The sequence below is a fragment of the Equus quagga genome, chromosome 2, assembly GCF_021613505.1.
Source record: "Equus quagga isolate Etosha38 chromosome 2, UCLA_HA_Equagga_1.0, whole genome shotgun sequence".
Lineage (NCBI taxonomy): Eukaryota > Metazoa > Chordata > Mammalia > Perissodactyla > Equidae > Equus > Equus quagga.
The window spans coordinates 46,784,644-46,919,058 of record NC_060268.1 but is presented as its reverse complement, the minus strand read 5'-3'; the positions used below and the strand labels follow the sequence as shown (position 1 = coordinate 46,919,058).

The 134,415-nt window shown below is 44.6% G+C and overlaps 1 protein-coding gene across 1 annotated transcript; it reads left to right on the top strand.

Annotated features, from left to right (window-relative positions):
- The first annotated feature begins 13,943 nt into the window (after window positions 1–13,943).
- On the top strand, window positions 13,944–125,519 carry LOC124236210 (aromatase). Its single transcript, XM_046655026.1, has 10 exons — window positions 13,944–14,006; window positions 93,125–93,307; window positions 98,321–98,471; window positions 109,894–110,048; window positions 114,784–114,960; window positions 115,425–115,539; window positions 119,514–119,628; window positions 120,071–120,233; window positions 122,976–123,217; window positions 124,450–125,519. Exons 2-10 carry the CDS (start codon window positions 93,163–93,165, stop codon window positions 124,696–124,698), a joined length of 1,512 nt encoding a protein of 503 aa, XP_046510982.1. The 5' UTR covers window positions 13,944–14,006; window positions 93,125–93,162; the 3' UTR covers window positions 124,699–125,519.
- Window positions 125,520–134,415: the final 8,896 nt, after the last annotated feature.

Here is a 134,415-nt window from a genome sequence, read left to right as displayed (position 1 = left end):
AACACTGGGCCGCCTGCAGCGGAGTGCGCGAACTTAACCACTCGGCCACGGGGCCAGCCCCTGTTACTCAACTTTTCTAAGGGGACTGTAATCATATCTATCTCTTAGGTTGTGAAGACGTAATGAGAAAATACGTGTAATGAACTTGGCATGTAGTAAATACTCAAGGGACGTTAGTGCTGTTGACTGTGGGCTGTGTGAACTTACTGATACCCATACTGAGCCTTGTGCTGTTGACCAACATCTTGCTTCTTCCAGATCTTAGTTCTTTAGTTGGGTTATAGTATGCTTAAGGAGGGGACCTCTCTTCACTGTGTCCTTCACAGCAGGAGCTCACGCCAAGTAGGAATATTTGATTAATTGATTGATTACCTAGTCACACTTTGTTGATGCTTTTTGAGGAACAGAACTTTTGAGCATGTGGTAAACTTGGTCTCTTGTCTGAATGCAGTGGCTTTGAGATTGCTTATGTGGGACCCTTCACTCTGTGGCTTCCTAAGCCTCCCAAGACTTCTTGAGGCACAGATGCATCTATGTAGACTGCCCTGCCTCGTAGTTCTCAGGATTGGCTGGTACTTTCTACTTATCATTATTTTTTTTAAAAGTTAGCTATTAATCTGGACTATTTTGTTGACATAGGGGGTTCAAGATAGAGTGAGAACACTGGGGATATCTGACTTTTCTTTTTTGGAGACCAAAGAAGCCAAGAACATAGTGTGCTACCTTTACAACAAGCAGTGGTTTTTCCATTAAAAGGCAGATGCTTCATTTCCGAAGGTTAAATAGAGTGGTCCTTAAAAAATGATTCCAGTTGGTTAACTTTAGGGCCCTGGAGAATAAAATCCAATTCAAGCATATACTTCAACTTTAATTCCACAGCATTTCCTCTTGATTATGAAGTGAAAATTCTCATTTGCTCTAGGGCCTGGCACTTGGGTATTTTGGTCCTCTGTGGGGAGGGTGGCGGCCATGCTGTGACTGCCGATGCTGCTTTGGGGCCTCCCCACCCCTGTCCTTCTCTTGCCCGTGGTTAGGGAGAAAGTCTCTCTAATAGTTGCCACCTTGTACAGTTTCCACCAAACCGTCTCTGGTTTTAATTCCCCGTTTCTACATTTTAACTCCAAGAAACTTCAAGCCACCCAACCAAAGTCAGCAATTCTCTCTTTTTCTTTGTTCATTCACTCATCCATCCATCCATCCATCCATTCATCTATCCATCTATTTAGCAAATTGGGTGCTTACTATCTGCCAGGAACTATACTAGGAGCTAGGAGAAGGGTGAGGAGCAAAACCAGACTTCATCTGTGCCTTCTTGAAGTCTGTGGTCTAAGTGGGGAGACAGATCAACCAAAGAATCACAGACATGAGGGTATAATTCTAAATGAGACGATGAGATAGATGCCCTGAGGAAAGGAGCTCATTCTGTGAGATCATATCAATGAGGAACCTGTCCTAGATGTGGGATGTGTGGTCAAGGAAGGCTTCCCTGAGGTACTGATGATGCTTAGGCTGGAATTTGAAGATGGGTAGTTGTTAACTGGGTGGAGATATGGCTAGGAGAGTTGCAGGTAGAGGAGACAGCGTGTGTGTGCAAGGTCCTATGGCAGGAGGGACCATGGCTTATTTAAGGAACCATAAGAAGGCTGCAGCATAGACAGCATTGGGAGCAGGAAGGAGAACGGAGCGAAATGAGGCTGGAGACCAAGTTAGGAGCCAGACTGTGGGTGGGATCTTGCAGAGTCTTTATTGTAAGAGCAATAAGAAGCCAGCGAGGAGTTCTCAGTGTGTGTTGCGGGGGGAGGGGAGTTGGGTGGGTGGATGACAGATTTTCATTTTCAAAGATTACCTTTTATTGCCAGGATTAGCAGTGGCTTCTGTCACTACTGAAACTATGTTTGATCTTTGACCTCCACCAGGCGAAATCTCAGCCCTTAAACCCAGCTTTCCAAATGAAATAAGAAAAGATCGAGTTCTAGAAAATGCCACTTTGTCTTCCCTAGCACATTTAAAGGTAGTTGAAAAATAGAACCATGACTAACATGTAGATGATTTGGCTAATCTTGATACTAGCTGGGGTTTGTGAATAATACCCAGCAGGTATTTGCATTTTCTGAGAAGTCAGCCTTTGCTGCTTCAAGGTGAGATCACCAACCCAGGTTATCTCTAGGGTTGGGAATGAGACTGGTTGATATTGCTTCCCTTATGAGATTTTGGTCCAAGTTAGCAGGTAACAGCAGATTTCCACCCATCATGCTTGTAGTATCTTAGACCTTCAGTCACCCAATCATTGTTGGACACGAGCTGTCCGAGGTTGTGCGGTTGTGCTGTTTCAAATCCCCTCTCTATCCTATCTGTGTTTTCTTTGCTACTTTGTTTCAATAAACACACCCCTCCCTAGCACACCTCATCCTGTCCTCCTAGCACATTGTAGCCAATTGTCACAGGTTGGGTTCTCTGGAACAGGTGCTGAGATGGAATTTGGGATGCAAGATGTTTATTAGGGATCAGCATCCGTGAAGGAAACAGAGAGGAAGCAGGATTGGGCAGAGGGAGAAGTCCAACTCAATGCAGTCCTACAAAGCCTTTGCCCACCCCCTGGGAGCTCTGGATGGAGTATTGCCCATCAGGGTGTCCCATGTCAGGCCAGAATGGCTGGGCTTTCACCCCAGGCTCACTTGGTAACAGGGCAGATGTGGGCTGTTCCAGGAAGGGTGTGACCTTGGGCCAGGTGGCTCTCAAAGCTGAAGCATCCCCTGACCTCACTCCCTGTAGCCGGTCAGCAAGTCCTTCCTTGAAGGGGAACGTGAGGCACCTGTCTATGTCTACCACATCAAACATCTGCTTAGTGTCAGAGACAGGCCCACAGATTCCAATATTAGTAGACTATAAGTGTAACCGTGTCAGACTGTGGAGAAAAGCCTTCTTTTTCACTTGGAGTTATGGCTTTTTAGTAAATAAAAAAGTGGTTTTTTTTGAGAAACTGAATGAAAATATGAAGAAAAGCTCTGTGAATGGCTTTGAAATGGTTAAATCCATGGAAGTAAGTTAATACTGCAAAGCCCTGCTTAAGAAACTTGAACCACTGTTTTTGAAAGGACAAAACAAAGCCTTCCATGTGTAGAGCACTTCAGTTTTCAAAGTACTTTCTCATGTCATTTGACCCCTATAATAAACCTGTGAAGTGAGCAGAGCAGGTCTTATAACCATTTCAAAGATGAGAAAGCAAGGCTTACGAACGTTTAGTGACTTGCCCAAGGTCGTACTTTTGAAATCTCGCCAGCATTCATCTATGCCTTTTTCTTTGAAAGTGGGAAACTTCTTGGCCCAATTCCTGGACCAGTCAGGAATGCTCAAGATGATGGACAGGAAGTGGAAAAACAGAGCAGGGAAGAGATCAAACTGATGAAACAGAAAATGACTTGGAGCGTCACTTGGACCAAAGGCTTAAAAACACAGGAGGGCGAGCACTGAACACTGAAGTGTAAACTACGCAAGAGAGAGGAAGTCTATCCCCAGTCTAGCATTTTTTGGAGGGCACAGAGAGCAATGATGTCAAAATACAATTTCCTGGAGACCAGGTAGGGGAAGTGTCATCTCAGAGATGAATATAGAACCTGAAAGACAGGTGATATTGGGGCCTGAGAGACCAAGACCTTTCCTTCCTCGGGTCAGAAGCCAGAGTGACAAGCAAGATGAGATATATCTCAACTCTCCAGAGGCTAAGTGGGAGGGACCAAAAAGGATAGTCTGGAGAGATGGCGCTCCGTCTGCAGAGCCAGGGGACTGGAGGACTGCCCTAGCCAAGGGGAGCGCAGGTCAGACTACAGAACATGAACTGACATGACCTCTTCCTCCTCCCTTTTTTTTTAAGATGTGCACAACTGTGATATTGGGCTGTATCTCTCCCACCCTTTTCTCTTTCTCTCTTTTCCTTCCTTCCTTTCTTCTTTGTCTTTCTTTTTTCTTTCATTTTACAATCTCACAAAACTATTAGGAATGAATTATGTTTGTGTCATTTTACCTTCTTTCTTTTTTTAAATTTTATTTTATTGTGATAAAAACACTTAACACGAGATCTACCCTTTTAATGACGTTTTAAGTATATGCTGTAGTGTTGTTGACTGTAGGTACAATATTGTACACAGATCTTCAGAACTTATTCATCTTGCTTAACCAAAACATTATGTCCTTTGATTAGTAACTCCCTATTTCTCCCTTACCCTTGTCCCTGGCAATCACTATTCCAGTTTTTGATTCTATGAATTTGACAATTTTAGATACCTCATATAAGTGAAATCATGCAGTATTTGTCTTTCTATGGCTGGCTTAAGCCACTTAGCATAATGTTCTCAAGGCTCATCCATGTTGTTTCATATTACAGCATTTCTTTTCTTTTTTAAGACTGGATAATATTCCATTGTATGTATATATCACATTTTCTTTTTCCATTCATCTGTCAACGGACATTTAGGTTATTTCCATATCTTGGCTATTGTGTGTAGTGCTGCAGTGAACACGGGAATGCAGATACCTCTTGGAGATCCTGATTTCAATTCTTTTGGATAAATACCCAGAAGTGGAATTGCTGGATCATATTGATACTTCTATTTTTAATTTTTTGAGGAACCTTCACGCTGTTTTCCATAGCAGCTGCACCATTTCACAGTCCCACCAATGGTGCACAAGGGTTCCAATTTCTCCACATACTCACCAATGCTTGTTGTCTCCTGGTTGTTTGATAATAGCCATTCTGATAGGTATGAGGTGATATCTCATTGTGGTTTTGATTTGCATTTCCAGATGATTAGTGATGTTGAGTATTTTTTCGTATACCTGTTGGCCATTTGCATTTATCCTTTAGAGAAATGTCTGTTCAAGTCCGTAGCCCATTTTTCAGTCAGCTTATTAGGGCTTTTTTTGCTGAGTTGTGGGAGTTCCTTATATATTATGGAGTTAACCCCTTATCAGATACAAGATTTGCCAATATTTTCTCCCACTCCATATGTTGCCTTTTCACTCTTGATTGTTTCCTGTGCTGTGCAGAAGCTTTTTAGTTTGATGTAGTCCCACTTGTCTAGTTTTGCTTTTGCTGCCCGTGCTTTTGGTGTCAGATCCATGAAATCATTCCCAAGACCAATGTCATGGAGCTTTTCCACTATGTTTTCTTCTAGAAGTTTTACAGTTTCAGGTGTTACATTTAAATCTTTAATCCATTTTGAATTGATTTCTTTGTATGGTGTAAGATAAGGGTCCAATTTTATTCCTCTACATGTTTATAGCCAGTTTTCTTAACACCGTTTGTTGAAGAGACTATCCTTTTCCCATTGTGTATTCATAATACCCTTGTCAAAGGATCAGTTGTTCATATATGCATGGATTTATTTCTGGGTTCTCTATTCTGTTCCGTTGGTCTGTGCATCTGTCTTTATGCTAGTACCATACTGTTTTGATTACTGTAGCTTTGTAATATGTGTTGAAATCAGGAAGGGTGATACCTCCAGCTTTGCTCTTTCTCTAGATTGATTTGGCCGTTCATGGTCTTTTGTTGTTCCATGTGAATTTCAGAATAGTCTTTTAAAGTTCTGTAAAAACTGCCACGGGGATTTTTATAGGGATCGCATTGACACTGTAGATAACTTTAGATAGTGTGGACATTTTAACAATATTAAGACTTCTAATTCATGAGCGCGAGATGTCTTTCCAATTGTTTATGTTTTCTTTTATTTCTTTCATCAATGTTTTGTAGTTTTCAGTATATGAATCTTTCACCTTGTTAGTTAAATTTATTTCTAAATATTTTATTCTTTTTGATGCTACTGTAAATGGGATTGTTTTCCTAATTTTTTTTTCAGGGAATTTGTTAGTGTATAGAAATGTAACTGACTTTTGCATATCTCGCAACTTTACTGAATTTGTTTATTAGTTCTCACAGTTTTTTATGGAGTCTTTAGTGTTTTCTATATATAAGAGGATGTTGTCTGCAAACAAGGACAATTTTACTTTTTCCTTTCTGATTTGGATGCCTTATATTTATTTTTCTTACCGATTTGCTCTAGGTAGGACTTCCAATACTATGTTGAATAAAAGTGGCAAAAGTGGGCATGCTTGCCATCTTCCTGATCATAGAGGAAAAGCTTTTAATTATTCACCTTGAGTGTGATATTAGCTGTGGTATTCTCATATATGGCTTTTACTATACTGAGATACTTCCCTTCTATTCCTAATTTGTTGAGAGTTTTACCATTAAAGAGTGTTGAATTTTGTCAAATGCTTTTGTGCATCCATTGAGGTAATCATGTGATTTTTATCCTTTATTCTGTTAATGTGATGTATCACATTAATTGATTTTCATATGTTGAATCATCCTTGTGTCCCATGGATACATTTCACTTGATCACGGTGTATGATCCTTTTAATATACTGTTGGATTCAATTTGATAGTATTTTGGTGAGGAGTTTTGCATCCATATTCATCAGGGATATTGGCCTGTAGTTTTCTTTCTTTCTTTTTTTTTTTTGATGTCTTTGTCTGCTTTTCATATCAGGGTAATGCTGGCCTCATAAAATGAGTGTGGGAGTGTTCCTTCCTTTTCAATCTTTTGGAAGAGTTTAAGATTGGCATTAATTCTTCTTTAAATTTTCGGTAGAATTCACCAGTGAAGCCATCTGATCCTAGGCTTTCCTTTGTTGGGAAGTTTTTGATTACTGATACAATCTGTATTCTAGTTATAGATCTGTTCAGATTTTCTATATCTTCACAATTCAGTTTTGCTAGATTATATGTTTCTAGGAATTTATCCATTTCTTCTAGGTTATCCAGTTTCTTAGTGTGATTGTCCTTGGCAGTCTGTTTTAATCCTTTTTATTTCTGTGGCACCAGTGGTAATATCTCCTCTTTCATTACCGATTTTATTTATTTGAATCTTAGCTCTCTTTTTCTTAGTCTAGCTAAGTATTTATCAATTTTATTTATCTTTTCAAGGAACCAACTCTTAGTTTCATTGATTTTTTCTATTAATTTCCTATTCTCTATTTCATTTATTTCTGCTCTAATCTTTATTTCCTTCCTTTTGCTAATTTTTAGATTAGCTTGTTCTTTTTATAGCTCCTTGAGGTATAAAGTTAGATTGTTTATTTGAGATCTTTCTTCTTTATTAGTTTAGGCGTTTATCTCAATAAATTTCCCTTTTAGTACTGTTTTTGCTACATTGTGTAAATTTTTGGTATGTTGTGTTTTTGTTTGTCTCACAGTATTTTCTAATTTCTTTTTTGATTTCTTCTTTGAACCAATTGTTGTTCAAGAGTGTGTTGTTTAATTTCCACATTTTCGTGAATTTTCAGTTTTCCCTCTGGCATTGATTTTTTTCTTTTCATTCTATTGTGGTCAGAAAAGATACTTGCTATGATTTCAATCCTCTTAAATTTGTTAAGACTTTTTTGTGACCTAATATGTGAAGTATACTGGAGAAATTTCCATGTGTACTTGAGAAGACTGTGTGTTCTTCAGCCATTAGGTAGAATGTTCTGTATATGTCTATTTGGTTCATTCGGTTTACAATGTTATTCACATTCTGTGTTTCCTTATTGGTCCTCTGTCTGGATGTTCTGTCCATTATTGAAAGTGAGATAGCGAAGTCTCCTACCGTTGTTGTATTGCTGTCTATTCTTCCCTTCAGTTCTGTCAGTATTTGCTTTATACATTGAGGTGCTCTGAAGTAGGGTGCATATATATTTATAATTGCTATACCTTCCTGTTATATTGACACTTTTATCCTTTTATAATGTCTTTTTTTGTCTGTTATGATAGTTTTTGACATAAAGTTTATTTTGTGTACTATAAGTATAGCCACTTCTGCTCTTTCTTGGTTGCCATTTGTATGGAATATCTTTTTCCATCTCTTCACTTTTAGACTCTGTGTGTCCTTAAATCTAAACTGAGTTTCATCATATAGTTGAGTCTTGTTTTCTGATCCATCCAGCCACTCTCTGTCTTTTGATTGGGGAGTTTAATCCGTTACATTTAAAGTAATCATTTATAGGGAAGGATTTACTATTACCATTTTATTAATCATTTTCTGCTAGTCTTGTTGTTCTTTTTCTCTCTTGCTGTCTTTCTTTGTGTTTTGTTGATTTTTTGGTATTGATATTCTTTGATTCATTTTCATCTTTATTTTTATTGAGGTAGCATTCGTTTATGACATTATATAAATTTCAGGTGTACATCATTATATCTCAGTTTCCATGTAGACTACATCACGTTCACCACCCAAGCTAACTACCACCCATCACTGTACACATGTGCCTTTTTACTCCTTTCACTCACCCGCTTTCCCCCTTCCCCTCTGGTAACCACTAATCTAATATCTATATCTGTGTTTTTGTTTGTTGTTGTTTTTTTATTTTCCACATATGAGTGAAACCATATGGTATTTGGCTTTTTCTGTCTGGCTTGTTTTGCTTAGCATAATACCCTCAAGATCCATCCATGTTGTCACAAATGGCAAGATTTCATCTTCTTTATAGCTGAGTAGTCTTCCACTGTGTATATATGACACATCTTCTTTATCCATTTATCTGTTGTTGAGCACTTAGATTGTTTCCAAGTCTTGGCTATTGTGAATAATAGTACAATGAACATAGGGGTGCAAATATGTTTTCAAATTAATGTTTTCATGTTCTTTGGATAAATATTCAGAAGTGGAATAGCTGCACCATATGGTAGTTCTGTTTTTAACTTTTTGAGGAATCTCCATTCTATTTTCCGTAGTGGCTGTAACCAGTTTATATTCCCACCAGCAGTGTATGAGAGTTGCCTTTGCTCCACATCTTCTCCAACACTTATTTCTTTTTGTTTTATTAATAGCCATTCTGATGGATGTGAGGTGATATCTCATTGTGGTTTTGGTTTGCATTTCCTTAATAATTAGTGATGTTGAACATCTTTTCATATACCTGTTAGCCATCTGTATATCTTCCTTGGAAAAGTATCTGTTCAGATCCTCTGCCCTTTTTGTAACTGGATGATTTGTTTTTTTCGTTGTTGATTTATATGAGTTCTTTATATATTTTGGATATTAATCCCTTATCAGATACACAATTTGCAAATATCTTCTCCCAATGTTAGGTTGTCTTTTCGTTTTGTTGATGGTTTCCTTTGCTGTGCAGAAGCTTCTTAGTTTGATGTAGTCCTGTTTGTTTGTTTTTTATTTTGTTTCCCTTGCCTAGGGAGACATGATATTCAAAAAGATACTTCCTATGTTTTCTTCTAGGAAAACAGGTCTTACGTTCAAGTGTTTAATCCATCTTGAGTTAATTTTTGTATATTGTGTAAGACAGTGATCTACTTTCAAAGATAAAAGACTGATCTTTTGCATGTGGCTGTCCAGTTTTCCTAACACCATTTATTGAAGAGAAGTTTCTTTCTCTATTGTATGTTCTCGGCTCATTTGTTGAAAATTAGCTGTCCGTACATTTGTGGGTTTATTTCTGGGCTCTTGATTCTGTTTCATTGATCAGTATGTCTGTTTTGTTGGTTTTTTTTTTTTTTTGCCAGTACCGTACTGTTTTGATTACTATAGCTTTGTAGTGTGTTTTGAAATCAGGGAGTGTGATACCTCTAGCTTTGTTCTTTTTTCTCAGGATTGCTTTAGCTATTCAAGATCTTTTGTTCTTCCATATAAATTTTAGGATTTTTTGTTCTGTGTCTGTGAAGAATATCCTTGGGAATTTGATAGAGATTGTGTTGAATCTGTAGATTGCTTTAGGAAGATGGACATTTTAACTACATTAAATCTTCTAATCCATGAGCACAGAATATCTTTCCATTTCTTTTTGTACTCTTCAACTTCTTTCAACAATATTTTATAGTTTTCAGTCTACAGGTCTTTCACCTCTTTGGTTAAATTTATTCCTAGGTATTTTTATTCTTTTCGTTGTGACTGTAAATGGGATTGTATTCTTGATTTCTCTTTCTGCTATTTTGTTATTAGTGCATAGAAATGCAACTGATTCTTGTATGTTGGTTTTGTACCCTAAAACTTTACTGTATTTGCTTATTATTTCTGATAGTTTTTTTGGTGGATTCTTTAGGGTTTTCTTCATATAAAATCATGTCATTTGAAAATAGCGAGTTTTCCTTCTTCCTTTCTAATTGGTATCCTTTTATTTCTTTTTCTAGCCTGGTTGCTCTGGCTAGGACTTCCAATACTATGTTAAATAAGAGTGGTGAAAGTGGGCATCCTTGTCTTGTTCCTGTTCTTAGGGGGATAGCTTTCAGGTTTTCACCATTGAATATAACGTTAGCTGTGAGTTTGTCATATATAGGCTTTATTATGATGAAATACTTTTCTTCTATACCCATTTTATTCAGTTTTTATCATAAATATCTGCTGTTATCTTGTTGAAAACTTTCTCTGCATCTATTGAAATGATCATCTGACTTTTATTCTTCATTTTGTTGATGTGGTGTATCACGCCAATTGATTTGAGGATGTTTAACCATCTGTCTGATCCTCTTAGTGTATTGTTTTATTTGATTTGCTAATATTTTGTTGAAGTTTTTGCATCTATGTTTATCAGTGATAGTGGCCTGTAATTTTCTTTTTTTGTGTTCTCTTTGTCTGGTTTTGGTATCAGGGTAATGTTGGACTCATACAATGAGTTAGGAAGTGTCCCCTCCTCTTCAATTTTTTGGAAGAGTTTGAGAAATATGGGCATTAAATCTTCTCTGAATATTTGGTAGAATTCACCAAGGAAGCCATCCTGGTTCTGGACTTCTGTTTTTTGAGGAGGGTTTTGATTACTGTTTTGATTTCCTTACTAGTAATTGGTCTATTCAGATTCTCTGTTTCTTCTTGTTTCAGTTTTAGAAGATTGTATGGTTCTACGAATTTATCCACTTCTAGATTATCCAATTTTTGGTGTATAGCTTTTCATAGTATTCTCATATCATCCTTTTTATTTCCATGGTGTCTGTTGTAATTTCTCCTCTTTCACTTCCGATTTCGTTTATTTGAGCCTTCTCTCCTTTTTTCTTGGTGAGTCTAACTAAAGGCTTGTCAATTTTGTTTATCTTTTCAAAGAATCAACTCTTCATTTCATTAATCTTATCTATTGTCTTTTTTGTCTCTATTTCATTTATTTCTTCTCTGATTTTTATTATTTCCTTTCTTCTACTGATTTTAGGCTTTGTTTGTTCTTTTTTTTCCAGTTGCTTCAGGTGTATTGTTAGATTGTTTGAGATTTTTCTTGTTTGTTGAGGTAGGCCTGTATTGCTATAAACTTCCCTCTTAGTACTGCATTTGCTGTGTCCTATAAATTTTGATATGTCGTATTTTCATTTGTCTCTAGGTATGTTTTTATTTCTCCTTTGATTTCTTCATTGACCCAGTGATTGTTAGGTAGCATTTTGTTTAATATCCACATATTTGTGACTTTTCTAGTTTTCTGCTTGTTGTTGATTTCTAGTTTCATACCATTGTGGTCAGAAAAATGCTTAGTAAGTATTTCAATCTTCTTAAATTTATTAGGACTTGTTTTGTGGCCTAATATGTGATCTATCCTGGAGAATGTTCCAAGTGCATTTGAAAAGAATGTATGTTCTGCAGTTTTGAATGGAATGTTCTGTATATATCTACTAAGTCCATCTGGTATAATGTGTCATTTAAGGTCAATGTTTCCTTATTGATCTTCTGTCTGGATGATCTATCCATTGATGTAAGTAGAGTGTTAAAGCCCCCTACTATTATTGTGTTATTGTAAATTTATCCTTTTATATCTGTTAATATTTGCTTTATGTATTTAGGTGCTCATATGTTGGGTGCACAGATATTTACAAATGTTATATTCTCTTGTTGGATTGTTCTCTTTACCATTACGTAATGCCCTTCTTTGTCTCTTGTTACAGTTTTTGTTTTAATGTCTATTTTGTCTGATATAAGTATTGCTACCCCAGCTTTCTTTTGTTTCCATGTGCATGGACTACCTCTTTCCATCACTTCACTTTCAGTTTATGAGTGTCTTTAGGTTTGAAGGGTGTCTCTTGTATATATATGGGTCTTGTTTTTTTTGTTTATCCATTCAGCCATCCTATGTCTTTTAATTGGAGCATGTAGTCCATTTACATTTAAAGTAACTGTTTATAAATATGTACTTATTGCCATTTTGTTATTTTTTTTCTGGATGTTTTTGTAGTTCTTCTCTTTTCCTTTCTTCTCTTGCTATCTTCCCTTGTGACTTATTGCCTCTCTTTAGGGTTATGTTTGGGTTCCACTCTCTTTATTTTTTCTATATTTATCATAGGTTTTTGGTTTGTGATTACTATGAGGTTCATGTATAATAATCTGTGTAAATAGCAATCTATATTAAATTGATGGTCTTTTAAGTCTGACCTCTTACTAAAAGCCCTACACTTTTACTCAGCCTCCCCAATATTTTATGTTTCTGATATCATATTTTACCTCTTTTATTTTTGTATATCCCTTAATCTGTTATCATATGTATAGGTAATTTTAGGTTCATCTTGTTTGGTACTCTCTGTTCTGTGCTTCGTTTACCTGGATGTCTGTTTCCTTCCCCAGGTTAGGGGAGTTTTTAGCTATTATTTATTCAAATAAGTTCTCTGCCCCTTTGTCTCCCTCTTCTCCTTCTGGGACACCTATAATGCAGATATTAGGACTCTTGATATTGTCCCAGAGGTCCCTTAGACTGTCCTTGTTCTTTTTAATTCTTTTCTCTGTTCAGCTTGGGAGATTTCCTTTACTCTTTCATCCAGATCACTGACCTGTTCTTCTGTGTCATTTACTCTGCTGTTGATTCCCTCTAGTGAATTTTTCATTTCCGTTATTGTATTTCCTCAGTTCTGATTGGTTGTTTTTTTATATTTTCCAATTCTTTCTTGAAGTTCTCACTCTGTTCATCTATTCTTCTTGCAAGATCAGTGAGCATACTTACGACTACTAGTTTATACTCCTTATCAGGTAGATGGTTTCTCTCTGTTTCGTTTAGTTCTTTTTCCGAGGATTTGTCCTGTTCCCTCATTTGGAATATATTCCTTTGTCTCCTCGTTTTGCCTACTTCTCTGTGCTTATATCTATGTATTAGGTATATTGGTTATGTCCCCTAATCTTGGAAATGTGGCCTGATGTAAGAGATGCCTTATGGGGCCCAGCAACATGCTCCCCTCTCATCAGTGCTGCCAAATACTCCAGCAGTGTCCCCTGTGTGGGCTGCATGTGCCCTTCTGTTGTGGTGGGATTGCTATTGCTGCGGGTGCATGGGTAGGCTAAGCTGGTCCCCAGGCTGGCTGGCTGTAAGGCTTGGCTGCATGCTGCTATTACAGTCATGTTATTGGGTCGGGCAAGCCCCCCTGCCCTGCATGGCTGGCTGCAAAGTCTAACAGCACAGAACTACTCCTGTTTTGCTGTAGAGAGTCAGGCCCCAGTGTGGCTGGTTGCTAGGCTCAGGGACTCACAATTGCTGTAGACCTCTGATGTGGCTCCCTGCAGGTGTGCACTCTCATCAGCTCTTTTTTGGATGGGGCAGGCCTCTGGCTAGATGTAGTTATGCTGCCCTGGGGCATACAACTGCATCAGGAGCTCAGATGCATGGAGCCAGCCCCAGGTACAGCTGTGCACAATCATTTCAGGCATTGGAAGGTGGGGCAGATGCCCTGTGTGGCTATGTGGGATGGGCAGTGGCACAAGTATGCTGTGGGCCCACATGCCCCACATGCCCCACAGCCCCGCCACTGTGGGCCCACAAGTTTGCTGTGGGCTTGCTGGTGGGTGGTGCTAGTCCCTTGAGAAGGCTGCCTGCTGCCTGGCTGTGCTCGATTGCCTCAGGTGCTATATTAGGTGGGGCAGAGCCCTGTCCTAACAGGCTAAAGGCAGAGGTACAAAAGCAACTATCAGCATTTGTGTCAGCACAACTGAACTGGTCACAGTAACAGCTGCCACCAGTGTCTCAGCTGTCTCCTGCCTCTCCAAGATAAGCTCCAAGCTTAATAAGTGAGTCTCTTTTACCAATGGATTTTTCTACCTGGTGTTTTTGGGCTGGTTTACTGGTCTGGTGAATCCGTATGTGGGCCCTGTAGGAGCAGGTTTTTCTTTCTCTGAAGTTCTGTAGTTTTCTTGGGTGTATTCCCTGTTGGTTTTCAAAGACAGCAAAACCAAGTTATTATGAGATCTCACCTCTGTTGTGCTGAATGTAAGGGCTGGGTTGCCTAATGTGGAGCTCAGATCCCCTGCTCCTCTCGGAAAAGCTCCATACATTTGAGATAGCTCCTGGCTATGAAGCACCATGGCTGGGGTGTAGTTTTTATTCCTTTGGCAGAGCTCTCTCTGTCTCTTTCAGCTCTGTCTGCGCTGTCCCTTGTGGAGGTTCTTTTTATCCAGTGTCCAGGTCTTTCTCAGAAGAAATTTTTCCACTGGTAGTTGTAGATTTGTTGTGTCCATGGGAGGAGGCAAGTTCAGGATCTTCCTACACTGCCATCTTCCAAACTCTAAATAAAATGTCAGTGTGGGGTTTTCGGAGGTTCATCTTATTTGGTATTTTTGGGGCTTCTTCGATTTGGATACCCATCTCTTTCCCCAGATTTTGGAAATATTTGGCCATTATTTCTTTGAATAAGCTTTCTGTTTCTCTCTCTCTTTTCTTCTTTTGGAATTTCCACAATGTGTATTGGTCTGCTTAATGATTTCCCGTAAGTCCCTTAAGCTTTCTCCACTGTTTTTCATTCTTTTTTCTTTTTGTTCCTCTGACTGAATTATTTCCAATGAATTGTCTTCAGGTTCACTGATCTTTCTTCTACTTGGTCTATACCCCTGTAGTGAATTTTTCAGTTCAGCTATTGTGTTCTTCAGCTCCATGATTTCTGTTTGGCCCTTTTTAATATTTTCTTTCTCTTTGTTGAGGTTATCATTTTGTTCATGCATTATTCTCTTTACCTCAGTAAGCATGTTTACAACAGTTATTTTGAATTTTCTGTCAGGTAGAGCATATAACTTTATTTCATTAGGGTCATTTTCTGAAGAGTTATCTTGTTGCTTTGTTTGTTACATCTTTGCCTGATTCTTCATTTTCCTTGACTCTGTATTGGTGTCTGTGTGTTAGACAAAGCAGCCACCCCTCCAGTCTTCACAGCTGGCCTTGTACAAAAGACCCCCACCAATCAGCCTGACCAGAGATTCTGGCAACCCCTCAATCTTTTGTGCTAATCCAACCCACTTTCTCTGTTTTTCACAGTCCCCAGGTGTCTAGGGTAGACCAGGTCCTGTCAGTGCATGAAGACAAGTGAGACTGAAGTCAGTTCCTTGGGCAGTCCCCAGAAAAGTTGGTTCATTGGACACTCTGTCCAACTCTCCTTCCTGAGGGAGTATCTGAAAACTGGTATTTTTTGTCTGCTTGCTCCATCCTGAACCAGAAAGAGGTACTATGAGGACTGCCAGCCAAAATTTCTGTCTCTGTTCTCATTAGCCCCAAGGTGGCTAGATTATGCCAAGTCACCTCAGCAGTCTAAGACAGGCAAGAGAGAAGCCAGTCCTTTGGGAAGCCCTCACAAAAGTTGCGGCTTTAGAAACCTAGACCAACTCTTTCCCTCACCAGGGACAAGCTAGCAGCTGTGGTTTTTGCCCGCTCACTCTGTGCTGAGCAGAGGGGAGGAGCATTTACCAGTCCAAGTCACTGTCTCTGTTCTCCCCTGGATGGCTAGACTGTTCTGGACCCATCTGAGCTCCAAGACTGGTGAGACAGAAGCCAGTTCTCTGGGGAGCCCCCTCAAAAAAGTTGGGCCATTGGATGTGTGAACCAACTCTTTCCCTACCCTGGGAGAATCTGGGAGCTGGGGATCTCTTCCTGACCATATGATGCTATGCCAGGGTAGGAATTCTGGCAAAAGGATGTTCTGAATTTCCCTAGTGGCTTTAGTGAGTCTGGCTTCATGTTTGCCTGGGGTGCACCAACCTTTCAGTTAGTTTCTGGATTTCTCACAAAGGGAATTTGCCCATGAATTGTAGTTGAATCAGTGTGTTTTTGAGGGGAAAGAAGGTCCAGGTCTTCCTAGTCTGCCATCTTGCTGATGTCACCCTGAGATGACTTCTTGAATGGGACCTGTGCTGCTTTCTTAAAGCTGTGCATGTAAGCACCTGGTCTCAAAAACTACCCTTTCTTCTGTGATCTTAAGAAGGCACCAGTATCTGGGCACCAGTAAGTATCCTGGCAAAGAGACCCAGCTGGATGAGAGGGAAGGGAGTGTCAGGTGCACTGAGTTCTATCTCTACTCCTGAGACTGGGAGATGTAAGAAAACTAGGGAATGAGAGTCTTCTCCTGGAGCCTTGATAGAGGGACTAATACCACTTGTGGGTCTGCCCCCTCTTAAGGTACCCCAGTGGCTGTCACTAAGCCCAGATAGCAGACAAAAAACCCACTACCATAATACCTAAGGGGCCCAGTGATACTTTTAGAAGAGGCTTCTATGAAACTAAACCACTAGAGAACAATGACAACTTTAAAACTAATATTAGGCTGTAAAGATTTCAGTAGAGCACAAAAAGATTTTCTGGAACCGAAAGACTAGATCTGCAGGCAAATTAAGTAGAGGGAAAAGAGAGGAGTAATACTTAAGTAATAAGGAGTAAATTTCCCAAGCTAAAGAAAAGGCCTGAGTCTGCTGATCAGAAGGTTTTGAGAAGTTCTGGACAAGACAAATGAGTCATAGCTTGGTAAGTTCCCGAGGTCTAAGGATAAAAAGAAAATCTTGCAATCTTCCAGAAGGAAACTACAAGTTACTTCCAGAGGAAGAAGGACCATGGGGCATCGAGTTTCTCTTCTATAACACTTGAGGCAGAGATGAGTGAGGTGAATCATGTGAAGGTTACTGAGAAAAAAAATACTGCATACCAAGAATCCTGTAGCAAGACCTTACTCCCCTGCCAGAGTGAAAGTAATGTACTTGAGAATATGCAAGGATTCAAAGGACATGTCACCCACGTCTTCTATCAGAGAAAAGGATGTTAAGAAAAGATCTAACCAAACAATAAATGAGTCAGCTTAAAGGCTTCAGGAGGGAGGGAAGATAAAAAGGAAAAAAAAAATAGCACTGAGCAAGGATCCTTACAATATATAATTAGTTACGTTGGGATGGATCATAATAGACTGTTTAGGAATGTGTAACAGACGTGTGCAAAATAGAAGAGACGTATATTTCAAGGGAAATGTTAATAATAGCCTGGAACTAAATGCATGAAAGGAGAAAGAGGGGAAGTAAAAGTCTTCCACAGGTCTCATGTTGGTGTGTGAGAACGGGAAGTGAAAGCATTCATTCTGAGGAGGCGGAAGAACAGCAGGAGAATAGAGAATTTGGGGGAGATAGTTGGAATCCTATCTTCATATAATGGAAAAAAGTATGGTTCTGACTATGAGGGACAAAACGGAGGAGGCAGCTGGTAGAGTGGAAAAGGAGAGTAGAGCTCCCCAGTTAACAAGGAAAATAGAATTGCATAGGAACTTGAGCTAACTAATTAATACAAAGGAAATGGAGGAGAGTGAACTAAGTGGTAAAAATTAAGTAAAATAGAAGAAACAAGGCACTGATGACTTGTTTGCTAGATACAATTCACACTCTTCAGTCTAAAGTTCAGTCCTATTTGATCTCTCTGCAACCTTTGGCGCTCTTCCTCACCCTCTCCTTCTTGACGCTCCTTCCTAGCTCGGCTTCCCTGACATTACTTCCAGTTTTCCTCCTAGTTTTCTGACCATTCCTTCTCAGTGTCCTTCAACTGTTCTTCACCTCAATTGCCGGTGTTCTCCAGGGTTTTGCCCCAAATCCTCTCTCTGTAGACTCTTCCTTGGTGATCTCATCTACTTTCAAAGCTTCTGACCACCAGCTACCATGGACCACTCCCGAGCTCTGTGTGCAGCCTAGGCCTTTCTTCTGAGCTCTGGACCCACAGGGCCAACTACCCATGGTGTGGCTCCACCTGGAGGCCCACAGGGACTCAAACTCAGCACGTCCAAACTTTCCCCAAATCTCCTGCTGCTGTATTCCCTAAAAGGAAAACAGAAGAAAAACCTTTATCAAGTCAGTGGAAGAAAGTGTCATAGCATTTTATATTTTATTGCTTTATTAGTGATAGCAAGATTTTTTTCATATTTTACTCATCAGTTATGTGTGTGTGTATGTATGTGTATATGCAAATCCTTTCCCTACTTGATTTTCCTTAAGCCCCTTTCTTCCTCCCTGACTGTGCCTTAATTTGGGTCCCTGTCATGCCTCAACCAGATTACGGCGACACTTTCCTGAGGGCTCCTCCTGCTCCCTGCTGAAGTGTTCCTCAAGTGCTTAAGTCCTCCTCCTAGCATAAGTCTGCTAGTTTATGCACCCAGACTCGATTCTTTAGTCTGAGGGATATGTTTATTATACAAATATGATTGTGTCAGTCCCTTGCTTAAAATATTTCAGGGGCTTCCCAGTGCCTTCAGAGTGAAAACCAAGCTCCCTGGCATGGCACACATGGGGCCCTCCATGATCCGACCCCTGCCCACTCTCTCTCGCCTATGTCTCACCATTCCACACTGTGTCCTAGATTCCTTCTTTCAGCTTCTGGGAGGTGCCTGCTCCTTCCTTGCTCCATGCCACTACAGCACTCACCTCTCTGCTTTTTCTGCCCTTTTTCCCTTCTCTATCTGGCTAACTTTAATTCATTCTTTGAAACCTACCTCTGGTGTTCTCTCTTAGAGCCTCCTCACCCCTGACCGCAGCTCTCTGGGAGGCGTAGCTGCCCCAGCTTCACGCTCCCACTGCAATCATGTTTACCCGTTCTAGAGTCCATCCATCATTTTACAATTGCCTTTCTATCTGTCTATCTCCCTGCCAGTCTGTGAGCTCCTTGAGGACAGCCCGACATCTTACTCATTATATTCCCAGAACTTTAATGCATGCCTGGCATATAGTACACGTTCCATACATTTTTGAATGACTGAATGAATATGTGAGAAAATGAAATACCCTGGCTATAGTTTCTGTCTGAGACTTCCTTTCCTGAATGTGAGATTCACTCACTGAAGAGGGAGTAATTGAAGTTTCATGCCACCATCCCCTCTGCCCAGTGAGAGAGGGTGCTCCCTTGAGAAACTTTTTCCATCCCAAGGGGTGTTTGAAGGGAGTTCTCTGTATCTGCTTACCTTGTAAAATTTCCCTCTCTTTGGTCCTGGCCTCGTTTACCTTCCTGTTACATTTCTTGGGGAGCACTACTAATACTCATGTCTTCCCCAAAAGGCCCTCCCTGTTTCACCAAAGGCCCCAAGCCTGAATGTCCAAGCAGACACTGAAAAGGGGCCAAAGTCTCAGGGCCAGTCAGCTCTAGAGGATGCCTTATTGGTGTCCCTTCCCCTTCCTGTTTGCCGTTGCCTGGTTCATGCTGTGTTTGGGGTAGGGTTCTGTGTGCTGAAGCTGGAGCCTCCTGATATAGTGCTTCAGGGGGCCTTAGGGAGGACTAAGGGCTGTGATGGCCCCAAGAACCCAGCACTTTGGAGTGTGGGACCAGAATGCGAGAGGCAGGCCAGGGCAAGGGCTTGGCTCAGACTGGCGTGGGAGTGTAGGAGTCAGGGCTCTTCAGAGAAACAGAACCAATAAGATGTATATGCAGATATGTATAGATAATATAGAGAGGTCATATATATATATGTATTTATTATAGGGAACTGACTCATATGATTGTGGAGGCTGACAAGATGTGCAGGGTGACTTGGCAAGCTGGAGAGCCAGGAGATTTGATGCTGTGGTTCCAGTCTGAATGCTGGCAGCCTTGAGACCCAGGAAGAGCCAATATTTCAGTTCAAGTCCTAAAGCAGGAAAATCCAGTGTGGCAGTCTAAGGCAGTCAGGCGGGAGGAATTCTCTCTTACTCCAGGGAGGGTCAGCCTTTTTGTTCTAGTCAGGCCTTCAACTGATTGCATGAGGCCTACCCACTTTAGGGAGGGAGAGCTGCTTTATTCAGTCCACCAATTTAAATGCTAATCTCATCCAAAAACACACAGAAACACCCAGAATAATGTTTGACCAGATATCTGGGCACCCTGTGGCCCAGTTAAGTTGATACATAAAATTAACCATCTCAGGAAGCAATAGAGTAAGCAGGTAACCCCCTAACTTCAGCTGTTGGAAGACATAACCTACACACACACACACACACACACACACACCCCCTGCCCTCTAACTAAGGCTTCCCAAAAAGGGCAGCTCCAACCCCTAAGAGGCATTTTTGGAAATGTATGGAGGCATTTGTCACAATCACAATTTGTCACAATGATGGGAGTGGGGGTGCCACTGGCATTTAGTGGACTAGGGCAGAGATGCACATGTTCTTCAGTGGTCAGGACAGTTTATATCACAAGGTACTGTCACACATGACTTTTAAACATCCCGCTGGATATTCATGCCCATGAAAACCCTGTTCATAATTATCTGAGTCTAGCATCCATTTTACATATAAACACAAAGGATTTTTGCAGTTCTAACATAAACTGAATTTTTCAGGAATGCAAAATTGATTGAAGGAGGTACATTCTGTGTAGGACTTTACAAGTTGTTCACCATTCTGGAAAATCAGATTATGAATGACAATGCCAATCACAGTATTTGAGCGGCCCTTAAAATACTTGTGAATCCGCGCGCATTTTTATCTGTTGCATTCATGGTGATTCCGCACGTAAGAGCAGACATCTAATGACTCAGGTCTTCCAGCGTGGTTGTGGACATGTTTTTTCGGGTATTGAAATACTTATTTTAGTATGAAATTACTTTTCTTTGTTCCTTGATTATAACTCAGGGAGTGCATTATTTTTATTGAAATTATGAATTTTAGAGGGGAAATTTTGTAGGTAGGCAGATTCTATGGTTTTCATTTGAGCATAGCAAAGGGAGAGTTACAAATTATTTGTTATAAAAGGGGCATTGGGTCTAGTGTGTGGCTGAGAGCCACTACTCTAAGTGAGCCAGTGCCTATGAGGAAATGCTCATCTGTCTGGTGGGCCCAAGCCTGGCCCCAAATGGCCTGTGTGCAGTAAGGAGACGGGTCCCTTAATAACCTTATCTTCCACTTTGGAGAAATTCAGAAATTAACAAGTCCCTAAGTGACTGGCTTATGTGTCCTACTCTCAGTGTCACTGAGATGTTTCTTTGTTCAAGCAAGGGATGGAAGAATCAAGAGCTTTCAAGCCTAGCTCCTCCCAGGAGTTTACAGGCTCTGCCTCCTCCATGAAGGCCACCTGGACCAGTTCCACCTCCAGGAAACTCTCTCTTTCCTACTCTGAGCTGCCTACACTTGCTCCGCCTTAACTTTTTCTTGCGAGTTCATTTCTTATCCTTTCAGATGGACTGTAAATTCCTTGAGGGGAGAGATTGATGTGTCCTATGTCCTAAGGCACTCATTAAGAATGTTGAATGAATGAGTAAGTGAACGAATGGATGAATGAATGAATGCATGATTTGGGGTTGGGGGAGGATAATAGATGGCTCTACTAATTTAATGCCAGTGTCTGGATATCCAATAGAGGGGACTGGTTGGTGCTTTCCACCCAGCCAGCTTGCTGGCTGAACGCCTCTAGGGGTGCCTTGGGCTTTAATCAGGAATTTAATTAGCCCTGGCACCTGATTCTGGAAGAAATGGAGAACAGCCGTGAGCACAAGCAGGAGAGATCTGAGCTATCACCAGTCTGACATATGGCGCCATGTAGCCCCCGCCAGCTTCCGTTTAGGGCTGGACTGAGTCCTAGGTTACTTTACTTCTAAATGTCAAAAGTGTTTATTCTTTTGAGATGCTAGGTGATTAAGACCTTTTATTGACTGCCTGAAACCAAAAATATAAACTACTTTTGGATGATTAGGGGTATTTGCAAAGTGGTTGAAGATGTAGTGGGTGTAGGGAGCACAGTTCTGGATTTGAATTCAAAAGACTGGGCTTGATCCCTGACTTTTCTACCAACTAATTGTGTCGCCATGGCGAAGTCAGTCCATATTTCCAGGGTGAAAAGTCTAGGAGTCAATGAAATGCAGTAACAACTATTTAAAGGAGTTACACAATGACGCATTGGCAGAGGTGGATACACCATGAAGCTCAAGATCGTGAAGCTTTAAGGCCCCTCAGTGCACTGGTCCCTTTCCAAGGCCCTGTGCCTTGGTTTGTCAGATGGTATTATTACCTTAAATCTGGGTCTTCTATTAAGAGCTCTTCTGGGTTCAAAATTCTATGTTTCTGGCCAATGAGCTCTAGGAAGGGCATTTTCTGTTACACAACTCTATCCAGTTTTATAACTCGCTATTTTTGAGTTTCAAGGACAACACTGTGTCATAGGTACATTGTTCCTTTCTTTAGGTACTTAGCACGATTTTGGACAATTCTGATAAAGAAAAAAACCTGAGTGAAAGTCTAGATCCGTGGGATTTACTGGTATAATATTTAAACTTGAGCCTCATTCTACATTTTATTGTAGTTGAGAATTCTACCAGCAAAAATTCTTTTACTGTCAGGTCCATGTCATGGTTCTATTAGTTTTGCTCATCTCATTTCTTGTCATTCGGGATTTCCAGACATTAGGTGTTAATATTGCCCATGCACTGCTTTTCCTTCATATTCCTAGAAGAGCTTTCCCTCTGGCCTCTTGGAAGCCATGGGTGGGAGGTGCTGGGTAAGGTATGCATCGAGCTGACAGTGTTCAGTAAAACAGGTCCTTATCCTGTAGCAGCCTGATTTGGACACTTACCCTAATCAAACTGGGAAAATCTGGGGGGCTCAGGAATTCTCTTAATTACTTGTTGGATAAGTATGAGGTGCAAGCCCCTGATTTAGTGTCATACTACGGGCCCAAGAAGACAAAGCAGAGAAAGCATGTGGTAAAGGAGGTGAATGTCTTTAGGCTGCAAGTCCTTGCATTAGATCCTTTCTTCCCAGCCTTCTCAGTCCTGATAACCTCTTCGCCCTGCCAGCAACAAGCACTCCAGGTCAGTGGGCAGCTTAAATGGACTTCCAGTTAATATTTACTCTCCCTGTTGAAATTTGCATTTTCCATATATACTTTTTCTCATTTAAATTTAATTTCTGTATTTTTTTTGTTGGCTTTAAATCAGTGTTTAGTTTTGAACCAGCTTTGAATTTGCCTTTTGTTCTTTTGGCTTACAATTATCTTTTAGTTTATCTTATTCTACTGCTGTTACGTTCTCAACCATCCGCGAGCTGGATTAGAAGAACTGGTGATCAGTGTGTGACCTTGTCACCCAGCATGCACTACTTCATCAGACTAGGGTTTAATAAATATGGTGGCTCCTCTCTTTACAATGTTCTGGTATCCTATAAATTGGTTTGTTTTATTTGCCTTTATTTCTATGTCGGCATTTTAAGAACAATTCCCAAATTTATTTGGTAACACATTGTTATCAAATGAGCCTAATGGTAACTAGGAATAGCTAGACTAATTCCCAACAAGTTACGACTTCATAAATACGAATCTTCGGAAATGATGAGGAATGTCTACATTTAAATAAGGAGAGTGTCCACTCTGTTGGGGGCTGGAGGGCTGTCCTCTGACCAAGGGGAACATGTGGGAATAGTCCCGTTCCACATGCTGCCTGATTTTAAGACCGCACCAAGCCTGTCATCGTGCTGCCCAGTCTTCAAGGGGGCTGAAAGACGCTGTGAATAGAATCAGAAGGGACACATTTTTGTGTAGGCTTAAAGAAAAAAGCAAGACACCCCCCCCCCCCCCCCCCCCGCCCGCCATGTCTCCTGGTTTTATTCGCGGCACAGAAACACAGACCCTCCTCCCCCCTGCCCTGCACGCCAGGCTCCTGTTGTCATGTTACAGACGGTGTCAGAAACGCTGCAGTGAAATTCAGCCTGTGGGGTTCAGAGATCTGGAGCGTTTTCTCGGGAGGAGGGATCCACACACAAAAACACCATTCGGAATCCCTGTGGTGACTGGGAGGTGAGGAGAGGATGAAGCCTAGGGAAGGTTGGAAGGGAAAATGCAGGCATCTTTCTCTCCCTCCCTCCTCTTCTCCACAGGGCTCCTGAGTGGTGGAGCTAAGATGGAGGTGACTTAGGGAGTGGGCTGGCTCCAGACACACACACCGCCTGGGGAGGTGATGGGGGCGTGGACACGGAGGTCTGTGCTGAACGTTACAGTGTGTGAGCGCTTTCACGTTATCTCATAGGGGTAGGTCAGTGGCTCCTGAGCCATGTTATAGTCCTAGAAATCAGATTTCAGAGTGGTTAAATAAATTTCCCAAGAGCTCACAGTTTGAGAAGAAGGGTTAGAGCCACATCCAAATCCGAAAATTTGGCGTTGGAAGGCCCCTGTGCCTAAAACATCTCCCTCTCTTGGTTCATCTTTGATGCCTCAAGGTCTACTCTTTAAAATTAATTTCTTTGGGAACTTATGGATTTTTTTCTCCCACAGGGCATCCGCATTTTCTTTCTTTAGGAAGCGTGATGCCCGAGCGCGAGTTAGTCAATTGGCTGCTTTCCATCTGAGAGCAGCTTCCTATAGTAGGAGCTGCTCAGTAGGCAGGGAAGGAGGGGGCTGGAGAAGACGAGGCATGGTGGGCAATTGTAGGCCACCCACAGGCCTGGGCTCTTGGGGAGGTGATGGCTCACCTGTAGGGGTGTGGGAGGCGGTCCAGAGAAGGCGACCCAGAAGGCCACTAGAAGAGAAAGCAGGAGGAAGGCACAAGGTCCATTTCCTTCCTTTTTACTGGGCCAGCGAAGGCCTGTCCAGGGCCCTTGTGGTTCCAGCTGGCATTTGGCACAGAAGAAAACACTGAATTCCTTGTAGCCATTATTGAGGCTTCAAGGTTTGGCACCTCTGTGTTAGCAGCAGTTTAGGAACAGTTGAGCCAGAAGTGGGATGCGTTCCCTGCAGACCTGTAATTCTAGGAACTGCATTGTTTCCTAATGGGATCACTGGTTATGGACTCGTGGAGCTGGAAGGGGTTCCACAGTGGGAGAGAAAGCTAGAGGTCCTGCAGTCAGCAACTGAGACCCAGAGGGATGGGGGCTTGCCCAAGACCACATGGCCAGTTAGCTTCCTCACAGCTGCTGCCATCAAAGGTAACTGCAAAACCCTAATGGGGCAGGCTGGGGAGGGAAGGTGGAAAACATTCTGTCAAGCTCTCCTCAGAAAGTTCTCTATCCTTCCAGAAATTAAAAAATGTGACGACTGAAGGGGGCCTGGGACGCATTTTTAAGTGATTTGGTGGTGTGACCGACATTTGAGTCCTTCCAGTTTGCTCTTCCTGTCTGAATGGCTAACAGCAGTAGCAGCAAGAAACTCTTACAGAAAACTTAGCTCTAAACGCCAAGGCCGTTCCTCTCTCTAAATATAGCATACAACAAGAGACAGGCATTTGCATGTAGTAGTTCTCTATTAATTTTCCCTTTGTGCTTCCAAATCAGCTAAGGGGCCGCACACTGTTCAGAGAAAGCCTCCACTTGTTCTCCGCTTGCCCGGCAGGAGATCAGGGGAAGAACACGGTGCCTCGCAATTAATTAGGGCCACCTTCCTCTGAAGAGGTCGGGCCCCCAGTGATGTGGAAGGTGCTCGCAATCTCCACTCGGCCTACGTCCAGGCCAGGAAGCAGCGCCTTTACTCCACAGCCCAGCCCTGCCAGTGGCAGGAGGGCTGCTCCAGCGAGAGACAGGGAGGCGAGAAGGGAGCTGCAGCTCCATCCTCCATCCTCCGTTCTCTCACACAAGCGGATGAGGATGCTCCCTGACTTGGCTGCTGCACTCAGGAATTTCATTTACCAGGTTTCTTTTCTGAAAGGCATTTCTCTCAATTTAGTTCACAGGTTGTTGGTGGGTTCCTCTTCCTTTCTTCCCAGGAGCTCCTCTGGGCTCCTCCCCTCTCTGTGAGGGCCTAGGTCCCCCCTTTCCCGGACAGGGTCCAGCCTGCCTGCGCACTCTCTCAAAGGCCTCTGGGGCCAGAGGATGAGTCCCTAGGTGCTGTCGGTCTGTTCCGTTCAGCAGATGTTCATTGAGGACCGACTCTGGGAAGGCTCGGGACCAGGCCTGAAGCACCCGGGGACGGAAACCTCTGCTACCTGACCTCATGGAGTCTATAGATCAGTGACAGAGCCGGTTTGGGGGATGGGAAGGGAAAGGGCTGAGAGGGACCTCAGGAGTGGGGTTATATAAAGAGGGGGGGATGATGCAGATTCTGTGTCTCTCCAAACTGAGATAGCTCTCAGGCTTGTTGGGGGGCATACAAAGCTTCAGGAATTGTCAGTGCCCTCCAATGGAGCATCTAGGAATGTTACTCTCACCTTCCCACTCACCCGCCACCTGACCGTGTGCTGTTTTGTGTTTGACTGTTGGTTACTTGCGTCTCTGAGTTCTTGTCTCAGCCGGAGGACAAGTCTCTTCAGGGCAGTGCCACCGCATCCCAGCTGTTTCCCCTGAGCTTACTCAGCCCAGGGCAGGGTGGAAGTAGGTGCTCCACAGGCACTTGGCAAACACACTCATCGGGGGAAGGCAGGCAGCTGGAGGCGGGGGTAGGGCTCATGGCCAGTGGAGGCCTCAGAGGCTTGCTGGCTCCCCTTGATCCCCCCTCCCCAGTCTGTGGCTCTTGACACCTGCTTTGCTCCCAGACTTAAGGCCAACGGCTCAATGATGTGCTGCTCGCAGTATGCAGATGACACGGCGGTGAGCAGGGACAGGGCTATGGACTATGCCCTCGCTCAGAGAGGAAAAAGAGATCTGGCTTTGGACCTCAGGCTCTCCAGTGCTTATCCACTTGAGTCTCCACACCGGTAATAGGGGAAGATGACATCTACTTCCTAGTGTTCTGAAGATTCAGTTAACGTGTGTGAAAAAAATGGTCAACATTGAGTGTTGCTTTGTGGCCTACAAAGGGATTTCCCATCCATGATCTTATTTGAACCTCACAGCAGGCAGGCATTCTTATCATTTCCACTTTACAGATGAAAAACTTGAGCTTCAGAGAGTGTAAATGACCTACTAGAGAGCACACAACTATTAGGAGGAGCCCAGCCTGACTTTGGCCGGTGATGCCTATCTTAAAAGGATAGCCGGAACGTGTCTGGGGTCTTAAAGTCCTTTCACGTCCAACTGCTTGTTCTTCCTAGGGGGAATGTATAAATGCGCAGTGTTGCTGTATATGAAACATTCAGGGCATGATTTTCATGAGATTGCCGCAGCCAATGAAACAGGGAGTCTTCGGTAATCACGTGGATCCAAGTGCTTCACTGGCCGTCTCTTACGGGTGACAATGATGGGTTACGAGGACTGTATAAGAACCGTTTATAACAATGTCTACCAGGTATAATGATAAGATCTGGTGAGATATTTTGATCGCACCACAATACACGAAAGAGTCTGTGAGAATTGTATGTGTTTCTTCATCTGACAGAACCTGCATTTATCTTCAGAAAACTTTGTCATGAACGAATTTAAATTATTCTTTCATGTCTGATTTCAGATGCTTTAAGTGGTACATCTGAGAATGAGATTGTTGATTACAGTGTTTACAAGGAAATGGGAGGAATATTCTATTAATAACTATTAAAATCTGCTAGACTTAGGTTAAGCCTAAAATATATCTAGTTTTAATAAAATAAGGTGAACACCTTCCGTTTTCAGCCTGATTAGGGGAGAGGGTATAGGGGCGAGAGTCTTAGGCTGAGGCTTGAAAGGAACAGCAACAGTTTGGCCAATGGGGACGGAGGTTGCACAAGACAGGAATGGGATGGACTGGTGACAACCCAGGGCAACGCCTGGAAAGTGCTTGGCCCCTCATAGTTGGGCAATGAATGCAGAGGGACCAGGGTCCATCCATTGCCTTCAACTTTGCAGACTACATCTCAGGGTGTTTCCTGTGAAAGTTCCAGAAGAAAACCACTGTGGTCAGCTTAGGGAATATGTGGTTCATGTTGGAACTCTGGAGATACCACATTACTGGAGAGGTGCACCCTGGATGACTGACAAGATTAAACTCAACTTTCCAGATGTTGGCAATGATAGGAGACTCAGTTCCAATGACCAGTTGTTTATTGAAAGAATGTTAGCTCAAGTCATAACAAATGCATTCTAACCCTGACAGCCACAGGAAGGGTACCAAGAATGAAGTGTCCCCGATCCCATGAAACAGCTCACTGGAATCTGTGAACTCTAGAACCTGGAATGGGAGGATTCTGACACCCTTGCCCCATGATCAGCCAAGACTGAGAATGCTGGGAGGCCTGAGGCTGCAGAGGTCTGGGCATCCGTGAGCCCACCCTCTCCCCAGGAGATCCCTCACTCATGAGGGGTCATGTGCAGGGCATGGGTGATGCAATTCCTAGATAGGACACTGGCTCCTGACTGTAAGTGGAATGTGCACAACTGGACTCTGGCAGGAGGTTTTGGTGCTGGTCAACCCATCAAACTAGGTAAGTCCTTAGAGCCTGAGGGGGAACAGGAGACTGCTCCATGCTTTGTCAGGGAATGGGAAGATGTCAGAATGTGGGGCTAAGAACAGGTCTTTGGTGTTGAACAAACATGGCTTTGTACCTCAACTTTGACATCAACTGAGTAATTTTGAGTAGGTGGCTTCATTTCTTTGAGCCTCAGTTTCTTCATCTTCATCTGTAAGAGAGGGGTGGTATTACAACTTTCTTGCTAGGCTATTGAGGGCAGTAAATTAGATAATGTTGTAGAGCACCCAGCACTGTGCCTGACATATGGGCACTTACTACATAGTGAAGTAGTACCCTGGCCACTGTAGTCTCATGGGATGTCTGAGCAGGGGGCCCAGGAAGGGTCCCCTGTCTTAAAGGTAGGTCTGGATCCTGGACTTCTGGCAACACTTGGAGCTTCCTGATGGAGGTTTGGGGGAACTAGGGGACCACAGTCCAGTTCCCTGGTGGTGTCAAAGTGTAAAATCTCCATTCCTACCCTTTTTGTCCCAGATTCTCTCAAAGGCAGAATAGGACTGCGGGATGGCACTGGGCCAAGTGTCAGGAGAACTGAGATTGGCTCTGCCGCTCCCTGGCTGGATGACCCTGGACACATCCTGTAACCTACTGAGCCCTGGGTTTCTTCATTTGCAAACTGAGGGCAAGGTTATCTGCTCTGTTTGTCACTGGATTACATTTAACCTCATTAGCCTGGCACTCAAGCTCCTTCCATCATATTCCCTGGTCTCATCTCCCGTAACTCCTCTTCAGGCCCATATGGTCCTGCCAATCCAAACTTTTCTTAGCATTCCCTTCATACCTAGACAGAACCTTCCTTCCCAGGTCTTTGTGAGTCTAAATCCTATGTACCTTTGCATCCCCTGCAGTATCTAGCACAGAGTCTTGTATAAAATAGATGATTACTTTATCAGTTAGGATTCGGCTTGGTTACATGTGACTGTAAAATGAAAATAATAGTAGTTCAAACAAGATAGAAATTATTTCTCTCTCATGGTAAAGAGGTCCAACAGAAGACAGCCCAGGGCTGGGATGGTGGCTGCAGGTATCAGGGACCCACACTCCTTCTGTCTTGCTGCTCTACTATTCTTAGCACATCACCTCATGGTCCACTACGGCTGCCAAATTTCAGGCATCTTATTTTCATCCAGCCAGCAGAAAAGAGAGGAGAAAGAGGGCAAAGAGTGTATTCTCTCCTGTTAAGGAGGGTTCCTGTGTGCTACACATGACACTTCTGCTCATATCTTATTGGCTAGAACTTAGTCACATGGTCATTTGAGCTGCAAGGGAAGCTGGGGAGTATAGTTGTTAACTGAGCATGCTGCCATTTCTAACAAAATTGATAGGGAAGAGGGGGAGAATGGACATTAGCATATCCACGTGTTTGCTTCTGGCACAGTTATTAAAAGAAAAAAAAAACATAAACACTCACTACCAAGTTTAAAACCCCAGATAATGGATGAGATTATGATTACAAAACACTTACCTTTGAAATGGTATGGATATGCCGATCTGTAGATTGGAAATAGCCCTATTCTTCCTCACCTGTGGTAGGAACATGCTGACACATTTTTTTCATAGAATGATAACTCAGAGCTGTAAGTGAAGATAAATTATCAGTCCTTCTCCTTACTGCATTTTACCAAAGAGGAAAGTGAACTCCAGAAAGACTAGGTGATTTGCCTGTGGTCACGTAGCTGATTTGTGAAGGAGTCGGGACTACAACTTGTGTGTCTGGACCCCATCGAATCTTTTTCCTGCTTCTCCTTGGTGAGTGGCCCATTCAGGTTCTGGAGGCCTTGAATTCTGTGGGCCTCCCAATCCTGGCTAGGGACCCTGCTTACCCAGCACCCCTGGAGGCAGATCTGAGTCACCATGTTGTCAGCTGCATTCCTGTCAGCATGCAGTTCAAAAAGCCTTCAGCATGGAGAGAGGGAAAGATCAAGAAGTAGACAAACATGTTATTTAAATAATAAGCCCTTTTTGCCAAAAGCAAATAATTACCTCCTTTCCTTTGCATGTAGAATACATAGGATCCTGACTTAGGCACTGAAGGGAGCTACCGGGAAGCATAAGAAACGGTGGTTGCCCTGGAGGATTTGGATGTATGGACTCATTCTTCTTTCCAGTCATTCATTCAAAAATTACTTCTTGAGCATCAACGAGAGGCAAACACTGGGCCCAGCACAGGAAATACAACAGTAAATTGGACAGATATGGTTCCTGCTCTGAAATTACTTATAGTCTAGTAGGGGACAGAGACCAGTAAACAGGCAAATATAAAGTGGAATTAAAAATGCAGTGATGAGGGGGCTGGCCCCGTGGCTGAGTGGTTAAGTTCGTGCGCTCCGCTGCAGGTGGTCCAGCGTTTCGTTGGTTCGAATCCTGGGCGCGGACATAGCACTGCTCATCAAACCACGCTGAGGCAGCGTCCCACATGCCACAACTAGAAGGACCCACAATGAACAATATACAACTATGTACCGGGGGGCTTTGGGGAGAAAAAGGAAAAAAATAAAATCTTTAAAAAAAAAAAATGCAGTGATGAGGAGGGGACAAGGTACTCTGCATATGTCACCTAGAATGGGATGTGGGGGGTTCAAGGCTTAGTGGGTGAGATAACATCGGAGACCTGAAGACTGAGTATGTGTAGGCCAAGCAGGCACTGTGTGAGGGGCACAGAGAGTGGGAAGGAAGAGTATTCCAGATAGAATGTACAAGGCAACGTGTGTGTAAGGAGCTGAGAAGGCTTATCATGACCAAGAGTGTGGCAGGCCTCAGTGCTGGTGATGGCAGGGGGGGTAGGGGAATGGAGAGAAACGTGACTAGAAAGGTAGGCAGGAATCAGTAAACGAAAGGCTTTGAAAGGCCTGTTGGAGAGTTTATATTTATCTTGAGGCCAGTGGGATAAAGGACTTGAAGCAGATTTGTGTTTTAGAAAGAGTTCTCTAGCCTCAGTGTGGAGAATGGACTGGAGGGGCAGGTCCAGAAACAGGAGATCACTTAGGAGGCTGTTGCAGTGATGGTGGCCCACACCAGAAAATGGCCCTGAAAGGTGGTTGATGGATTTGAGATATCTTTGAGAGGTACAACCAACAAGTTTTAGTGACTAGTTGGAAGCAAGAAATGGAAAAGATGGAGGAGACCAACATCCACAAGGGAAAAAATTAAAATAAAGACAGGTGTTAACAAAGAAAGTCATAGAATAAGAGCTATCCAGAAAGAAAATGGCAGCATAGCCATGTGTTTTAAGTAAGAGCTAATTGCTATGGGTTAGAAAGATTTTGGTGGGCTTCCTGGAAGATCTAGAATTAGAACTGGGCCTGATATATGGGTAGGATGGTGGTGAGTGGAGAATACATCCCAGGCTCAACAAAGATGCCTGTAAGAGTATTGAGGCAGAACAGTTGATTTGTTTAGCAGATGTTTTGGTGATGGTTTTCCTGGGAGAGCCCCAAAAAGCTGGTTCTCTGGGGGCACAACTAAGACTCATGCTGAAGGGAGGGGCTGGGGACATGAATCTCATCACTCTCCCAGAATGGTAAAGAGTTCTTCATGTCCCCAAAGCCACTTGTGTCGGAACCTCAAGGGCTCTGTGGACCACTAGACAGCCCATCACCAAAACCCCACAGATCCCAGCTTCTACCAGGAGAAACATGAAAGTCCTCTTTTCCCAAAAGAAATGCTTTTATGCTTGTGGGTCTTCTGCAGTGACCCAGGGCCCCATGTTGAGAGCTGCTGTCCCAGGGTGTTGCCTCACTATTTCTGGGCCCCCGCAGAGCCCTGCCTGGCAGCCTGCATTGGTGAGTGAGGCCTGTGAACCCATTAAGGAGCTGCTTGGACCCAAGGCTGTGGAAGACAGCTGCGTAACTGGCTATGGAGCAGCCCCTCTGGCTCAGGGGATGAGTCTTGCCAGGCACTGTGCCCTGCCTGAGCCCCCTGCCCCACACCTCTGGGTACTGGCCCTAGCCTGCATTTTTTTTTTTTTTTTTGTGGAAGATTAGCCCTGAGCTAACTACTGCCAATCCTCCTCTTTTTGCTGAGGAAGACTGGCCCTGAGCTAACATTCGTGCCTATCTTCCTCTGCTTTATATGTAGGACGGCTACCACAGCATGGCTTTTGCCAAGCAGCGTCACGTCCGCACCAGGGGTCCGAACCAGCGAACCCCAGGCTGCCGAGAACCGGAACGTGCGAACTTAAGCGCTGCGCCACTGGTCCGGCCCCTAGCCTGCATGTTAATGGCACCCTGGTCCTATGTGATCTAGCTCAAAACCCACTGCCATCTCCTGCTTTGGCCTAGCCTCCAGGCTCTGACATTGGCTCTGATCTCAGGACTGCCACAGTCTTCCCAGGGACCTCTTTCTGGGGCACTAGCCCCTGATGGTGACCTCTAAGGTAAATAATGATAACTTCTAATTGACCAGCAGCACCGCCTGAGGACCCACCATACCTCTGGGGCTGTGCTGGACCCTTTACTACATCCTCTCTAATGCTCACCACCCTCTTGCCAAGCACGTTATTCTCCCATTTTACCGAATTAGAAACTGAGGGAGAGTAAAGGGCTGCCCAGCCTCCCTGTCCACTGTCCTACACATCCTGTGTATGAGCCAGAGCAAGTCCAGGGGACAATCATGATTGGCAGGCGTTGTGCTGGGCACTTCACAGATGTTGCATTTTATCCTCACAAGGACCTTATCGGGGTGGGTACTACTATTCCCTTTTCACAAGTGAGAAAAAGACTCAGAGAGGTTAAGTACTTATCCCAAGGTCACCTAGCCAGGAAGTGACAGAGGCAGGATCCAAACCTAAGTCCGTCTGACACCAAGGCTTCCTCTCTCCACCTCTCCAGGTACCTAAGCCAGGTGAGAGTTGAACCTCCTTTCCCGATTCAAGTTTTCAATGCCAAGATGGGAAAGCACGTGATTCAGGGAAACAGTTACAGTGAGGTCGTGTGCCCCAATCCTTTCCCAACCCCTCTTGGGTGATCCTTGTGCGGTTTTTAGAGATGGGAAAACTGGGGTCCAGAGACGAGCGAGGGCTTCACAGGGCACCATGCCACCACTCTATTTTCTCATCCTTTTGGCCCACTCCATGCCACAGAGACATGGCTCCCGGGGTTCAGCCCATGACCCAAGCTTGGTGCCTACAGTCTGCTCCCCCCACCCCTAGCTTTCTGTTCCATGGCCAGGACTGCTCAGCTTTTGATTCAGTTTGAATGAGTCATTAAGTGTAAAACAAAGAAGAGAAGGCTTATTCCCTTGCTAGATGAAATGAACCCACCCACCTTTTGACTTCTTTTTGTTCTGAAATGATGACAGTATGAAATGACTCAGATTTGTCACACTCAAAGAGACTACTTTGTATTTTTCTTGAAAATGAAGAGACAATGTGTGAATAAATGAGCCGAAAATGGCTCCCCAAGGGAGGAAAGGATGACCTCCGGGCACGTCAATGCAGAGTGGAGGCTGAATGAATGTGCAAGAATGGGAGGCAACAGCAGCGATTCCTTGGCAGAGAGGAGAGCTGAGTGGAAGCAGATGTGGGGGCCAAGCAGCAAAGCCCTTCAAGGGCACTCACTAGCAAAACCTGAAGAAGCTACCACGGATCTCCAAGCCTACTTGACTTAAATCCAAGCACATTCACAGGCAGCTGGAGGGAGTGGAGGAAAGGTATTTTTAAAAGAGTCATCATATGCGGGGTGGGGGATGGAGAACTTTCGGTTTCTATTACCTCTCTGCTCCAAGCAGCCTGGCCAGGGAAAATGAGGGTCTGGGAGAGGCGCAGAAATGTCTTGGAGTCAACTCTCAACACTGTGCCCCTCTCGGGAGGAATGAGCTGAGAGGATATAGTCTGCCCTTCCAACGTGGGGTAACTGTCCCCTCGCTCAGTAGCCACAGCTCATCTTTGCTCTGGCATTGCCCAGGGACTCTTGTTCTTGGTGGTGGGAAAGACGACAGAATTGGAAGTCAGAAGAGTTGGCCCTTTCTCCAGCTTATCGCTGGATGGTCTGGGATAAAACTCTCAACTTCTCTCAGATTGTTTCCTCTGAGGACACAGGAGGTGATTGCTACCACCTACCTCAGAGGATGGTGGTTGGGAGGATGAAATGAGATGCTGCATGAAACGAGAACAGCTCTGTTAACTGTAAGATACTGTACACATGGTAGTTATTATTGTGTTTCCAGACATAGAATTAACATTCTGACAGACTTGACATCAAACTAGAAATCTGAGGCAATGGGGGCATTCCACTCAATTTCTTAGCCTCTGAAAAACATGATGAAATTGGAAATGCTTTTATTGAAAGTAAAAAGTTTTCTGCAGAGCTTCCTTTCCTTTGCAATCAATTCCAGGCTCCCCATAGTGCTCAAAGGGCTCTGTAGGAAGCTGCTGGGGAAAGCCAACCTCCATTCTGGTTACTACGAAACTCCATTTTTGGTTCTATGAGCATCTCCATTTCAGTTACTTGCACTATTACAAAGGGTGGAAAGACTTCTTGGCAGGAAAGTGGTTTCTTGTTTTGTAGCATTAGGTTTTGATAAATGTTATCACTTTTTTACAGAAAAAGTCCACGTAGGAGCTGATAATGGGTGTTATTTTAGAGCTGGGAAAGACTTAGAAGACCATCTAGTTCAATCCTGAGATTTGCCAGATGAGGAACTGAGGCCCAGGCAAGGGGGCTGATTTGCCCTGGGTCTCACACTTGAGTCAGTGAGCCAAGATTAATCCCCAGGTGTGTGTTCCTATTCATGTGCTCCTTCCCTTACCCCAGGGTCAAAAACTCAAATGTCTTCAGGATCCAAGCAGGTGAGGAGGACGGCTTTGGCGGGTAAGACAATAGGGAGTGGTGGGATGTTCAGTTCAGTTTTAAGTTTATCCTGTTTGGGTTTTTCCGAGCTAGTTGAATCTGCAAATTTATGTCTTTCACCAAATTTGGGAAATCTTCAGCCATTATTTTTTCAAAAATTTTTTTCTAGACCAATCTTTTTCTTCTCCCCTAAAAATTACAATGACATGAATGTTAGACCATTTGGATATTGTTCCACAGATCCCTGAGGTTCTATTCATTATTTTGCAAAAACTTTCTCATTCTTCGGATTGGGTAATTTCAATCAATCTATCTTCTAGTCTGCTGACTCTTCCCTCTGTCATTTGCATTCTGCTATTGAGCCCATCCAGTGAATTTTTTATTTCAGATATCACATTTCTCAGTTCTCCAATTTCCATTTGGCTTTTTTTGATAGTTTCTATTTCTCTACTGACAACTTCTATCTTTCCATTTATTTCAAGAATGTTTACCTTTACATTATGAACGATGGTTATAATAGCTGCTTTAAAATTTTTTTTTCTAGTAATTCCAACATTGTCTTGTCTTTTTTCCTTGAAGGTTGGTCAGAATTTCCTCGTTCTTATCACGTTGGGTAATTTTAGATTGTATCCTGGACATTTTGTATGGGATATTATAAGACTCTGGTCCTGTTAAAATCAGAGCATGTTGTTTGTTTTGTTTTGTTTTAGCAGGCAATCAAAACAGTTCAGTTCAAACTGCACGTTCTGTCTTGTCTTCTGTAGGTAGTTCAGGTTTCAAAGGCTTTGCTGTGCTGTTCGGCACATGCGTTCCTTGGAGGTAAGCCTAGTACTTATGTTGCTTCATACACAGAATCCCTTTACCCCACTTTTTCCTCTGCAGAATTTCCCTCACATTCTTCACCTCCTAGGATCCCCTTTCCCTGATCTTCTGGCTAGAAAGATAGGGATCTCTCTTAGAGTTATAGCCCCTGATGATATCACAAAGTTTCATGCCACTGGGCCTGCTCCAAGGGCAAAATGGCAAGAGAGAAGAAAAAGAAATGAGGACTCTCCTCATTCTCCCCACATCACAGGGGCCCCGTTTCTAGGTTCCTCCATCCAGAGGTACAGGTTTTCTCTCAGGGATTTCAGGTGTCCATGCTGCTGCCATGATGGTGGCAATGTAGTTTTGGAGCTGTATCTGGCCTTCAGGCTAGGCTGAGAGAGAAAAATAAAATGAGAAAAAAGAACAAGGATTTTCCCCACACTCTCTGGATTGAAGGGGCCCTTTGTCCAGGTCATCTGGACAGGAATAGGAGCTGTTCTTGGAGTTGTTGCTCTTCATGACTTCTGTGCAGTTTCATGATTCAGCTCACCTTTGGGCCAAAGCCGGGAGAAAAATTCCAGGAAACTCGCTGCCACCATACTGATAATCCATCAAGTTTTGATTTCTCTCCCCAATACACCTGCTTTTATTTACTTTTTCAGAGTCCTATTTAATTGCTTTGTCATATTTTTCCAGAGGATTTAGTGGGAAGGATAGAGTGCAGTGCACTTCTTCCATTTGGTTGGAGCTGGAAGTCTAGCAACACCCTTGGAATTTGGTTGGTGTCCCCCTAGGACTTACTGGTAGAGGCCCACTGATAGAACCTGTACTGGGGGATCCCATATCCCCAGGCCAGGTGGTGCCAGGACCCAGGGATCTATGACTCCAAGTTTTCTATATTACTTGGGTAGATACTTGATATAGATGTTCACTCAACAAAGATATATCGGTTGACCTTATGTGCTATATCCTGGGGATACAAAAAAGGCTAAAATATGATCTTTCCCCTCAAGGAGCTCATAGTCCAGTGGAATAACAGGAATTTGGGCTAAAAATTCAGGATCCAAGCTGGGAATCCTTCTCAAGGCCTCTCAGGGGCCCTAGAACCACAACACATTGTCTGAGAGCATTTCCCAGCCCAATTCTGGGGCTTGCCTTTCTAGAAACCATCTTTGATTGCCTCTCTCCTCTGAGAAGAACCAAGTGTAAAGCACTTCCAAAAAGCAGTGTATATAAAGCGCTGCTTTTAGTTTTGTGAAATCTACAAAATGCTGAGATTACTCTGGGTAATAGTCTTCTTGCCTACTAAACATAGTCTTAGAGAACACAGTCTGGTTCAGGGCTCCAGAACTCAAACGGGAAGAGTTTGGAAAGTGTCCAGAGTAGCACTTGAAGTGGAAAAAGGATAGAATCTGATATTTAAAAAAAAATGGGAGTAGGAGAAGCTAAGGCCATCTGCCAAGGAGATGCTCCTTCATAAGGAAGATTAACTGTCTCCCCCAGCCCACCTCTGCTGCCTTTTCTCTTTGAAGGCACTTATTTTCTCTTTCTACATCGACATAATACCTGAGCATTGAATCTGGGAAAGGAGATAAAAGGCAGGAAGAAGAATTGGGGTCAGCCATTTAGCTAGTGCAAGTAGCTGCCATGTGTTAGCAAGGGTGTATCTTACCATCCTCACAGTCCAGCAAGCCTTTGTGATAAGCTTTGTGATTCCTGTATGGTAGATGAGGAGACCAACACCCAAGGTTGACATGATTTTCTCAAGGTTTTAGCAAGCAAAACATAGACTAGTACTCAAGTCACCTGAGTATGGGTTCTATTTTCTCCACTGCACCAGCTTCCAAGACTTCGAGGTCTGAATATGTTTCCTTCTCACACCCCTTGAGCCACAGCCAACTTCTGTGCGACAAGTGGGTCATTTTGAGGAGGAGTTTGAGGAAAAGAGACCCTACCGTTGACAGTGGGATCTGGGGGCTCACAAGAGAGGAAGAAATCCAGTGGGAAGCCAGATCCCGGGCTCTCCAGACCTATATCTCCTCGGAGTATAATTCAAGCAAGTGCTTGCACCCTTCTCTAAAAAAACTGAAAAGTCAGAAACTGACCATGGGACAAAGGAAGAAAAGGTGAGGGAAGGGAAGGATCATTTACCAGGACATCTTTCTCTGGCCAGCAGGGTGAGCCGGAAATAGAGGACTGATCGCCTCTCTCCTCTGAGGGGAACAAGAGTAAAGCATTTCTACAACACAGTGTATAAAGTGCTACTTTTAGTTGTGTCAACTCTATAAACACCAAGATTGGAAGCAGCAGAGTCACAGGGCCAGCCCTCCTCGTTCCCACGGGGCCTCTGTGTTGGCCCTGACCCAGAGGAGAGTTAGGAAAGTTGAGGTGGAAAGTTTCTCTCCCTCCCAAGTGGTCAGGCAGAGAGCAGCTTCCCCTGTTCCTCCAGGAGGGCTGGGGGAACCTGCTTCTTCCATCCCAGAGCAGGTGGGGCTTCTCCTTCCAGTCTCCCTGATGGCTCCTGTTCTCTCACCATCTCATGCCCTCTTTCTAATTTAATGGCAGAGAGAAAAGGAATGAACACTGATGGAGCCCCAACTGTAGGAGGCACCATACTAAGCACTTTACATTCATTAGTTTCTAACAGAGGGCCTGGGACACTGCAGGCGCGCAGTAGATGTTAGCTTTTACCCTTAGTGTCTCCATCTCCTTCATTTCACTGGTCTCCAGATATGAGGCAGTGGCTGACCACTCAGTTTCACGACTCCTGAAGAGTAGAGGCAAGAAGAATGTCAAAATGGCAGGGGTGACCATGAGACTAGCACAAGGACAAACACACACATTTCGCGGGGTGCTCCGTTTCTAAGGCACCATTTCCATGAGGAGGAAACAGAGGCAACCCAGAAACTGACAGCTTAGCAGGAGACTAACTAAGAAGATGTGTGGCAGCTGATGGTAACTTAGGGCTCAAGCAGTGTCTCTTGGCATCATTTTGCACCCAAAGAGTGTTTGTAAAAGTTGGCTCATACCTGCCCCAGAGCAAGCAGCCTCTCACACCATTACAATTCTCTCTTCCAGATGTGACCAATTTTTAATCTCTGAAGTTCTGAATTTCTCATGAGCTAATTCTGTAACAGTGTTAGAGTAAGCCTACATACAATTATATTTCTCTGCAAAGAGAAAGGAAGGTTTCCTGAGACCACTTGTCCCCACCAAATAGCAGAGTCCCAGCCCAAACCTTTGAAGTCTTGTGATGGCAATAGACTCCCTAGAGAGGCGTCATGTCCTCCTGATTTTTGTTATTATATTTTGAATGCTGCCTTCCCCTCTTCTTTCCCCCTGCCACTTCCTTAGCTGGGTTCTTATCACTTTTGTCATAAACTCTCAAGAGGCTCCCTGCCACCAATCCAAACACCACCAACCATGGATCTTCATGGAACATTCGCTTCGTTGGATCCAAAAGACTGTAGTGGCTTTCCATTGCGTGTAGGAAAGGTCAAGACTCAGAAATCAAATTCTTTCACACCCGTTTGCTTTTTCCAAACGTTTCCTCTATTTCCTGCTGTGAATCCCACCTTCAACCCAACTGGTTGACTTATTGCTACACAAGGATGCCTGGACTCTCCCAATCTTCCCAACTTTTTCCTGCCCCATGCCAGCCCTCCCCTTCTCAGTCCTCGCCCCATGGGAGATCCCCCCACCTTCTAAGATGGGCTCAAGGCTGCTCACCTTGGCTCTAGGCAATTTCTCCCTCCTCTGCAATTACACTTTTGATAGTTTATAATCATCCTGTGTTGTTAGTTGTCTTTATATGTCTGAAATGCATGTATGTGACAGCAGCACTGTGCTCTACTTTTCTCATGGAATAGACACAACGTATGCTACTGTACAACCTAGTACAGCTTTTGAAATTTCATATAAAAACAACTTTGTCATTCAAAATGCCTTATTATTTCCAGTGAGATTGAGGGCCCTTGAGATGGTAGAAGAAAAGGAAATGGAGAGTTTTCTTTTTAAAGCCATTTGTCCTTCTTGTGCATATTATATAACCTCTAATTATGCCTGGTATCAATGAAATAGTCCCTCTGAACCCTTTAAAAGGATTCGCCAGTCCAAAGGAAACTGGTGTGGCCCTTCCAAAAAAATAAAAGGAAAAAAAGAATAAAGAAAACCCAAATATTGGCTCTTTTGAGGGAAAAAAATAAACTGGCTGTGCTTTTTTTTCAATACTCTGAAAGAATTGAAAATGCACCACAAAATGGGAGAGCTCGTTTTTCTGCCTTTTGGTAGCAAGTAACAGCACAAAGGAAAGAAAGTTCTGGAAGCAACTAAATTTCAGAGAAGAAACTTGTCAAGTTTCATAGGGAGAAAGTGAAGTATTTACCTTTGAATGAAACACATGGTTGATGCCTCCCCAGGGTGCGAATGTCATCCCTGTCTGAATTCTGTTCTCTCCACCAATCGCTTATTGGGCAGAAGTTAAGGAGCTGCAGCCTGTACAGCTCACCTGAGCATCCTCCTGAGAAGGAAGGACTTGGGAGCTTAATCACTACCACTGGCTTTGCCTGACTTTGTATTTCAGCACCTCTCACTGAATGGCTGTAGCTGACCAGAATGGTTTCTGGCTTCCCAGCTTCTCTTAGGGTTCCAGATCTCCCCTCCTCGTCTGTTCTCAATATCTACTCTCTTCTTTACCCACTGTATTAGTTTTTTATTGCTACGTAACATACTTACTGGCTTAAAACAACGTATATTTATATTCTCCTGTGGGTCTGGAGTCCAAGTACGGGTCACCTGGGTCCTCTGCTCAGGGTCTCACCAAACTAAACTCAAGGTTTTGGCCAGGGCTGCAATCTCATCTGAGGCTTGGGGTTCTCTTCCAAGCTCACTGCTTGTTGGCAGAATGCAGCTTGGCTGCCTAGAGGCCTCCTGCCATTCCCTGTCATGTGGCCCTCCCCACAACATGGCCAATTGCTTCTTCAAGACCAGCATCTCTGCTGCTTGCGATCACTCTGACTTCTGGGAAGGCTTAGACCCTTTTAAAAAGTTTGCCTGATTAGTTCAGGCCGACCCAGGGTAACCTCTCTTTTGTTAACTAAACCCAACGATTTGGGACCTTGCACGTCTACAAAATCCCTTTTGCCATATAAGGTAACAATCACAGGAGTGACATTACATTGTATTCACAGGTCCTCCTCACTCTCATGTTCTCGTTCAATGGGGCTCAGGCTTCCATTTAACCTTTTGGCAGAATAGGTCCAGATAACTCCCTTCATTGTCCTGAGCCCTTATCTCAATGTGGCTTTCTGGCTTTCCTCTCTGGCTCCCTCATCAGCCCCTCCCCAGTGTACCTGGTGAATGAATGTGAGTGTCCCTGCTTTGTGACCCTCCTCCCTTATTTCCTCCCCATCCCCTTGTCTCAAGCAGAATTAGGAACTCTCTGTGTTCCCTAATACCCCATATGGGCCTCTGTGCCAGTGCTCATCTGCTGGACCATGACCTTGGTGCAGCTGCCTCTCCTCTTGGTTCACCAGTCTCTTCAGGGTGGGATCTATCATGTCCATTGCTGTCATCTCAGAGCCAAAGCACAGTGAAAGTCACATCCTAGATGCTCAGGAAAGGTTGGATCAGCGAACGGAAGGCCCAACAGCAGGCCCCAGAGAGTATGTGGGGACATGGGGGAGTTTTCAGCTGGCCCAGAGCGTAGAGGTGTGAAGACAGCAGTGGAGGACAGTAAACAGCACTTTGTGCTTCATACGTCAAGTTCATGTTGTCTGAATTCGGTTTTGAGACAATCCTAACCATCTGACTATTTTCTCCATTCTTCCCTGCTGGCTAAGATTCTCCTAGTCATATGACATAGGCCATTCCCTTATCATTCTATTCTTGAGAATCGTCCAAAGTTACGTTTTCCTGTAATGCATTGAGTTGATACTCACAGGTGAGGTCCTACGTTGAAGAGAAGCAGCCACTTGGGGGGTAGTAAACTACCTATTTTGAAATTGAATCCTAAAGCTCGCTTTGTAGAATGACTGCTTCTGCATCTTTTTAAAAATAAATGTAAACAACTTGAATATTATGATGAGAGTTTTCTCTTGAAAAAGACACAGAGGCATTGCCATGTCACTGGGAATTTCATGGCTTACAGAGATTCTCTTAGAAGACTTTCTAAGAGTAATAACTCCAACTATCTCTAGTCTACTTTTCTTTCTTCAAAGCAAACAAAATTAACTATGGAAGTAGTATTTGGAAAATGCAGATAATGTGAAGAAAATAAACGTTCCCCATAATCTCACCACCCACTAAAAACCATTGTTAACACGACTTGTGTTGAAAACAATAGGGAGAGAGTCTTGTTCCTGGAAAGGACTGCTGTCTCCCTTCAAAACTTTGCAGCAAACTTTAGCTTAGTGATGCTGAGTGAGGAGGAGCACAAGTCATGTAAAGGTGATTTTATTTGGCAAGATTTACTTCTTGGCTGTCACCTAAAGGGAGATGACCAGGGAGAAAGCAATGGTTTCCACAACACCCCCAAGACAGGGGATGCACCTGTGCCAATCCAGCACCAGGGAGAGGGCCAGAGGGGAACTTCAACTCAATGTTTACGGAGCCCTCCATATACCTCCCAATGCAGAAAAACAATAAAAATGTTCATTTTTGAAATCATTAAGTAAATACAACATCAATATTTATCTTAAACAAAGTTGCCCTTAGAGCACACACAAGGTTTCTAATGACTTCTGCCTCCCCCCATCCTGTATTTTTCTCCCTGGCCTTATATTTTTCTGGATTTTTCTGCTGCAATTGGTGAGCTCGGAAGAGCTGAAAGCACCACTACTATCATCGCCCCTCCCCGCCTTTTTCATTTGAACACTCCCTGCATCCTGCACCCGACCCTTTCCTCCACACTTGCTGCTTTGCACCACCCTGTGATCTTAGGCCCCACCTCTCCACTCTCAGCCTGAGACCTTCCGGCTCCCAAGGAACGTTTCCTCTTACTGACCTACTAACACCTGCAATTGCAACTCAAAGCTGAATTCATCATGGTGTGTCCCTTCAACTCGGCCCCTCTCTTCCCTCCCACTGCCTCTTGCCATCTAACCAGCTCCACTTGTTGGTCTCTTAGAAAGAACCTCTCTTCAGTCATCGGCTATTCCTTGTGCACACACATCGTGATGGTTTTTGCCTCCTTGTCTTTGCTCCGAGTGTTTCCACCACCAGAGAGGCAGATGATTCAAAACCCGTGTTGACACTTCGTTCCAGAAACTCTAACAAACCCATCTACATCTCCTACTTGGCACTTCAAGCACTAGTGTGTTTAGGATGGGCTGTGTGTGTTTTCACATGTCTACGTTGTTTGTATTCTTAACTTATTAGTGATGACAATAATGAGAATGATTACTACTTATTTAAGGGCTACTATGTGCCAGGACATATATCTTTTTAAAAGGGCACAGGCAGAAAGAGAAGGAAAGTAGCTCAGAATACTAAGGGGCTGTGATTGGAGGGCTGCCAAGAAACAACCCTCCTTATCCCCCAAATTGCTCCCTTGCCCAGCCTGTCATGCCTAAATCCTCTAATAGGAGCACACGTCATTAGAGAGTGAAGGTTCTCAACCTCGCCTCCTTTATCTCTCCCCCCCAGCCCCCAACTCCACCCCCACAGTTCAGTGCAAAGACTTCTGGGAGCAGCAACATTCTAAGCTGTTAACAGCTGAGCCTTCCCAGAGAATTCTGTCCCACAGTGACAGTTGGCTGAAGAGAGTGAAAGAGAGAGGTCCTGTGGGAATGGGTTGGGAGTGAGAAGGGGAATGATCAGCCTTTGGAAGAGGTAGACTCTAAGCCTGGGCTCCTCCCAGCCTGCTTGGCAGAGCATGTTGTGCCATGTTTAGAGCCTCACTCCTTCCTCAGCCTTTCCTGCATGCCTCCAAGAAGGTCCACTGGGCTCAGCCCTGCAGGGGACCCTGAGATGAATCAGACATGGATCCTGCCCTCGAGGAGCTTACTGTCTAGTGGTAGAAAGTGCCAAGTACCATAGCAAAGGCAATTCCAAGGGCTGTGGAGCTTAGAAGAGAGAAAGATGCAGGCTGGACATCAGGAAGGCCTGCCAGAGGAGGTTGCATTTGAGCTGGTCTTCGGAAGATGACAGGGAACTTTCCACAGGCAGACATTGGAGGTGGTCCTAGTTATGGTGACGGACACTTTCAGTCCAAGACTACGGTCTGTAGAGGATGGGTAGCTGGAGAAAGCTGAGAAAGAGGCCAAGGAGACTCTGGGTGTGTTCTCTAGTATGAGGACACCAAGGATGATACTTTGCTTGTTTTAACATTTTGCCCAATGTTGCCCAGATGAAAATAGGCCATTGTATAGGGAGTAAATCCTACAGGTTGAGAACTCCCAGTTGGAATGAGAAGTGCTCACTGAAGGCAGTTAAGCTGACCCTCAGCCCCATTATTCTATGAGTCTGTGATTCAGAGGGGGAGCCGATGACATACTTCTGGGCCCAGGCAAGGTCTCAGTCAGTGAATGCCCTCAAGTGAGCAATGATGCTTCACAGCAGAATGGGAGATGGAGCCCCAAAGAGTGATATATGCTTAGGACTGTTCACTTGAATTTGTAAGAGTGTCAGGTTGATGTTTAGTTCATGTCTGCCAATGGAAACAGTATGGGCACATGTTTTGAAGAGTCTGTAGGCAGAAGTGAGAGAAGAGAAAGGGAGCTGACATTGGGTGGGGAGGAGATGGCAATGAGCTGTCTGAAGAGAATCAAAAGAATGGTCAAGAAGGGACAACTGAGTGATATAAAGATTAATGGGAAACTTATTGAAGAAGTCTCCACTTATATTGAATCCAGTTCTTTTTCCCTTTGTTGCTGTTTTAGAATTGTAGTTCTACTGTTTTGTGGAGCTTACAGAAGGGATCTTGGGAAAATTTTTCTTTGGCAGGGAAATCATTACCCAAATCTTACTCTTTTAAAAATGTTTGTACAACTTTCAAGAACAATTTTTGTTTCGTGTTTGGTGGCATCGCACCCTTTGGACTTTCGATTTTAGGCCCAAACATAACCAGTATTTCCACAGGATTTAAGTCATTCCCAATGGTCTGAATTCAGCCAGCAGTAACCTGAGCCTTGGAAACACAAAGCAACCCAATGATATTTTATGGAAAATAAGCTGGCAGAGAAATCAGATCTAGTCAATCAAAAAATGAAGAGTGGAAGTGTCAGGCCTGAGAGAGCTATTGTAGGTCTTGGACAGCCAGATAAGGAAGGAAGACAGGCATGTGGGTCAGCCAGAATAGGGCCAGCACACAGTCTGTGGCCTCTGATCCTAAGAATCCTCAAGAGTGGGAAGGGGACATTCATTCTTTGCTTGACCTTTTATAGACCTAGCTCAGCAGGAGGAGCCTTGACCCTAGAGGTGTAGCCCCTGAATCTAGAATGAGGTGAATCTTGCCTCTGGTCAACTCGGGACCTGAAAAGCTGAACTGCCCTAATTTGGAAAGGAAGCTTTGTACCCTCTCAGTTTTACACTCAGTGTCCGCCCTTGTGGGGTGAGAACTACCACAGAATAGTGCAAATCATCTCAGGGTGTCACAGCAGCGGAGGCAAACGGCAACAAGTCCAGTGTGAGAAATTTCATTTGGGGATTTTCCCACATCAGTATTCTTTCAGCCTCCAAACTCAGTCTTTACAGCCTGTCTGCCTCCTGTCCTTTGCCTCAGAAGTCCAGCTTTCCTGTGCCCCTTCCAAGCCCAAGCGAAACCTCTTTAACCCTTAATGTGGCAGGTCCTTTTGTGTCTGATTTCTCTTCTGACGGCTTCCGGCTCCCCTGGTCTGATGGCGTTCTGTTCCCTGAGGAGGGGGTTTCCTTTCTTCGCTTTCTGTTCACTTCTCTTCGCCTCTGTCTCCTTCCTGCTGTTTGTCCAATCACACTTTGCTGGCCTTCAATCATACTGTGTCCAAGTCAGTTTGTCCCCTACTATTGTTTTCTGTTTCTGGGGGTGATGATTTTCTTAAGGTTATATTTTTTAAACAAACATAGTTGCACTAACAGGGATCCTTGATCATTTGATGCACTGAAAAGGCCTAGAAGATGGAGATAAATATTTGAGGGAAAGGCTGTTCCTTGTGGGAGGGAAAAGCAGCAGGAGCTGGTTCCCAGTGTCGGGCTAGAGGAGGAGCCAGTGGAGGTACTGCCCAGCCTCTGCAGAGCTCTGGCACAGGAGTTCTAGCACTCCAGGCCTGGCAGGTATCCTGGAGCAGGTCCTTTAGCATCTTATTTCTGAAACTCTCTGCCCTACTTCCAGGAGAGCAAGGGGTCAGTTTCACCCAATGCTGTCATGAGTGACTCAAACCTCTTTCTATTGCACCCGACCATCTTGCCCGGAGATGATCTCCTATGAAAACACTTGAAAAGCACCGAAGTGATTTCTAGAGAGTCCTAGCTCTCAGTGACAAGCTAAGAGGCTGTTTGTAGCCCTTCTTGTTAGTTGTGGTTTGGGGTACAAGCATAGAGCCCTCAGCAACTTATGTAGAAAAATGTTGGAAGATTCCAAAGAAGCCTAGACAGGGAGTAAGTTGAGTTGAGATCCTGGAGTTGCCTTTTAAGAACTGCCTCGGGGGTCACTTCCCTCTCAAAATCCTCTTCACTCACAAACTGGAGGAGTATGTTTGTGGTTGTGTGGTCTGTCCTGCCTCACTGGCTGCTTCTCTACCCTCCCTGCTGCTCGGATGGGCTGTGCATTCTCCTGCCTTGACATAGAGGCAGCCCACGAGCAAAAGCCCTCCCCTTGCCTGTTCTGAGCAGGGAAATCCTACCTCTTCTCTGGCCCCACTCAAATGTCACCTCCTCCACGTCCTGTGGGAAGTCAACATTCCCTTCTGTGGGCCCAACGACCATTTGGTTGGTTGCTCCTCTAAACCCCAAAAGCTGGAGAGCATGTTAGCGAAGGTTTTGTCTTCCCTACTAGGCTGTAACATACAAGTGAAAGGAAGATTTCTGAGCCCCAAGTCTATGACAACCCAGAATGGTTTTTTCAGCCATTAAGTTCCTATAAAGGGGCTTCTCATTGTTCTCTCTCTCTGTGGGGAAGTGAGGCACTGTCAGGTCCCCAGATGTAGGATTTGAGCAGCTGTGCCAAAGCAGCCCTGACCACATGGCCCATCTTTTCCACTCTCCAACTGACCTGAACAAAGGCTACTTTGGGAACAGCTCTGTCCTAAGAGCCACTAAGAGCTGTGGAGGCAGGAGTTGGGGAGAAAAGACAAACGTCAAAATTCTTGGATGATCTTGGGTAGCAACTGGCCAACTAGGGGGTGAGAATGAGTGATAGAGCTTTTCACCTTTGGGGTCAGCAGCCTGCCTGGCTGCAGGGAAGGAGGCCAGAACATCTGTCAGCTGGGCAGCAGCTCCTGTGAAAGAATCATCTTTGTCTTGTTGGAGGCTGGGATGAGTATATGTTTATTTGCTCAACAGAAAGCCATGTAAACCAGGGATCAAAAGGAAACCTTGCTGATGGCAAGAAGCCCAGTCACTATCAGATTGAAGATGCCACCAACAATGGAAAGGAGTACCCGAGGGGCTCAGGAGGAAGGGTTCTCTGTTTTGGCAGAAGGCCCTTCTCCTCTCTATGGAGACTTCTGAGGCAGAGGATGGAGGGAGCCAGGAAAGGCCCCTTGCTGGCTCCAGGAAACCTACATGGAGCTGACAGAGGGGGCCTGGCCCCAGTCCCCTCCCTTCCCATCTTCCTGCTAGCCTGGGAGCAAGCTCACATTTGTAGTCGGCTCAGGCCTCGGTTTCTGATTTGAAGAAAAGCAGTGATGCATTATCCCAGGGGGGATTCTTTGCCCTGGACCCAGCTCCTTTTTCTTACTTCCCCCAGCCCTGCTGGCTCTCTCTCAGCGAGAGCTAAAGTGGGGCAATGATCATTAGCAGTTGAGCAGTTTGTGAATCAACACACTACTAATGCTGAGAGTCGCTGAGAAAGCAAGGATTCAGGGTTTCAGGAGTGGATCATACACAAGATTGATGGGTGTGGGAGGGAACGTTCTGCACCCCCGTTCAATAGAGGAATCCCTTGAATTTCGTCATAGAAATGGCAGAGCTGGAAGAGTCCTTAGAAACCATCTATTCCATTTTTCTCCTCCCTATATAGCTGCTTCCCTTCTACAGATGAGAATGTAAAGCTTATGGTAATTAGGGAGGATCCACTTACTTAGTGCCAGGAGCTAAAGTGCCAGGGAGAGAAGGTGGGTCTTCCTGATTCCCACGTGAATGCTCTTTCCACAAAGACAAAGTGTTTCTGGATTCCTTTATGTTAATTTCAGTGATAAACATGAACTCTTAAAACACAGGCTCATGACATACCTCCAACTGAACACCTTATCACCACATGCACCATGAGGTGGTTATATGACTACTTTTCATCATCACTCAAGGGCATAAATGGTAGTAAAATGTCAATACAACAGCTAAAACACTGGTTTATTACACTTTATTTTTATGGCACGGGCTCCATAGAACTTTAAATTATTCTACAAACTCTAAGAAAAGGTAAACAAGCCAAAAACATAGAGTGACTTAAATGGCACTTGGGCATTAGATCTCAGTCAACAGTCAGTGGACAGAAAAGCTTGTACTATCAGCTGGGACATAGCCCAAATCAGTAGGGAAGGGCCATTTGGTTCTACGCTACCGCAAACAGTAGCTACATCCCAGCTGGTGGGTCCTCCCTGGCTCTTAATGCGATTCTCCTCTCCAGCTCCTGCTTTGCTCTCTGGGGTTGGTTCTGTGAGGAGGGGCTGGAAGGTCCTCTTTCTGCCTCTAACTCATTCTTCAAGGCACAGCTCAAATGTCTTCTCTGTGGAGCTTTCCTGGGTCCTCCCCCCATTTCTCAGAGTGGTCCAAACCTTCCCCTATTCTAACGCCCTCATGGTGCCCTGCCCACAATGTCCCTTAGAGCCACAGGGGAAGGCGACCGTGCTGGCAGTGTTCTTGTTTGTAGTTCCCGACCTTTCAGCCTCAAAGACTCCTGTGAGAATTTTAGTGCCAACCTGGGTAGAATTGGGACTCCCACGAGGTCTGGTTCATGAGAGACAAGATGCTACTCCTGGGTATGGACTTTGAACATGCAGGTGAGGGACCTTGCAGAGCAGTGAAGTTATTGCAAGCCTTGTTGAAATCTTGGAGGCTGAGGTGGAGCGCCTGGGCCTTGGAACTAGCGCCTGGGCCTTGGGACTAACCCCTGGGTCATTGGAAGAGAAGCTCCTCTTGGAGCGGACGGAGAGGCTGCAGCAGCAGCTGAGTCATACAATCAGAAAGATGTTAAACATTTGAGGCAAACAGCCATTATTACAAAGGAGAAGATGCACATACTCCCAGGAGACCTAGCACGCTGGGTCGACGCCACCCTTGTTTGTTGTTTGGCTTGAGGCTTGCCTGTTGGGAAAGAGGGATTTGCCATAATCCTGAGTTCGGGGCAAGTAAGGATGGGAGAGGGTTTGTTGGAGGTTTGGAGACTGGGCCTCTCTCTTGTCTTGGCTCTGCTGCTAGTGGGCTGTATGGCCTTGGGCAAATCTGATCCCTTTGAAAGGGCTTCAGAATAGTCCACACTAGGTAACAAGATAAATTCTAAGAAGTTCCTTCCAGGGCTAAAGGTCTAGGATCCTAGGGCTGCATGAGCTCAATTTCCACCATAAATCTGTTCATTGGTGTCTCTGGAGGGAGGTGTACACAAAAGTGGTCACATGGTCCTTTTGGAAATAGTTGAGTCAAAAAGATTTAGCATGCCACTCATCTTTAAGGTGAGCCTCGCAGGAAACAATTCACAATTTAGCTAATACACTGATGTGAGGTTGTAAATCCTAACCAGGGAGACCAAAGGAGAAAAGTCTTTCCCCGGGTGCTCAAAAATCCTTCCTTTAAAATAATTGTTTTTTCAAACTACTTTGGAAGTATATAAACGTTAGTTTCAGAACAATGATTCCCAATCATTTATTTCACTAACAGGAATATGAACAATAAATGGTGGTGGAGGCAGAGAGGGGACCGACAAGGAACAGCATTTTTTTCCTTTGCTAAGTAAAGACATTGAGGGAAAAAACGCGAACTCTAATCTAAGAGGTTATTGTTTCATGTTCAGCAAAGAACATTTTCATACCAAAAAAGTGAAAAGGATGTAATCTCAGCATAAAAGACAGCCCTTTACATAGAATTTAGCTTTATGGAAAAAGTACCTCACTGTCCGTATTTCAGCGACAAATTTACCGTGGTTGGACGGTGGTCCCTGGATTGGCCCTGGGGATCACCAGTTTAGAGGTGACAGGGTTATCTGATGAAGGTCAATGGATCCATAGCACTGCTTGCTTGTTCTTAGCAACTCGCCTGTGCTACAAAGAAGTGACCAAAGGTCTCCATTCCTGTCACAGCCTGCGTGATTCACAGAAACATACCAATTCTACATCCGTTCTTTTCTATTTCCCTCCAATTTCAGAGGAAGAATGTACTTTCTCTCTGCTCCTCAGATTCTTTCTCTCTTCTACCACTACCCCTGCCCAGAGGGTTGCTGCTAAAATCAAACTCAGCGTCTGACCCAGACCCCTTCCTAGCTCTTACTCCCCACCACTCTGGAAACGTGTGGCCTTTGAACTGCCCCCACCCCCACTCCAGACCTTCTTACCTCCTTCTTACCTACCCCGGACTTTGCTTCCAGCCTCACCTCTCTGGAAACAATTGAAAAGTCAAGAAGCAACTTCCTGAAATCCAGAGGGGCGGGGTGGGGGTTTCCTTGGTTGTCCTCAAACTCAACCTGCTGGTGACCTTTAAAATGCTCCCATGCTCCTTGAAACATCCTTCCTCCTGCCTTTGTTGGTCTGGTCACATTTTACTGTGTTGCTTCTCTCTTTTCTCACTCTTCTCTCCACTCCCCAAGCTCCTCTGCTGCTGGAGCTCTGTAATTGATGGGTTTGGCCAGCTTTCCCAAAGCCAGCCCAAACTGGACAAGATGGCCCCACCTCAGCTGGCACTTCATTTAATCTTCCCAGGAAGTGTGGTGTGAAGAAGTCGTGACTGCCTCGTTCATATCAAGCAAGATGGAGGAAGCCTCAGCCTTTGAGCTTGGACATGGTTCTTCCATTTCTGTTCCACAGTCTCTCACGTACCTCTAGCTTCCTATACCCAACATCAGTGCCTTCCTGAGAGGCTTGTAGGTGTGAAGTACTGCGTTGTGTGCTTTTGAGGACTGGGATGTTGATACGACATGGTCTCTGCCTTCTCCCCAGCTCGTGTGGGGAAACTGGTGTTTCAGTTACCTGGAGGCAAGGCAGTTTGGCGGGAACTCTGTGAGAGAGGGGCAGTCGGTTAGGGGAGTGTAAAGGAAGACCTGAGACAGCAGGAACTGAGAGAGCAGCGGCCAGAGTAGAGCTGGTCTAGGCTCCTGCATAGCACTTTGGCCGATGTTTCACTTGTCCCTCTGAATCACCTTGGCATCATCGACAAAGAATAGTGTGTGAGCCTTCTTAGAGTAAAAAGCATTTGGTAGCACTTCACAAAAAATTCTATTGTAAATATTGTGTCCTACCTCAAAATTAATTTTTTTTTAAAAAAGAGTGTTGTTAATTCACTCCAAGCCCACTCAGCTGCTGAAGAATTTAGAGTATTCAGCTAGCGAGCTTTGTGATGAACAAGTAGCTCAATTATTCTCGTTTCATTACACAATGATGTATCAGACATTCTTTGGCATCAAGGAATTAGAGCATATTTTCTCTGGCAAATGGCAACAATATTTGATTTGAGGACATATCCCACACAAGTGGTTCTTGACTAAATGTAGTTCCATTTAAAAATAAGGGTTTTCACATGATTTAACATCGGGTAGCCTGGTCTCAGCTGGCTCATTCAAAGGGAGGCGGTTAGCTCAGACTTGCTAATTTCGTGTTTAAAATAATTTGTGCAAATTCCGCAGTTGACACTATTTTGCACCAGGCGTTGAACCCCTATGGCTTGTTCCCACAACTCAGCAGATCATCTGGGCCCCTTCTCTTATTTTATCCAGTCCTCCTGTGGGCAGACTTTTCTACCCAAGACCACCATGGCCTGTGGAGCGCTCAGCCCCAGCTCTCCCAGCGCCCCCCTTGATGCTGGGCAGAGAACCGAGTACCTGGCCTTTGGGACTAGGCCTATGACTACTAAGGGCTTCTCTTGAGGAGAGAGCTGGTCTCCACCCAGGCAGAGGACCTCAGCCCTTCTCCCAAAGTAAGTGCACAGGCAGGCCTCCACTAGCCCATGCTCCTTTGTGCAATTTAGAAAAAGGTGTCCCATCTGGATGGACATGAAGCTCGGCGAGGAAGCAGGGGCTGGATTTCTCTCCCACTTGGCACTTGCACCTGTGGCTGCAACTGAAGGGGTCTTTCCCCTTGGCCTTGAGCATTATTCTCCCCAGGCAGCCCCCTTCCTGATTCAAAGGTGGAAGAAATGGGCAGATGTCAAGGAACAGGCTAAATCTGTAAATATCAGATATGATTTGCCAGTTTACGAAAATGCTCATAGCTTGCTCTAGACATTTGGATCTACGAGGCCCCTTGCCAATCTGCACCATTCCCACTGCTTCATGGAGTGGAGGGCTGGGCGAGATGATCTCCAAGATTCTAGCATCCTATTTGAGAGTAATTACTTTATAGGCCAGTGATGGCGGCACCATTACAACTAGCAGGGAGCTAGGGTTGAAAGGGGGTGCCATAAAACCGTTGCTACTACAGTATGGTCTGTTGAGAGCCAGTAAATGATCTGATTGGGGATGATTTCTCGCTGAGCACCATAAGGGTTAAGAGCTGAGTGATTGTCTGTGTAATTCAATTGTTAGACTGGTCCCCAAAAGAGGTCCCTGGCTCCTCACTCACCTTTTCCAGTTCTCCCCTCTTTTACTGCCAAATTTCTTGAAAGAAGAGTCTACACTTGCTGTTTCACCAGCTCCTCCGCCCACCATCTGACTGAATCTGATTGATGGGAGAGCCCCAGTGTGCTCCTAATCCTGAAGCCACTGGCCTTTCCTTGTTTTTTCAACCTATTTGTCAGTGTCAAGTGTTATAAGCTGATGGCTTCTCTTTCCTGTTTTAACACTGCCCTCCTTGGACTCCAGTTAAATGACCCTCTCCTGGTTTTCGTTTTACTCTGATAGCTTCTTTTTTGCTCCTTTATTAGTTCCTAAGCCAAAAGAATCTCTCAGGTTCTAGCCTAAGCTTTCTTCCCTGCTCTCGATCTTCTGTGTTGGAAATTTGATGTATCCTGGAGTTTCCATTAGAACAGCTATGTGACTGACTCCCAGATTCATATCTTCTGGTCCTGATCTGTTTCCAGGTCTCCATGCCCACATTTCTAACTGCTGGCTGGACTGCTGCCTGCCCTGCTAGCCACTCAACATTGTTCAAAGCCATTGTCTTGCCCCTCTGTTTTGCTCCTCCTCCTGGCTTCTCTAGAGAAACACTCTGCTGTGCAAGGACTCTGGGGTCATACCCCTAGGTTAGAATCCTGGATCTACACTTTTCTGTGTAGCCTTTGAAGCAAGATCCTTTTTTCTCATGTTCCATGAGTGCTGCCAATGCTCATTCTGCAATAACCACATGTTAAATGTTGGTCCCTTGCTTATTTCTTATTAGCATAAACATTTTCCCTCTAAAGTGGGCTTGCCTCATTCCCAGGTGGCTCCAGGGAAACTGAGTGGGGACCTCAAGTGAAAAGAAACTCTGAGAAGTTAGGAGAATGTGGGCTTATGGGGGCCAGGACCAGCCAGGGAAGTTGGCCTTCAAAAGATGGTTTTGCAATTGTCTAGTTGTTTGATGTAAATAATATGCTTTTCCTTTTCCTACAGCTCCCCAAATCCATGTCAATTTCTTTGAACTATCTCTCACATTGGTCTGTCCTTTCCACCTTGGGGGGAGGTTATCTGGATCCGTGCAACCAGTGTCTCTGCTTCAGGCTTTGCCTACTCTATGCACCCTTCCCACCAACACTACCTGAAGCACAGTTGTGATCGTATGAATTCCCTCCTTCAAAACCTTCAGTGTCCCCACCTTCGATTCCATACCTTCACTTTCAAGGTTTTTTATAATCTGACTTAAACCAGGTTTTCTGCCAAACTTAGGCTGGCTCAATCACAAGACATGCTGGGACCAAAGTGCCACAGAATGAAGGTATGGGGGAAGGTAGCCAGCATCCCACCCCCTAGAGCTTGGGGGCAATGCTTTTGGGCCCTGGTGATGCTCAAAGAGAGGTGGGGACTTTGCCTGCACCAAGGTGCCGGGCACTAGCCCTCAGGGTAAGGAGCATGGGAAGTCCTAGGCAGAGGAGCAAAGCGCGTGCCCCAGCGAAGCAGTTTAGAAGCAAGGCAGCGCTAGAGGTCCAGCTGGCAATCCAGAGAGTCTCAGGAAATAGAGGTAAAATTCCAACCCTTAAGTACAGAACAACATGATGGGAGGGCACAAGATAGCAAGGCTGTGATCCTGGGCTTGAGGCAGCAGGACTAATTCTGGCCTCTGAAGCCAGAAACGCAGCTGCTTGTCTTTCTGTTTTCTGGCTTTAGGTGAGAATCTTGCAAAGATTGCTTGCTTAATTGTCTTAACACACCTCACTAGCCTCACCTCCTTCCATAGAAGGTGCTGGGTCTTATGAAAGTTCCCTACATCCGCTGGCCAAGTGGAATTCTCACAGCCAAGACAGAAGACAGATGGGTCGTGTTTTGGTCATAGATCTCCATCGCAGGCTTACAGTAGGATGTTTAGCCAGTGCGTGGAAAGCCTTTTTCCACTCTCCTCAAGATTTAGGAATAAGGGAGGACTCTTATCACCATCACTCGGCCAAAAGGCATTTTTTTCCACTTTAAAGAACTGAAACTCCTTCCAGTTCAGAAACGTGAAATGAATAGTCGACCATGTGCTGAGAATTGAGTCGCCCACCACCGTCCTGACTACTCCTGGCAGCTTCTGTGCAAGCATCCCGTGGAGCCCATTCTGGATTTGTTCTTTTTATTAGTAATAGCTAACATTTACTGAGTGCTTACTATGTGCCAGGCACTGTGCAAAGGGAAGCACATTGCCTCATTCTCAGGCTGTTCCTGGGAAAATGAGCAGGATGTGAAGTAAATAGAAACTCTGAGGAATTCGGGGACTGTGGGCTCAGGCAGGCTGGGACCAGCCAGGGAAGATGCCCTTCAAAAGATGGTCTTGCCACTCAACCTCAGTTTCACACCTGCTGTCTGCCCTCCTAAAGTTCAGCGGTGGGGCAGGAACATGGTGGAGGAGCGTGGGAGCTGTTCATACTCGCCCCTCAGCAGCCTCTGCTGGGCATGGTAGCTTGAGTGTTGTGTAGGATCTTGGGCCTCTGAAGCGAGCCTCTCCCCCAGCTCCTCCAGCCCCATGAGGGTTAATGCTACAATTCTTTCCATGAGGCAAGCTTTCACTCCTTGCTTCACTGAGAAAGTCATAAAATACAAATAGGTCTAGAGAAAGTGATAGACTGGGTTGCTTCCCATTTACAAGAAGAAATGAATGATTTAGAGACGTTTTTCTGGCAAGAAGTGGGGAGAGGATGCCCAGGAATTCTGGCTGTCCGAGCAGCATGGGGAGAAGAGCGGGCACCATGGGCAGCTGAGAGCTCTGCAGGCAAACCTGCCATCGAAACATCACAGAAGGCCCCAGAGCACCCACCTGGCTAGAGACAGGCTGGTGGTTTGCAGCCTTTTGTGGGAAGGAGTCAAGTCTGATGACAAGCAGAGCCAAGCACATGTCCCTGTGGATGAGAGCATGACTCCTGGGACAGGAAGCCTGGGGCAAGAGTCAGGTGCAGGGGCCTCCTGGGAGAGCTGCTCTGGGCCCAGAATTGTCCCAGAAATTGCAGAAGCAGTGGCCCGGTCACCTATTCATCCAGGGGCCGGCCCCTTTACCCCAAACTCATGACTTGAGAAGGAATTCTTTTAAAAGGTTTTGGGAAATGTATATAAAGCCTAACAAGACATTTGAAATGTAAAGATTTGTGTATTTAGTGAAGCACAAAGTAAATTACCTTCATTGAAAAGAATAAAACACCACAGAAAGTGGGACTGTCCCAGACAGTTCAGCATATCTGATTGTCGGAGACCTGTGACCCCCAACCCCTCCTTCCATGAGGAATGTAACTACTCAAAACCCCTAGTTCTATAGCAACAAACCCATTTCAGAGCCACCCCTCCCTGCTATTTTTCTTGACAGCTCAAGAAGGAAGCTGGAATACACAGGTGTGCGTCTGTGTGTGTGTCTGTGTGTGTGTGTTGGGGTGTCACCACCTCCTTGCAGATCCTTTGTCAGATCCCTTTGTCGTGTTGAAGGTTGACAAGAAAGGCTGGGAGTTGGCAGGGCCATCTCATCAACAGTAGACCAGATGCTAAGCGGAGGGCCAGCTGGGAGGGCAAAGGGCATAGCAGTTGCCTGTCTTAATTTAAACAAATTGTCAGTACCAGGGGTTCAGGAAATGGAGGTGGGAGTGTCCCATCAGGGGGACAAAGCAGAGACCAGACCAGGTCAGAGAGGCAACTGTCACTGCAGAGAATAGTCTGAGTTTAGCAGGGAACGAGCTGTTGGGCCGGGAGTTCAGATCAGGGCTTCTGTTTCCAGGAAGGAGTGGGGATGGAGGGTGAAGACGGGGAGTGGGGAATAAGAGCAGAGGAGCAGGCTAAGGGGACAAGTGGATGCTGTCTCTGTAGTGGGCGGCAGGTGTGAGCCGAAGGGTGAGGGGGCGGGGCTGGAGAGCTCACTAGACAGCTCATCCAGAACAAGGTGACAAGGCTGGAGGAACTGGGGACCCAGCAGGGGAGCCTTAGGTGCAAGAGTTCAGGTTTCAGCAGGAGAATCCCAAGGGGTATGGGATGGTGGGGAACTGTGACTTGAGTAGCAACTGTGGCGCACTAGGGCTCAGCCCCTGGGCCCCAAGGCCCACATGAGACCCCTGGGGGTGGGCAGCGAGTTGGCACGACACTTTGGACAGTGGGCAGGGCTGTGGCTGCCTGAATAAGAATTCCTGTCTTAAGAGTTGATAGGTCTGGGAATATGGCAGGACTGAGAGCTCAGATAACTCAGCTGTCAGGACTGACGACACCAGGGGAGGTGGGGGCTGGGCACAAGGGAAGAGGGCCAAGGGTAATCAGTTTCATGCTTTCAAAAATCACTGCCCAGCTGCTGTGTGCTCCGGGCACCTGCAGCCCAGGGATAGGAAGATGAGTAAGACATGGTCCTTGCTCTTGAGAGGTTTGTGAATTTTAGGGGAGATAGGCTGAAGAAATAAAGACTCCAGTGTCCATAGATGATTTGTCAAATTCATGGTGCTTTTAAATTATTCAAAAAGCAGTTTTCTATTACTAACATTTTATTCCAGTAATACTCTTTCATATATATATAATCTAGTTATCCACGGACCATTTCACCGAGGCATTGAACTTTTTAACATTCCACGTTCAATTCACACCCTGCCCCCAATACGCGCACAGTCAGAATCTCCTATTAGTTGCCAGTAAAATTAGCTGGCAACCTGGATCGACTTTGGGTTGGATGTCAAGAAGGTGGAACTTCCGTTTCAATAGTTTTAGCCCCGAGTCATTGAAGAGAATCGGGAGCCAGTTTAATAATTACTTTGGGGGGTTTAACTGAATGACTGGAGGAGGTGGGCCATTTGAGAGTAGGGTCAAGACCTGGCCAGGGCGGGGTCAGGGCAGAGGTGTCCGGCCCCAGGAGAGGAGGAGGGGTCTGGGAGCCTGGGTGGAAACCTGCACCTCCTGCAGAGCCGGAGGTGGGGCCAACGTCTGAACTGCCGCTGCCTGAGAGCCTGAGGAGGCTCACAACATCCTCAAGGAAGCGGCCCCGGGAGGAGGCCCAGTTTCCTGGTCGCTTCAAAACAGACACGCCCTGAGGTGCCAGAGAACACGCCGCATGCAGCTTCACACGGCTTTCACAGTGCTTCTTGGAAACAAGCATGCTAACCCCATGGCTGTTGTTAGCTGCCTTCTCTCTTGGCTGAAGAGCCCAGGTAGCCTTTTCTTTCCTTAAACATTAAAGAATATTCCTTAAATATTAAAAAATGGGAAATAAAAAAATTTCCCATTATTTTGATGGGGGTTGGTCTAGGGAACTGGGAAGGACAGGATAGGCAAGGAAGGAAAGACAGATAAATTTTGTGGCTCGTTCCCAAAGGTCTATATTTTGTTCGGAGTGGGGTGCCATTTGGAAGAGCTGTGTGTGGGAGGAACTGGTGGTGGGAAGCCCCACTCCTGTCAATCCTGGCCCTCTACTGGGGTGATGCCACCCCAGGGATGGAAATGTTGGGTAGGAGGAATCAAAAGCTTTTTCTGCTGGAGTCATCCTCAGCAAGACTGGAGCAGCACCTCCTGTCCCCTCTGGAGGCCTTCTAGAGGTGTGTTCTGAATCTGCCAAGTCTTAACCTCTCTCAACATGTCACAAGTGTGAGGTGTCAATTTCTTGCTTGTATGTAAGCCGTTGTATTGCCTGTGCATAGATCCCTGCCTTTTATTTCCTTCTGGGTATTTTCATCAACCTTACACTGGTTGCCTGCCCCATGCTTACAAATCAACAAATCTCCTGCAGAATGAAAACAGTCGGGAAACCCTGAATGGGGAGGAGGTGATGGTATCTGCAAACACAGCAACGGAACATCTTGTCTTCTTCAGGAGGCTTCTCTTTAAGCTCTCAAAAGACTGGGCAGCATATACAGGAGCAGAACATTTGCTCTTCTGGAGGAGAATTCCCTTTAAGCTATCGAAGGACTGGTGCCCTTACGCAGTGGGCTTTGGACATGCCCGGTGGTCAGGCACACTCGGCAACAAAATGTGACGCGCTGAGTGAAATAAGCAGCACCTTGTGCCTCGTTGGTTGAAGATTGTGGTTCAGACAGGAATCAGCCTTTGGGGGGGGGGGGGGAAAAAAAAAACAAGTGCCTGAAGACAGAGCAGTTTAGTTTAGTGCTTTTTGGCGTTTATCTTAGCCCAACTCATTTAAAGATGTGTGTCTGTCCCAGGCTTGAGTGATGGTGTAGGGAGGGGTGGGGGGAGAGTGCTTACCTGCAGATGAGAGGTGGCTGGCTGGGATGTACAGGTAGAGAGAGGAGGGAGACAGGAAGAGATGAACTCAGCGGGGGCGGGGGGTCAGAGAAGAGAGAGAGAGAATGGAGACTAGCTTGATTTATGAGAATTTTACTCAGTTTAATTGCACTTTGCTAAAACAACATGGTTGGCTTATAACTGTGTTGCAAACAGTAATTATCTCAACCTTTTCTCTTGAGGGTTAGAAGATTCCAGAGTTAGCAGGTTACTGTGGAATTTGTTCAGTGTGGATGTTAATAATGTGCACCTTGTGGGGACACATAGCTTCATAAGTCCAAGAGGACCCTTGGCTTGTTTGCTTCCCCATTTCCCCCCACCACATCGTATTCTTTTCTGGTTTCTCATCCCTCTCCCAGTCTTCTCTCACTCAGTATAACTACTCAACAGATGGGTATAATTAATACCTGGAAGTTGTCAAAGGCAGCGACTAGCGGGAAATTGCCGGCTGGGAAGAGGATCAGCCTGGGCCAGGCAATTTAGGAGAAGAACATCATGGTTTTTCTGAAGAAAAGCAGTGAAGTTGGCCTGTGTGGTGGTGCTTATGAGGCTGTGCTCTTTTGTTATGTTAATCATCACACAAAATGCAGTCTGAGAGCTCCTTGCCTTGAAAATCTGGTAACCAGCAAGATGAGCTGGACACACGTACTTGCTCTGGAGCCCAGGGGTGGCTGGTAGCCTCTTGGTTGTTGTCTTCGTGTCAGAGCCAGGAGTCTTGGAGGCCTTCCTGGAACAGGTTGTGGTAGCTCCCCCAATGGCTGGCTGGTTGCCAGAGTATTGGTATGACTAGAGCTTCGGGACTTCGGCGTGGGTAGTTTTCTGTGGCAGGGGTGGAGCAGGAAAGGGAGGGGAGAGAAGGGTTGTTCCAGCAGGAGAGAAGGACAGAGAGTTGTTACAGGTCAATTTTCCTGGATAGTTGGGTCAGGCCCATTGTTGGTGACAGGCACAAGGGCAAGTCTTTCTGGAGTACCCAAGTGGTACATTGTGTCTGGCCTTGCTCTTTAGGTAATTATTGGAGAACTGGTGGGTGGGGATGTGGACAGATGTGCACCCACAAAGTTGGGACACAATCTGGATGGAGAGAAAGGCGTTTAGACGAATTTTGCTGAGTAGGGCTGTGGTGATGTCCAAAAGGGGAGGATGAAATGTGATGGGGCCTCCTTCACTCCTGGGAGGAGGTGAGACTGGGAGGAGGGGGACAGACCAAGGAGGGCACCTATAACCGAGTGTCTTGAGGTCTGCTTGCATTGATCCAGGCCTCCGTGTCTCAGGCCTTAGCATGCCAGAAGTCTCGACAGAGATGTTTGAGCTCAGAGAGGCAATCAGCACAAGGGAAAGCTTGGTTGCAGCACCTCTGGCTAGGACAGGTAGCTGTCCCCTGGGAAAGCAGACCCTCTACCCCTTCACCTCATGCCTCCCAAAGTTGCCCTAGGGTTCAACTTGAGGTAGTCGTGCTTTGCTGTCCTCCGCTGCCCAAATCCTACTCTTTGATAGTAGCCCGTGCTATGGATGGCTGGAGGTGACTTTTCTGGGGCAAGCCCTCCTCTGCTGCCCCCTGGTGCTCTGGCTTCTAAGAGCAGCTGTCCACCCAGGACATGGCATCTTGGAAAAAGCAACCTTGTTTGGTACTGGTCAAGCTTCTACGAGCTGCTCTAGGCTGCATGCAGAGGTCCTTCTGGAGAGGACCCAAGATGCCTGAAGCAGCCTCCATTCTTATCTAGCAGGTCATGCTCCTCCGTAGGCCATTTTCCCTCTTCTGGGAACAGTTTCCTGGAGAAATAGGAACAGAGTTTCAGGCCACTACACTGGAACCTTCCCAACATAGCATTGGATCCTTCCTACCTCCTAGCTAAAAAGGAGGCTGTGAGAGCCTTTCTAGAAATGGTGCCTTGGGTTTTCAGCCAGGAGAGGCAAGTCCTGAGGAAGTTACTGGCACTTGGGCGGTAGGCAATAGACAGCATCAGGATCTCTGGGTGCTCAGTCAGGAGTGGCATCAGGGGATACTGGTTTCTCCAACAAAAGGCATCTGCAGGGGATGCCTTGGGGCTTGATGGCTCTCAGTGTGCCATCTCCTAATCTGGAGGCAGGAGCCCACTGTTCTGGGTTCCCGGCAGTTCCCTCTTCCCTGAGATTGGGAGATGGAGCTTGCATGGGCTGGGCAGCTTCCCAGCACTGGTGGGTTCAGAGTGTGGGGGCTCTGCGGTCCAGGTACCTGTGCACAAGTGGTCTCCTAGACTGAAGGACTCAAAGTGACACCAGACCATATTCCCTGGTGCAAATAGTTAATCCACGCAAAATATTTCAAACTTTCAAGTTGGGACATTTGTAGGTAGAAACCTCGTGGATCCAAGCCTATTTCTTTCCTTCAGCCACACAGTGTTGACAACTGGGCGAGTCCTTCATGGACCATTGCATCTCCCCACCTCCACCCAGGCAGGTGAAAGCCTAGAGGCTGCCAGGGACTGGTATGCAGAATGGTGCCTGAGCCACCTCCTGATAGCCAAGAGGTGGCCAAAAGGCAGGTGTGGGGCCTCATGTCCCAGAGGTAGAAACTAAGAATCCAAAGCAAATGGCCACAAGGCAGGGGAGGGCCAAATCAGAGCCAAAGGAGTGGAGAGACCAGGATGGATGGAAAAGGAGAAGGGCAGGCTTTTACGTTTAGAGTGAGGTCCAAAATACAAATGTCTGCAGAGCATGCTCCTTTGGAGGGAACCAGGCACAATGAGTATAGAGCCAAGTAATAGCTCCACCATCTCAGGCCCAGCCCTCCTGCTCTTTTTCTCCTTTGACTTAGAATTTAGCAAAAACATTTGACTGTGTTCTAGATGCAAAAGCCCTGTAGAAAGTACTTGGAATTGGGGAAAGAAGCAGATAAGGCGGTTTCTGCCTCAAGGAACATACAGTCGAGTTCTTAGGCCCCCTTAGGCTCCTCTTTCTCTCTCTCATTTAACTAGCATTTCCTGAGTACCGATGATGTACTCGAAAATTTTATTTCTCTTGCCTTTTTCTATCCCTAATTCCTCTATCTTGGATCCTTTCCCTTTCTGCTTCCATTTCTCTCTCAAAAAATAGGCAACAAAGAGAAATTTGGGGGATTAGAAAGAAGAAAGAGACTTTTAGGGAAAATGTATGTTTTGTTGGCCTACCTGGGTTTCTTCTGTGACACTCGAATGCCATGTGTCTGTTTCACTCGGCGCCTGAATTGGGAAAATCAGTGTCTCATTTCCTATTGTAATGAATTTCCCCAACCCATTTGCACAGGGTGTAATTTTTTTCTTTTTACTACTGTATGTCTGTCTCTAAATAAATCCAAACTGGTTGTGGGTCTTTCATCCACTTTATGAGAGATAGGATGATGCTAATCTGACAGTGACCAGAAGGAAAGAGTGAATGAGAACTGGACCTCTCCATCCTGACACCCGGCACTTCCACCCTAGCCTCCAGTCCCCACCCCACCCGCTCGCATACAATGTGTCCATCACAAGATGCTTTACCAACCAAGCCAAAGGCAGGAGTTATTCTGTATTAGAAGCACCTTGGAGGCTAGTAAAGGAAAAAAATCTCTAAGATCCTAGGTACTCTTTCTACATCCTATCTTGATTTTTAACTCCAAGTCTGTGATCCCTCATTTTCTTGCTTTCTTCTCACCCAAGATGCGACTAAGGAGACCTGTGAAGGATGGAGGGGGTCAAGAAAGGAGAGATGGAGGAAGGAGTTGCCTTATGGAGTTACACAGTGAAAGGTTGTGTCTAGCTGTATTTTGTTCCCAAACAGCTCCCACCCTACCTATTAGGAAGCTTGGAATGCCACCATTCCTTTGAATCTTAAAGGACTTTAAGAGTCTTTCATTTAAAAATATATTCCTAAAATGCAAATGTCCCTGGGAGGGATACTACTTATGTGACAGTTAATTTGAGGGGAGAGGGTCCCAATGGGCAGAGTCACCAGAAAGGAGGAAAAAAAGAGCCGCAAAGCCAAAGCTTACCTACTCAAGCAGTTGAATTGACTCCAGCCTCCTGGTTAATGCTGTATCTGAGTACAGAGGAGAAGATACAATGTAGATTTGTACCCCAGGCCCCTCCCCACAGCACACACACACCTGGACCTGAAGCAACGACAATTGTTCACACATGAGAACATCTGGCTGAAGGCTAAGATCACTTTCAGATTTCCAACTTACATTTTCCTAAGTGTAGCATTTTTCCCTTAATTTTCCTTTGGAAAAGACTAAAGTAGCTTTACAATTCCCACATGTCTTCATACTCCAAACTGCACTCAAGTCTGCCTGGGACAGGTCCATATGTGTAGGTAAATCTATACTCCCAGACTCTGTCTAGGATCCCCAGGAGGAATGAAAGTTTGAGAGGCTTGCAACAATGTAACTCATCACAGGGAATCCGAGGCATTATTATCTGTCCATGGGAGCGATCGCACAGTTCTTTTCTCCTCCTCATGGTCAGTTTTCTATTTGTAATTAGTAACTGGCTTCTCTTGGTACGTTACGATCTATTACAAAAGCCAAACGTTCAGAGGGCGAGCTGAAATGACAAAATTTGGTTATAATTTATGGTGGCCCCTGACATATATATTTTTTTAATGATTTGGTCTCTAAGCAACTGATCTCTTAGCAACAAGAAGCACCTTTATAAAAGATGGCACACACAGAGTGATTGCCAGAAAAGCCACCCGGTTCCTAACAGCCGTGCATCATTAGCAAAACTCATCATCTTCAAGAGTCCGGAAACTAGAAGTGACCAGCAGACTCAGGTAACCTCGACATTTGCACATTTTCCTGGGGGGGAAAAGAACTCATGCAACTATTGAAAAGAACAAAATTCTTTGAAATATGTTCATTTTTTGAGGTCTTACGGGTTGGTCTTGGCTAACTTTTCCTAGAATGTATTCTCTTAAATAATTGCTTCTTGACTTTTTTTATAAACAATTCGGGCATGAATTTTGTGATCAGAAAACAGTTCACTCAAAATATTTCATTGACGTGAGGATGGAAGGGGGAAACAATCATCCTTTCCAGAGTTTATTTCTGTGGGTTTTCATCTGAAGGGAATAAAATTCACACCGGCAAAATAGGAATGTGCAGAATGTTACTGCGAGTGGCGTGCACTGCTAGGGGGAGAGGTCTATCATAAACTGCTCAAATATTTAAAGAGTAGCAAAATTATTTTACTTCCAAGCTTCAGCTTTTTAATTCAGTGTCAATTCGAGCAGCAAGTGGTGGTGTTTTGTTGCAAACGTTCAAGGACTGGTTTTTCTTATCTCTCACAGCACAGAAACGTTTTTCTATTCATTTTCATTGCTGTAACAAAAGATCCGTGCTGAAACCAAAAAGAGGAGGCATTCCAGCCATCTATGCCTTTTTTGCTTTTTTTCAGGTATCCAGGAATTGAAGACTTAATGTCTTTCTAGAAAATTGGAATTGGGGATGAAGAACAGTAGTTTTTCATCCGTACCCCTTCAATTAAGACTGTGTAATTATAAACCCGCTCGGGGTACTCCAAGTGCATAAAAGGAGATGTCTTGTGCAAAGGAAATAAAAATCTCCCTAATTGAGCTTGGAAGCAACATTATATAGGGATATCGCAGATCTATGCAAACAAGACTTTAGAAAATTGTGGTTTCAAAAAAGACAAGCTGGGACGGTGATACTTAACTCTTGCTTTTTATAAGAATTGGGTGTGCCACTTATCTTTAAATTGAACTGTTTGCTGACATCCTCTCGGAACCAGAAAATGGGATACTTTGTCTAAATAGAGACCTTGGCGGTGGGTCAGGGCATTCAAAATCAGGACAATCCCAGAAAATTTGGGATTTACGGTTGTTCTGCTAAGAAAAGGCTCCTTATTAGCACAATGTGATCACACTTGATTTAAAAAGCCGCTTAGGACTTGTATTTCTGTTGCCGCTACCAACTTGAAGCGGAAATAATTCCTTCTTTTGATTGCTTTGCTCGGAAGTTAGCAACTTGGGTGTTTTAAGGTGAACTGCAGAAGCTTTTTTTTAAAGCAAGTACTATGAGAGCACAGAGAAACATATTGCCTTGTCCTTTAGGACCAAAGGTTTTATGCACTTATATTGCAGTGTGGTCATTATTGTTGAAAGATGTTTTTGGCTTTAAGGAACTTGGATAAATAAGCATAAGAGACAACTTGTGTTGGCTGTGTCTGGATGCGTTTCAAGTTTGAAGTATACTATTGTCTCCTAAACGTGAAGGGGAATTAAAATAAGCAAAGATATGGTGACATTTATATTGCAAGTGGCAGCTAAGTTTTTGCAGCGGTTCTTTAAGATTTTTCAAATCCAGTCTGTATGTCCTTTGGGATGCATATCTTCTAAGTGTTGTCTATGCATAAAGAAACCAAAGGAGCCAACAGCACTGCAGAGCTTGTCATTTTGGCTGTCTTAATGAGTCATCTGACCAGGATGGACAGACAATTGCAAGACTTGAGATATACGGTGAAGTACTCCAAATAGACTGGCCTCTCTAGACTAAGCCCACTCATTCTACTGTTTTGGGATTGGTTACTTCTGAGACACACACACATGCACAGATGGTCTCTATATAAATCATAAACTAGAAAATCAAAATGAGCCTCTCCATTAGTGAGGGCTTCCCAGGAAAAAGGATAATTTGAATTTCACGAATGAGAGTTTCCATCATAATCCTTACTTGGTGTCTAAAAATTCTAGACAGAACTTGATGGCTCTTTTCCTTCAAACCTTAGGCTGGGATAGGACTAGTCAGGGCGAGGGTGTGGAGTGGGGAGGAAACAGCTGGCAGACTCCCTGCCAAACAGTGCCACTTTGTAGGAGATCCATGCTGCAAATGGATCCTTGACTTTGGACACTTTAATACTTGAACTGAAATGATCAGGTAGAATCTTGATCAATTACTACCCGATTGGCCTTTTAACAGAAAAAGTTCAATCCTCTTAAATGAGTCAAACATGGAATTTGGTCTTTCTCTGGTGAGAGGGAAGCAAGAAAAAACCTGTCTGTCCCCACTATGGGCTAGGCATTTTACCCCTCTTGATTGCACTTCTGTTTAATCCTCACAACAGCTGTACAAAGGCATCAGCATCTCCATTTTACACACCTGTAAACCAAGTTCAGCAGTTTGCCAAGATGTTACCTAAACAGTGACTGGCAAAGTTGGGGTTTAAACCCAGGGCCAGTTAGACTCCCCAGCCTATGTGCTTTCCTTGCATCACAATGGCACAGGCAACTGTTTTAAACTGGCATTCAAATCATCTATTTGGATAAAAGCAAAAGCTCTGAGTAGTTGGGCTGGAGGTGGAGAGTCAGGCATCTTTTCACAGTAAGGATCCTTGATTCCAGTTCTATTGGCTGGGGTGACTCGAATCCCATACTTTTAACGGCTGCCACAGGCTATGAACTGGAGGCAGGCACTAGGCTGGGCTGTGGCAGTGGTGACCACAGGGCGTGTCACCATTCCTTGCCATGATGCACGTCCCAAGTGAAGTGGGGTAGGACTCTTTGAGGTACCCTTCCTATGAGAACAGAGCCTGAGACAGGGCTCCCTCGGGGCATTCCCAGACCACAACAATGCCAAACCAAGGTCTGGAACAGGTCTGGGAAGAGAACCTAGCTGTGGCTGGGGCCAGGGTGGGTGAAATGATGCTACAGAAAGCAGAGCTTTCTCCCGGGGAAGTCACTTCAAAGTTACAGGACTGCAGTACCCTGTCCCCTCTGGTTCTAAAGCCTCTGGTTTGTACTGCTGCCCCCTCTTCAAATATCCCTGACAAAGGGATCAGTCTTAGTTAATTTAACAAAACTTCCTCAAAACAGTATTTGGGTAGGAGAAGATTTGTAGAGGAGTGAGGACCAGGGCAGCCGTGACTAGCCCTGGACAAAAGTACTCTACACATCCCCATTTCTCTTGATCCTTCCATCAATTGGCTCAGAACCCTGAAGGGTCTTGCCCAAAGCCAGACAGTTTGTGTAAGTGGGACTTGAACACAAGCCTCTTGATTGGAAACCCTGTGACACTTTCCAGCAACTAGAAAATATGATAGTATACAGGCACAGACAGATACTAAGGTTCAATCTGGATCCAGAAGGGTTTGGGGTTGGAGGTGATCTGCCCTGAATTTGGCCTGATTATCAAGTGAATACCAGGGGCAGCTCTTCGCCTGCTGCACTTGAGTTGGTCCCTGGAGGAGGGACTAACACTCCAACAGGTGTAAGAGGCACCCTCCCATTTCTTTCTCCAGTCCCTCTCTGCTGAGGTATACCTATGGGCAATCCCTCCAACCATAGGTCAGAGGGCTGGTGAGCAGCTTAGGAAGTCTGCAAAGAATGCATAGTAATAGGTTCTATTTTTGTACAAAAAGGTAGTAATTACCTTTGTGCAAAGGTATCCAAGTAATCCACATGGCTCTACTTCCCTAGAGTTCTTGTCACCAATCGGACATGTCCACCTTCTCTGAGTTCCTGCCTAGTATGTGGTGCTAGGACATATATATGGTTGGCACAAAGATGCCACATACCTACCATGGCCAGCACAGACCAAGTTCCCTTTCTATACGTTGCGCAGAAAGTCTGCTCGCTCTCATCTGCCTTCCCTGGGTAGAAGAAGAGGCCCATTTAACTCATTTCATTTCTTAAAAAGCATATCATTCTTGATTTGAGAGCTGACGTAGAGATTGCTTCATTTAGACTTCTCATTTAGACTCCTCATAGACCTTCTCAAGGTCTATGCAGCTAGTCAAAGCAGGCGATAGAGCTCAGTTCTCTTGACTCCCAGTCCAGTGCTCTTTCCTCTGTATCATAATAATTGTTAATCCTAAGAAGAAGGTGACAGTGCAAACTATTACCCCTGTTTTACAGATAGAAAAGTTGAGGGCATAGTTCAGTTTAGGAGCAACCGTCGCTCCAAAAGTATGAAAATTATTAAATCCTATGGAAATGATTTAGCAGCTCCTCAGGATAATAATTTTCATTCTCCCTGCTGGATACAAATAGGCAGAGTTCAGTGTGACAGTGAACACGCTGGAGCATCCAAAGAGTATTCAGGTTGTGGATTATATAGTTTTTCCCCTGTATGAAAAGTAAGGAAGAGGGGGGAAAAATGGTCTTGGCCTTTATGAAGCCTAGTGTCCAAACAGATTATGCATTTATGGAACCCCTTAAAAAGATAAACCGGCATATATCTGCATGTCAGAATTGTCAGAGCCAAGCCCCACACCAAAAATTGATAATAAATGGTCCTATAAGCAGGAGTCCTTGTGGATGTTCCTCCTGTTGGACCAAGAGTTTTTTTCTTTCAGATTATTACAATTACACTTGAACTTGTTACTACCCCAGATGCGGCTGTAGCAAAAATATCCTGAAATGCAGGAGCAATTATGGGAACTCTATAATTCTGATGAAAATTCTAAAAACGTAACAGGAAGGTGCGAACTCACATGGATCGAGCTCTCTGTGCCAAGTTCTGTGCTAGGACCTTTACATAGGTTTTCTTATTTAAGGTTCATAACCCATGATGTCAGTATTCTGAGCACAATCTCCAGGTGAGGAAGCTGAAACTTTTCCACGTTTAAGGAACTTGCTCAAGGGAACAATACCGTAAAGTAGTGTTTATTTATTCAACATATATTTACTGCACTCAAATAATGTGCCTGGCACTGGACTAGATGCTGGTGATATAAAGTTAAGTAAGACATTGTCCTTGTCTTGAAGAAGCTCACAGTCTAATGATATTCATTTCCGATTAATGGGGGAACATCTGCTCACCAGACCTAGTTTAATAGCAAATGAGATATATACTAAGTATATTCTAAAAGATTTTCTCTAGAACACACATATCTTGAAGGTTGGAAAGGGTTAGAGAAGAAATCCTGGGATAGAAAAATATAAGGCTAGGAAAATTGAAGATTGACAGAAAGTTGGCATCCATGGCATGTCAAATAAAATAGGCAGAAACAAGGAGGAGACAACAATCAGGTCAGACAAAAGGGCCAGCAAACCTCGGGTTTCTTCTCTTGGCTGAAGGAGTTCCGTATTGAGGAGTAATATGAACAACGAACTTGGTGATACAGGACCCTGGCAGAAATCCTTAAAGAGCAGACAAGAGAGTTTGGATTTAGTGAATAGAAAATAGGGAGCCAATACAAAATCTGCTGAGGCAGGCTCCTGGTTTTTGAATAGCATTAGATTGTGGACACCTGTGACAAAAAGTGCCAGAGGAAAAGATTTTTGTCCTTGTGTCATCGACCCTGACTGAGGAATACTACAGACTAGAAGATTAGTCTTTTGAAATCCATGAACTAATCACGAGTGAACTGGTGCAGCCCTGGCCTGGCCAATAGCTACAGAGGATAGAGCCCAACCCAAAACTTGTTCGGAGCAAACAATGGGCTAGGCCTGGTGATTAGACGGGAGAAGAGAAGGAGGAAGGAAAACAAAAAGGATGGTGGTAGCCCTAGAAGTAAGAGAAATTTAGAAATTAGCTACCTGTTTGGGTAGATTTATGGTGAGCTTGTTTTTCCACAAGGTTTGAATATTGTCAATGTGCCCATCTAAGTGGGGACATTCTTTGGAAATGTTAAATATGTCCCCCTAAGTACAAATCAAGACATACTTGGGTCTAAGAAAGGATTTGTGCTCTTCTGAGAGTAGAGGAAGGTGGTGGGGGATGGGGGATAATCTGGAAAACATCATTTAAATGCAAAACTATTAGAATTTCCAAGCTATTTTAACGGCTTTATGGGGACAGTAGGGTTATCCTAGAAACCCAGGAAGCCTGGGGAACATACCTTTAGGCACCTGGCAGTCCTGATGAGAGGTGTCTTGCCTCCTATAAGTGTTTGAAAGAGTGTCTCCAAGAATGAGTGTGGAGAGGGACAAAACAGAAGTCTGCAGACTGGGTGACCCTGGGTTATTAATGAGAAGAGGTCACAACGAGGAATCCGGACAGAAGATGGATAAAAGGTGACCAGAGACTTTAGAAGAGAACCAAAAGCGCACTGGGTCACACAGTTCCGAAAGATGTTCTCTGCAAAGGCAGCAGAGAAGTAAAAAATGCTTAGACTTGCAAACAATTCGTCAGACGGGTGAGCGAGAAGTCAGTGCTTTTGGTGCCCTCAAAAAGCAGTGTGGGTGGAACAGGAAGCTGGGAAACCAGACAGGGCGGTAGGCGCCGTTGGAGTGGAATCCCAGAGCCCAGTCATGCCTCCTGACCTGCAAGCCCACGTGCTGGATGAATGCAACACCAGCCAGTCTAAAGAGTTGGCCTTCAGCAGACATTCATTTTGAAACCTGGCTGTCTGCCCAGGTCAGCTTGGCAATAGCCAGGTTGAGGCGAGAGGAGAGAGCCTGAACTTCAGAGTCAGACAGATGGATTTCCTTCCTCAGACAGAAACCAATTGCGAGACAATGTCAAGGAGATTTAATCTCTATGTCTTCATCTTTAAAATCGAACTACTTCTACTGATCTCGCAAGGTGGTGATTTTTTTTTGTTTGTTTAAAGACTAACATGGGATAAAATGCCTCTAAATATGAGGGGAGCTGCTCAGTAAACACCAACTCCTTGAGAATGGTGGACTGTTGAGCCGTGTTACTTGAAATCTTGGAGTTCTTCAGGAATTTCCAGAAGCTGTTTTTGAAGGGGTAGGGGAGTTCTAGGGAGGAGACAGACCTGAAGCTCCAGCAACCCACATCCCACTCTTACCTTAGCACTGGGGTCCCGTGAAAATGTTTGTTTAAAAAGGTGAGGGGAGCAGAGACGAAAGAACTGGGACTACTAATGAATTTAGCAGGGTTTCAGGATACAAGGTCAATATACAAAATCCAAGTGTCTTTTTATACACTAGTAGTAATCAATTGGAAAATAAAAATTCAAAACCAATTCTAATACAGTAGTACCAAAGAACATAAAATACTGAGGAATAAATTTACCAAAAGATATTTTTTTGATACTGAGTATACTGAAAAGTATAAAACATTGCTAAGAGAAATTGAAGAAGACCTAATAAATGGCAAGAGATATCATATTTGTGATATAAGACTCAATATTGTTACTGTGGCAATTTGCCCAAATTGTTTTATAGAATCAATGAGCTGACAATTAAAGTTCCAGCAGGCGTTTTTTTGGTTGCTTTTTGTAGAATTTCACAAGCTGATTTCTAAAACTTATATAGAAATGCAAAAGACCTAGAATAGCCAAAGTATGTGAGTTAGGGGCTTTGTGAAGCAGGCAGCAAGACTGGATTAGACATGCAGGAGATTTATAGGGGAAAGTTGACTGGGAAGGCTAAGAGGGAATGGAGCAGGAGTAGGCAAGGAAGCCGTCAGACCCCAAGGCAGCTCTGACACCTGTGAAAGGGGAGAGGGAAAGAAGAATTGTGTGCAAATTGTATGGACTTCAGACCACCATGCAGTTCTGAGGGAGTTTGGGCCAGGAATGGGGAGTCCACAAGCAAAGATTGCCTGTTGGAAGAGGTCTGCATTGGATGGAACAGGTTCCCACTAGTAGCTTCGCCATGCGTAGTCATTGGTTAGAAGCTATTCAGAGACGCTTGGCCTTTCTGTGGACTTGGTAGTGAATTCACAGGGTGGGCTGTCAACTATGCTCCCAATAGGTTCTTTTGAAGGAGATCTGAACAGGGCAACTCCATAGCCCCCACATAAAGTAATTTTTTAAAAGATCAAAGTTGGAGAACTTATCTTTCAACTTACCAATCTTACCTTTACGTTTCAAGACTTACTACAAAGCTACAGTAACCAAAACAGTTTGGTATTGGCAAAAAATAAACATACAGATTAATGCAACAGAATAGCGAGTCCAGAAAGAGCCCCACACATATATTGCCAATTTTTAACAAAGGTACCAAGGCAATTCAATGGGGAAAGGAAAATCTTTTCAACAAATGCACTGGATCAACTGGATATCCGTAAAGGGAGTGGAGGCATCAACCCTTACCTCACACCATACACAAAAATTAACTCAAAATGGATCAGAGATCTAAATGCAAAACTTAAAATTTTTAAACTTCTAGAAGAAAACAGGAGAAAAATTTTTGTGACCTTGGAGTGGCAAAGTTTTCTTAGAACCATAAAAGAAAAACTTGATAACTGGACTTACTGAAAAATTGAAAAAACTTGACCTTTACTAGACTCTAAGAAAATAAGGCAGACCACAGACTAGGAGAGAATATTTGAAACACATATATCATCAGACAAAGAACTTGAATCCAGAATATACATATATTTTAAAAACTCTTAAAATTCAATAAGACAAACCAAAATTTAAAAACAGGGAAAAGACTTGACCAGACACTTCCTAAAAGAAGACATATGAAAGGCCAGTAAACTCACCAAAAAATGTTCAAAATCATTAGTAATCAGGGAAATGCAAATTAAGACCAAGATCAGATACCTCTAAAATGGCTAAAATTAAAAGACTGACACCTACCCAGAGCTGGTGAAGACATGGAGCAACTGTTTAAGTCTCATACACTACGGGGGGGGGGACGCAGTGGTATTTTGAAAGATAATTTGGCAGTTTCTTAAAAAGTTAAACATATCCGTACCATCTGACACAGCCATTCCACTCACATACACTGGTGTTCATGGTAGCCTTATCTGAAATAGCGAAAACTATTGGCTAACCGCCCAAATGTTCATTAATAATTAAATAAACTGTGGTTTAACTCTACATTACGATATTGTTCAGGAATATTAAGGAGCAAACTGTTGATACAAACAACAATATGAACGAATCTCAAAATCAATACACTGAGTGAAAGAAGCCGGGCAGGAAAGAGTATAGACTATGTATGTGATTACAGTACATAAAAGAGAAAATGCAAACTAATCAGTAGTGACAGGAAGCAGGTCAGTAGTTGCCTGGAGATTGGGTGGAGGAAAAGATAGGTTACAAAAGGGTGATGGAAATGTTATCCTAATTTTGGGGATGGCTTCACAAGTGTGTGTATATATATATATGTTAAAACTCATAAAATTGTACACTTAAAATATTTAAATTGTACACTTTATTGTATACCAATTAAGCCTCAATAAGATGATTTTAAAGCAATAAAGGGAGATGGGGTCTAATGTAACTAACGCAACCCCGCCTATACAATAGAAAGGTTTGAACAGTGTCCTAGAAGAAACTTAGGAAGAAGTGAGTCTGGTACTTTTCTTTTGTATTTACAGTAGTCCCCCCTTATCCATGGCTGATCCGTTCCAAGACCCCCAGTGGATACCTCAAACGGAGGATAGTGCCCATCGCTATATATACTGTTTCTTCCTATGTAGGCACATTTGAGGTGAGACAGCAAAACTAGCGTGAATTCTTTTCCTTCTTCACAATTTTACTGATAGAAGATTCGTCCTTACCACAGATCTTAGCAACATCAGCATACAATTTTTTTTCTTTCCCTATTAAGTTGAGAACTTTCACCTTTTCAGTTAAAGGAAGCACTTCATGGCTTCTCTTTGGGGTATCCAAATTGCAGCATCACTCCTCTTGCACTTTGGGGCCATTATTAAGTAAAATAAATGTTACTTGAACACAAGCACTGTGATACCACCACAGGCAATCTGATGACTGATATGGTTACCGAGCGACTAACAGTCTGGTAGCTACACAGCATGGATAGGATGGACAAAAGGATGATTCACGTCCTGGCCAGGATGGAGCAGGACCTCAGGAGGCTTCATCACGCTACTCAGAATAGCGCCCAATTTAAAACTTACCTATTGTTTATTTCTGAAATTTTCCATCGATATTTTCAGACTGCAGGTAACTGGATCGTGGAAAGCCAAACCATGGACAAGGGGGGACGGCTGTATGTGTATAGTACCTGCTCCCCCACCACCCCAGGCTGGGGGAGAGAGTGGAGGGAGGAGCAAATACCTAGGACCAATCAGCTGTGGCCCCTGAGCGCTCCTGCCTGGTGAGCTGGAGTCCACACAAGGAGGACCCTTCCCTCTGACAGGGGCCAGGCAGGCAAGCCAGCTGCAGGGGCAATGGGCCAGTGCAGTCACATAGGACCCGCGCTCAGAAGAGGGCTGGCTTGCAGTTTAATGCTCTGCAGTCACCACATTGAAATTCTTAATAATTTTATCGTTGAATTTGCGTTTTGTAAGCGAAGTCCAATGGAACATGGAATGTGCCTGGAATTGGACCCATGGCTCACACAGGGTCGCGTCTCCCGCGGCTTCCGGGGAACTCTCTCCGTCGCCCGCCTCTCCTCAGTCCTCGCCCACTGAACACCCGGGTCCTCCGCAGGATGGTGGCTTGGGCACGGATTGGGGATGGGTCGGGGCTGGGGGCACAGCCCAGGGCACTTGAGTCCCAGGGTGGGGGGTCCCTGGGCGCCTGTGAGGTGTCCTGCGAGTATCCATGTGCCCTAGAGAGCGCCACGTTAAATGGCAAATAAAAACCATCACGACAAGTGGAAAGAGAGGCCGCGCACGGAAGAAGGGGAAAAGGCTTTCCTCCTGCCTTTGGAACACGGGGCTCCGCGTTTTCGTTTTGCACCCGGCGGCGCAAATTCTGCGGTGAGCGCCGGCTGCTGGGGGCCGGCCTGAGGCCCGGCGCGCCCACTTTGAGTTGCCGCGAGTGTGGGAGCTGGGCTGATGGGCTCCGGAAAGGCTCCAAGCCTCAGGGGTTAGATTTGGCTCAATCCACCCTGCCCAGGAGTGACAGAGACTGAAGCCGTAACGAAAAGCCTGGAATGCAGGGCAGACTTGCTCTCTAGAGCAGAAAGTACAGCGGCGTAGAAGCAAGGAAAGTCCTGCTCTCCTCAGATTCTTCGGGGCGCAGACATCCCTCTTCTTTGATCCCCTCTCCAGGGTGGAAAAGGGGGGAGAGCCCCAATTTAGTGTTTTGGAAAAAGTAACCATGGCAACCGGCAAGTCCACAGAGAGAGTAGTAAAATGCCTGAAGCTTGCTTCCAGTGTCCTGCTTTTCCTTCCAGAATGAACGCTCCTGGGCAGACAATGATCCAGCCGCAGCAAAAGACCAGACCCAGAAAACCTGCATGTCGATTAGCGGTACCCCTTTGATTTGTCAGTTTTTTGTCTCCAGCTTTCTCCTTGCACTCCACCTCAGCTTTGGAAGGCTGCTTCTAAGAGGGCGAGAGCAGATAGGAGCTCTTTGTAGGAAACATGCTCTGCAGATCTGTTGAACCCATGGAGTTAGAGGTGCAAATAAACTTGGAAAGTTTCCTTAAATGAGTCAGGGCACGATAGAAATTTTGGACTAATTCTTGACACCATGGGCTGGAGAATGAACTGGCAGCAGCTCGACTGCCTCCATCCAGGTGAGGAGGGAAACACTTTTCCTTCTGGCCTGGGCGGGGCCTCCTCCCCAGCTCTTGTGCTCACAGGGTGGAGCGGTGTGGTCTTCCAGGGCACCGATGGGGAAGAGAGGAGGCCTGCCTGCTCTGTCACTAATTAGCTGTGAGACTTTGGGTTCATACTTTAAGCTCTTAGGATGTGCCGGTGTTTGTCTGCTCTCTCAGTGCGTACACAAGTGCCTCTGAATGAGAAGATGGTGTCGTCATGCACATAATGTGACATGGGGGGGCATGGTCACATACTCCTCTCTGCTCTTCTCCGAGCCTGGCAGAGAAGGGTCAGATCTGGCTTTTTTTTGAGGTGACAGCTAAGTTTTTCCTTACTGAGCCTGGGCTGTGCATCTGGGCAGACTTAGGGAGGGAGCAGAAGCTAACTGTACTTTTGCACAGAGGAAATCAGCTGTTTTCCCCAGTGTTGGGGGAAGCCAGATTCTTTTTGGTCTCTAAGGCTACAACTAGATTCCCCAAGACTAGTCATATTCATTAGCCTATAGCCTAGCCCTCAGCTCATGGGGCATCAGGGGATCTGAAGTTGAAAGAACTACAAAGGTCAGGCAGGTAAGGATCAGAGGACAACAATCCAGGGGAATGGAGAGCACCTGCCCCATTGAAGGGGACAGCTGACTGTGGCCTTGAGGGAATGTGAGCCCAGTGCGGCCAGATCTTCTGATTTTTTTCTCAAGAGGGGCCTGAAATCTGGACTTTTAAAATTTACGGTATCCACAACTTTAAATAATGGCAGTGAAAGCAAATTTAAGGCACAATGTAAGCCAAAATGGGACAGGTTAGTAGGCTGAGTGGCTTAATGACAGAAACTCCAGTTCAGACAGCCCCAGGGGAAGAAGATCTGGGGACTGCTCCTGCCTCAGCCTCTCCTCCTCCCTCCTGCCTGTGGAGGAGGCAGGAGAAGCCTTGCTCCTGTCACACATCCCTTTTCCCAAAGCTATTATTGTGGCCAATCCTGCCTACCTCTATAGGACCTGGATTTTGAAACTCAAAAGCCAGGAAAATATTTTTTCCCCTCTGCATTCTGCCGGCCTGAGGCAATGAAAAATGCTCAGAGACGACAAAGGGTAACCAGGTGACACTAGGTCACCTGCCCGCAATCCAGGGGCTGTAGGAGATAGAGGAACATCACACAATCTCAGAGGCTCGCATGGGCGCTGTGTGTTTGGGAAATGTGGACTAGTTTGGTATAGCTGGGTGGAGTGTAAGGCAAATGGCAGGGGAAGAGACTGGAAAGGCAGAAGAAATAGGGTCTAATATAAAAAAACTTTAATGGCTGAGATGTCTGATCACTTATGTGTTATTTTTGTAAAGTCAGTGACCCACTCTTTCAGCTGTTTTGTGTAATTTATCATCTATATACTTTCAAGTGACATAAAAGAACCTTCAAAGGGATTCAGAAACCATAACCTGGAAACCAGGTCCGTCATAATTTGGGTTGTCTTGATCTCTACAAAGTGTCCAGAGCTGATACTGGTTGCACTCAGTTGAGGATATTAAGTAACCTCAGACTCCACTGAGAGGTGTGCCACATCCACGCAGCCTTCTTGCTGTGCCAGGAACTGCTACTGCCCTCTGCCTGCCCGAACCTATCCTTCCAACTCCTTCTCCTCATTGTACTCAGGCTGACCCTTGAGGACGCTGTTTGCCCTGTTGCCCTCTGAAGTAGAGGAAGGGTTTTTAAACACAAATCCCCCAATGTCAGTGTTGGAAGCTAGGGTTGATGTCTTCTGGAGTGCTACCCTTGGACCATTAACTCTCTTTTTCTTTCTCTAAAACTGAAACCTCCTTTGAGCTTCACACCATCCAGCCACTCACCCTGTCTCCCCTGCTCACTGAAAGCTTTAGCCTCTGTCTTCCTTTCCACCCCATCGTGCTAAGCAGCTGAATATCCTTGTGGCTGATCTAAGTAACACCCTGGCTGCGGAGTTCCGTGACAACTGCACCTTCAGTGACATTCTCCCTCCACCTCAACCCACTCACTCCAGGGGGCCAGCTGGGACCTTGTCATCATCAGAATCTGTACCTCCTCTGAAATCTTTTCTCTCACCACCCGCTTCCAGTCCCCTCACTGTGATAGTTCTCCAGCCTCAATGAGATCTCCAAGCCAGTGGTCCCTCCACTTTCTCTATGTCCGTGAACCTCCTCCCATCTTTACTTCCTTCTGTAGCCACCTTAGAGGCCATAGTCTTCCCATGCTGTCCTAAAAATATTACTAAATCCGTTGTGCCCCTCTTGATTGTCCTTGCCTGGCAAAGGCCCGTGTGCTTATTCATGCCTGAGCCTAAGTAGATCAGTGTTACTGACGATTGTGACACAACTGGACCTTTTGGTGTGGCTCTCATCACGTTCTCACTTTAGCCCTCAACACAGCCCCGCAGTTTTGCCATGCTTTTCTAGAAGCACCCACCGCTTTCACAATCATAATTTCATTTCCTCTTCCCAGAGCTTTATGTTTCTAACCCCTTTGTTCCCGGAGAAGAAGCTTGGCAGAGAAAATCGATCAGTTGCATTTGTACCTGTCCTCTCCTCCCATGTAGATTACAACGGAGTACATGTCCCTCCTCCAACCCCAAGGCCAGTCCCTCCACATGTGCCTGGATCTCATCCAATCCTGCCTAAGCAGGGGTCCTGTTCCATTAGGCATACCGTCTCCTTCCCAAATCTTCAACCTCTTCATCACGCCTGGATTCTTCCCTCCAGCGCTCAAATGTATGCTAGAATCTTCCATTACCAAGAAAGTCAAGCAAACAAAACTTCCTTTAACTCCACCCCTCCCTCACGCTCTTGCCTATTCTATCTGCTTTCCACTCACAGCCAAGCGTTCTAAGAGTTGGACACAGGCACTGCCTCCGCACTGTCTCCTCTTCTCCTTCCCATTCAGGCTCCGGCTTCACCACTTTGCAGAAGCTGCTCTTTCTGGGGGTCACCAAGATCTTCTTTGCTTCATCCAATATAAGTTTTCTGCCTTCTTCTGACATGATCTCTCAGCACCACGCGATACAATTAACCTTATCTTCCTTCTTGAAACCCTCTCTCGTCTTGGCTTTGGTGATAAAAATACTTTTTTTGGTCTTCTTTACCTTCTGACTCTTCTTTCTCAGGATCTTTTTCCTGTTCCTCCTTCTCCCAAATTTTAAATTCTTGAGCTCTTTGGGAGCTCCTCTCACACCACGCTCTTCCTCGGCCATTTCAGCTTCTCTCAAACTTTCCCGAATTCTTACCTTTTCTGTCACAGAACCATATGAAGTACTTATTTGGTAATTGTTTCCCCTGCTAGAACTGTAAGCTACCTGAGGGTGGGCAATGTCTTCTTTATTCACTGCTTCCGTAATCCATTGGGTCAGCCGCAAAAAAGGGACCAAGCTTCAGCACCACCTTCTACTCGTTGGGCCCATGCTCCGCCTACTGAAAGAGACAGCCAACGTCTGCCTTCGTGGGATTGTCTAATAGGGAGAACTTGTCACCACAATCCTTTCTCCAGATTTAAGTTACAACTATCTTTTCTTTATTGTAGAACAGGAAGTTCAGATATTTAATTTTGCCACATTCAACCCCCTCCCCCTCATTTTTGGCAAAAGAAAGCTGAAGAGCTTTCAAATCTGCTGCAATGCCAATGCCTCCACCATCACTCTCTCTTTTGACTCATTTTCAAAGCTATTTAAAAAGGCTAGTTCCAGCCTTTAGCACTCCTCCCTTTGGAGAACCATCCTCCCACTACTGGTTTCTCCAACCCTGATGACACTGCCCCCCACTCCCAATCCATGGCGACTTTACAAGAAAGCCTTATGAAGGCTCCAAAGCGAAGGAGCTGATCGTCTTGAAACCAGAAGAAAAACGGGACACTGTCCAATTCGCTCTCCGAAATCTCCCTTGAAACTGAGGAATTGAACACAATGGGCTCTCTCTCTGGGGTCTCTCTGGGTTCTTTTCTTGCACATAGCTAAAATGCTGCAGCCATCTGTGGTTGTTCTTAAACTTAAGTGTTTGCCAGAAACTCATGCTTGCATACTGCATGCACCATTATTTTTCAGGCAAAAAAGACTATTTTTTTCTTGGCTTTGGTGATTACTTGACAAATATTCCTGGTGATAGTAATTGTAAGTCCTAACTGCCTAGCACAATTCTCTGGGTGTCTTCACTACCCACCGTCTCTTCTAAGTACCACGTCGTCCTCTGAATGGTGGGGAGAAGGGATGATTAGCCACATTTCACAGATGCACAATCTGGGGCTGGGAGAAAGATTTTGTGATTTTCCTAAACTGTCGTGGCTTGTAAATGGTGGTGGATGGTGGAGGGTGGGGCACTTTACCCACAGCTTCCTAAGACTTTGTCGAGCTTTTGTCAGATTTGTTGTGAGCAGCATTTGCTGCCCCCCAACTTTGGTTCCTGGACATTTAGTCATCCACTTAAGCTGCCTCCCCTATTTTTTTGGGGGGGGATTTAAACTCTTCTCATTGAATAAAGCAGATTTACATTTTAAAGAGATAACCACTCTTATAGTCCTCTTAGCTTTCGTGAATCTTCGTAACGGTTTCAACAGGCCCTACCTTAGAATGGCAGGCAGCCAACAGATGACTGTGTACTGAGCACCTCCTTGCTAGCCCTTTTGCTAGATGAGAGGCTGGTGCCGGGCAGAGGTGGTGGGAGAGGGAGAGGGGGGAGGAGTGTGGGCGGCAGGAGGGCCTGGAGTCCAGCCCAAGCTCCCCTGAGAGGTGCCTTTTCCAAAGTGTATCCTGCCAGAGATGGCGGCTTTTTCTAAATCACACAAACGTGCTGCCCAGGCTAATAGGGGTCCAGCTGCAAGGGGCTGGGGGAGAGAGGCAGGCGAGTTAAGCCACATGCTTCACAGCACTGGGTTACACTGGAATAAAGACAGGCTCGAAAGATCACCAGGGATGCCCACCAACTGCTGACTGTGGTCATGGGCCATAAAGGAAAACAAAGGCGGGAGAGGTGACTGTGGGCTGGGGAGATCTGGAAAGCTGTGTGGAGGAGAGACAGGGATATGGAATGTATGAAAGTCCACTCCCCTGGCAGGGCCCTAGAGTCTTACCTAGTGTCTGCTCAAGGAGCCTCAGGCCTTTGGAAGTAGGTAGAATGTAAAATGTTAGCTGCCCAGGGCCAAGGAGAGGAGAGAGAAGAAAGCAAGAGGCAGTAGAGAGGATAAGATCGTGCTTTAGAGCCATGCTGCCCGGAGCCAAGTCCTGCTCTACTCCTCAGCAGCTGAGTGAACTTGGGCAAGCTGCTGCTAGTTTCTGGACTTCAATATCAGTAGTACCTACTGCTTAGAGTTGGTATAGATGAAATGAGATTACCTACAAACTGCCTGGCACACAGTAAGTGCTCAATAAATGTTAGCTATTATTATGATCACACACGCTTATGCTTATCTGCACCCGTGTCCGTTTACTGATCTGTGCACATGGGCACACACAGAATGCCTGTTGTGGTCCACAAGCAGCATTGGGACCCGTCAACTGAGAGTTACTATCTTCTAAAAGACGCCACGAAAGGTCAGGGAGAGAGGATCTGGCCTTCACATGTTGCTGCTGTTTTTACATGGGTTGGCACTTTGGGATAGCCTTTAGAGGAAAATATTGCAGTGAAAACATTGCTGTTTGAAAATAAACTCAGTGCCTTGGGCTCAGGCCCTGGAACACAGTGTCCAAGGAGCCAAAGTCCGCTTGGGGTCCTCACACCGCAGCATGGAGGCCAAGCTCCTGTCGTGGGAGATGGGTGCTGCCTCAGTGACACCACTAGGGAACCTGAGGCTCAGGGAGGTTAAGTAACTTGCCCAACCAAGGTTATAGGTCTGGTAAATGGTATATTGGAGATTTACCACGTAGGCCAAAGCCTATGACCTCTACTGAATCAGAACGTTTAGAGGTGAGCCCAGAATGATTTCTGTGGGGCCCTCTCTCCTACTCCTCACCCGCTGTACTTAAGGAGCGGGTACCAAGGTGTATATCTTCTTCCCATGTATACCCCAATTCCCAAACCCTCAGGTCAGAGAACTGGGTTGAACAAGCATCGGCTACCCTCTGGGTTTCCCAGAAATGGGAGCTTTATAAATATAGGTGGTTAAAACTGCTCCTGGTTTCTTTGTAAATGGGATCTCGTATAACTTTCAGAAGACCTAAAGATTGTGTCGTGAAGCTGGCGGCAGATTTTACCCTTATTCTGTCCATTTCAGATATTCCCAGGGTGGAGGGTGGAGGGCAGGCTCTGTAAAGCCAATAAGCTCTTTATTGATAAGCTGTAGAGAAGCACTTCTTCCAGGAATGCCCGCTGCTGATCCTGCCATGGTGCTACAGACACACTGCCTCACCCAATAACAGTCTGTTGAGTGGAAAACGTTAGCTCTGAACGTCTGTTTCCGTGTGAGCAGAGCTGGGCCTTCCATAAAAGTGGGGAATGAGACTCAGAATTCAGCTGAACTATTTGGGCAACTTTATCTTTTCCGCGGCCGTACCTTTCAGGAGGATGGTTCCCACTGCATAAGAAAATGACTGCTTCCTGTGGCGCTGAAGTGAGTGTGGAAAGAGCTCTTTGGCAAACCCACTACCCATCAGTTGTTGCAGAGCCTGCCACCTCAGGGGTGCCCGTCCAGAAGTAATCTCATTGTCTACATCACGTCCTAGCAAGTGGAAGCTTTCCATAGCAGCCCCTGGCTGATTTCTTAGGACCACTGATAACAGCTTCCATGTAGAATTTGGGATGGAGGGCAGGCAAGTCACAACTTTTATCTCAACTAAACTGGGGGTCAGGGATGGTTTCCATCCAGGGGGTTTCAGGGCTTGCAAACTTTCAACAGTGGTGTTGATGCCGCTCCGGAGGCATGGGGACGCCAGAAACCTCCTCCCCACCCACCCCCTTGCAAGCACAACAAACTGAAAATGGAATCTATTTTCAAATATTCTGTTCATCCTTCTGAGTGATTTTCACTGGGTTTTTCTGGAGACTGGGAGCCCTCTTGGTGTCCCGTATCGTGAGTGACTTTAATGTCTGCTCCCAGATACTGGAAGAATGCCTGCATAATTTGGAAAGAGGAGGTTTTCTCGCTTTTGGCAAGAGCATTGTCTCTTCACCTCCAGGGTCTTCGTATACTGTTCTCTCTCCCTGGAATAAGCCCCCCGCGACCGCCATTCCTTCTCCTGGCAAACACCAACTCTCTTTAAGATTCAACCTAAAGGGGCACCTGACCTCATCTGGGTGATTGGGAAGAGGTTTTCCATTACATACTCCCATAGGATCCTACATGCTCCCTTTGATAATCCTTGACCGGTTTTTATATTTACTAGCTCAAGGCTTGCTTTCACTACTGGGTGATGACCTCCAGGGACACGCCTGTCAGCCATGTTCCTCATGTGCCCATTACCTGGCACGATTCCCGGCACAGAAGGCCCTCAGTAAAAGAGTGGAATACTTGGGAGAATGTGTCCCGTCTACTGGCTGTGGCAGTTCGGGGCCTTGTGGGGACACCTGGAATGCTTACCTGAGCCTAGAGATGCTTTCTCTCTCTTTCAAGGAACACTGGATTGTTCATTTCTGCTTTGATCCTAAGCTCCAAGAGAGTTAGAAGGAGCCTCAGGCAAAATCATGCCTGCCATTTGTATTATATGACCTTACAGTTTATATAGATATTTCATCTAAGTTATCTCAAAGCGAGGTTCTATTATCTCCATTTTACTGGCAAGGAAACTGAAGGCTCAGAGTGGTGTAGTAACTTACCCCAAGTCACACAGTATGGGGCAGAGCTGTAAGGTGAATTATTCCTCACTCTGATACAACTACGTTAATAATGTAATAAAAACTATAACAATGTCAATTATGTCTTATTTCCAAGTTCCAATTGATCACAGATCACTGAGCCCTTTTCAAACTATTTCTCTCACCTATTGCCTCTTTGCCAGTTTACCTTGCCTTGTAGAAATTTGGATGATTTTATTGGAATTCTCAGGCCTGGCCCAGATCTCCTGTGTTCCCTATTCCACCCACTCCCTGAGAAGCCATTTTTATGTGCTTGCATTTCTCTGTCCTCCAGCTGGGTCCCTGACCTCCAAGTCTAGCCTATATTTGCTCCTCTGGGTCTCCAAGCAGCAAACTAAAAATGAAACCCACTTTTGAACGTTCTGTTCATCCTTCTGAGTGACTTTCCCTGGGTTTTTCTGGAGACTAGGATCCCTCTTTGTGTCCCACATCACGAGAGACTTTAATGAGAAAGAGTGGAAGTTCATTCAGGCAGGCTCAGCTGCACATGGGCCAGGCCCCCACTTCACTTTTTATGAGTTATCCTCTGCTGCCTCCTGTGTTTCCCATATCCAACTCTGGGTCCCTCCTCAGTACCTCTGAGATCCCTGATGCTGTTTATGGTCACAGGCTCTGGCCTCGGAGCCACATGACAGATGAGTAACTACCACATCCACTTGCTGATCAATCAGAATAGGGCTCTAGAATACGCTGAATTAATAGCCGCAGAGACAGGAGTGGACACCGCATCCGTAAGAAAATTAACAGATAATGGATGTTAATACTTTGATTTTTGAAATAAAAACCTGAACGGATGGACTGAAAAGCCAAATAGATAACAGTTGAAGAGCTGGGAGATTCAATCAACGAGCTATCTCAGAACGCAGCACAAAGAGATGGGAAATAGGAAAGAGCAGGAAGAAAAGGGATGGGTGGATCTGTAAGACCCAGGATTTGTCTAACTGGTGATCTAGGAGGCCAAAATAGTGAGTATGGCAGGGAGACAATATTCAAAGAAACGTTAGCCAAGAATATCCCAGGACTGAAGAGGACTGCCTGAGTTCTCAGTAGTATAGAAAAGTCACATGTAGAGATCTCAGTGTGGCCAATTCTTTAACCCCCTGAGATAAGCTTGATTTGGAAAGCAGGAAAAGGTCATGTGAAGCCAAGCATGGTGGAAAAGATGGATGATCAAACTCAGTTCTTGTTGACAAGGAGATGTAAGTCAAATGAGGTAAATTTAAAATATTTTTGCAGGACTCAGAAATTAGTTGTGAAGATGTCTGCCTCTACTATTAGCACCCACACAGGCAGTTTAGCTAGTGCAATTTTCTGTTTTCACAAAACTTCCTCTAGTTCCCTTGCATAGGCATATATGGATGCTAGTTTCCTAACATAGGAGTCCGTGAACAAACTAGAAGCCAGGGGTTCAAGTAAGCAAGCAATGCGTCTCCTGTATTCTCCCTCAACGCCCGCACATCCCCTCCCTCACTTACAGTTCTGCCAGTAGATGGTAGTGCTTCCCGACATGAAGACAGCCGCTTCAGTCTCATTCTCCCCAACCTCCTTCCTCTTGCCCTAGCCCCTAACTCATTCCTCCCTGCAAGCGTTCACAGAGCCCCCTCCTCTACTCGCCTTCAAAATCCCAACCACATTTCAAAGACCAGAACAAGCTCCGTCTTCACACGAAGACGTCTTTGACCACATCTCTATGTTAACATCTCCTTGTACTTGTCCACAGTCTCACACTGGTTAGTTTTTCTCTCCCACTAGACTACAGGCTCCCGTAGAGCTGAGAGAACAGCACACTTTTCCTTTGTGCCCTCCAGAGAAATGCTCCAGGCACCTGTTAAAATGAAAATACTGCCAGAAGAGAGAATGAGTTGAAGGATTAGCCCCTGGAGACTAATGATTTTGGTGAGATGATTTCCTCTGACTGGGGAGAAGAAAGTGGATGAATAGGAAATGTGGGGAAATGACACAGAAAAGAAGCGTGGATGAGGAGGGGTATAGGAGGCAAATGTCAGCTATCCCACAATTCTGTTCAGTATCTCTAACATGACCCCCAGTGACCCCATGACAAAAGGGTTGTGGAATCACTGACCTCCAGACCACCCAGGTCGCTTAGAGACTACCCTATTCTCTGGCCCCCTCAGAGTACCCAAGAGAGGTGGAGTGACCTGCCCAAAATCACACAACTCTTCAGAGATCCCCAGAGCACTACTCCAGCCCCAAGGACTCTGCTCCTTCCAACTGTCCCTTATTACCTATGCTTTTGTTGGAGACTGAAGACTAATGACAATAACAACTTTTATTGCACTCTCACTATGTGCTAGATACTCTGACAAGGCCCTAACATGCTTTATCTCATTTCCTCCTCGCTGTTACCATATCCAGAAACACTATTATTTCTCCCATTTTTCTGATGACGAAACTGAGGCAGAGCTGTGGCAGTGAATGCACACAGTGATAGGAGGTCATCTGAAACCAGGAAAGCAAATGGCACGGGCAGGGATGTAGGAGCAGCTTTAAGTTTCCCCCTGTCAATTCTTTTCTCATTCTCTCAACCTGCAATGCTGTTCCCTTAACTTGACACCTTGTAAAATGATGCTCCTCCTTCAAGGCCTGCTCATTAGGCCGTACCCAGCCTTCCTAAGATAATCATTTCCCCTCTCTTCCAATGGTTGTTTATGCCTCTGGTTGAACACTTGTAATTCGACTTATATTAACAGTAAGATGGGTGGCTCTATCTTGTGCAAATTAACTCCTTGAGGGCGAGGACCTCATTTTGTTCATTGCTATATTCCTAGAGCCTAGAACAGTGGCTAGGACATGGTAGATATTAAATTTTTGGAGTGAACACAGTAGTCAGCACATGCTTGTGCTTTCCATAAATAGGACCATCCATGGCAGCAGCCCAGAGATCCCACGAGCCTTGATGCCCACTGAGGGCTAAAGTGTAGCCATGGACAATGTCAGTGTGAGGTGAGCCACAGATGGGATTTAAGGGTATTGGATATGCCCCTCGCTCCCCCCTTAAATCTTTCTCACTGATTCCATTGGATATACAGTCTACCACCTTATCATCAAGCCTTCACTTGTATATTTGAGGTCCAGGGAAATATAAAATGCCCAGAGGAAATTTCATTTCTTTACAACCTGGAATTCACACTCTACTACTGGTCAGTGAAGGTGATTTTGATCTGGAAAGAATCTCTGGGACATTGGGAACCTGAGGTGGAAGGTGGAGAAAGGAACTGGACTGAGGAGTTGTTAATCTGAAGTCTGTGGGTGGGCCTCAGTGGGTCCAGAACCCAGAATTGTATTCAAAACATTGCATGTTGATTCCTGAATGTGTTTTTGCAGAGCACGGTTCCACAGCTTTCATTAGATTCTCAGAACTGGTCTGGGGCTCTAAAGAGAAGGAGACGAGCTAGAGAAGATGGCCAAAGCTGGCCATTTGCATCCCGGGTTCCCTGGCACCCTAGTTTAGTTCTGGGCACCTGGGCTCCCGGGCCCCAGAGGCTGGCCTAAGTCCATGGTGCAGAAGGAAAGAACCAAGGAAGATGAAGAGGGCAAAGGCACTGGGAAGAGCCAGGAGAGGAAGCTAAGAGAAAGGGTAAGAACGTTAGGCATCAGACACAGAAATAGAAGAGGTCATGTAGTCCAATCCCTTTGTTTTATAGATAAGGAAAGGAGAGCCCGATAGGTTAAGTAACCCCAGCCCTTGGGGTCAGCCAGTGGCCTCCTTGCCAAAGATTGGCCCTGTTCTAGGCCATCTCTGTGGCCTCACAATTTGTTCATTAAACAACAGATTAGCTCACAAGGAAAGGCCAGTAATGCTGCTGTTATCAGTTTGTTTGGGTGCTGGCTATGGGCCACTGCATTGCTGGAACTTGGCATTTGGAATCACAGATAGGACAAAGAAAACAGTCCTCTGGGGATATGTGAATGCATAATTCTTTGATGACCCGAGGCCTGAAAAGCTTAACCTGCTAACTGTTCGTTCATTCACTTCACCAACATTTACTGAGCACTTACTAGGTACAAGGCATCATGGCAGCCTCCATGAAGGCCACAGAGAGGAGCAAGATGTGAGTCTTTACCTTGGAGGAACTTATGCTGTGTCATGAGGAAAGACACGTCACTGCAGAGCTGCATGCTCTGTACAGGAGGTGGGTTTGGTACTGCCCTTACAGGAGCTTGTCTCATCCAGATGGGTGAGTCAAAGCACAAGGCCGCTTGGGACCACCGTGTGGTAAATCTTAGACACCAAGGCTCGGTATGGCTCTGGATCTTACCATAAAAACAAGGTTCATTGGCCTTGCTGGCTGGTGATTTCAAGGCTACCCTAAGCAGCTCCACTTGGGGACCTTCCATTGTTGCTCCCAGAGTCATGGAGTCACACAACTCCATGTGCCACAGAGACTTTAAAGCCTGGGGAACGGCAGCCAACACCACTGGCATCTGACCCCCCCAGAGGTTTCACTTTAATCCTCACCTCCGTGTCCTGAGGTAGAGAGAATTCACTTCCTCAGCTGGGGCTCAGCGAGGCTTGGGAAGTGAATGAGGTCACAGGGCCTGTCAGCCACAGAGCTGAGACTTGAACTCAGGTCCCCGAACCCAAATCCTGCTCCTGTGATCCTGTCACGTCTGCCTCTACCGCCTCTCGGTTAAAAGCCAAAATTGGACTGAAAAATCTTGCTTCCTTTTCCCCTCTGAGGCCAGACAACAAGATAGCTCTTATAAAATTGAGTTGAAAAGTGAAGGGGTGGGAAACCTCTTAGAGAAATGCTGCTGTGGGAATAATACCCAGCCTGGCCCTTTCTGGCCCCTCCATGAGACAAGCTCAGCCTGCTAGTGAGAAAAGGTATGGTTGGGATGTCAGGCAGCCACTGGACAATAGGATCTGAGAGCCCCATGGTGGGCCTTCAGTCCCACAATTCCCCCTCTCCTGGCCTCATGGGCTGAAAGGCCTCTAATGATCAAGATCTAGAAGGCTTTTCAGGTGGTCACTGCTGACTGTACTTTAAAACAAACTCTCCTGGGAGAGGATATCAGATACAGCCCATTGGGAAGACAATGGATTGGATATCTGAGGGACAAGAAGGCACCCTCAGAGGGGCAAATGTGAAAGCTGAGGTAAAAGGGCATCCAGGCCTGGGGACAGTTGGCCAGGAAGCTGCTGTGAAGAAAGCATTTCCACAAACACGCATTGATGTCATGGAACCTCAAAGGCGAGTAAGAAAGCCCCAGCCCTGCCTGATGCCCCAGCTTTGGGGCTGCATGCTCATGTGAAATGTGGATTTGGGGAGCCCGCGTATTTACCAAGGAGGGAAATCTGCCTTTTCTGCACTGTCAATGGTCTCCCTACCTGGTTGCAACGCCAGCGGCTGAGGTCTCCCAGCGGTGCCCTAAAGGGGAGTCCAGGCCAACTATACGGACGTTTATCCCTCTGGGTTTCCCTTGTTGGTTCCTATTGTTGCTCCTGCTACAGAACAAGAAAATCCCAAGGACTCACTTGGAAGCTTGCTGGAAGCTTCTAGAATGACCAGAACCTCCAGTGTTGTGACCCCAGAGCTGGGGAATATGCACATGGTAAATTGTTCCCAAATTTTAAGTGACCGTTGACAAGTGACTTTACTTCCCTGGATCTCCTGCGGATTGTTGTTTTCAAGGGAGAGAACCGTACTATTAGAAAATCTCGGCGTTTCTTTTCAGCTCTGATACCTTGTGCCTCCTCGATGTAGAAGTTCATGGGCAGCTCTGCCTGTCACCCTAGAGACCCGTGGTGCTCACACCACATCCTGACTTACAGCACCTTCCTCAGAACTTTCTCGTGCCTCTCATGTCTGCATGTAGCACCTTGCTCAGACAGGGTCCTGAATAAATGTTGGTTAAATGAAACCCTCCATGACTGTCAGTTATAAGGGACTTGGGAAATAAAAACAAGAGTGTCTCAGGACCCCTGTCAAAGGGAAAGGAGGAGGGGTAACTATACCAGCCTTCTTTCTATTGCTTGATGATGCTTCTTTCTGTTTAGCACCAGGCTCCCCCTCCCCCCACTCCCAGCCCTCCCGTCCCACTTGGCAGCCCCTCCCTGGGACAGGACACTTTGTAGCCACAAGCCTTCCTGCCCCCTGACTGGAAGTTCTTGCTTGCTTGGGGAACTGTTCAATAAGGGGCTGTACCTTCCCTTGCAAGACCCTGTCTGTCAGCCCCTGGGGACTGAGGTCACATCTGTCTTGCTCCTGGCAGCAGCCCTGGGAGGCAGCCCCATGTGGGGACCGAAATCAGCAGGTGCAGCAGGGAGAATCAAGGTGGCTGGATGATGTTTCCCTGGGAGTGGGGATGTGAAAGAGGGATGGACCAGGTGTGAAGGACCATGAGAAAATGAGAGGGAGGCCAGGCTTGGCACGCAGCCCTCACACCCAGGACGGCTGGGTCATCTCCCCGCTGGGTAGTTCGCCCCCTTGCTGAAAGGTAGGATTCGGTAGGGGCTAGCCAAGCTGCAGGGCACTTACACAAGGCTAGGGCCTGCATCCCCATTCTGCAAAGGGTCAGCGCTGTACCAGAACATCTAGGAGCACCTCCTGGCCCTGTGGGGCCCAGGGAGTGTCCTGACCCCAAGGTCACTGGGATTCCCCAAGCTCTGCTGGGTCCCTAGGGACCTTTGCCCTGGCTCCGACTGGGAACTCTGGGTATAGGACAGGCATTTCCTTGCCCTGAGGTTGGCGGGGCATTAAGTGAAGAAGTTAGGACACCTGCGACTACCCCCAGCACAGGCGCATGGGCCTGGTTCATCAGGTGGCTGGAGCCCCCGCTTGGTGCCAGGCCCAGTGTGGGACACCCCAGTGAGGACAGAGAGGAGACCACCCTGCAAATAAATGCCTGGAGATCCAGTCATTTGAGATGGTCTTTGAAGGCATGTGGCACTTGAGGGCCATGTGTGAATATGTATGTTTAGGGATGAAGGAGAGGTATTCCTGGCACAGGGGACATACAAGCGAACTCTATGAAGTTCTAGGAACTTCTTGCATTCCTATACCACATTCAAAGTGCTCTGTTTAACCTGTCTGTGTGGCCCATCGGAATGTTGTACTGAACAGGACAACCAATGTGCAGGAGGAGAGAACCTCAAAGGACCTTCCAAATGGGGCCTTTGGAGGTCTGAACGGCTTACTCCTTTGAAGGGAGTCATTCTGAATAGCTTAGAAATGAACATAAATGATGAAATGTAGGGACAGAATGAATCCCATAAGAGGCAGCAAAATGGCATAATTAAGAGCATGAGCTCTGAAGACAGACTATGTGGACTCCAATCCCAGCTCTGCAACAAACAAGCTGGGTGCCCTGGGGCAAGCTACTAACCCAGGCCTCAGTTTCCTCATCTGTGAAATGGGCATCATAATACTTAGTTCATGGGGTTGTTGCGAGGATGAACGGCTTAATATTTGTAAAGTGTTTGGAACAACGTCTGACACATAGCAAATGCTTTATAAGCATTAAAAAGTTCTCAGCCTGTTGAGTCTTTAAGTGGTGCTCTTTGGGATATCTACACAACAAACTCTTGAGGAAGGTGACAAACAGGGCTTCTTAGCCCCTTTAAACATTTAGAACTACAGGCAGTCCTCGCTCTGCACAATAGTGCAGGACCATAGAAATGAGCGTGCAAACTGAAACGGTGCAGAGCAATCTAAAAAATCAAGAGAAAAAAATGCGACAGTTCAGTGACGTCTAAAATTTTTGTTGAAATGTTAAAAACTCTTACTGTAGGTTTTAAGTTTATAGGGAAATGGAAAAAATTGTAAACCTAATATTTTAATACCCTGTAATTTAAAACGTGAGAAACATTACCATTCTTAAAGTGTTTTCTTTGTAAAAAGAATTTATCAAGAGTGTTTGAAGAGTTCCTGCCTTCTCCTTCCCTTTGTGTAACTTAGATACTAAGGGAGCATCTTCTCTCTGCCTTGGTGAATTGTTATACTCCTTTTTCAATTTGCACCAGCTTCCGACATCTTATCCTTTGTGCTTTCAGTGTTGTGGAATATCTCTGAGAGTTCCTTTAATGTGAAATTTTTTTCCAGCATCACTTCCTCTGGGGCATCTTCCTCCTCTTTGTCACAACCACTTTCTTCATTTATGCTTTTAACATCGGTTTCAGGTTTCATCAATATAAATAGAAACCTTGAGGGTCTTGGCTGTCATAGCCACACAGAGCTTACTTAGAATGATGTAAAATTCCACTCTGGAAATTTAAAAACTCAGTGTGTTCAAGGCAGCGGCTACTCATTAGCAAAAGAACCAGATAACAGACACGTTGCTCACTTTTCCATCTCATCTTATGCGTATTTGAAACAAACAAGCTGCACAACATATGTGCAGGCATTTTCAGTGTCTTGCACTTAACCATCAATGACTATTTAAATGGTGGAGTAAAAGAATGACTCAAGCAACTGAATGAATTCAACTATATTGTAAAATTTCTGTAGTTGCCAGAAATGGGTGTTTGCCTGGATGTTTAAGAATTCATATAGATCAGAGGAGAAATATAATTATATACTCTTTTAAAATTCTGATGAGAATTATGGCTTCTTTCCCCAAAAGAGTGCAGAAGAGCAGATATAACATCTGATGCAGCATTTTGGGGAGTTCACAGAGCCCCTGAAATGCAATTAGAAGCCTTGGCTAAGGATCTAGAACTTGATATTACTAGATAAAACCCAGCCAAAACCTGTTTCAGAGCCCTCACAAGTCCTGAGAACTTTGGGCACGTTTCCAGGGAGCAGCCCTGTGGCACCAGAACTGTATTGACTGGTGCTCTGTCCTCACTAGACAGGTCTATTCAGTCTGGTCTCTTCGGCAGACCACCATCCCTGAAACTCTCTTCTGAGAGTATACATATTGGGAAGTCTTACTGAAAAGACAAACTCAACATTACAGTGTTGAAAAATATGACAGAACCAGCAAATCAAACTTGAAAGTTGTCTTGCACAGGAGGTTGGCTGCTGTGGGGAACGAGGCTGCTGAGTGGCACCTGAGCCTGTGACTGGTGGCATTCTACTCTGTCCCCTTTGCTTCCTCCTTCTTCATTCCTTCTCCTTCTCTTCTGCCTTTCTTCTTCCTCTCCCATTTTCTTTCCTACTACCACTGATGTTGGCCCCCATGGGACTGCTTGATCCAGCCCATGGTGCAAGAGATTTTAAGCCTCATTAAAGGCAATAGAAAAAGATTGTCCTAAGTAAGTCAAGCTGAATTCAACAGAAAACCTAATGAGAGGCTCTGAAAACACCTCAGCAATACCCAAGAAACACTTCCTTGCTGGAGAGGCTTACTCTTTGGGGAAAGTAATTTTGAGCAAGGAAGAAGGTTGGGGATTGCTTTTTTCCCCCCGCAACTGATTTGGCTTCAAGGGAAGAAGATTGTCTAAACAAAATCTGCTGCTGAAGTCATGGAATGACTCCACCTCTGGAAAGAGCTTCCTTTTCTTGTATTTTGGTGAGAAATTTGGCTCTTAATTGGGAGTTCAGTTACTTTCCAACCACTCAAGGGCAAGATGATAAGGTTCTATCTGACCAAGTGTCTAAACGAACCTGAGACCACCAAGGTCAGAAGCGCTGCCCTTCAAGCCAAGAGATCTCTCTTGGGCTTGCTTGTTTTGACTTGTAACCCCAGATTTATCTTGTCTAAGCGTCCAATCACATTATAAAACTCAGCGCCAATGACTACAGTACAGCATCCCCTGAAGCAACGGGAGTCCTAGATGTACCTTTTGGGGGACTAATTTTCCTCCCCCTCTGATTTCCACAGGCCTTTACATTGCTTCGCCTGAGATCAAGGAACACAAGATGATTTTGGAAATGCTAAACCCGATGCATTATAACCTCACCAGCATGGTGCCCGAAGTCATGCCTGTCGCCACCTTGCCCATTCTGCTGCTCACTGGCTTTCTTTTCTTTGTTTGGAATCACGAAGAAACATCCTCAATACCAGGTAAGTCATTCATTTAGTTTTGTATCTAGGGAGACTGTTTGTTTGAGCTTTTGGCCCATGAGGGTAAAGAAAGTTTTGTAAAATGACACTGAGTGAATTTGAGGAGATGGCTGGAGCCCATGGTACTATTAGCAAATGAGGACTCAGGTGAAAATTTTTATGCCGATTGTCTGGACATTTTAAATGAAAGCATTTAAAAAATATCTTGGCCAATCCCTTCCAGTCTGCATTTTGCTTTGGTAAAGTAGACTTGGCATGAGTGTCCTTTGAACAAGTTTGAGATGGGGACAGATGCCTGCCATAAGTATTTTTCACTGAAAACTAAAGAAATGGTCTGATAATTCCAATAATTCTGAATTCAGCTGATAGTACAGAGTGACAGGGGTTTCTACTGGAATTATCTGGATAATTAACTATACTCTACTTCTGATTGACCCATAGACCTTGTTGAAGGTTCTTTTATCAGGGTGTGATGTTCCAAGGAACCGTAGTGGTCCCCACTCTTCTTCCACTGCCCAGGTCCCATCCAGCCCTTATGACGGCACCACCATCACCTCACCCCCAAGAATGAAAGAAAATAAAGAGTGGGGTAAAGAGAAGGAATAAGCTCAAGAAAGGGAGAGGGCAGAGGGCAGAGATGAGGCAAAGTGAGAGGGAGAAGGAGAGGAGTACAGAAGGCGTTCCAGAGACATTTTCACCTTCAGAGCAAAATTGGAATGAATTTGAATCAAGAAATAAATAAATAAGAACCTGGAATTTTACCAGAGAAGGGAAACGGCTTGTGAGCATCTCAGCTAGAAGGAAAGTGGGTGTAGGGGGGCAGGTGGGGAACAAGGAAGTCCCACGTTGATGATCATGTTGCCAGCCAGGGAGCTTCTAGTTCTGTGCTGTCTCTTTGAAAATGTGAGGTCTGGTCCCAGTCCTCCGGTGGCACAGCCTGAGGTCCCAGGGTTCCTGGTTGGGGAAGGGAAGTTGAGGCATTCGGCCTTGGTGCTTCTTGCTGACCGGTACTTCTGCCCTGCCTTCGCCAGTTTCCTTGACTCGCTGGCTCTCTGCGTTCTGGGTTTTGCAGGTTTGGGGGAAGATCAGGGTCAGCAAAAGCTGCAGGGAGTTGAGAAGGTGTAATGATTAAGGGCCCTTATGTGAGTTACGGTTTATGAAGCAGCTTCACCCCGTTTTCTCCTGTGATCCTCGCAGTGACGGAGGTGTGTTTATGCCTATCTTGCAGACGAAGACCCTGAGACTTAAAGAGGGTGGGTGTCACACAGCTAGTAAGTGACGGAACTGGGACTCAAATCCAAGCTTCTGAAAACCATGTTTACTGAGAGGCGCCGCTACAGGACGTGGTGGGGGCGGGGGGCTGGGGGGCAGGAGTGTGCGAAGATGACGTGCATAAGCAGATGAGTTAGTGCCAGGGAGGCCTATGCGGGTCTGGGGGAGGAAAGAGCTGTTCCTACTGGGGGAGTTTGTAAACTTCAGTTCAGGGGACTTGCCCCAAGTTCACTGATCTCTGTCCAGGACCTGGCACCTGGCATCTCTCCTTTCTCCAAGGACACACAGCCGTCCCAACCTTGCACATGGGTCCTCTCCCCCAGAGCCTCTCTCTGCCCTGGGCACCACATCCCCAGAGGGAGACACTGGGAAAAGAACATGGCAACACATTCCCCTTTTTCCTGTTAAAAAATTGTTTCACAGAAAAGGACACAAATAAATATGTCATCACAGTCCAGGACAACAAATAGGATGTTAGCAGCATCTCAGAAATGTCTCTTGTGCCTTTTCCATCACACCCTCTCTCTCGCCCCCAGAGGTAAATACTCTTCTATTTCATGACAATTGCTCCCCTGCTTTTTTGTAGTTTTGCCACCTAATTTCACATCTCTAAACAATAGAGATTAATTTTGCCTGGTTTGAAATGTTTCAGCAATCGAGTCCTACATCACTTGTTCTTCTCTCTTGCTTGTTTTTGCTCAATATTATGCTTGTAAGATTCGTCCACGTCTGGTGTGCAGTTGTAGTTCACATGGTACGCAGTTTCGTGACCATCTCATGGTTTAATTACCGACTCTATTGTTGATGGACATTTGGGGTGTCTCCAGTTGCGGCCATTGTGGACTATGCTGCTATGAACATTCACGTGTGCAGGTTTCTCTAGTGTATTTATCTAGCGTGGAATGGAACAGCTTCTTGATTTGGACAGCAGGGGAGAGGTCCCAGCTGTTGGCTTCAGGGAGGCTGTCTCTGCACAAAAATGCAGTGAAGTATTTATTGCTCTTCTGAGGGTGTGAAAGAGGCTCCCGGAAATCACTGCATGCCTAGATGAGCATTCCCAAATCTGAGCAGCAGAGAGCAGCTTAACGTGAATGCAACCAGAATATTTCCCTAACATCCTCCCACAGTTTCTCTCCTCCTGGAGCGCATTTCCCTCCAGGCGGAGGGTGTAAGTTATACATATAAGTGAAAGGATCACATTGAGTTATAATTATTTGATTTTGTACTTTTTCCCCGCCTACTCTCCTCTCCTGCCCAGGACTCTGATGGGGGCCTAGCTGTCCTTATCATACCATCTCTGGTCCCTAACTTGGAGCTGGTGTCTACTCCCAGTAGGGTCTCAATCAGTGTTTGCTGAATGATTAAGCTGACACATAATTGACAACTAAGGACCTCAAACTCTGATTCTCTCCTGGTTAGAACACTCAGGTTTTCAACTTGAGCAAAGTTCATCACAACCTCTCTTTTTCAGTAGATACGACTCTGCACTGTCATATTTTAAACTTGAATGGTTGTTCCCAAATATTAAGACTGTCTCCTCGACACCAAACTTTTAGATAAAAAATGAAAAGTGCAGGGGCTGGCCCAGCAGTGTAGTAGGTAAGTTCACACGCTCCACTTAGGCGACCTAGAGTTTGTGGGTTCGGATCCCGGGCACAGACCTATGCACCACTCATCAGGCCATGCTGAGGTGGTGTTCAGCATACAAAATAGAGGAAGACTGGCACAGACGTTAGCTCAGTGACAATCTTCCTCAAGCAAAAAGGGGAAGATTGGCAACAGATGTTAACTCAAGGCCAGTGTTTCTCACCAAAAAAAAAAAGAAAGAAAGAAAAATGCAGCCTTTCGTTAGTGTCTTTATTTCTCATGGGCCCAGCACGTTAAGTAAGTAAACGTTTGTTGAATAAGTCTATTCCCAAATAGCCAGACGTTTGACTTCACATGGACTAAGTGTGTGTGACGTAAAGGTATTTTTCCATTTTTATAGAAATATAAATACAACCTAAAATACTCTAAATGAGGATGACATTGAAAACATCATCCTTTATGTTACACACACCTAATTAATTTTAGAAATTGATTTAGGAAACATTTATTGAGCATCTACAGTGTGTCAAGCTGCAAATATCCAGCAAAGTATTTTGTTACTATGCAGATTTCAATTAGAGGTCTGTATATCTGATGACACTTTCAGGAAATACATATTCAAGTTGCTTGTTTGAATCTTTTTAAGAACTTGATGAAATTATTTTAATGTCAAGTCAGTCGTCTACTTATAGTGCTACAAGAACAATTGTAAGATTAAGAACCCTTTGAAGGGCCAGCCCAGTGGCTCAGCAGTTAAGTGCGCATGTTCCACTTTGGTGGCCTGGGGTTTGCCAGTTCAGATCCCGGATGCGGACATGGCACCGCTTGTCAAGCCATGCTGTGGCAGGCATCCCACATATAAAGTAGAGGAAGATGGGCACGGATGTTAGCTCAGGGCCAGTCTTCCTCAGCAAAAAGTGGAGGACTGGCAGCAGTTAGCTCAGGGCTAATCTTCCTCAAAAACTAAATAAATAAATAAATAAAAATAATAATAATTTTTAAAAAAAGAACCCTTTGAAAATGTTCTGGTTCTATAGATATTACCAAAGACCTTCACTTTAGAGAAAAAAAAAAACCTGACAGTCTTGTCCACATTAACCCAGCTTTTGCAAAGTTAAAGACTAAATCTTATTTGCTGAATTTGTGACTAAATATCCAATTTAGATGATTCAAGCAAAAGCTCCAATAATCTAGATGATTACACAACTCTCGTCCCTGGAGGGTGAATACTTTCCCGTATAGTTGTTCATGTTTTGGCTTCATAACTGTTTCAGTGACAGAATGGAATTAAAGGAGAAAGATTTAGAAAAGCTACTACTTTACAATAAAACCCCTGAAACCATTCCAAAAAGTTTTGGTCTAGCTTTTCACCAACATTGGTAAAATCAAGCTACCACGTTTGTTCTCTGATATCAGCACCAGCCAATTCCCCAGTTGTTGCTCGATTCACGTTCGTTACAATTCTGCCATCGTCCTCATAAGCACGGACAGGAGTGGTCACTGCTCTTGAGTAAAACCACATCACCAGACTCAAACTCTAGTGCATACACTGTTCAGACAGGCTCATCGCCTAATTCCTCAATTCTTAGCTTTATTTTTGCCTAATGAGCTTTAGCTTAAGATTCTTTTTATAAACTGAGTCCTTTTTGAAGGAAAAAAGGAAACGGATGCTTTTCATCTGGACATTATCTTTGTAGACCACGTTTCTCTCAGTTAAAAAGATTACACCCAAACTACAACCTAATTCTCACCCACCCATGTTGTCAACTGGGGCATTCAAAACCATAAGTTTTCAGACAGAACTAGGTAGCCAAAGAGACAAAGACAAGGTTGTCACTTGTTTTGGTGTCCATGCTTGTAAGTAGACGAACTGATTGACTTGTATTGGAAACTCATTGACACTGTTTAACATGGCGAGAAAATAGGAGACACATACCTTGGTTCATTCAGGCTGAGAGGATTGGGACCAAACGGAACTAATGCAGTGTGGACGCTGAACTACTTTTTACTCATGGAGGGGCAAAGAGGCTCGTGTGAAGTGTTTTGCTGTTGTGTTTTTTATCATTCTTAAACATGAAAGAACAAGAACCGCAATAACTTAAAGCAGTCACCCATTTGGTGTTGCTGAAGTGCTGTGATGTGATGACTTTGCAGGCCCTGGCTATTGCATGGGAATCGGGCCCCTCATTTCCCACCTCCGGTTCCTGTGGATGGGGCTTGGCAGTGCCTGCAACTACTACAACAAGATGTATGGAGAATTCGTGAGAGTCTGGATCAGTGGAGAGGAAACGCTCGTTATTAGCAAGTAAGTCTGTTCGTAATTGGAGACCTATTTTTAAAAATCAAGGCTGAAGCTTCTTCCTATTAAAAACAAGCAAACTTATCTTGGTGTCTTTGTTTCTATGGCTATGTTTTTACTGCTTAAATGAAAGCGAGTGGTTTCCAGGTAAAAATCTAACTCTGTAGGCAAGTGGAATAATTAGGCTTTGCTGGAAGCCAGAGGCGGCATATAGGTAAAGAACTCTGGAAAGTTGGGAATTTATTCAAAATCCCTCTGAGCAATGAATGTGGAAACTTAGAATCCAGATGACGTGGTTTTGACAAAATGTACTTCGGGGAGAGGTATAATTTTTTCTGCTTTCGTCAGATTTTTGGTCTTATCTCTACAAGTAAGCACATAAAAAAAAAATGCCCGAGATGAAGAAATCTGACTGTACAAATTTGCTAAGCTGTTTCTAGAGCCAGGCTACTGAGCGCCTCTGGAAGTGCAGACAGTAAAAGAGCTCATTCATGTGCTGCTGTCCTATGTATGACTGTGTGCCGGGGTCCCAGGTGAGTGCTCTCAAGTAAACCAGGAGCAATATTGCCTATTAAAAGAAATGATGTTCCCACCACTCCCCCTGCATTGTTATATTTTCTGGATGACTTCAGCAGATTGAATCACTCCAGGATTAACCAAGTTTGCACTGACAGTGATGAACTAGCTTTGTGAGGGGCCACCCCCCCACGCCCACTCCATGGTGTGGTGGTTAAGTTCGGCACACTCCTCTTTGGGGGCCTGGGTTTGTGGGTTCGGATCCCAGGTGTGGACCTACACCACTCGTCAGCCATGCTGTGGTGGTGACCCACACATAAAGTAGAGGAAGATTGGCACAGATGTTGGCTCACGGCTAAACTTCCTCAAGCCAAAAAAGAGGAAGATTGGCAACAGATGTTAGCTCAGGGCTAATCTTCCTCAGCAAAAAACAAAACAAAAAAGAACTAGCTTTATGAAATACTAGTTTTCTTATTTATGGATCATAGAAAATGGAGAATTTCAAAGACAGCCTATTTCACTAGACTTTCAGCTATTTTACTAGACTTTTATCAACACTACCAACACTGTCTCATGAATGAGTTTTTATATTTATAATCTCTGACAGTGCTTTACCCATAAACTAAGACTGACCAGGACGTTTTACTGATTTATTAGAACTATTTCTTCTGATACGTAGACTATCGCCCAGAAGTAAGTGAAACATTTCTGGACACTGCATCAATTTTTTTCAGGCCGAGATTACATACATCATTTCATAAAATAGTGTCATAAACTCAAAGCCCAATTCTTTGAACCAAATATCTGAAAGAAAGGAGTAGGGGAGAAAAATGTGTTATCCTTCCAAATATTTCTAACAATCCTATAACGTTATTTTGGACCAATCTAATACCTCAATTTTTGCCTGGGTTTTTTTCTGTTTCGTTTAGTCTGGTGCTTTAAGAGTAGCTAAGGCAGACCATGTTTATACAACTAAGCGGAAATAGCTTCAGATGGAAATGTCATTTCGCTAGGTTCATTGTGAAACACGCTAATGCAGTGCTTCTCAAAGTGTGGTCCCTTGACCCGCAGCATCAGCATACCTGGGAACTTGTTAGAAATGCACATCCTTGCGTCCCACCCTGACCCAACAAATCAGAAACACTGGGAGTGGGCCCAGCGATCTGTTTTCACAAGCCCTCCAGGTGATTCTGGGGCACACTCAAGTTTGAGAACCACGCTCTAACGACAAGACCATAGTTATTCTTGGAGTTTACTTCTCTTGGTCTATTGAGCTCCCGTCAGCCACATTTAAGTGAATTTGACATGTTCTCATTTTAAAGATCAATACTTGACTCACTTTTGCAACTGACCACAGTCTCAAAAATGTCCTGGGATGGATGACCTCTGGGCTTAGGGGATTGGGACATTTGCTGCTGCTCTATCATCCCCCAGCACAGCAAGTTGCCTTCCAGCCCTTCTCAAGTCAGTGCCTGCCTTCTCTGTCACCTGTTTCCCTCAGCAGGCAGGAGAAATGGCCGTGGGATATTTATCCAAAAGGATATCCACCTGCAGCTCAGGATCCAGAGCAGTGGTTCTCACCCTGGCTACACACTAAAATCCCCCAGGGAGCTTTGAAAAACCCCAGGGCCCAGGCCACATCCCAGCTTTTAGAATCTCTGGGGTTGTGACCCAGGTATCAGTAGTGTTTGGAGCCCCCCAGGTAATTTCTGTGTGCTGCAGAGCTTGAGAAGCTCTGATGGAGAGAGGAGAGAAGGTAAGCAACTTCCAGGTCAGGGGCCCTTCCCTGAGGTCAGGGGAGACAGCTAAGCGGGTTAGAGTGCTTTGTCTTCCTGTCCTCCCCTCAAGTCTAGTTCGGGCGGTGGTGGTGTAAGACTAGGACTGGAGTGAAGAATGATGCGTGTGAGAAAGGATCAGGGGACTGGAGCAGAAATCTCTTAGATCACCAGATAAATTCCCTGAAAGCCCAAAGCCTATTCCCGAAGCAGGATCCTCCTTCCAGGTGGGGGTGGCATCTGACCACTCTGCTCTCTTAATTAGGATAGTGACCTTAGTGACCCTGACCAAGTCAGGTGCTGATTCACATTGGAGACGTGGACACGACCCACCCTGCCCTTCCCCCAGCTCTCCCAGCCCTTTCCTTGTCCTGTCCCCGCAGGTTCTTTGCCGGTGGGGTCTTTGTGTTCTCCTCTAATTGCCTCTGAGCCGCTCAACTTTGTTGTTAAGGGCTGAGCTCCCGGCGGGAATAGGACCTGTTTGTCCCCATCTCCTTGTCTTGCCTGCTCTTCAGATCCCTTCCAGAACTACTCGTACCTCTTGAAAAGACCCCACTGGACCTCAGAAAGTCTTTTCTTTTTATTTGAAGAGTTTGCCAGCTTTTTTTTTCCTTTGAAAAGTTTGAGATCCGTAGTCATTACAACTGTGTACAGATGATGGCCCAACTTTTCCAACCAGCTTAGTCCTGAAGTGGTGGGGGCTGCAGAGCTTCAGGGGAAGAAGTCAGGCACCAGTGCTGCTGGGATGTGGCCTGAGCAGCTCAGGCCTCCGGGGGAATGTCCATCTGACCATCTGGAGATAAAGTATGCACAATGCCCCTGGCAAGGACATGCTAAATCAATGAGCATCTACAGAAGTTGTGCATGACACTATATGTTGTGTGTATATGCTAGTCTTTATCATGAACACAAAAAGAAAGAGTGTAGATAGCATCCATAAACATCCAATTAACATGCTAATTAGGGTCATATTTGCACATCTGTTAACAATTAACATATTAATTGGGTTATAGCTTACATCTGTTTTAATCATGTATAAATTTATAGAGCATTCTTTCAACATACATTTATTGAGAATTTACTATATGCTAAGCACTGGGTGATCCTAACTTATCATAGACACTTTTGGCTCTCCATTTATTCATTAAATATTTATTAAGAACTTAGTATATACACTGGGTATTGTGAACAAATCAGCCGAAAATCACTACTGTCACAGAGAAATATACTGCTGTAGCATTAATATGCCAACAATAAACAAGCAAAATGTATAGTATATCAGTTGGGTGACCACCCATCTCAGTTTGCCTGGGACTATGGGGTTTCCCAGGATAGGGGACTTTCAATGCTAAAACTGGGACAGTCCCAGGCAAACCAGGATGGTTGCTCACTCTCTTATCAAGCAGATATGTGCTTTATAGAAAACTAAAGTAGGGACGGAGGGTGGAGCGTACCAGTTGCAGGGATGGGATGCAACTGTAAATAGGTGGCTGAGGCAGGCCTCAGCGAGACGCTGGCATTCGAAGAAAGACCTAAGGGGAGTGAGGGAGTAAGCCATGAGGAAATCTAGAGGAGAAGCATTCCAGACAGAAGGAGCAGCGAGTGCATTGGCACTGGGGTAGGAGCCTGTCTGAAATGTGCAAGGAACAGCAAGGATCCCAGTGCGGCTAGTGGAAGAACAGTGGATGTGAGATCAGAGAGGTAACAGGATAGCCAGTCACGCTGGGCCTTGCAGGCTGTTGTAAGAACTCTGGTTTTTACCCTGCATAAGATGGGAAGCCATTGAAGAGGGACAGAACAGCGACATATCTGATTCGTTCACGTTTCAGCAGAATCATTCCCACTTCTCCGTTGAGAATAGGTGGTAAGGGGATAAGGGGTGAGTGCAGAGAGACCAGTTAGGCAGAGATGATGGTGGCTGGTCCAGATGACAGCAGTAGAGGTGACAGCAGATGAGGTGAAATTCTGGGCATATTTTGAAGGCAAAGCCACTAGGTGCCGACGGATTGGATGTTGGGTGTGAGAGTCAAGGTGGTGCCGTAGTCTTTGCCTTGAATACCTGGAAGAATGAGGATATTGTTACCTGAGATAGCTGTAGCAAGTTTGGGATGGGGAGAAATCGAGCTTCCATTTCAGACATTTTGACTTGAAATGCCTAGTAGACATCCAAGTAGGATACTGAGAAGGGAGGTCTGGGCCTTCAGACCCTCCACTGTAGCCAGAAACTAGCAAAGGAGGCTAAGAAGGACAGCCACACAGAGAAGGGAAAACCAGGAGAGTACGGTGGTCTGAAAGCCAGGTGAGTACTACATATCAAGGAGGAGGGAATTGTTAACCACGCTGGATGCTGCCACCTGAACACACAAGAGAAGTGAGTGTTGCATTTAGCAAAAGGGAGGCCTGGGTCACCTTGACAAGAGTGGTTTCAATGGATTGGTGGGCACAAAAGTCTGACTGGAGTAGACAATGGAGGGAGAAGAATTGGAGGCAGCAGGTATAGACAGCTCTTCCAAGCCATTTGCCATGAAGTAGGTGGAGAAATGGAACAGAGCTGGAGAGGGATGTGTGGTTCAAGGAGTTTTGTTTGCTAAGACGGGAGAAATTACAGCCCGTGTGTTGTGATGGGAATGATCAATTCCAGAGGAAAATTGTTGATGGAGGAGAAAGAGGGAATGTGCTAGGTGAGACGCGAAGGGGTCCAGGTGACAAGTGGAGCTGGCCTGGAACAGGGACATAGAAGTTCATCTATAGTAACAGGAAGGGAGATTGGAGGGCACAGATCCTCGTGGTTAGAGCCTGCAGAGATTCTAGTTGCTTCTTTTTTCTCACTAAAATAGGAAATAAAGTCTCTGAGACTGAGTGGGAAGGAAGTGGAGCATTTGAGGGGAGAGGAGGTGGAATATAATAGGCAGCTAGAAGAGTGGCAGAGTGAATAGGCCAGGGAAATGTTGTAGAATTGCCAGCTGCACTAAGGGCCCAGTTGAATTTAACTGAGACGTGTCAGCACGTGTGCATGTGCATGCACGCTTGTACACATGCACGTGTGCGTATGCAAATATGAGTTTTCCCCCAGCCCCGTTCAGTTGCCAGGTGCAAGCACAGAGTAAGCTAAGAGCTGGACTTAGGCAGGGTCTTGAGATTTTACCGGGCAACTAAGACAAAGTAAGGAGAGAATCAAGGGAGTTGAGGATGCATGGAAGCGAGAGATTTTAATGACTGACAATAAAATATTTTTCCAACTTTCTATTACAAAAATGTTCACGGAGCCAGCCCAGTGGCATAGTGGTTAAGTTCACACACTCCATTTTAGTGACCCGGGCTTCATGGCTTTGGATCCTGGGCATGGACCTACACACTACTAATCAAGCCATGCTGTGTCAGCACCCCACACACGAAATAGAATAAGATTGGCACAGATGTTAGCTCAGGGCCAATCTTCCTCACCAAAAAAAAAAAAAAGTTCAAATGAACAGGAAAGTTAAAAGGGCAGTCCTCCCACTTTTTCCCCCCATAACACTGACCTTTTTTTTTTTAACAGATTTCAAAATTTATCTTCACTTATGCAAATATTTATTTATCACAAATATTATGTTTCCTTGCCCCCTCAAAAAAAAAACAAGGTAATATTGTTAGTCAAAATCACAATACTTGCTGATGAGTAAGTGGTGGTTGAGTAACAGGGTAAATTCTAAGATAATTCTCTGGGTACAAGGCAGAACAGGTTTTAAAATTACCAAGGTGGGTTGGTGAGAGGAGAAAGATGACTAAATGAGATAGGCAACTAGTTCTGCAGTGGAGGGATGAACAGTCAAATTCAAGAGCTTAGGTTTCTTATGGATTTGTGGCCATATTTTTCCACATCTTTTGACTCTTCGTAAATGCTGTTAAGACTGAATGTTCGTGTCACCTCCAAATTCCTGTGTTGGAGCCCAATCCCCACTGTGCTGGTGTTTGGAGCTGGGGCCTGAGGGAGGGAATTAGGTTTAGATAACGTCAATAACATTGGCTTTTTGAAGAGACCGGGTCAGTCATCTTATAGGATGTCCGACGTTCCGAATTTCTCTCATTGTTTCATTACAGTGTCATTTAACATATTCCTCTATTCCTTGCAAAATGAAAATTAGGTCTAAAGGCTCAATCAGATTCAGGTTAAATGTTTTTGTAATCTTACCTCCTTGGTAGTCCTAGGCACTTCACATTGCATTGCGTCAGGAGACGATGAAATGTTGTCCCACTGTTAGTGAGACTAAATTTGATCGAGTGGCTGTGGTGGTTACGCTCAGATGTCTCTGTTGTAAAGGTTGTTTTCCTCTTGCAGTGACCCCAGTATTTAAGCTGGGTAAGTGAGGATATTAGAGGGGCGAAGGACAGTGAAAAGGCAATGAGATTGATGGAGCCTAAGTCTCAGGTCTACACAAAGCAGAACAGGTCTACACAAGGCTAGTGTTTTTAAATGTTTGCTACCAATGATCCATTGACTGTATCCTCCATCTTTCTAGTACTCATCACTCTTGAACCTGGCCTCAGACGTGTGAGTCCTTTAGACTCAGAACAGGAGGGTGGCTTCCTCCTTACCACCGAAGAACTTACTTCCTGGCTACTTTGCATTTTGAATAGACAGTAGGTTTGCCATCTTTGGAGGTGTCTTTTGATTTCAGTCATGTTTATATAGAATAGAAGAATTACCCCAGGAACCAGACAACTTACACCACACACCGTCCCTTCTGAGCTTGCGGACTCACTCCGGTCTCTCCTCAGTGGTGAGAAATCTTCACTTTCTCAAAGAGTCAGTTTAACATGTCTCTCAACTAGTGTTACAGGCTGGTCCACACTGGTGGGAGCGAGGTCTCTCCTGTGCTCCTGAGCTCCAGGAGAGCTCTGGGCTGGGGTCCCTAGTTCTTCACCAGCCTTCTCGCCTTTCCTGGCTTACTCTGGTTAGGTAAAGCCAGCCTACTTTTGATAAACGATCTGGTTGTAAATTGCTCATCAGCAGCCGGTCACACTGCACTTGCTGTGTGTATCACTTCTGTCTTGCTGGCTGTGTCTCTCACAAAGTCTGAGCCTCTGACTCAAAATAACTGAGATGTTGGCGCCCCCTAAAGGACACATTGGTTTTAAAAGTTAGCTCTCTATTAACTAACGGTTGGGTTTAAGTTTGGGGTTTCTTGTTCTCTTTTTTAAATTGGTTAGTAATTCCTCAAAAGAAATGGACAGGCCAAGGTGATCAATGCAATATGCAAAATTTCTGGTGGTCAGAGCAGAAAAATAGTGTTCTGCTTGTCCTCTAAGCACTTAAAATTTGTAGATACAAGTTTGTGAATAAAGAGTATACGAATTACTTAGTTTCTGCTTGAATTATAGAATGAGGTAGAGGAAAGTAAGGAAAGCTAGAGTTCTGAAAGCTATTAATTCATAAGAATTTCAGTCCTTTCTGTAGCAGGGTTTTTCTATACGGGACAAAATTTTAGCTATTTGTCAAATTCCCCACAACACAAATAGAAGCATCTGGATTTTTGTTTTGTTTTGTTTTTTTCTAGGAAGAGGAAAACTTGTCCAAAACTTGGGCTCATTTGATGAATATTATCTGGAATCGAATCAAGAGAATATTTGACTTAAGAGAGAGTGTTTTGACTTGAAAATAGGATTTTTTTTTTCCTGAAATAGATACCCAGTAAATAATTCGTTCATGTAATACTTCGATTTTCATTTCTTGGCACTGCTGTTATTTCAGGGGCTTGCTTGTGAAGTTTAAATAGCGCTAGGGAATCCATCACACATTGGAGGGTTTGGCTAACGCTCAGCCCACAGCCTGGTCGACTCAGCCAGAGCAGAGTTCTTTTGGCCCAATGGGTCTTCTACGGGAATGAGCATTAGCTGAACAACCTCGTTAAGGCAAAGTCATCTTCTTAGGAGCCAAGTGTCAACTTTGAGAGAGAGGAGCAAGTGTTAAGATGACCACTCCAACTCAGTGTAAGAACCAGTTGCATAAACTATAGGAGCCACTCCTCATCTCTGACGGTTACGTGTTCAGAAAACCCCCGTAGTAGGAGAATTTGTAGTTCAGAAACAAAATTTCAGTAGAGAAGTAGAGAGGAAGGACCAAAGCTGCAGCGAACGAGTGAAAACTGGTATACGCACTACGTTCACCAAAATAAAAAAAATAGCGTCTAAAATAACGATAGCACCAGTAATGCTTTATGCCTCTTGAACTTGCACAATTGGGCACTGTGCAATTACTTTCTATCTTCTATCCCTTACACAACAGAAAATGTCCAGATTCTCCCTCCTTTGCAGTATCGAAGAGATGTTTATAAGTATAGTTTGCTTTTTGGCAATAACGCGCGCATTTTCTTTCTATTCTTCTGCTCAAAAGTTTAGTCCCTTTCTAATTTTATGATCTCTGCCTCTGAGCTCCACTCTGGTCTTGGAGACATGGGATAATTTATAATCCTCAGGTGGAAAAAGCTCTGGGGGATCTATTTTAACCTACCTAGCAGACCTGAGCCATTTAGTTCTCAAGCCCCAAAGTCAAGGGTTATGTTGCTTTAGCTCCGCCTATGGCAGATCCCCATCAGACAACCCCCCCACCCCCCACAGTGGGCAGCAACTGCCCTGTTAACACGGTGTAAATGAGACTGAGGCCAGTTTACCTGCCTCCACTTTCTTCCCGTCTCCCGTAGTTGCACTGCAGAAAACCTCTACTCCTCAGCATACCACTCTGACCCTCTTTTTAATTCCCAAACTCTGCTCCCTTTCCCTTTTCTCATTATCTCCAAGAAAAATGCCTGTCAATTTGAATACACTCTAGTGGAAATTGTTTGAAGTTGCAGAAAAATGTATGGCGAGAAGTCAATCTGCCTACGCTTACATTTTCCTAAGGGGAATTTACATTTGGCTGTGTTGTCCACATGTAAATCTGGTGACATAGGCCTTGTAATCTGAAGAGCCTGTTATCATGCCCCTCGGAGGAGTCTGGGTAATGTGCTTAGAACAGGCCTTGTTAGCATAGGGAGGCGGAGGGTGCTAAATGAGACCTTGTTTGTGCCTGAGCACAAATTCTGTGGTCCTGTCGTACTTTGTGTTCCTATTGTCCGCTCAGCAGCACAGGGATGGTTGAGAGCCCCAGGCTTCAGAGGTGACATGCTCCAGCTTTATGTAGAAAAGGCTGGGCCTTGGAGGGAGGTGGCTGAGATGTGACTTTTCTTTCCTCACTCACTCAACCGTAACCATGCACCCCTGTGGGTAAGGATTTGGGGGTCTGGCTGCCTGCATCTCCTTCTGCCCCACTCTGTCTGCCTCATTTCCTCCCTGCACTGACTTCCTTCCATAACCTTTAGATAATCTCATTTGATGTCTCCAAGTGGTGTTTGTGTCTGGTCTACACCTACAATACAATATTGGCATTTATGAAAGCAATGAACATAAAAACACGACATGCCCTGCTCATTATCCTCTCTGTCCTCTGGTAAACACCATCCCATCTGCCTTCGCGCACCCTCCATCTTACTCACCATACAGAGGGTCAGCCCTACGGCTTGTTAACTCGAGCCACCTTTGACTTCTGGTTTCCTGACTCACACTCTTCATGGCCACAGCCATCACTTAGCCCTACTCCTGGTAGCCTGCTTCCATCTGGGCCCTGCACAAGCCTATTTTCCAACCTTAGCCCCTTTCCAAGGGGTGAAATGCAGTCAACCACAGCATTTCTTAATTTTTCTCTTGGTACATGAAAAAAGAACTTATTCCATCCACCCTACAATTCTCAACTTCGTAAATTCCCAACAGACTTCTTCTCTCTCAAAGCCCCTCTTATTTTGCTAAGCAGTGAACCGGGAGTCCTCTCCTCCCCAAATCCTGACACACATAGCATCTTCCCAGCTCTTTCCCCTCCTCCCTACCCTGTGAAGCTGGCACCCACCGTCCAATAAACCCACCCCACCAATTATCCTGAAGAGAATTATTATCCTTTTATTCTTTATTCTTTCTATTATTAAATTATCCATTTAGCCTTCCAATACCATAAGCTAGCTTCTAAGCAGTCTGAAAAGAACACCTTCTCAACAAAGTGAGTCTTTCCCTCTACAGAAGAATTCTTACCTCTGTCCTAAGAGGGTAATACTCTCCTCACATGTGCAGGCCCTTATGACGTCTTCAGCTAGAATTTTATAACATTTTATAACTCTCGGAGCCCATCATGCCCTAATTAGATTGGGATGTGGGGGAAAGAAGCAGCTCCTAGAGGAGGAAGTGAGTGAGGAGGGAAGAGACTGAAGGAGCTGCCTTCTCCTCCCTAGTTCCTCTGAGGGCCCTCGGCAGGCATGGGGTGGCAATGGAAGGCAGAACTGTGGAGGAGGAGCCAGGAAGTTCAAGGAAGCCTCGGTTATTGGCAAGGTCCCAGCGTTGCTACATCAAGGACTATCTAATGGCTCGCCACATCCTATATCCTGGGAGAATTCTGTGACCCTGGAGACCTTGATGAGTCGTGATAGAAGGCAGAGCCCCAAGATAGCTGCTGTCACTACCACATAGAGCCTTCTAGACCCAGCCCAGCCAGCCAAGTCCAAGGCCAGAAGAGCCCAGAGATATCCTTCAAGCCCAAAATGGTAACCGCTAGAGGGGCTAGGCCTCATCTGAGACTCTGGGGGATGGGTGATACCAGGCAGAACTGCTGGTTCCAAGCTAAAGAAGTAATACTTGAGCAATTCCAGATACTTCTGACCCTGAGGCTCACCCCTGCAGGGGCAGCACTGTCTGGAATGGGGCTGGGTGGTACCTGGGGGGCTGGAGGTTCTCGGGGCTCTGGGAGTATGGAGGTCCAGCTTCTTAACAGCCTTGCAGCTCCCACCCCAGTAGTGGGTAGTATGCTGGTGTCCTGGAGTTAGAGAAGAAAGGGAAATGAGGAATGACTGGGTGTGTGTTTTCTATCTTTGGTGGTGCTCAAACAGGTAGTCAGTAGGTAGAAATGTTTCAGCTGGAGAAGGATGTTCTTAGAAATGCTTATTCACCCTGAACGCTAGAGATCCTACATTGCATTTAGATCAACAAGCATTTGCTAAGAGAGCCTCTGGTAGTCAAAATTCTCACCATGAGTTCTCCTGACCCTTAAAAATGGACCCTAAGGTTTCCTTTCTCTGCAGGTCCTCAAGTACCTTCCACATCATGAAACACGATCACTACTCCTCCCGATTTGGCAGCATATTTGGGTTGCAGTATATGGGCATGCATGAGAATGGCGTCATATTTAACAATAACCCAGCCGTCTGGAAAGCTGTGCGACCTTTCTTTGTAAAAGGTAATCATTCTGCTCTTTTGTCGATGAATGTGCCTTTTTTTGAAATCATTTTCCCGTTTTGAAATAATAATAATAAGAGCTAACATTTACTATATAGTAGGCACTGTTCCAAGCACTTGATATTTTAATCCCACAGCAACATTTTACAGATGAGAAAACTGAAGCATGAAGAGGTTAAGTAACTTGCCCAAGTTTCCAACATTAGCAAATAGTGGCTCAGGAGACAACCCCTGAGCCTACGTTTTCAACCACCACAAATTCTGTTCTTCCTGTTGATGCACAAAGCAATTTCATGGACATGAAGAAGAGATGGAGCTCTCTACTTAGGGTCATGTCAATTAAGAATTTCGTGTGTCAGCCATTTGTTTGATTAAGCATAGACAAACAACGTGTTTGCAGAATCATTGACTGACATCCCAGACATTTTAACAGAAAGCTATTTGTATTTGTGAATAAAATGAGAGAATTTTAGAACTGGGAAGGACTGTATATGTCATCTCATCCAGCCTTTGAGTTTTATCGTTGAGGAAATACAGTCCTAGACAGGTTGTGATTTTTGCCCAGGCAACATAGCAGAGACTGGATCCCAAGGCTCATTGTCTAGTGATTTCTCCCTTTACTGTGTCGTGCTGGGAATGAAGCTGTCCAGGAGTACGCACTAATGTCAAGGAAGATAATCACGCCCTGCAAAAGCTGTCAGTGGTGGACTCTGGGGCTAGATGCGTTTTAGGTCTGACCATGCACCATCAATATCGTTCCCTCCAGCCAGGTTCTGTGGTGAACCTAGACGCCTCCTGTGTGGCTGCTAAGACAGGGAAGAGCTATGCCTGTCCCAGCTGAGTGGTGATTCCCCCTCCACGGAGTTGCCGTCACCAAAACTCAGCACAACTCCATTGTAGACTCCATTGTATTATTTTCCTATTGCTGCTTAACAAATTGCCGAACTTAGCAGCTTAAAACAAATGCATTGATTATTTTACAGTTCTGTAGGTTAGACGTCGGATATGGGTCTCCATGGGCTAAAATCAAGGCGTTGACAGGGCTGTTTTTCTTTCTGGAAGCTCCAGGGCACAATCCTCTACTTTGCCTTTTCCAGCCTCTGAAGCCACCCACATTCCTTGGCCTGTGGCCCTTTCCTCTGTCTTCAAAGCCAGCAACAGTGGGTTGAGTCCTTTTCACATCACATCTCTCTGACCATCCTTCTGTCCTCACAGCTCTTTCTGCCTCTGACCTCAGCTGGGAAAGATTCTTAGCTTTTAAGGACTCATGTGATTCAGTTGGGTCTACCCAGATAATCCGCAATAATCTCCCCATCTCAAGGTCCTTAACTTTAATCATATGTGCCAAGTCCCTTTTCCCATGTAAAGTAACATATTAATAGGTTCCAGAGATTAGGACCTGGACTGGATTAGGGGGCTATTATTCTGCCTGCCACTCATGACGAGGCAGATCAATCCTCTTATGCCTTACAAAATTGAAGAATGGGTTAATGGAAAGAGTGCAAGACTCAGGATTATAGGTTGTGTGTCTGAGGCCCCATTCTGCCACTTTGCTAACTGTATGATCTTGGACAAGTCACTTAGCTTCTCTGAGCTTCAGTTTCCTTAGCCACTGGTGATAAACATAATAGAACTTGAATTCTAGGGTAATTGTGTAGAAGAAAGAAATAATACCATCAGATCCTATAGAAACGTAAGTTTCATTGTACTTTGTCATTTGGCCCAAGTGTATTAAGAAAACGTGAACTACTATTTAGGAGCAGTTAACCTTCACATACCAATATCCTATACCCTAACATGCAAGAATTAATGGAATCTCTAAACTCATCCATTTGTTTAACAAACTATTGAGTTCTCGTCATTAAACTAGGTACCTGGAATACAACGATAAACAAGACATGATCCCTGCCCTTGAGGAATTTATAAAGGGGGGCGGGGGCAGAGTGGCAGATCAATATGTCACCGAGTCCCATCCTGGGTGATGTGTTATGCTAGAGGCGTGTGGAGAGTGCGACAGAGCACAAACGGGCCGTCTAAGGTACTCCGAGGGGTCAGGGGAGGCTGTTCACAGGATGCGTGCTTATGATGAGTTTCGAAAGAAAGTAAAAGATACCTAAATTAAGAAAGTGTGACAAGGACACATTTCACAGGAGAAGAGGACAGGATACTCCAAGGCAGAGAAGGATAGATGGCACTACATGTCCATTGTGCTTGGCATGGATACGTGCAGGCGTGAGGCCAAGGGGAAGGCAGGGCCAGCCACCAAAGACTCTGTGCTAAGCCAAGGAGCTGAGCTAACCTCAAAAGCTATGGGAAATCTTTCAAGATTTTAAGCAGAACGTCATGAACGTATTTGTGTTTTAGAAAAACTCCTGTGGTAGCAGAGTTAAGAGTTAGCTGGAAGAAAGCATGCCTGTGAGTAGTGAGAACAGTGAAGAGCTGGTGCAGTGACGCAGGGCGGATGCGGGGAGGGCACCAAGAGAAGGACGCGGAAACAGTAGAATCTACAGTACTTGGAAGTTAATCAAAAAATCTTTGTGACTTTTTTAAGAGTAGCCCTATATGTGGAAGATCAGATTTTCCAATAAAAACGTTACAAAACTGGACCCAAATTAAATGCCAAAAATAGGGGGCCAATTGCTTATTGAAAGTTCACTGTTGTGTCCGACATTTTTAATAGTCCATGAGAGTCCCAAACATTTCTTGGTGAATCTCCTTTTAGAATGATGCTCCTGGTTGGTTTTCCTGATATAGTAGAAAGTTTGGGATAGGCTTTGGTATCTAAAGTAGTGACATTAATGAAGGTATTGACTCCTTAGGCATGTCTCTGGAGAGATAGTTAAGTGCAGCTTAGGCAATGGCCCCATCCTGGGGGTTGAAGAAGGGATGGTGAGAAATAGCCTGTGTTTCCTGAAACTGCCAAGAGAGTTGTCTATAGTAATGGAATTTGCTGACTCCTTTCTCAATTTTTTTTAGCCTAGATAAAATTTAGTACTTTTTAGTACATTTTAAAAAATAAAACCATTTCCATATCATACCACTGCCTATAAGCAGTGATAGTACGTTTTGCTTATATGTTTGAACTGTGCTTCAGGGTTTTGGACGTAAAAGCAGATCATACATCAGCCTGAGAGAAAAACACCAGTGATATTCAAAGCCAGCCCTCTATGCAAAGGGTCAAGTCATTAGGAATCATTTCTCCCTCTTGTGGATGTGATAGTCACCCAGGGAAAAACATCCCTGCCTTTCCTATCTGCCAAGTCCTTCCTACAGTCAGAAAGTATACTACCAACTCAACCTTCCTTTTTTTATATTAGTAGAAATCTTAAGAGTCTAGGACCACTCACTAGGCCTCCTATCTTATTGGCAAAGTCTGCCTTCAGGGGCTTCTGCAATGCAACAGATTTTTTTTTAAGAGAGAATTATACCTACAAACTTCCCCAGGATTTTTCATTGCATGTCAAGGACTCTGACTTTAACAGCAAGTCTGAATATAAAAGACATTTAAATGAGAGATTACTCCTAAACAACATTTAAAGAAACTTAGGACAAAGAGAGAATGGGAGACTTCGAGTTAAACTCTTACAATGGATCACTCACTATCAGGACCCACTGGCTGTTCAGATGGTCAGGAGCAGGGCAAAGGGCAGAGATCAGAGCCAGTTCACCCTATCTCTTTGCATTCGTTCACCCATCCATCCATCCACTCATTCATTCCTCTATTTGACAAATATGTGTTGAGGACCACTATGGACTATGAACTTGAAGTACAATGCGAATAGGAGGTTGTCACTGCCCTTAAAAAATTCTCAGTCCAGTGGAGAAGACTGCTAAGTGAACAAAGAATTGGTTAGCTATTACAGCATTGGTTGAGTAAGGGAAATCTGGAATTAGTTTGAAGAGAAACTGAAATTAAGAGAAGGGCACTTTTGATATTATGAGAATAGCATTTTAAACATATAGACTACGGGGGCCAACCTGGTGGCGCAGCGGCTAGGTTAGGTTCGCACGTTCCACTTCTCCATGGCCCGGGGTTCGCTGGTTCGGATCCCGGGTGCGGACATGGCACCGCTTGGCACGCCATGTGTGGTAGGCGTCCCACATATAAAGTAGAGGAAGATGGGCATGATGTTAGCTCAGGGCCAGGCTTCCTCAGTAAAAAGAGGAGGACTGGCAGTAGTTAGCTCAGGGCTAATCTTCCTCCAAAAAAAAAAAAAATCTAGACTGCAATGAAACAGGAAGCACCTTAGTTCAAATAGTTAAGATCCAATTTGACCAGTTCTGAAGCCATATCCTGCCACGTGTTGAAACATAAAATAAATATCACCCTGGCCAAATCCAAACCTTCTTAAGAGGGAAATATATACAATAAATGTGAAAACCCACTGATTTGTGATTCATGACCCCAGCTACCAAAAGTTTCACTTGAAATCTCACAAATGATTCACCATAGCATGAAGAAAAGTTTAATTTTGAATACTTTGTTTAAAATAAGATTGAGTTATTTATCCGTTCATTCATTCATTCTTCATTCATTTTTCACTTAAAGGTGATACATGGTTGTAGAAAATTAGGAGAATAAAGACAAGTATAAAAAAGAATATGAAAATTTCCACCCAGTTATTGAATAAAAAATTGTGGACAATTAAGCTCCAAACATAAAAAGCCAAAATTGCCTCATTGTTTGTGTGTGCCCTGGAGTTAGCGGTGGCTCACGCTCTGATATTTCCCTTCAGCTTTGTCTGGCCCCAGCCTTGCGCGCATGGTGACAGTTTGTGTTGAATCCATCAACAGCCATCTGGACAGGTTGGACGAGGTCACCAATGCATTGGGCCATGTCAACGTGTTGACCCTCATGCGACGTACCATGCTGGACGCTTCCAACACCCTCTTCCTGAGGATCCCCTTGGACGGTACTGAAATTTTCCTTCCCATGACTGACATTCTGCCCTTTATTAAACAGGGGGATGAAAAGGAAAACAGATTTGAATAAAGATATGCTGTTTGATACATTGCTCTTGTTTAAACATTTCTAAGTATTCCTAAGATTTTTGTTTTCCTGGTATGTCTGCCTTGTTCACTTATAAGATATAAATTTCTGTAAAGTAGGAGCCATCTATTTCTTTTTTATTTCTCCTCATTGCTCTAGGAAATAGGATTCTACCCACAGTCAAAAATTAACAAATGTGGTTGGTTCATACCATCAATCAAACTCATATTTTAACTATTTCTAACCATTCTTTTGGTCATGATGTATAGATACATAGCTTGGAACCCAAGACTGGTAGGAGAATTTACAAGGGGTCTTCTCTGCTCAAAGTACCCTTCTTGGGCTCACTTTCTCCTCAACTGCTCTGCTCTTCTTTTGTTTTTACAGAGAAAAACATTGTGCTTAAAATCCAGGGTTATTTTGATGCATGGCAGGCTCTCCTTATCAAACCAAACATCTTCTTTAAGATTTCTTGGCTATCCAGAAAGCATCAAAAGTCCATGTAAGTAATACATGTTTGGAAAATTTATCAGTGAGATTGGATTGATTTTGGGTTGTGTCTTTGCTATTGTTGGCCTCTACTGCAAGCTTTCTGCTCTCCAGAGCCCACAAGGGAGCTGTTGATTAAGTTGTGATGAAACACTTCTTACAGCAATTTGGCTGCCTGTGGCCAGACCAAGGAGTAAAGGGAGCCTTTGGCCCAGGCAGCTTCTCAGCAAGGGGGCCGAGTGGGTGGTCTGAGAGCCTCCATCTCTGGAATGAGGGCACTGCAGTATATTTCAGGTTGAAGAGAAGGGTTGGCTGAACCTATCATTATTATCTGTCAAAATTCTCTTTGCATGTCTGGGAAGATGGAAACACAGAATCATTTTATAGTTGTGTTGCTCCAGAATGAATTTAACATAATTCAACTTGCTGGAATTGACAGCAGTCTCAAAAGAATTTTTTCATAATGAACATAATGAACTTCAATAAAATGTGTGATTTCTTTTCTTTAGTTATGTATCTTGTGTCTCTGGGGGATCCTGAAACCATCATTAAACAGCTTTGCTTTGGTCTCAGATTAGTCTAGCAGAAAGCTGGACAAACGCCCAAAGACATATAGGCTGATCGATGACACTTTTAGAGTGTAAGTAGCCAGCCACTAAATACTGCCACATCCCATGGGATCTAGAGGCAGAGACATCTGGTTTCTATCCTGTCTCTAACAATTAGTAACTAAATGGCCTTGGGAAGTTATTTAAAGTCAAGTATAACCTACCTTCCAGAGTGGGGATAAGGTGAATGAGATCCCAGATGCAGGGCGATTAGCACAGAGCATGGCACTAAATATGTTAGTTTTCTCCTCCTTCTGTTCATATCTTCCCCAGATGTCCCTAACCATCTAAAATTCTCCATCTTTAAAAGTTCCCAAACCTGTCTGAAGACCCAACTTTATCCTGTTTGTGTAATTCAGTAGTATTAGTCTTCAGGGAGGAAGCCAACTTGATGACGTTTTATATATTCTCACGTGATTGATGTGTATTAAGTGGGTGATTTGGACACTTGGTTCCTTATGTATTTCATTTAGTTTCCACCAGAGCTTATTGTGACTTGGATCAATGAGAGGAAGGATTCACTTCTTCACTGTGGTCAGATTTGATAGAGGTCTGAAGAGTCTCATTGTATAGTTCTTGGCCATTAGTTTGGCTTTGGTCTTGACCAGCAGGCCCATAGAAACTTACTGTGTGAGACCGGATAATGGTTTCCCTTACTTCTCTGTAGCAATTAGCTCAGCAACATTCCCTCTATGTATTTGCCAATGGTTAGTGCGTTAGTTTATATCTCCTATATCCTAGAGAAGTAAAGACCTAGAGAAAGCTTTTAGTCTCCTCCCTTCCCATGCCCTTGCAATAATGCCAATATTTTTTATTGAGGGATAATTGACGTATAGCTTTATATTAGTTTCAAGTATACGACATGATTCAATATTTGTGTATATTGCAAAATGATCATCACTGTAAGTCTAGTCAACATCCGTCATCAAACATAATTACAAATTTTTTTTCTTATGATGAGAACTTTTTTACTCTCTTGGCAATTTTCAAATATGCAATACAGTACTATTAACCATAGTCACCATGCTGTACATTATATCCCCAGGACTTGTTTATTTTATGACTGGAAGTTTGTACCTTTTGACCCCTTCACCCGTTTCCCCCACCACCCACCCTGCCCCTCTAGGAACCCCCAATCTATTCTCTGCATCTGTGAGCTCAGGAGTTTGTTTGTTTGTTTTAAGATTTCAAATATAAGTGAGATCATATGGTATTTGTCTTTCTCATGCCAATACACAAAAATATATTTATGGAAATGATTCTGGGACATCTACTCCTATCCCTATTTATTAAATTTTTTTGCCTCTTTTTATTCCAAATATTACAGCAGTGTTGTTTTCTGCTTTTTATTTTGGCAAGTGTAAGTCCTTTCAGCCACAGAATAGATTAAATAGGAGTTTGTGGCCTGGACTGGTAACCTAGTCACCATTGTTTTGGTGCAAAATATATTCAAAGTTCCAAACAGCAGTCTCAGAGATGCATTCTGGTAATACATGTTTGTGAGTTAGAGACTTCTTATTCCCTGAAAACCATCATTGAACTCAATTCTCCTGGTTTTTCAGGGTATACAAATTCAGATACATACATTTATGTAGGACCAACTTTAACTTGAATAGGAGGAATCCCAACGGACATTCTCAGGACCTTGATACTGGCCCAGGGAAAAAAGAGATGCTCAGGAGTGGCTACAGTTCCATCAGGGTATTTTCTATGAATTCAGAGCATAGGGAAATTTCAACAGCTCCTGGACCATTTTGGGGCCATTGCTTAGGCAGGAATGCTGTAAGCATTCTCAGCCCACCAAGTGAGTGATTATCTGTTCCTTGTATGTAGGAGATGCTCAACAAATATTTGCTGAACAAATGGATGGGTTGATGAATGAACACATGTGACTATACCCCTGGTGTATCTCTGGAGGGGTGTGTGTGTCTATAAGCACACTTACAGAGTTACACAATAGATGGCATCCTCATTTGGAATGACACAATTACTATACTACCCTGAAGAATATCACTCAAAATGCTTAAACATCTTCCTTGAGATGCCCAAAAGAAACTTTTAAAAAGTGGCAGGAATATTAAAGAATCTTCCCTTACTTTTCCTGCTCAGCTGGAGTAAACATAGAGTTATTTATGTCAACAGCATCGACAGGGTATTTAAGTGTGTAGGTGACCATGTCAACAAGAATTTGAAAGACAGATTTATTGCACTTTTTTTTTAAAGGCAAACTATTATGCAGTTTTACCTCTTCCTTTTTTGTGTGTGTGAGGAAGATTGGCCCTGAGCTAACATCTGTTGTCAATCTTCCTCTTTTTTTCCCCTCCCCAAAGCCCCAGTACATAGTTGTATAACCTAGTTGTAAGTTTTTCTAGTTCTTCTGTGTGGGATGTCCCCACAGCATGGCTTGATGAGTGGTGTTAGGTTGGCATCCAGGATCTGAAATGGCAAACCCTGGGCCACTGAAGTGGAGCGTGCAAACTTAACCACTCGGCGATGGTGCCGGCCCCTAGTGTACATTTAATGTAATACAGAGTATTGTTCCCTGAGATTGGGGAACAATGCACTTATACATTAACGTATACACTTAAAGACAAAGGCAAGAATAACATAATTCAGATCTCAAGGTGGCCTTCTTGTTCATCTATTCTGATCCCTTCAGTTTAGAAGAGACGTAAGGCTCAGAGACTTAAACTACGCTATGTAGAATGAGAAGAACCCAGAATACACCCTGCCCTTCTGACCAAGGTGCTGTCCTCCCACCATGCTGTCAAAATGTGTATACACATTTGTGTGGCCAGCCATTCATTCAACAAATATTCATGTAGTGTTTACCATGTGGCAGAAACTGAAAGATTCAGTAATAAATATCAAGAATAATACTGTCACTTGAGTTTACTTTCTGGAACAGGAATCTCAAACTCAATAGTCTTCAGGGCTAGGCAAATAAAAGTGGGTTGGGCGCATATAAGACACAGGAAATGGAGCGTCTGTGGCAGGCTGAAGAGTGGATGCCCCCACTAAAAGCGTTCACTGGCTTTGGTTTGGGTTTTACAATTTAAATACTGCATTGGCCAAATCAATAATTGGAAAACATGATTGGATTTAGCCTTTTGGTGCCAGTTTTTAACCCTTAACTGGAGATTCCAGCCTTGATTTTTCTGCCAGTACATAGACATCTTAGCTAACTAGTTCCTTAACATAAGGTATAATATATGTGATTTAAGGATATTCGTAAAGAATTCAGTATGAATTGAGTTATTCGTAAGCACTAATGGCTTCAATGAAAGCAGATCATTTTATTTAAACAAATGGCAAATGAATCTGTTTTTCTAGATGTCCTGAGCCACAGATAGATTATATTTGCACTTTTTTTTTCCAGCAAAGAATTGAGAGATGCCGTGGGAATTCTAGCAGAAGAAAAAAGACACAGGATTTTCACAGCAGAGAAACTGGAAGACCATGTGGATTTTGCCACTGATCTAATTTTGGCTGAGGTACTGACCTGGAATAACCATAATTCTCACCCAACATATGTGTATGACTGTTTGTGTATAAGTGTGTAAAGATTCCTTCTTGTAATTATTGCATATTTCTACTTGTCTAGTATTCTCTAGTACTTCTAAAATACCGAACCCAAGTAGCCTACTCATTAGACATTCTGATAAGACTGACCTTTAATATTGAAACTCTGTGTCCACACAATACAAAATACGAAAACGGGGGAATCCAAAGACACTAAATACACAGATAATTGGTTAAATTGTTCAGCTTTCAGCTGAAGATTGTTATGAAAAAACATCCATAGTCAATTACAGAGGCATGCAATTTCTATGATTTCATTTTGTTGAGGTTGTTGATCCTTGAATGCCACCTCCCCTCGTTTTTTGAAACTATGGTTCACTCTTCTAATTTTTCTCCTCTCTTTTGATTGTTCAGAAACGTGGTGAACTGACCAAAGAGAATGTGAACCAGTGCATATTGGAAATGATGATTGCAGCGCCAGACACCTTGTCTGTCACTGTGTTCTTCATGCTATGTCTCATTGCGCAGCACCCTAAAGTTGAAGAGGCACTCATGAAGGAAATCCAGACTGTTCTTGGTAGGAATTTATCAAATAAATAATAGAGCTTAGAAAACCGTTTCTTCTGAATGTCAGCTCCTAATGTCCTAAGAATCTGATGTCAAACAAAATCTTGATTATAATCCACCCAGAGAACAATAAAGCAAGTCATTTTGTCACACAATGATTATGCAAAATAGGTTAAACAGATAGTTCTTTCTGTGTTTTTTTAATTTTAAAAATAATACATGCTCAGGGGCTGGCCCCGTGGCCGAGTGGTTAAGTTCGCACGCTCCGCTGCAGGTGGCCCAGTGTTTCGTTGGTTCGGATCCTGGGCGCGGACATGGCACTGCTCATCAAACCACGCTGGGGCAGCGTCCCACATGCCACAACTAGAAGGACCCACAACAAAGAATATACAACTATGTACCAGGGGGCTTTGGGGAGAAAAAGGAAAAATAAAAAATCTTTAAAAAAAAAATAATAATACATGCTCAATGGAAAAATCCAAATAATGGAAATATGTATAAAGCAGAAAGTGACATCTCTCAGTCCCTTCCACTCTCCTCCCCAGCCTCATTCCCATTCCCCAGGGGGACCACTGTCAATACTTTGCTGTGTTTTCTTCAAGATCTTTTTTCAATGTGCATATAAACACACATATATGGTTGTATTTGTCTGTTTTTAAAAAACATGGCATCGAGTACAATGTCCTACCTACCTTATCAGTGACAAAACGCTTTTGTGGGTCCACTCAGGGAAATGGCTATCATTTATAGCAGTGTTTCTGGGTTTCAAGCAGTCCCTCCACAAATGAACTTCCAGTGGGTGGCAGAAGGAGAAAGAGAGGGTGACAGCAAGGGCAGGGGGATGACCAGTTCCCCTCTCCCCCAAATCCAGCGATGCTGGCCCTTCCTTCCCTCCGCCCTCTCCTCCTCCTCTGCAGGGGAATCCCCAGGTCCCTGCTCAGCAATTCCCCAACATGACCTCTTTCCTGCTCAGCCTCTGCTTCAGCATCATTCTGCCCACTGCTCCTGACATCACCACCCTTGCATAGAAACATGCCACATTCAGAAGAAATCAGAACTGCTTTCTGGGAGAAAACAGAATTCCTTATTTGGAATGTCTTTCACATGGATAATATTTTTAGGAACACATTTCTGACAAACGTAAAGAGATATAGGTAACGATGTAGACTTTTCTCTCTTGACCTTACACAATCTGTTTTAAACGCATTATTTGGTTGTGGAAAGGAGTTGTCTTTTAGAAACCATTTGAGTGCTGCTTGAAATAGTTGACAATAAGGGAAAATTTCACAGAAGGGCTAAATGTGTGAGAGCAGGGGTCTGCAGATGCATCACCGTAGGTGGGAGATTGCCTGGTAATGGCAAGGTAGATAGCAAGGAACCAGAATAACATCCAGCCTCCAAATTCTAGAATGTTTCCTCGAGTGCCCCTTGTCAGGTTGTGGGTTCTATGCCAGGTGCAGGGGCACAGTGGTGAACAAGCCAGTGCCATCCCTGCACTCATGGGGCTCACGGGCTGATGGGAGGAAGAACACTCAACAAACAGACTCAGTGGAGGGAAGAGAGGGCCATAGAATAATGGAATTAGGGGAACAAGGCGGGAAATTGCTCTTGAGACCGCAAGCCTTTAATACAATTTCCTTGAGAGGTGAAAAGTGTTTGTGCCCCATGATGTCCCCCCTGACACTTCCTCTGCAAAGACGGAAAAGCAGCAGAACCATTCACACGTGTATCCTGCCCCCTCTGGATACACACACATTGTAATTACTCCCTAGGGAAAACATTTGGTTACTACCTCCATCATCGTCCCTTTATCCACCCCCACCCCAAATAAACATAGACCACTAGACCCTTCAGTGTACAAAGAGCAGTATGTGAGGGGCTGGCTGTTAGAGTTCTCTGACCAATGAGACCTGTCCTGAATGGCGCACTTGTCCAGGGACACGGCTGCCTCAGGACCCTGGGCTGTTTTTGATTCTGCCGAAATGGTAGCCTTTTTGAGGATGCTCTGAAGCTTTGCCAATTCTGGGAGTAATCCGAGCCTCTCTGACCAGTGTCAGGCCAATGTGAGACAGCAGGGGCTGCCATCAACCCCCAGCTCACCTGGCGGATCTGAGGCACCCATATTGTTGTGGTAGGGGAAGGGGGGTTCTTGCCATGCTACCTCAACAGGTTGTTCTCAATGAGATGGGGAGGAGGGACTATCAGTGATGTGTTCTGGGCAGATGACTGCACAGGTAACCAGAGGAACAATTTGCGTTGAAACTGATTAAATTCACCATCTCACTTTGAGCAGAGAAGAAATGAATGTCCTCTAGGATTTGGAGTAGGGAAGAAAACTCAAAGACTTCAGAGGCCAGGCAGATAAACGAAGCAGACTGGACCAATCTACATGGGAGTGCAGAATGGATGCCCCTCTAAAGGGCTCATCAGCCACCCAACTTCAGTCCATTGTTGCCATGTGGGGATGGAGGTCTAGTGTTACCAGGTTTTCTGATTTTTCTAGAAATCCAAGCTTTTCTATGAAATCTCCCAGGTCTTAAGATAACTGGCTTCAAATCTGAATTTTTATAAAACACTCTGTGGACCAAACACATAACATATTTGGCCCACGTTGCTGGTGTGCATTAGAACTATAGATAGAAATTTTTTCAACAAAGAGCAAACTGTTCTGTGCAAACTATAGGAGTTTTAAGGCCAATCACATATTGAAACTAACGTTACATCCTCTGTCGATTTTAATCTGCTCCCACAGGTGAAAGAGACTTAAAGAATGATGATATGCAAAAATTAAAAGTGATGGAAAATTTTATTAATGAGAGCATGCGGTACCAGCCTGTCGTGGACATTGTCATGCGCAAAGCCTTAGAGGATGATGTCATCGATGGCTACCCGGTGAAAAAGGGGACTAACATTATTCTGAATATTGGAAGAATGCATAAACTCGAGTTTTTCCCCAAGCCTAATGAATTTACTCTTGAAAACTTTGAGAAGAATGTAAGAGCCCTTCCTTAAAACTGAGTATGCTGCTCTTGAAAATGTCTGTTAAATCTGCTCCTGTTCTGTGTTTACAACATGTACATTTCATTCTATTTGCTTGTTGCCCTCGCCACACCACCAGGAGCACATGCTTAGAACATGACTACCATATTCCACCTCGAGCCAAGGATGCTAGGTCTCCAGCTCTGGGAAATGTCTATGTGGTAGCCACATAATAGGCTGAAATGTGAAAAATCCAGGCCTTAATTTGGCTAAAACAAGGGAAATTTTGTTTAACCCAACCAACCTACTTTTTCATTTAAACTTGTCATTTTGTCATCACGTAGGTTCAGCTGTAGCACCATCTAGGTAAAGGAAGGTCCGCTTCTGCTTTGGCAGTCTACCTTTGATTCACCAGATGGTCCCATGAGCACTAGGTCCCATTCTAAATAGGACTTGGTACTTAGAAGAACCTCAGCTTTTTCTTTTTCTCTCACTGCAGTATAGTTCAGATTCTGCTTCCATTAGGTCAAATTCTAGGCAATGATGTTTTTCTAATGTGAATTATCCACATAGTTCCCTCAGTGCCCTCTTTTTCCATTTTCATATGATATAGAAACATGATCTTAATTAATCCAGTTCTCTAATTCATTCTATTTCTAGATGAGCAGTGTATGCCATGTTGACATTTAGTCAACAAAGTCTTATTGAGTATCTACTATGTGCGAGGCACTATGTAAGTCCAGATGTGGACAAGACAGACAGATGTGGTCCCCATTAATTTTTTGCAGAACTAAAAATATTTAGATGCTCAGCACTAATAGGCCAGGAATCCACATCTTTGCCTAAATTTGTCCCTTGGTATCAGGTGCTATGGCATTGCACAAAAACACTCTTTGCTTTGGCAACTACAGAACAGTCATGAAAGCTGTGGCCACCCCACAAAGCTAGTTGAGTATGCTAACACTGGCTGTAATAAGATGATCTGCATTGCTTTACCCCAGCACATTTGTGTGAAAAGCAAACCTGGGGACTGTCCGAGATTGGGTGTGTATCACAAAGGGGTGAATCAAACTGGATGGCGAAGAGGGCTGATCTGAGCTATAGTCATTCACCTCAGCGAAGGAGCCATGTGGCTGAGACTCTGAAACAGAGCCTTCTGACTGATAAGTGTTTTCAGGGTGAATCAAACAGAGACTGCATGCCTCTAGCTTTTGGTATCCTGGCTAATTGTCTGATCATTTTCATAGGTTCCTTACAGGTATTTTCAGCCATTTGGTTTTGGGCCCCGTAGCTGCGCAGGAAAGTTCATCGCCATGGTGATGATGAAGGTGATGCTGGTTTCAGTTCTGAGACGATTCCATGTGAAGACATTACAAGAAAACTGTCTTGAAAATATGCAGAAAACAAATGACTTGGCCCTCCACCCGGATGAGTCTAGAAGCTTACTGGCAATGATTTTTACTCCAAGAAATTCAGAAAAGTGCCTCGAACACTAAAAAAGTTTGGTCAGTACCTATTCCAGAGCATTTCTCATCAGTTATTCATAAGGAAACCATCCATCTTTGCCAGGTAGTGTCATCCTCATAGTAAACATTCAGTGGCCTGTGGCATTTTATAGGCATGCATCCTATGGGTTGTCTGCAAGCCAGGAAACATTGGTCATCTGATCTTGTCCAAACCAGAGAACAAAACTGCAAGAGAAAATGCAGAGGCCAAGAGTTTGTGGGGGAAATGGTCAGTGAAGAGAATGCAACCCTAAAGGCCCCATTCCACAAAATGTGCTTTGGCAAAGATAGGCCATCAGCAAAATTTATGTCCCATTTGCCACAGGATCTTCACTGCTCTGCCCCAAGAGCATTTTTATGTCTGGGGCAGAAACACTTCTAAAGAGTGCTCCTCCCATCCCATTGTCCGTCTTCCTTGACATTTTCCCCCTCTCTTTCCTTCCATGACACCAAAAGCCAAGTTGATTAGAAAGACCAGGCCGATATCTGGGTACCTAGAGCCAAACAAACATGTTAGTGTCAATAAAGGTGCTTTGATTTGGTTTTTGGTGGGGTTGGCCACTGCAACATTCATAGTCTTTGGAGAAATGCTTACAGATTCAGCATTCGACTTTTCCTGTGAATTATAATCCATTAACTCTTGTTTATTATGTGATTTGTCTGTGGCAAAAGTAAACTGGAGACTATCCTTTCTCAGTCTCTCAGTTCATGCCTCAGCCACTTACCTCTGATTCAGGCATGATTCAGATAATCAAGGTAACTTAGCAATAGCTTGAGTAAATAGAGTTAGGCCCACATGTCTGCTGTAGGGAAAAAACTCACACAATGCATTTCAAATTCAAATGAAAATTCTTAGGGGGGAGGGGGATGGGAGGGGGGAGGGGTACAGGGGCACACACGCATGGTGACAGATGGAAACTAGACTTTTAGTGGTGAACGCGATGTAGTAGTCTATACAGAAGGCAAAATATAATGATGTACACCTGAAATTTACACAATCTTATGAAGCAATGTTACTTCTATAAAGTGATTTAATAAAAAACTTCTTTTCTTTGTTTGCATTGTTGCTTAGCTCCATTGGTGTGGATAACCGAGAGAGAACTTTAAATAATGGCATCTATGGACTCTTACAAAGGCCCCAATGAGCTGTTGGTGGAGGGGAAGTCCTCAAAATCTATATATAATTCCACAACTCAGTGGGTTCAAACTTCTAAAGAGTGCTCCTCCCATTCCATTGTCCTTCTTCCTTGACATCTTCCCCCTCTCTTTCCTTCCATGACCCCAAAAGCCAACAGATCAATAGAGAACATAATCAACCCAACATAATCAGCATAGAGCCGCTGCAATCATTTTTTATCCTACCTCAGATTTAACAGTTACCTCCGAGATGTAATAGTCTCTGGTTTCTTGAATCACTCTATGTAGCCATGGATAAAATGCACATCTTGGAATTAGCTCTCTAGGGGGAATCCAACAGAGAAGTCAACTTTCCAAATACCACTTTCTTGTGTTATGGAGCCAATATGACTGTATCTACCGAATGCCATTTAAAACCTGAAAAATTAAACTCATTTACAAATACGTAAATGTTTGCCATTGAGTCAACCACCATCTCAATATTTGAATATTCTTTTCATCCTACTGTTTGGCAATAGGGCAACAGCTAAGTATAAAATGAGAATGTAAGCTCCTTGAGGGTGCGAGCTCTCTTCTTTCTTTTGTAATCCATCCCCAGCCCCCATGCTGACTCCCCATATTGACTCTCAAGATCAGTACTGAATAGATACTCTTGTTCATAGATACTTTAACTGACCCCAGAAACCAAGTAAAGAAGAGGCAGGCATCCTAAGAATTCAAGGATGGGCATTAGTAAAGAAGGAAATATTTGAACTTGGAATTATTTGGATCATCTATATGACATAAATATACACAGAACTATGCCTGTGCACCTGGATATGTCTGCAGTCAAGTCTAGACAATCATCCAAGTAATTCAGACCCCCGAAAGAAGGCCAGGCTTTTAGATTTAGTTTTTCCAAGTTAATTTGCCCAATGATTATTAATACACAGTTATTTTGCCTCTGGCTAGAGCTGCATAGTAGAGGAAAACAGACTTTGGAGCAGCGTACTTCACTCATCCAACTCCCTTAGAAGATCTACAGTATTTTACGTGTATGTATGGAGCCAAGGCCTATGTCTGGACGTCAAAGTGAAATGGAAGATTGATATGGTTGTATATAGATAATGCAGACACAAAAATAAGCTGGGGGGCAACTGGGGATGGAAGGTGAGGAGCGAGGGGAAGTGCTGGTTTAAATGATCCAGGCAAACTCTCCCAGAATCAGATTACCCGGGCAATTGCTCAACTTTTCACTCTGCTTGACCTGTATTGACAAACCCCATACGTTTGTATAGGCTTGGCCTGAGGACTTTGGAAGACCATTGACTTTTCAGTGGGCTGATGAACGTACATTTGAAAATCCTGTTTCCTCTTCAAAATTTTGCCTCATTGTTAAGTACTTAATTGTCACTCTTGAGTGTGCTGTGGATTCTGTTTTCCCATCTCCCAGAGAACTGAGATGTGTAAACTGTCAGTGAAATGCATGCATATAAGGGCTCTGTCACTGTCAAATTGTGAGGACAATTGTACCCTCCTATCCTCTGGTATACCGGACACTCCCATCTGCCTTCATTGACATCCCACTTTTCCCCCTCCCAAGTGGAAAATAATCATATTCAGAAAGCCCCCACATATTGAGAAATGCCGCTTGGAAGTTGTCACTTTTTATTTCTAAGCAGCACCTTTCACCATTGGTGATGCTAATATTCCACATAGGGGTGTGGCGTTGGCCCACTGGAAAGAATGCCAGCTGGACCCTCCTCCATCTCCTGCGTCAGCTGGGCCCTGGGGCTGAATCTCTCACCCATGCCTGCAGAAAAACTTGCTAAATTAAACTTTGTCAAAGTAATGAACTGAATGGAATTTGTGATACTTTCAGTTGGACTTAGGTCAAAGGGCAGTCAAGGGCTGACCCCTCCAGGGCTCAACACAGCTAAGGCTTACTTGAACGAACTCCTTCTCTTTCCCTTCCTGCAGCTTTTAGCCGGTGTTGGCTTATGTCTAGGGCGTCAACAGCCATACCCTGTTTTCACCAGGTCAACAAGACAGACAAAATACCTTGAGACAGGGCAACCTGGTCATCAAGCCCTGCCCATTAGATCTACCTGCCCCTTTCTCTCCCATCAAGACAACATTTCAAAGTGCAAAACAATGAGAACCATTGTAAGAATATAATGACAAGAATTATAAAAATAATGTTGAATCTACTGTAATTATAACCAAAAGCAAATGTTTCAAAAACTTTCGTTTTTTAAGTATTTTAATTATTACCACAACATTTCTTGCAACAAAAGTCTTAAATTATGAGACATGGAAGTTGAGCCTGTGGCCTGAGTGATTTTTAAAGTTCCTTTCAGCTTTATGACTCCATTAATAAGGAGGCAGTAAAGCCTGAAATCTGGGCTCAGCCTTTTCTTAAATATGCTTTGGGTACGCTGTTTAACCTCTCCATACCTCAGGGGTTTTTCATCAATCCAATGGGGATAACTATCTCATAAGGTTGCTGTGAGGATTACAAGGCATCATTTATGTGAAACTCTCAGCACAGCGTCTGGTACAGGGCAACTTATCCACAAACATTGGGCATGATTGTGATGGTGCTCGGTAGTTAAACTGACTCATGACACCCTCAAACTTCTTTTTATGCAGTAGAAGGGGTAGAAGATGTGCCCGATGCTTCCACATCCATGATCTCATTTTAGGCTTCATGACAATTCTCACATTGGTACGATTGTCCCTGGAAACCCCACGTTGTATCCATGAGAAGATGGAGGCCCAGGGCGTTTGGGAGACTTGCCCTCAAGCACTCAGCCAGTAAAGAAGCGAGCTGGATGCTAGTCCACCTCTCATTCCAAAGCCCTGGGTCCCCCTGTCATGCCACCTCTTTGCAATAGACTCATTACTAGAAGGCTGAGGAGGCTAGTCCCAGGCTCCCCACTCTCCCGCCGTGTGATGCTGGGTGCACCCCTACGAAGGCTTGCTCGTTCTCCGCCTCCTCACCCGAGGATTGAGGCAGGCAGTATCTCAGTTCTCCATCCCTAAAATCTGGATGATTCTACCTGCCTTGCCCACTTCCCACATACGTTTGGAAGATCTTTCTCAAAAGAGATAGTGCATGGGAAAGTGCTGTAAAAATTCACATAGTAGAAAGCGGTAGTATTAACATGTGGATTCCAACAGCTGCCGCAGCAGGAAATTATCAGATGCCTTTAAACTATTACCTAACCACTAGGAACATGTTTAGTTTTGCACAATTTCAACTCATGTCAGATGAGGTACTGCTTTATAAAAAAAGAGTGGAGGAGAAAATAGCAATTTTTTAATGTCATTTTTGTAAGCACACCGTGGGCACACCAGATGACAGCCATAAAATTACCACCATTTTGGCCAAATTGGCAAATGCGAAGAGGCCCATCATGATGGACCCAGCTGTTATGCAATTTCTTTATTTGGCGAGGATGCAGATATCAATGAAATATGCGGTGCTTCATCACATTACTTCCAAATAGCCAGGCGTTTGGCATGGAGGAGGCACAACCAGACACGCGGCACATAGGCTTCCTCTTCTAGCCTTTCTAAGCTTGGAAGGATGAGTAGCTGAGAATACACCCTCCATCGCCTCTCTCCCATTCCAGTTCATCGTGACAGTGTGCTTATTCTTTCAAGCTCAGAAACTAATAATAACTGTAGTTACTTTCATTCTTCTATTAAGCCCATTACATAATCATTTCATCGAATTCCCCCAACAATACTATGAGGCAGGTATTATCCGTATATTTCACCCGGCCCAACTTCTCTTCACAGCTGTGCATATTCTGGAGATTATTTAGTGTCTTCTCACCAATCTGAACCTCAGTGGACCCATCTGTAAATGTGGATTACCCTAGAGGAGTTCTGCAGTCGTTCCCGATGCTTCTATTCGAGTTATTATTTTGCTTCATAAACATAACACCGTTTTTCCCTTTTATCTAAGCTTTAATAACAAATTGAGTTGACAAAGCAATCGCACTTTCAGGTCAAACGTGCCGTTTGGTCACTGAACGGATGGTTTTGGCATCCATGGTGTGTCAACTGGCAGGCACCAAGCCCCAAGAAACTACTATGTCTACATGCAGCCCTAATTTACTGCTGCAAGAGCATGAGGATGTTTGTGGGAGACATTTCACTCACAAGTAATCACTTTACGCCCTATCGGAACTTGTGGGAAAACCAGTGGATTTGCTGAAGCAAATGACCTTTTTTTCCCGAGTGGCCTTGGTTTCATACTCAAACAGACTGGATCACTGAGTCCAGCATACCTCCCTTCCCAGCCGAAATTACCGCTTTCCCAGGCCAACAACACTTTCCTCTGGCAGGCTCACCACCTTCCCCAAACACAGCTTGCTGCTTTTACTACTCACACAGCTCTAGAAACAACCAAAACAGGCAAAGGAAAATGAACTCTTACTTTGGAGAAATCCCTGCTGCCATAACACAGGAGTGGCTGACACATCTTCATGTGTGGTCCTTGAGGCAAGTGTGAAGAGGAAAGAACTGTTATAAATCATGAACATGCCACAACTCACAGCTCTCCATCAGCTAGTGCTTACCCTGGCCAGGTTACCTCATTTAAACCTCACAACGATCACGCAAGGTAGAGATTATTTCCCATTTTGTACACGATAAAACTGATTCTCAAAGAGTAGCTTGCCCACAGTCTCTTAGCTAAAAATTGGAACCCTCTGACTGATCCCAAAATCTATGATTTTTCCTGTATGCTACGCTAAAAGTGGGATTTAGTCCTTTGTAAAATCAAATATAGTAAATATAAATGTCTGTAAGTTTTCATTGGTATAGGTATTAAAACTGGGGGTAGGGTGGCAGAAAATGAGGTATTGAGAATACTGATGAATTTTTGCTTCTATCTTAGCCCTGAACAGCCACTCCATAAAGACTTATTCCCACTCCATATGGAAGTAAGTCCAAAAACAATGACTTAGGACTTTGGTCTGTCTTGCTAACCACCAGCCAAAGGCGAGTCAAACCAGTTATATTGATTTGGTTACATTAAGGAGTCAAAGTAAATCAACTGATCTGTTTTCTCTAGCCATCCATGTTTTGCTCATCTCAGTGTCTGACACACAGGCTGAACTCAATACATTTTTGGTGGATGAAGGAGGGAAGAATCTTTGAGCCATAAGAGAAGCAAGTTCTATTAGATTCACAAGCATAATTGGTGTCACATGTACAGATTCTAAAATGTAGCCTTTGCAGTCTACTAAACGCCACAGAACCAGCCCGAGACAGTGAATGAACTGGCTACACATTTAAAACAAGAAAAACATAGCCAAATAGGGGCAGCTGGTACCTCTTGGTCAGAGCTACTGGGGAGGGGGCCCCTGCTTATGCGGGAGTTGGACTAGATGAACCTTAAAACTCCTTCTTGAGATTCCACAAGTCTGAGTTAGGGCTCCCTCTACAACCAAGTGGTGAGAATTGGAGCATTTTTCTAATGGAAGCCAAAAAGCTGGTCCTGTGAACACACAGCCTCAAAGAGGCCATCTTTCAGAAGAACCTCTCTTAGCTCAATAATCAGCTTGTATTCATCAGGATCACAAATAGATGGTTTTTTGTGCTTAATGATCACGTTTGATGCCAACTGGTTACCAGGGGAGGTAACACTACGCATATCTGCAAGTCTAACTCATTTCCAAATAAGTCAAAAAACATATTTCGTCATATTTCAATGCAGTTATTCCTGGTTCTCCCTCCTAGGTCTGGTCCTAGTCTCTTTCAGTAGGCTGTATTCCTACTTCTCACAGAGCTCTTGCGGGTCCTCCCCCACCAAAGGAACCCTGCCCTGTCTCCTGGCCCAGGCCAGCTGTCCTTCCCCAGCAAATCTGGTGTGTTTGCTTTTCGTCCTTCTCTTTCTCCTGCCTCTGGAGACCCACCTTCCACTTTCCACTCATTCTTCCTGAGCCTCTCTTATCTGCTTGCTCTTTCTCTTGCGATCCTCAGTGACCTTCTCGAACTGCTCTGGCCAGAGGTTTCTGGTTCATTGGCATCACGGTCCTTCTATTCTGAGCTGGTGAGGCTGAGGCGCCCCCCTCCCTCTCACACGACAGGCTCTTGCCTAGATGAGGTGTAGCCTTTCGTCCTTGAATCGGTTTCCTGGGACTGCTGTAACAAACTATCACGAAACGGGCAGCTTAAAACATCAAAAATGTATTCTCTCTCACGGTTCTGGAAGCCAGAAGTCTGAAAGCCAGGGTCAGCAGGCCCGCTCTCTCTCGGAGGCTCTGGGAGAATCCTGCTTTGCCTCTCCAGTTTCCTCTTGGCTTCCACGGCTTGTGGCCACATCACTCTAATCTTGGCCTCTGTGGTCCCATTGCCTCCTCCTCTTCAGTCTGTCCCGAATCGCCCTCTGCCATTCTGCCTTTCTCATATAAGGATGCTTATCATTTGATTGAGGCCCACCCAAGTAATCCAGGATGATCTCATCTCCAGATCCTTAACTTATTCATATCGGCAAAGCACCTTATGCCAAAGAAGGTCACAACCACAGGTTCCAGGGGTTTGGATGTAGACATATCTTTTGAGGGACTGTCATTCAACCCACTACTCTCCCCAAGACTTATGTGTCAATTCTCACTTTCTGGAGCAATGTTTGCTGAACTTAAATGTACCTCTAAGTCATCCCGTGATTTCATTACACTGTGGATCCTGACTCAATAGGCCTGGGTGGGGCCTAAGATTCTGCATTTCTGACAAACTCCCTGGTTGAGCTGATGCTGAGGTAAGTGGCCCAAAGTGAGCAGCCTGGTCCGCTGAGCAGCAGCAGCAGCAGCAGCACCTGGGAGCTTGTTAAGATAGAGACTCTCAGGTCCCATCTAGACCTGCTTACTCTATATCTGCATTGCAACAAGGCCCTCAAGAGCTTTGGTTGCATGTTAAAGTTCAAGCAGCACTGATCAGACTAGAAGGTTTTTTTTTGAAGAAGAAGATTAGCCCTGAGCTAACATCTGCCGCCAATCCTCCTCTTTTTGCTGAGGAAGGCTGGCCCTGAGCTAACATCCGTACCCATCTTCCTCTACTTTATATGTGGGATGCCTGCCACAGCATGGCTTTTGCCAAGTGGTGCCATGTCCGCACCTGGGGTCCGAACCGGTGAACCCCAGGCCACGAAGTAGAACGTGCGAACTTAACCCATGACTAGAAGGCTTTTGTCCTCCTGCTTTCCAGCCAAGACCCCTCCTGGCACTCTGCACCTGCACTTGCGGAGTCTTCAGCCGTGTTCGGGCAGAGCTTTGTCAACTCCCCGCATGACTAGAAATGCCCTGGGCCCCTGAGGGGAAGCCTATGGAAGGAAATGAACTCCGTCCTCCCTTGCACTCAGTTCCTTTGCACAAATCCCCCCACTCTGAGCCCCAAGCCAGGCAGCCACTTGCCCCAAGACTATGAATACTGCACTGTGTGATTCCAACAAGCCACAGCAGTGGTGACACGCACAAAAGCTACCAAACGGGATTTTATCCTGCTCAGAGAAATCGCTACACAACTCTCCCGGGAATCCTGGTCTTTCTTCCTGATATAAGGATCAGTTAAATGTGCTTTCTCCACTCTTCCAATGCTCACATCAGACCCTTCCAAACTATGCAAATGTGTCCCTTGATGCATCCCAAAGAATTAAGAAAGGAGATTCCCCCAACAAAAATCATCTATTAGGCATCTGCCATCATCACTTACATGGTTTCTTTGCTCAGGGTGTTTTCCCTGAAAAAGACCCTCCTGCCAGCCTGCTCCCTCCACAGAAGGTGTACGGTCAGGCAAAGGTTGAACTTAGTCAACCCAAAATTAAATCCTGCTCTGCTATTTATCAGCCGTGTGTCCTGGGTCAAGTTGCTTAACTTCTCAGAGCATAGTTTTACCCATTTCTAAAAGGGGCACAACAGATGCCCCACAGGGTCCTTCAATTAGATGGATCCTGAGTTTTAGAATCATACACGTAAGGATCAGCAAAGGGGCTCAGAGAGTGTCCGTGTCCTCTCTTCTCTCTTCCTTCGGTCGTCTTCTCTTCCCATAGCCCTTAGAAAATGAACAGGACTATTGTATTTTTCCTTTTTCTTCCTCCTCCTCTCTCTTCCTGGCTCAGTGGTCTTTCAAATAGTTCATTTTGAAGAAAACACTGGTCCTGATCTTGTCTTAAGAGACCTGTCTACATTTAGCTCCATATCAAAATAAAATTATATCAACTTAAAAAAAATCTCTGAAACCAATTATATAAATCCGCAGAATTGAATTACATTTTCCCCTAGTACTTAAGTAACCTCCATCTTGCAACAAAAATAATTTATTCTTGCCCTATTATTCATTTATTTCTGCAACAAACACTTACTGAGCACATGCTATGTGCCAGGCCCTGTTCTCAGTGCCTGTTTCCTTGTAGCTCATATGTTAAAATAGAAAATAAATAAGTTAACAGGTAATGAGCAAGATCATCTCAGTGTGGTAAGGGCTACGCAGGAAGTCAACTGGGTGATGAGATGTGGTGGAGGAAGGACTCTATTTTAGTGTTAGATGGTCAAATGAGGCCTCTCTATGATATTAAAG

Coding starts and splice junctions, on each gene's coding strand:
- LOC124236210 (XM_046655026.1), top strand. CDS start 93,163: ATGATTTTGGAAATGCTAAACCCGATGCATTATAACCTCACCAGCATG. Junction 110,049..114,783: donor GCGACCTTTCTTTGTAAAAG/GTAATCATTCTG, acceptor ATTTCCCTTCAG/CTTTGTCTGGCCCCAGCCTT. Junction 123,218..124,449: donor TTGAAAACTTTGAGAAGAAT/GTAAGAGCCCTT, acceptor TCATTTTCATAG/GTTCCTTACAGGTATTTTCA.